General features: G+C 38.7%; 6 protein-coding genes and 1 pseudogene across 8 annotated transcripts; 2 read left to right on the top strand and 5 right to left on the bottom strand.

Moving 5' to 3' along the window:
- Positions 1-1042: 1042 nt before the first annotated feature.
- LOC143883525 (monocopper oxidase-like protein SKU5) lies at positions 1043-7108 on the bottom strand. Its single transcript, XM_077386865.1, has 9 exons — positions 6709-7108; positions 5492-5601; positions 5113-5383; positions 4588-4726; positions 3286-3652; positions 2433-2798; positions 2251-2329; positions 1644-1843; positions 1043-1294 (listed from the first exon to the last, which is right to left on the bottom strand). The coding sequence occupies exons 1-9, from the start codon at positions 6847-6849 to the stop codon at positions 1198-1200; spliced, it is 1770 nt and encodes a 589-aa protein (XP_077242980.1). The 5' UTR covers positions 6850-7108; the 3' UTR covers positions 1043-1197.
- A 2626-nt stretch (positions 7109-9734) lies between these two features.
- Positions 9735-30624, bottom strand: LOC143885031 (Aldolase superfamily protein). Its single transcript, XM_077388982.1, has 13 exons — positions 30467-30624; positions 30232-30346; positions 29250-29328; positions 29084-29159; positions 28570-28653; positions 28374-28478; positions 16613-16693; positions 16403-16467; positions 15057-15126; positions 14894-14971; positions 11091-11188; positions 10861-10996; positions 9735-10027 (listed from the first exon to the last, which is right to left on the bottom strand). The coding sequence occupies exons 1-13, from the start codon at positions 30515-30517 to the stop codon at positions 9881-9883; spliced, it is 1185 nt and encodes a 394-aa protein (XP_077245097.1). The 5' UTR covers positions 30518-30624; the 3' UTR covers positions 9735-9880.
- A 2034-nt stretch (positions 30625-32658) lies between these two features.
- On the bottom strand, positions 32659-46454 carry LOC143885030 (small ribosomal subunit protein mS47-like). Of its 2 annotated transcripts, XM_077388980.1 has the most exons (15): positions 46196-46454; positions 46016-46096; positions 45228-45296; positions 45021-45084; positions 42981-43060; positions 41946-42029; positions 39924-40008; positions 38709-38794; positions 38492-38613; positions 35509-35569; positions 34072-34170; positions 33875-33976; positions 33574-33615; positions 33348-33482; positions 32659-33149 (listed from the first exon to the last, which is right to left on the bottom strand). In XM_077388980.1, the coding sequence occupies exons 1-14, from the start codon at positions 46313-46315 to the stop codon at positions 33363-33365; spliced, it is 1215 nt and encodes a 404-aa protein (XP_077245095.1). In that variant the 5' UTR covers positions 46316-46454; the 3' UTR covers positions 32659-33149; positions 33348-33362. The 2 variants fall into 2 exon arrangements, with proteins under 2 accessions (XP_077245095.1, XP_077245096.1); XM_077388981.1 differs by lacking the exon at positions 46016-46096.
- A 1793-nt stretch (positions 46455-48247) lies between these two features.
- On the top strand, positions 48248-53066 carry LOC143882851 (putative xyloglucan galactosyltransferase GT19 pseudogene; annotated as a pseudogene). The gene is made up of 3 exons (XR_013252318.1): positions 48248-48331; positions 49592-50040; positions 52446-53066. The product of XR_013252318.1 is annotated as a putative xyloglucan galactosyltransferase GT19 pseudogene (transcript).
- An 854-nt stretch (positions 53067-53920) lies between these two features.
- On the bottom strand, positions 53921-66063 carry LOC143885029 (BAG family molecular chaperone regulator 7-like). Its single transcript, XM_077388979.1, has 3 exons — positions 65205-66063; positions 62832-63125; positions 53921-54405 (listed from the first exon to the last, which is right to left on the bottom strand). The coding sequence occupies exons 1-3, from the start codon at positions 65904-65906 to the stop codon at positions 54172-54174; spliced, it is 1230 nt and encodes a 409-aa protein (XP_077245094.1). The 5' UTR covers positions 65907-66063; the 3' UTR covers positions 53921-54171.
- An 8020-nt stretch (positions 66064-74083) lies between these two features.
- Positions 74084-77654, top strand: LOC143885028 (putative WRKY transcription factor 74). The gene is made up of 3 exons (XM_077388978.1): positions 74084-75360; positions 75634-75759; positions 77297-77654. The coding sequence occupies exons 1-3, from the start codon at positions 74627-74629 to the stop codon at positions 77448-77450; spliced, it is 1014 nt and encodes a 337-aa protein (XP_077245093.1). The 5' UTR covers positions 74084-74626; the 3' UTR covers positions 77451-77654.
- A 4649-nt stretch (positions 77655-82303) lies between these two features.
- Positions 82304-84033, bottom strand: LOC143883524 (glyoxylase I 4-like). The gene is made up of 3 exons (XM_077386864.1): positions 83743-84033; positions 83510-83615; positions 82304-82752 (listed from the first exon to the last, which is right to left on the bottom strand). Exons 1-3 carry the CDS (start codon positions 83886-83888, stop codon positions 82486-82488), a joined length of 519 nt encoding a protein of 172 aa, XP_077242979.1. The 5' UTR covers positions 83889-84033; the 3' UTR covers positions 82304-82485.
- Between the last annotated feature and the right edge of the window lie 40031 nt (positions 84034-124064).

Here is a 124064-nt window from a genome sequence, read left to right as displayed (position 1 = left end):
TTCGGATATAGCCATATCCGCTCCGAATTCGATCCGTTTACACCCCTACCCACAGTGGTTGTTGGCCTTGCCGGACTCACGCATATTAATTGCACGTTCATGCATGTATGAACTGTGAGATAGTTTACTTTCTTCGATGTCCTTGCAAAAGAATTAAGGATAAATGGGAGTTACTAGAGGCTGGTCTGTCGCACATCAGACCACCCACCTCGTTAATGAAGACAACAGCTTTTGTCTCCATTCGCGAGGTGGCTGGTCTGAAATGCAACAGACCAGCCGCAGTTTGCGATGGAGCTTAGCAAATCCCATGATAAAGAGCCTTGGATCATCTAATCAAGGCAACTGATGCCGATGTTCTTGTTGGTCTCTTTTATGGATCAAGGGCTTAGGATCATACGATCAAGGTGATATTGATGCCATTTGGATGATCTTATGGTTGCTATTTCGATTGAGTGTTTGATCGATTAAAATAGGCACAAGTAGTGATTTTGATAGATCAAGGGCGTAGGTGTAGATCAACCGATCAAGGCAATCTCGATGTCATTGGGAAAATCTTACAATTGTCGAATTGATCAATGGATCCGAATGAGCACAAGTGGGACCAAATTGGCTTCAAATTCAACCACATTTGTTTTCTATCCGAAATAAAGCCAAATTCTGTGAATTTGATGAATTGTTACTGATTTTCTAATATATTCATGCAGGATGAAATCACATAATTAAACTATTTAACCATTATTCCATGAAGGGGTGCAACTTGAGTCGGGTTGGGTTGAGCTTTTGGTAAAAGATGAGTTGAAATCAACCCGAATCCGACCTGATTTTAAGGTAAAAGCTCAACCCGAATCCCAAAAAATCGACCCTAGTTGCACCCCTTATTTTCCATGCTTTTAGTGTTGTTCATATCTTGACATCTCATTTTGCACTGGCTACCAACAAGTTAGACTCCATATCTTTCATTAAGTATATAAATCTCAGGTTGAATGAATGGTATATTTGTATTAACCCAAATAGAAGGAAATTGGGGGGAAATTCCGAAACAAGATCGAAACTAAAAATGTTAAAAAATACTATGAAAATTCATATGAACAGGACTAGCTTTGAACACCTGACATTTACTATCGAAAGGGACTCAAGCAAGTCATGCTACTCACAAAGGAGAACCACCAAAACAAATCACAATGTTCATTACAACACTTACTGGAAAATGGCAATTGAAGAGAGAAACAGCAGAATGAAAAGCTTCACTCCTCCAACCATAACTGATGATGCTGAGGACTTGTGTTCTTGTGTCCTGAAATGTAAAATATAGAAGGGGGTAAGTCTCTGAAAATTATTACAGTAAGAGCCCATTTGGATATATGGATTTTATTATCAAGAATTGTAAAACCCTGGATTTTACAAGCTAAAACCTAGATTTTTAAGCTAAAATCTGGATTTGAAATCCTAAAAACTGGATTTTACATGCGTAAATAAGGTGTGTTGCTACTCAATCTTGTAAAATTCAGATTTTAGCTTAAAAAAATCTAGGTTTTGAGCTTTAAGCTCAAAACCTAGATTTTTTAATCTTGGGTTATAAAATCCATATATCCAAACGGGCTCTAAAGATAAGTGTGACTATGTTGTAGTTTTTGGTTACATACTTCTGCAAATAAGAGAGTTTGCCGCAGTAGAAGGCATTATCTGGCTTAGGCAACTCAGTTTTGTTGGTGGCCTCTGGATTAACGATCCTAATATACACTTCCTGCCCAAGGTACCAAGTATCGAGATTCTCTGCACGAATGTTCCACACGCCCACATTGTCGAGGGAAACTAAAATGGCTGTCCATGCTCCTGGAAAGACCTGTACAGGAGATACAGGAACATTACTAAAAATGAAATTATGGAAATTGCTAGGACTTGACGAATATAAGACTCTAACATGGTCATCTCCCCTCTTTATTCAATTTAACATGTTTGATAGCTATATCAGAATAATGAAATCAGATTATTTAATTCATCATTCAAAAAAAATATTTAATTACTTACTGGGAAATTGAATAAAACCAATGGATATTTTATAGGCATAAGAATCCACGAACTGTTTCAATTTAAATCTATGTCACAAATATCTTCAATATTTTCAAAATATCGTATTTTTATCATGACATTTTGATAAAAAGACAAAATCCTGGAATAATCCCGAGATTTTAAAAATATAGGGATATTTTCATTTTGTCATAAAATATCGCGATATATTATTGGAAATACCTGTGTCGTGGAGCGGGCAACTGCATCCCATTTGTTATATGATCCCCTGCTGTTCTCTGTCCACTCCCCATAATCCATCCTGCAATTGACCAAACTCTTACCATTAAGACCTACAAGCACAATCCGAGGCTTGCATGCAAGCAATCACAAACACTAGAAATAAAATGAAACTAAACCCTTACCCAACCACAAAAAATGCATATCCATCCATGTGGTAACTCTGGACTGTGGTGTCATTGTTCTGGAATACGATTTCCATAAACCCCCTATATGTACCATTAATTATAGATGATCCAAGGTGAGGTGGTCCAACAAGAGGCTTAGTGGGGAAGTCAAGTGTATAGAGCCCCTTCAGTTTGTACTGGTCAGCAAGTCTCAGTGGTGTGTCGGGATTTACATAGGAGATCCCATTGAGGGTTGTGCGGCGTTTTCCATTAATAACCGCAGGTGGCTTGATTTCCATCAGATAAAAGTCAGTCACATTGATCTGGCCATATTTAAAAGAACCTTGTGGGTTGGGGCGCGCAGCACCAGCAGAGAGGTTCCACCTGATAAATTTACAGTCATCACTCAAATCAGACATCAAAAAAGATTACAAGTTTTTGAAGGTGCTATTTTTAACTAATTCTCAACAGAAAGGAAATAGGAAACTCAGACTTGCTTATCATTACTCAAAAAAGATACACAAATTATCAATTATGGGTTTTAACATTCTGAGCAATGCATGAAGAACAAAATAGAAGACAATTGGGATGAGAAATATTACAAGATTACATACACAAAGCACCAAATTTTGGTCAAGTACGCTCAAAAAAATTTAAGACATGACAAGCGGAAGAAGATTCTTGATTAGTCCAACATGAACTTATTTGATAATTCCACGAAGGCCAATCTTAAAGCACACAAGTTCAACAAAGGAATAGGGGCAAAGTAATTAACAACAAAAATATAAAAAGAAAAGGAAAATCCTTTAATAAAGCATAATGTGCTCATGCATCTAAAGGACTAAAACTGCATTGAACATTCTGAACAAACCTGATGGATCTTGCCTGATTCATTGAAAATGACTTGTAATAAAAATCATCTGGTGGATCTGGTAGAGGACCAGATACATTGCCTTTGGAATTGGAATAGTGCAAGATGGCAACACCCGTAACTCTGGTCCAAAGTGTTTCATTCACAAACCTAGCACTTGCCACAATATAGTAGTCACTACTCGCGTTCTGATCCATGGTAACCAAGAAAGAATATGACTGCCCCACATGAATATCTAGACTAGTATAGTTCTGTTGCACTGTGTATGACCCTTCTGTCTCCACGAGGAGGAGGTTATGGTTCTGGATTCTGAAGTTCAAACTAGTCGATACGCCAACATTATGTACACGGATGCGATATGTTTTTCCTGTACCAAAGCAAAGGCATCATCAACTAGTGTATTAACAATTTTTTTCTGTAGAGCAAGGCACCCTCTGATAATATTTAGGAAGCCACAGATTTATAAATATAATGTCCTAAGAATGTAAATAATACATTTATACCATGATTACTTAGGCGTGTACAAATAAATATAATGTCCTAAGAATGTAAATAGTACATTTATACAGTAATTACTTAGCCGTGTCGTCATCGTACTATGTAGTTAGAATCTTCCTTCGCCAACAAACTGAGACACGTGGCGTCAGGTCCCTCAGTGTACACTACCCCAATTCTATGAACTAGGATACAAGGTTACGGGCATGACTAAGTTGTACAGCATGGGAACAAACACTATGGTCTGGCATAACTTAAAATTCAGGATAAAGTAATCAGTCTATACATGTGATACATGCATACATCACCTTTTTTCTCCTTCAAGCAGACATTCATGAATAATTTCAAAAACATTTCTTTAAATGATAAATCATGAAATACAAACAGAACTAGTAGCTTAAACATAGACCCAAGTAAAGGGAGTGGCCCAGTGCATGAGGCTCCCGCCATTGCGGGGTCTGGGCAGGGCTAGATGTACGCAGCCTTAACCCTGCTTTGCAGAGAGGCTGTTTCCGTAACTCGAACTCGTGTCCACCGGGTCACAATGAAGCAACCTTAAGTTGCGCCAAAAACATAGACCCAAGTAAATATTTTGCAGATATAAAGAAATGGGCATGTCAGCATATCTTGAAGTGTTTTGCCTGAACTGGTGCCTGGCATCCAAAACAGGAATGCAATTCCAAACAAACAATCAATTGAACACAGGCTACAAGGACATTACAGGGCTACAATCATACATCATATAGACATAATGCATATGGATCGATGCACATTTAACCATAGAACAATTTTTATTACAAATATTACCTGGGTGGACGTTGATAGACTCATAATCGATACCAGCCGGAACAAGTGTACTATTGTACCTGTAAGGACCCTTCCCATTCATGAGAACTCCATCTGGCATGCCCAGGTCTTTGTTATCATTAAGGGTCTTCCTCAGAGCCTACAAACCAGAGCAAATAATGTTAGATCATATCCGACACTCTTAGTCTGTCTTCTTATCATGTACAACTTCCTAGACTAATTTAGGTTACAATCAAGATTTTAAAACTCAAACGAAGACTACGTAGATTAATCCCAATCCATGTTGACTCAAAACTCAGCTGAGGAATCAATCAAGATTTTGAAGTCTCAAAAGCTTGTGCCATTGTATGATATTGCAAGTTCTTTTAAGTAATCAATCTAGTTTTCCAAGTGGTAGAACAAGAATTCTTGGGTTCCGTAGAAGTCGAGAAAATTCAAGACAAGTTGAGTCAAGTTGATCCACTGAATTTTTCAAGTCCACAAATATGTTTCTAAAGCTTATTCCAGTCACGCAATAACACTGACCGTATGATTTCTGTTGTACCAGTCGCCAATGAGAAGGGTGATATCTCCGTCGGGCGTACCAAAAGGTACAGGAATAATCGCCCGATTATTTACAATGATTCCTCCATAGCCCCCTGCTGCTCTTTGGAAATTGAGCGAAGGGAAGTAAAAGAAGCTCCCAATCTGATCCTTCACTTGAAACTGATAAGTCCAATTCCAACCATTGGGGATTGGGCAATTTGTGCCTTGAACTCCATCTTGCCAAGAATTGCGACGGTGTTGAATGCCATTCCTATCATGAGAACAACAGGAATTCACATACTCATAGCATCAGATTATACTGATGTTCTACCAGACTAGACTATTGTATGTGCAGAATTTTTAATGAGATCACACTTACCATGTGATAAGTAAATCCTCGTCCAACTTGTTAGTGACATCGACATTGAGATTATTATTGGTGGTTACATTGACAATGGGACCGGGGAACTGCCCATTAATCGCAATCACCTATGATCCCAAACAAAATAAAAACAGGAATAAATTAGTTTGAAATAATGAACAAAAAAATGTACTCTCTCAAAATTACTTGTTATTTAGATGAAAACAGAGTAAGTCTTCTTTCTTATATGACCTTTAAATCTCCAGCTGCTAAGCAATCGAGTGGGAATTTAATTTTGAAATTACAAGGCGAAAATTACATTTTTCTAATGAGCTATAATGCCTAATTAAATGTAAAGAAGAAAATGGCATATTCCAACATCAGAAGAAGCGCTTACAAACACATTCCTTTCTTCATATAATACAAGCACTATAATTCTTTAAATGCAGATTACGTAAACAATACTTCATAAGGCTCTGTTTGGATTGCAGGATTTTTTTTGGGGGAAAAAAAAACTTTCCCAGAATTTCTTACTTTTTCCATTGTTTGATCATACATAAAAAAAGTAACCTGAACCACAGCAGTTCAAGTTTTATTTCCATGGACCTTCACTATATAAGCCATAATAGCCACATTATTTCCCTCTAAATTGTGAAAAAAAAAATCTTTAGAAAATAAATTCCGCTAGAAATATTTTTCATACAATCCAAACAGAGCCTAACTGGAAAAAAAAAAGTGATCAAACAAGGCAAACTTTATGGATCTTCAATGCATAATAAAATCCTTCTAACTAAGCCATAATAACCACATTATTTCCCTCTAAATCGTGAAACAAAAAACAATTGATAAGGAAAAAAAATTCCACGAGAAATATTTTTCCTGCAATCCAAAATCCAAACAGTGCCTAACTGGAAAAAAATAGTAATCGAAAGAATCCAAATGGGCGGCGATTAACTAGATCTATAGCAGATAAGCTTCGATCTTAGATCTACAGAAAAAAAAATATTAATAATGTTGTAAAAAAAAAAGATTACTTTCCAAAAATCTCATGAAAAATGGATTGAAAAACAATCAATCGATACATTGTATTGAAAGCTCCGTCTGAATAGCTACAGATCAAAAAAAAAAAAAAAAAACAGAGAGCAAAAGAAGAAAAAGTAAAACAGAGGAAAAGATATAGACAAATACAAGAGATAGATAGAAAGAGAGAGAAAGAGAGATCTAGGGCAAGGAACCTGTTGTTTAACACCTAAAGGAGAGACAGTGATGTAAGAGAGCTCCCATTGAAGGTTAACGAAGGGATCTGCAGCAAAACAGAGACCGAACACAAGAGAAATAGAGAAGAAAAGCTCCGGTAAAAACCTAAACGAATCCATTTATCAGTAGCCGGAATGAAAATGATATTCCGGCAAACTTTTCCGATCGTTTTACCTTTACATTAACATTATCAGATTCTGTGAGAAGAATACAGAACAGAGCACAGAGAGAGAGAGAGAGGGACTTAATAAAGAGACTACTAACTAAGTACTACTCTTTAGTCTCTACTAACTAGGGTTATTTTGGTTTTTTCTTTTTTTTTTGCCCTAAAAAATTTTACGAGAGAGATGGAGAGAGAAAGAGGCGGTTTGGAGGATAGTCCAAGGGAGTAACCGTTTCTCACTGTATAAACTATTGAAAAAGCGTCACTGACAGCTGTACCCTCTACATAATCAACAGACCAAAATACCCCTCGTGATATATTCACTACCCCCTTTTATTTCACGGCCAACCTCTTTTGGTGTATTTTTGACTGCTCTTTTTACACTCTAAAGGAGTGGCCGCATTAAAGTGATTCATTTTAGGAAAAAAGGTGTGGGCCATCTCTGATACGGAAGTGGATTCTTTTCTGTATAAAAGAGGAAAATACTATTTTAGTCATCCATGTAATTAATGCACGCGGAAGAAATTTCTTTTGTTTTTTTATGCGTCTCGTATATTTTAATAGTAATTGTCCGAGATTTTATAGGGCATGAAACGTATACAAGAAATAGAGTGGGGCCTACTTTGTTGGAAGATCTAAACCATTCATTTGTTTGGCGGCTATGTCCTGAAAATTATCTCCATAAGATGATCCTAGCTCTACAATTGTATAGGGAAGGAACATTATAGAAACCTCTAATGATCGGACGGTTAGGATCATCCTATGGAGATAATCGTCCAGGGCACGGCCGCAAAACAAATGAATGGTTTGGATCTTCCAACAAGGTGGGTCCCTATTAATTACTTAGTGGGTACCGTGGGAATAATCTGAGTTGGGAGGGCCCACCTGAATATATCGGGTAGAAAAGAAGCCAATGAGCGTGCGTGCTTTGTTTGGCGTTTTGAATGTTTGAATTCTCGAGTGCCTCCAAAAAGGAGATTTCTTTGTGTGAGAAGATCCGTCCCTATCTTCATTTTGTTCGGGATTTTGCCCAAAGGGGAACTCGACACAGTTGACTAAGGTTATGTGCAGATGGAACCTTTTGCTCAGTAGTGCAACGGTTGGAAGATCTAGTCAGTTTCTACCATGGCCCACCCAAAGTGAGGCCCACAAGCACTATCTCTACAGACTCTTCAGAATGTCTTTTGTGATGCTGGGACACCTTTGATTTTGCCTCTTGTGTTGTTGAGACACCTTGCATTTTCTCCCTGGTGTATAGATAGAGTTATGAATGCTTAAATTCGCATTTGTCTCTTTCTAAACACAGATTGTCAGTGGGGCCAAACAGCTGAATGGTTTAGATCTTTGAACAAGGTAGGCCACACTAGATCACAGTAAACATGGCTTCACTTGAGTATGGGGGCGGCTCTAGGATCTCATGTCTCCCAAGCCCCACCAATTGAACAATTCCAGCCGTGTATTCTTATTTCCCTTGTTTGTTGCGTGCTTGTCCCCAAGGGTATCATGCCCCCGGTTTTCCTTCCTTCTTCTTTAGGCATAGCTCTTAGGAAATGCAACTTGGGTCGGGTTCAGTTAGGTTAGGGTTGGGTTGGGTTAGGGTTGGAAAAGCCCGATTTAATTTCAGTTAGCTCTGAGGCAGTGCACCTTGGGTTGCGTTGGGTTAGGGTTGGAAAAGCCTGATTTAATTTCGGGTTGGGTTAGGGTTGAAGCCTCGGCAACCATCCGACCTCCGTCATCTAATTTTATCTTAATTTTCTTTGGGTTATTGTATTTTTCTATTTTGGCTAAGGTGAACCCGAACCAACCCGACTCAACCCAACACGATTTCGGGTAGGTGGGTTGGGTTAGGGTTGTGAAATTTAGAGGCGGGTTAGGTTAGGGTTGACCATCATCAACCCGAGGCTCTTAGGGTTGAGGGAATGCTATCTCAGGTTGGGTCAGGATTGGACCCAACCCAACCCAAGTTGCACCCCTAATATTTGGGTAGTGTTCTTTTCCCGTTGTTGTATATATTTCTTTATTAAATATTATGGTAGGGGTCCGCCTAACCCAGTTTACCCATCAAAAGATAGGTGGGCCACAATGTCTTTTTAAAAAAAGTATGTATACCTATGAGTGGACACCATATAAAGTGTATTTATTAAAAACATCACATTGGCCCACCCAACATAATAGGCCTTGCCGTAAAATCATTGCAATAGGATGATCCTGACCCTCTGATCAATAGGCGGATGACACCATACATAAAACCTCTATAAATAGGAGAGCAAGGATCATCTTACAAAGATGATTTTTGGGGAAAGGCATATTTGCATTGGGGTCCAAACATATGAATGATCTTCTAACAACCCCGATTAATTTTCTAATAAATACACATTATACATTATACGGTGCACGTATTTATTTTTTTTCAATATAGTGGTGCCCACCTTGGTCAGAGATCTAAACCATTCAGTTGTTAGCCCCAGCACAAATAGGTCGTGCCTAGAAAAATCATCTGCATAGGATGATCCTAACCTTCCGATCAGTAGAGATTTTTTATACGGTGTAGTTTGTTACAAATTAGAGGGTCAGGGAGTTTTCATACGATGAAAGGCTTTATAGTCCATTATTTTTCAAAAAGTACCGTACGACTCACACCATAGGATGATCCAAACCGCCCGGAAAAAAATCCTCCTAACCCTCTATAGATGATTTTTGGAGCACAACCTATTTAGGTTCCGTCCCATCTTAGGGACGGTTTGGATCATCCTATGATGTGGGCCGTACGGTACATTTTGAAAACTAATGGACTAGAGTAGAACCATCATCCCTTTTTCTTTTTCTACGACAGTTTGAACAGATTCAAATGACAGATCTCTAAAGATTACATGATAAAAACATGTCTTTCTAACAAGCAAACTCTGCGAAAGTTCTTCCTTTATATGGTGAACCCATTCCCTCTTTATTTCACAAGATTGCATCTGCTCAGTACCTTTGATGGCAGTTCAAACGTTCGGAGGCGGCCATATCTTCCCAAAAAGCTCCTCTACTCGCCTCGCTTGATTCGTGTAACTTTCCAGTCCAGCACCCAGAAGCTCTTCAGCTGCGGGCCCCATTGCAGATGCAAAGCTCACTTGATCCCACTTCACAAGCTGTATATGAAGGAAATTTTAAAGCAATTTATCAATATCATGTGGACAACGATTAAACAGAAAGTTAAAACTGTTGATCATTTAGTAACATCATCCCATTCCCATCCCGAACATAATTCAAATGCGTAGGACTGCAAAAAACCAATGGTTCTTGGCAGAACTCTTAATGAGGCTTGATGGATCAAGGAAATAGGACCGTGCAGATCGACGGATCTGATCACTTACATTTGGCACAAGAGGGGCCCAATACGTGTCTTTTAGAAAGGAGCATAAAAGTCTCCCTTTTCAGCACTTTCTTACCATGTATTAAGACACGTTAGTAATGCAGAAGAGTGATAGATGTGTTCTCAAAGGATTGATGTCTGGGCCGCACACATGTTACCTTGCTTGAGGCGAACCTTAAGGTCCTGTTTGGATTGCATGAAAAACATTGAAATTTTTTTTCCCTACTCATGATTTAGAGAGTAATCATGTGATTATGGTTAATTTAGAGGGATATCATCATAAATTGAAGGCCCCTCTAAATAAAAATTGGATAGGGTTGGTTCGAGTTGTCATTTTTCGTGTGTTTAGGAAATTCTAGAAATATTTTTCCTTTCCAAACTTTCCAAAAAAATCCTGCAATCCAAACAGGGCCGAAATTTGAAATAATGGCAGAAAGGTTCCATACACTATCCTAGTAATGAAGATCAATAAATTGCATGGTAAAGTTTCACGGCTTTCTCAACATCTATATTAAAAACAAATTCAAGGTGTTTTGGTGAGTTTAGCAAGCTAGGGAAATTGGGCTATTCCAAGTTGCTTCAAAGAAAAGAAACTGTCAAGCATCTGACCTCTTCTTCACTGAAATTGTATGCCATTGCAGAGCTTGGCAATAGCCTCCTCAGAAATGAGTACTTCTCATCAGGAGGGGTAACTGAATCCTTGAGTGACTGCAATATCTTCAGTGGGGCAATAATGTAATCAACCCTGAGAATGAGGAAGAAATCAAGCATGGGAACATATCATTTGTGAAGTCAATGTAAAGGGTATTTCCCAAAGAAGACATATCAATAGTGATTACCCGAGGAGGCTGAATATGTCTTGTTTGTTGCGAATTGCCGCTACCATCAACTTTGATTTATGGCCGTGTTTATGAATGTAATTGTATGCCTTGGCTACCTGCAATTGCAAGCAACAAATGTTTAAGATAAAAATCTTTCCTAGCAACCTTAGGGGTTAGCAAAAAGCTGATGAGCATTTTTCCTTTTAAAGATCCAGGGATACCAGTCTCATTTACTTGGGATATGTCCACCCATAGCCCTCTGTAGGTTCCTTTTTTTAATTTTTTGAATGGTACCCTTTGTAGGTTCCTTGTGAGCATAAGTCATGATGTTTTAGATATCTAGAAATTAACATGGCATGATAGCAGAAAACAAAAGCAATCCATGAGAGTTGGGCTGTGTTTAGGAGCACACAAGACAAGTAAATGACTTGAAATAAATATGTGAAACTACAAATATAAAGTTAGAAACTGACCCGTGCATGTGGGTGGGTCCGCATGCAACTAACCTCGTCGATGTGGCCCCTAATCCACTAGAACAGTCAAGTTTTGTAAGCAACAATGTCTGTTAGACACATGTGTTCTCGCCTTAATGCTACAACATCTTGAAGGCATACAATCTATCACATCGTCTGATTGCATATTTGTAACAAGTTGCTCAGGCTAAGGCCCTGTTCGTTTGAGATTATGACAACCGTTGGTAAGCCACCAAACCGATTATTGGACTCAAAATCAATGTAAATTGAGTCCAATAATGTGTTTGGGGCTCACCATCGGTTATCATAATCTCAAATGAACAGGGCCTAAAGGTTTGTGGTTTCAGATTATGTGAAAACTTCTGGGTTGCCAGCTACAAGACTCTCGGATGAGCACATTGGCTTGTTTGTGACATTGCAGAACATCAAATGAAAGCAATTAAGTCTAAATGCCCCTAAGAGCGAGGGTTTACATTAACAAATGTTGACAGTCATAGATAGCTAGAATACTTGGTCCAAAAAATTGCTAACCTAATGGGATGATGAGGATTAAAGAATTGTAAATAATAAAGTAATATAATATGAAAGCAATTAAGGCCAGGCAATGAGAATATTCTATATTCAATGTATAAACTAATAAAAAAAGTTCCCCTGACACATGATTATAAAGTCCTTTTCTAATGATCAGGTTTTCGCCAAGTCAAAGATATAACATAACTTAAGTATAAAAGATTAAATAACGCCATCTCTAACAGCTTAAGCTTTTGGAGTAACTGGTAGGTTCACAGGGTTCAAGGGGAAATTAATTTCTGCAAGTTGGATAAGGAATTCTAAGTATAGTTTGGAAAACATTATGCCCTAAAACCCCCTATTTGAGCTCAGAAACCATATATATATATATATAGTTTTTATATGATGCCCGACCGTGAAGTACCGTCAAATCGGTACCACCCTTGATATTTGATCCAACAGCAGACCACTTTTTAAGAGGCTGCTGTTGGATCAAATATCAAGAGTGGTACCTCTGACGTACCACCTTGACGGGACTTCACGGTCGGGTATCATATAATTTCTCATATATATATATATATATATAGAGAGAGAGAGAGAGAAAGAGAGAGAAAACATTTCCTACACACTTGTGTAGGTAAGTTACCTACACACTAGCTTAAAATACAGTGGGGGCCCACATTGTTTGGGTGATCCAAACCATTCATTTGAATGGTCCTCACATAGATAGGGTGTCCACAAAAAATCAGATCCATAGGATCATCCCAACCATTCAAACTATGGAGGCAAAAAATGGACTAATTTGTGAAGGGTTATACACGTCCATTTTTTGCCCTTCACAAATTAGTCCATTTTTTGCCTCCATAGTTTGAATGGTTGGGATGATCCTATGGATCTGATTTTTTGTGGACACCCTATCTATGTGAGGACCATTCAAATGAATGGTTTGGATCACCCAAACAATGTGGGCCCCCACTGTATTTTAAGCTAGTGTGTAGGTAACTTACCTACACAAGTGTGTAGGAAATGTTTTCTCATATATATATATATATATATATATATATATATATATATATATATATATATATATATAGGAAAAGGTTTCTGAGCTCGAGCTCGAGCTTAGCCTGAGCTAGAGCTCAGAAACACCATCTCCCATAGTTGTTTCACTCATCCAACCCATTCATTCTATAGGTTATGGTTAGACACACACGGAAAAATGTTTCTGCGCTCAAGCGCAGAAAGCTTATCGGTGCTCTAGTGAAAAAAAAAATCATGTGGGCCCACATTTTTGGGGTGATCCAAGCATTCATTTGAGAGGCCCTTCCATAGATAGGGTGAGTACCAAAAATCAGATCCATAGGATCATCCTAACTCATATTGTTCTCAAGAAGTTTCAAGAAAGTACTTGAGTTCTTTATGTTTTGAAAAAGTTATTTGAGCATCTCAAATTTCTAAAGAAGTTTTCCAAGCCTAAAGAGACTGTGGGGATTGAGGGAAAAAGTTTCGTTGGAAAATGAGTTCACCAAGGTTTGGCTAACTCATTTTCCAGGGAATTATTTTTTCCAAAAAAAATTCCCTGTTTTTTAGGAAAATTTCAATCCCACAAGAACCTGAAATTTGTTTTCCATGGAGAAAATTTTACATAACTTTTTTCCTAGAACAAACAGCTTTGATGTGATCAAACCTCTATCGTAAATTTAGTTTGTTTTGAGAGAATTGATTGGTTAAAATTTATTTCTATTCTTTATGCATTTTAGAATGGTTTTTGCTTTATGCCGAAACCGACACGAAATGACCAAAATGTTTCTATTTCCATCCCTACTGAAACGCATACTGAAACCAAAACTATAAGTGAATTAGTGTTTTATTATATCAGTATGCATTACAAAATTATATTTATATGAATTGTATGTGAAATGTGGTGTATGTATTATGTATAAATATTTCTACGAATTATAAGTAAAAAGTAGTATGCATTGAATTAGCAGACATGTGTGACAACGCATGCCACTAGATATTCGATGTTGTTAAATCAATATGGATGGTTATCTTGCTTATGCAATGGTTTTGAAATGTATATTTCTGATAATTCTAATTCTAGCAATTCCTTAAGTTTCATTTTAAAATTCTATCATTTGCATGTTTTCCATACATTTCTGTAATTTTGCAAGGTTTCTACCAAAATTTCCATCCAAAAACGAAAAAATTTCTGTTTCCGTAGTGACCGAAAGTGAAATTTAAAACCTTGATTTTTAGCCCAGATGTGGGGGCTGTCCACATCACCTGTGACCAAGGTTTTAAATTTCGGTTTCGGTACTAATTTCGGACCCCACCGAAATCCGAAATTTCGGCAAAATCCAAAGTAACATTTTTTTTAAATGGCATTTTCTCGAAATTTCGAAATTCCGACGGTCCATTCCGAAATTCGGAATTTCAGGAAATTTCAGTTTCGGTCCCCACCGAAATTTTGGATTTCGGCCGAAATTTAAAACCATGCCTGTGACCCACTTATTTCCTCTTTTATTCCGTTTTATGGACAATGTTTAGCCCATCTTTTAATGATTGATGAAAAATTATGCAATACATACAAGTGGAATTTTACTAGAGCACCGACTCAAGTGTTTACGGATGGCCATGGTTGAAATATGCTATAGAGGTCCAAAACAACACAAGAATTGTACCCCTATTATCCTAAATCACTTCTGCAAATAATATAAACTACACATTTATTAATTATCTATTTTTAAGATTTAAATTCAAGTGAAAAATAAAAAGTTTGACCCATGAGTAAGAAGTTAAAAAATTAAAAACAAAAATAAATAGTAAGGATCTAACCAATGCCAATCCAGGATCTTCCCCTCTTCTAGAAGCTGCCTCTATCTCAGGATCACCAGAATGATTGCGAGCCCAATCCTGTAAGAGATGATCTATTATCATGATCTACATCTCTTTGGTGAAGATTTGAACAAAACTGCACCTAAGCAAAAGCAAAGGTTACCCTAATGCGACCAACAAAAATCTGGATAACAGATGCACCAGCTTGAGCTGCAGCTGCTGCTTGAGAAAAGCTGCACAAGAATGATTAGACCATCAAAAGATCATGCAATTGGCATTTAACAGGTGTATCTCAGTTTTAAATAGGGCAAAAAGGTAATGATGTATTTTTCAAGTATGCCATGTCAACCTCCAAAAAGGAGTGTGTAGACACCCGTTCTTTTTTGGGAAATTAATTTATTCTGGGAAACATTTACCAGAATAATCCAAAATTGAACTCAAATTTATGAAGTTTTGTACATTGATTGATAAATTTTACAACAGCACTTGATTATAGGTTGAATGTGAATAAGGAAGCAGAGAATATGAAAAGTTGTGCTCATAGCCTATTAACATATATAATAGAAATAAACAGAGAGAGAGAGAGAGAGGAATGATTGGTTAGACTTTGAAAAGAGAATTTATTTGAAGGTGTACAACTGAAATAAATAAGGAGTTTGGTTTACCAGAAGCCACATTTTCTTTGAAGGTGTATAACCCAAAGTTTTGTGATAGGCAGAAAGAAAGTTGGACTTGAATAGAGAACAGTATAACCCAAACTTTTTACCATTCAAAAAAAAAAAAAAAAAACAGGTATCAATTTGGACGCAGTGTTCAAGAAGTACCAGAATGAAACCTAAATTTCAGATGTGGCTAATCAATCCAAAAGACGTATCCAGATAACATGGATTCACGCAAACAAACAGCGAGTAGTCATGCAATATATGGAAGACATTTATAATTTTACATAGCACTAAAATCTCACTAGTCAGCGTCAAAGTTGATGGCAAAGACAGAGGACACCATCATCAAGCTTGATAAAGCATCATAGAGATATTTATGGCATTCGAATGTCATCAATATCATTATGACAAGTTTGATGGCAAAGACAGAGGATACCATCATTTCTGTCAATATTCAACATACTATTATGTGAAATGGACAAACAGGATAGAATCCGTTTTCCTAGGTCAGTGTCAGGAAAGGTTATCATGCGCAATCTTTCTAGAACGGTCCTCGATTGAGAATATACAGGAGGTGGAACACAAAAGGTTGTCTTAGCAAAGTTTCTACATTTGAATTAAGTGGAGTTGCACAAATCTTTTACGACTCCATATGAAAGCATACCAACAAATTTTATTACATAGGCCAAAATGCATTATCAATAGGGTCATCTTTGATAGATTTTAAACTAAAAAAAATCAAGTCAACAGAATAACAAATTAGTTTATTCTAATTGCAAACAAATTAATAGACTTTTTCTTTTAATGTAAACTGAGACTTGACATCAGAGAAATCCTTGCAAAATACCTATAAACAAAAGTCAAGTGGGTCGGTATGCCTTCAGATTCCAGCAATCTTGAGGCCTCTATCCCCTGTATGTCAGAGCAAAAACTTAGTAAGACAAAAGGCATCATAGTATGGACACCAAACGGCATGTATTACACCCCTTGATTATTTAAAAATAAAAAAATTATTAAAGTTAACAGCTCATACATCGTTGTTTCACAGATATCTTACTTGCCAAGTTGAAGGAATTTTGAACAGAAGACGCTCTGGAGGGACTTCTATTTCATCATATAGCTTAAGAAGTTCATGCACCTGCAGAATATTTAGGACAAAATACATCAAAATAACCAATCATTGTACTTATCTAATTAATAAAATCTTCAATCCGTGTAAAATTGGATCAATTCTGGAAAATAGTTTCATACCCAATTCTGAACTATCCAACAGAAATATGCTTCACATACAAAGGATATTGCAACATGTCGCAAGATATCTTCTTTTTTTTTTTTTTGAAAAGTGACGTATATCATTAATATTAAGATAGTCGGAACCAGGAGTCCCAACCTGCTTTACAAAATATTAAGGAGTAAAGGCACAGGCATACCCGAGGCCAAATCGAAAGAGCCAAAGCTATAAATAAATACAATATCCTATAATATTACGTACTTCCTTTCAGTAGCCTGAATTGGCCTGAATTGGCCTTACAAGAAGGATGCTATTTCAATTTCTTCCCTTTGGGCTCCAGCCGTAGCTAAGCCATCAGCTACCCCATTCGTCGATCGCCTACGATGTTCAATCCTTGGATCAAGTACCCTTATCAGGTCCAATATTTTCGCAACTAGCTCCTGCAATTTCCAGGGTCCCTTAGAGGAACCAGAGGCCCAGGCTACGGCATTGGTAGAGTTACCTTCGACATTTAGGGGACGTTGATTATTCTAAAGAGCCCAACGCAATCCAAATAAGAGAGCCGTGATTTCCGCTTCATTTGCATCACAGATACCAGCCGGTCCAGAAAAAGTCATAACCATCGAGGCGCTAGAGTTTCTGATAACTCCCCCTATACCAGCCTTCCCTGGATTACCGGAAGAACATCCATCAAAGTTAAGTTTCAGCCAGCCCAATGGCAGTGGAACCCATTTGGTTTTGGGCTTAGTTCTGATGGCTTTGTCCCATATAACTGACCACCAATTCCTTATAAGATCACCCACCCCATAGGTAGTTCGTTTCTTAGCCTTTGTCCATGAAGCTAGTTCTACTTTAATGTCCGAAGCCAAACGAGCAGAGGTTTTGCTTTTTTCCTCAAATATCCGCCTGTTACGATCCTTCCAAACGTTCCAAATTATGGCGTAGGGAAAGGTTGACCATAATGCTCTACCTCTGTCACTGAAGGGGCCAGAATTCCACCCAAGGAGTAAAGAACTAATAGAGTCGGGACATACCCAGGATATACCGAAAGCTCCTACCGCTCTCACCCACAGGCGGTATGAATACGGGCAATGCAACATAAGATGGTCCAACGTTTCCTCATGTTGCTGGCAGAGAACGCACAATACTTGCTAGGCTGAAATGTCTTCTCTTCAAGCGATCACAAGTATTTATTTTCCTATGGATTACCGTCCACCCAAAAGCAATCACCCTCGGAGGGGCAAGAGATTTCCATATTCGCTTGATTGGTGATGGTTGACTAGCATTTAAGACCGAGAAAAAGTCACAAGATATCTACATCAAAGACTTCTAATATTATGCAATTTATGGAGGGAGGATGGTACCTTGATCCATCTGTTGATAATTTGCACAGTTCATATTATTACTAGATTCAACAGGGCTATTTGTGTGGTGCATTAGTAGCCAAGATTATTTCAGAAAAGATTTAAATGTCTCAAAATCCTAAAATGCTTTTAAGCTAACTCCCCATTCGGATAAGTTTGGCCAATTGGACCCAAATACATGGCTTAGGTACACACTAAACTCACATTGTTAAATATTCCTAAATGGCGTGTGGCCCTAAGTTATAAGGGTATGACCACGGGTACACCAAGTACAACTAGACAAAACAAAGAATCCAACTTATACAAGATGATATCAGCAGCACAAAATATGCCCAAAAATATGTTTTTAAAAGTCAATAAAGAAATGCATGCATTGTATGAGTTTTTTTTTTTTTTTAATGGAAAATCGAAACAATTGCATGAATTAGTACCCAGGATTATTTTCAGAAAATACTTGTATAGCACAAAACCCTAAAAATGAATTTGAGCTAACAGCCTGTCCAATTGAGTTTAGTCAATGAGACCTCATAACACAACTTAAGTGCACATAACACTCACATTCCCAATATGCATATACGGAGTATAGGTATACGTTACACTTACCAGGGAACGCCTACATATGTGCCAGGTACAATCATAAAAACCAAGTAATCAACGCGACATGCCTTAGAAGCAAGATATGTTCACTCAATGTCACAATCAAACTCAATAAGCATATGGTAGAGTGCTCCCAAAGAGAAGTTCAGTTTTATTCCATAATGCCTACACTCCAGCAACGGTTGCATGAGAGGGATCTATTGAGCCCCAAAAGCAAGGATGACTAATCTATCCATATTAGCAAAATGAACTGCACTAATAGTTACAGATACTTTTCTTCAGTCACACTTAATCCTAAGACAAAAAACTAAGGGAGCACCACCTAACCATCCAAATCCTAAGACAAAAATGACTAATCTATTCCCAAGAGAAACCTGAGAATCTCTCTCCAGCCTACGCACAAAGAGCTTCTCCACCACCTTTTCTCGTTGAGAAGAAATGGCCTTTATACATGGGTTTTCCTAAAACCTAAAGATGGGCGGTTCATAATTTGGTTTACCACTAACTTGGGAAACAACGCAACTTTCCCAATGGTATAGATCTGATAATCGCTGCTAGGTAGTGAAATTCTGCAAGTGTAATAACAGAATTGTGCTGTGCAGGGTTCACTATCACTCGGTTAGATCAAATCCAAGGCTAAAATCCCATCAAATCCTCTTGGATCTCGTGGAATTCAATTCCAATATCTGAGAATGGATCATCTAAGTTTATATCTACGAAGAAGCTGTCCAGTAAACTCTGATGTAGCTCTCGGTTTGTGCAGTTCTCAGGTGTGCAAACTGAGAACAAGCAATCTGCTCATATCTTGTTAATTTCAATTAACTCGACAGTAATTTTTTACCAAAACTATTAAGGAACAGATTGTAACATAAACTCCCAATGAAAATTCCAAGAAATCCCAACCTTCAAAGGTATTTATCATAGATAATGGAACTTGCTGAAATTTGGCTCTCTTCCAGAACTGCTTGAATTCAATATCAAATGGATTTATGAGGTGATGCAATATCCTCAAAAATAACTGGAAATCCTTGCTAAAACAATGAGGAAATGCAAAGAGTGAGAGAAAAGCAATCGGATGTCCTTGCAACCCTCTTCTTATCAAGATAGAATCTCAGCAGAAAATCTCTGCACCTAGTAGAAATTTCTCCCTCCAAAATCCCATATCTAATCTCCAAATTCAAATTCAGAAGCTAATTAAAAGTGAGGGAAAGAAGACTTTATATAGACAACCTTATTACAACCATATTAACTAACAAACCTACTACCAAGGCATGTGCAAGCCATGTGACTTGTCAACTGTTCTCTTATTACCTCTCGTGAACTAGTAAACCAAGATTTCTTCATTGAAACTTCTCCCAGCCATTAGATCAACTTGGCTGGCCCACCACTTGTGCAAGTGAGTAGAGGATGCACTGCATCACATCACCACATATTTATCAAGCCAAAACAAGAACATCTAAAGATGAATTTCATCCCACCGATGTAGATTCAGATAAAGGGTTCCAATTATCCCAGACAGCTAACTCATTTGCAACCGCCAAGTCAAAGGGATCTACCTCTCTTCTAATACTTTGCTTTCAAATCTGAAACCAGAGCTCATTAGAGGCATTAGCAATTACCCAAGGAGAGCTTGATTAAAGGTTCTTATGTTACTAAGGCCATGATCCTGATACCCTCTCAAATAACTAATTGGACCCTCTTTAGCTTGATTATTTCGACTCTAGAGGAAATCACATTGAATCTTTAACTTAAGAGCAATAGAGGCAGAGATTTTATGCGTGTACATGAAATAAATTAGCAAGTCTGCCAAAGGATGATTTTATTTAAGTAATTCGGCCTGGTAGGGGCAGGTGGAGGCAATTCTAGCTCTATAAATGAGACTCAAAATTGCTTGAAAAAAGGATCCTAATAATCAGCAGTGTTTCAAAACGTGGATGTGAGTCAAAAAGTGGCCAAAGTAGATCCTAGTCGACTCGGCATGACGCCGCCGAGTACGCGGCTGATTGCTGGCAGATGAGGTTGTTAGATTGGATAAGGTAGAGAAGGAGAAGAGTGAGAGAGAAGATGGTGACTCTCCACTAATGGGAGCTCACATGTAATATGATGTATATATAGAACCCAAAGTAGGGTTACATGTGTGAAGACAACAATACCCTCAACATAATACGTAATGATGAAAATACTCTTCAACACTCCCCCTCAAGCTGGAGTGTATATACCATACAACTCCACACTCCAGCTTGTTACAAAGAAAACTACAATACCCTTTACAAACAAACAACTATAATACCCATACAACAACAAAAAACAATAATCCCATACACACGCCAGCTTGGTACAACCTTACAACACTCCTCCAGCTGGTGTGGTGAATAAACATAATAAAAAGGGGCAACGGCCACAGTGAGTACAGCGTGATCAACGGCCAAAAGAACAACGGTCTCTCCCTGAACCAGCACTACCACCAGAGCGATCACCACAGAGCCTCCGCCTGAATCAAAACAATGACTAAATCTGCACACCAATAACGATCGAACAGAGATGTCTCAGCAGGGAAACAACAACGATCCACCAACAAATAAGCACCCCAAAGGAGCATGCACCCAAGAACGGGGAAGTAGCAAGAGACATCAGCCAAACAACACATCGCCAAGAGAAGAACTCCAATAACCAGAAAGGTGAGAGGAACCAACCACCAACGAACAAAGCGCTCAACAACGGGGCTGTAGACACCCCATTTTGACCTACCCCCAATTTCCCCCAAATTCGAATCTGTCCCAAAGGTCGAGTAAATTCCCGAGCTTGAATAAAATGCTGATTCCCAAACATCCCGAAACTCGAGTCTTAAAGTCAACCTCAGAATCTCCCGGAAGCCAAGTTTCAAATTCCGAAATCCGCAATGAATCAAACCCAAATGCGAAGGAACCCCAAAAAAATTTTTGACTCGCGGTGTTCGCTAATTGATACAAATTTTCCCAGGGTGGCTAACCTCTCCGAGAGTGTCCCTACAAATTTTACAAGAATTGGACAAGAAATGGAAGAAAGGACGAACAGGTTAGTGCAACTATCAAAGCGTGGTAGTGTTGATGCTGTCTCCCTTTATTGCAGAAGAGGGGGGTGAACTAGCACAACAAAGGTGCCCATTGATAGGAAGAAAAGGCAAGTAGAGCCTAAGGGTAGGAGGACGTAAAATCACCTTGTCCTAGGGGTATTTTAATAAAATGAGTGTTGCTTCCTTTACAAGCCACAAGCATAGCCATTGGATCAAGGAGATGAGGTGTAGGGTCTAGATTAGCTAGAACACTTTAGGGTTTTAGGGTTTCTAAAATGGAATGTTTGTGGAGGAAGTAGATCAAGGGTGGAGATCACCCAAGGAAAGGAAGATGCCACATAGATGGTTAGGATTAGAGTTAGGGATTTAACCCTAAGTATAAAACAAGGAGAGTCTTGCTTGAGAGAGGGAGGGAGCTCATCCATTTTCAAAAAAAAAAAAGAAAAAAAAAACAGAGAGAGGGAGCCCATTCTCGTTGGAAAAAAAATACAGAGAGGGAGAAGAGCAGAGAAAGGAAAAAAATCAAAAATCAAAACCACCTCCACCAGCCACCATCCACGGCCACCATCTCCCCATTCCATCTCCGGCCGTCCACCATCTTCTTCTTCCTCTCTCCACGGCCAGCCACCACCTTCCCATCGGCCGGCCACCTCCTCTGCCATTTTTTTTTATTTTAAAAAACCCACCTCCGCCGACCGCAACCTCCACCTCTGCACCGAGCCACCATCGAACCTTCCTCCATAGAAACCCACCTTCTTCTTCCCCTCTTCTCAACACCACACCTCCCAAACCCGAAACCCATTTTCGAAAAACCCACCTCCTCCTCCATCTTCTCCGGCAAACCGCCCTCGCTGCCACCACCATCAACCCCTCTCCGTGGCCACCCATCATCATCTCGAAATCCTACCCCAAGCTCCATTAAAACCGCCCATCACCACCACCACCTCTACCATTTTGTGTTTTTCTTGCAAATCCAAAACCCATTTTCCGAAAAACCCAACCTCCGGCCACCTTCCAACCTCCGGCCACCTTCCAACCTTCGGCCTCTCCCCAGCCTCCGGCCTCTTCCCAGCCACCCACCACCACCACCACCTCCTCCATCTCCTCTAAAACCCTTTTCTTTTTTCTTCTTTTTTCTCTCCTCCTCCGGCCGAACCCCCACAGTTTCCTCCTCCACCGAGCCGCCACCTCCATTAAACCCCCTTCTCTTCCCACCTCGCCGCGCCTCCACCATACCCGAACCACCCCCATCAGCCATCGCACCCCACCACCTCTGCAACCCCACCTCCACCGTCGGCCACCACTTCCACCTTCACCCATTCTACCTAAACCCATCTCAGAAGAACCACCTCCACCATCCGATTCTCCCTCCCTGCAACTCCCAAACAGACCCTAAAAAAAAAAATCTTCTTAGAGAGGAAGAGAGGGAGAGAAGAGAGGCTCGTTTTTTTTTTTTATATATATATAAAATATATATATATATATAATATAAAAAAAAAGCATTTTCCGAAGGGGAGCTCGAGTTCCACTTTCTGGACACTCTCCGATCAACCCCGTTTCATCCACCGAGGCCCCATCTCCCCATTTCGTTGTCCGCCATCTGCTCTTCGCTTAGGTAACTCAAATATCTCATTCATTTATTTACTTTTATGTTTATTTATTTATCTATTTTTATTCTTTTTTTGTCTTTCTAATGTTGCATTGCATGTGTGATTGTTCGAAGTTGATTCTTGTTTTGTTTAGCTTGGTTGTTTTGGTGAATTGTAATTGGATCCTAACAATGCCATTGGGTCATATTGGGAACTTGTAAATGGGATTGTGATGGGTTTAATGAATTTTGTTCCTTGACTCATTTATTGAACCTCAATTGTGGACAAAGAGAAGAGTCCGGCCTTGTGGTTAAAATCCCATTCTGAGTTTCGAGCTCGTAGGCTATGACGGAATGTATCTTGAGCCAACCCCTTCCCTTCCTGCCTTAGAGTCTTCGCAGGTTAAGGGATTCCTTTCTCTATAGAGTCAGTCGTAGAGAGTTTAGGGGTCTGTCCTACCGTCCTAGGGTTTAGGAGCCTGTCCTACCCTTGTAGAGTTTAGGATTCTGTCTTATCCCTTCATAAAGTTTGGGATTCCGCCTTTCCATCTTCCAGAGTCCGTTTTCAGCATAGGAGTCAGTCCTTCAGTCTTTCAGGAGTCTGTCCTATCATCATAGGGGTTAGGATTCTGTCCATCCTCTCATCAAGTCGCGTAAGTTTTATCCGCTCTTGCAAGGTATAGGATGCTGTCCAACCCTTGCAGAGTCGTGATTCTGTTCATTCCCCCCGCAAAGCATAGGATGCTGTCTAACCTTTGCGGGATATCAGGAGTCTGTCCTCCCCTTGTGATGATAGGATTCTGTCCTCTTGTGTCGAAAAAAATCAAAAACATCTGAAAAATCAAAAATCTCAAAAATCTCGAGTCATTAGAGTGTAGTTAGGAAAATCTGGTCCGAACTACGGATGGCTTGATCCCTAGCTGAGGGGTACGTAGGCAGCTCAGGCGTGCTGCTGGCATCCTGAGTCCAGTCACCATTTTTTAAATCACCATTTTACAAATATTTCTCATCTTTTCGTCCACCCAAGTTCAGTCAAACATTTTTAATAAATATTTTCAAACATTTCAAAACAAAAGCAAAAATGGGCAAGGATGGTGATTGCCCGGTCACTCGGAGCCCTCTTTTCATTCCATTTTCGGTTTTCATCGTGATTTTCGGTTTCCATCGGTTTTCTAATGTTTTATCGGGTTTTGGGACGGGCGATGACGTAGCGTGGCCCCTTTACAGGGATTGCCCTCGCTGAGCCCAACGATAGGTTATGACGATCGCGAGACTTGTCCGATCTTCAGCAGATTAGGATCGCTGGGCTTGATTCCTTTTGAATCGCCCTCTGAGCCTATCGTGTGTTCCATCTTCTTTCCCCTGGCATTTTGGTTCTCACGTGCCGTTGATTTTCCGATTTCTTTCTTTTCTTACACCTTTTAGCTTGCTGTGCGCTTATCTTAGATTTCTTATGCATTCTAGTTTGTTTGTTCTTCTAGCGTACGATCGATTGCCATTTTCTTAGTCTTATCTCTTGCATAGGCTCGCATGCTAGTGTGTTTACCTTACTGTTTTGATTGCTTAGCTATAGCGTTTATCCATTCGTCTTAGTTTGATTATCTGTCTAAACTTAGATATTTGCTTTCCTTATCTCATTATATCTGTCATTATCTGTTTAGCTGTAGCTATGCATGCGATTGTTTATTGCTTTCTTAGATGTGATGAGTTAGGATTAGATGCGATGAGTTAGGATTTGGATGTTCACTTTCTTTGCCCATCCCCGGGTCATGCATGCTTAGATAGACGTTATCTCGGGGATGATGGTTCTCATTTCACATGATTTTTGCCCAAAACTCTTCAAAGTTAATAATAAATGGCATAAGAGACCAGGTGCTTGCACTTGGGCGAATTGGGGGCGCCTAACCCCTTCCCCATTCGTCATCAGGCACGGACCCTTTGTATCTCTGGTTATCTGTTGCGACAGAGCACAGCATGGGATCCAGGGCCCACTTCCTTGGATGGCGACTCTTTCTTTGTTTAAGGTGCGTCTCGAATCCGGGCTAGTCCCCGAATCGAGAGGTATCTCACTTCACATCGCCGCTCATGCTGTGAGGGGCACTCTTTCGAGAGTTCCTTGGCGGAGCTCTCCTTCACGTGGATGATCCCGAGACTCGCGTGGGGGCCCGTCCCCCCGCCTCTCTCGGATCAGGTTCCACAGGGGCGCACGGCAACCAACCAACGACGGCAGACAACACGTCGCCTAGAGAAACAACCAACCAACGACGGCGGACAGCACGTCGCCTGGAGAAACAAGGCCGAAAGCAACGCTAACTACCAGGCACATAGCCATAGACAACAACAAGGTGGATTGCAACGCAAACCACAATGAATGCGTAAACTACGCAAGGCAACTTCACACGTGTAGAAACACCAACAACATGACTCGCAAAGCGAGTTCACCACCAACACCAAGCGGAATGAAACAACTAACAACGCGAAGAAGCAACCGACCGACCAACAAACTACCAATTAGAGGGCGATACTACAATACCCACACTCCATCCATGGAACTACATTAGGCTTAATGCCTTCAACCTGCAGCAATTTCAAGGCACCACACCTCTCTGACATTTCATCAAACACTTGGCGTGCACCTTTGATATCAACACAAACGCCATAGAACATAGAACACAACTGGGACGAAGAAAGAGATGACAAGATTAGGATAGAATGGAGGGGAGGGGGTTTCAAAACATAAGGAAAGAGAGGATTTAACCCATAAAGAATGGGGGTTTAGGGAACTAGAAAGAACCCAACAAGGGTCTAACGTTTAGAAAAGAAAGGAATTTATGGAGTTAGAAAAAAAGAAAGGTACATTTTGGAAAAGGAGGAGGATTTTTTTTATTTTTTATTTTTTTTGGTTTTGGGTGGCTGGATTTACAAATGGTATTTACAAAAGGGTTGAAAAGATTTGGGTTTTGGATGAAGAGGATTGGGTTTTGGATGGAGAGGATTGGGTTTTGGGATTTTGGATGGAGAGGATATGGGAATGGGAATGGATTTTTATTAGATAGGGAAGAGTGTGGGAGAGGGGAGGATTAGGGATTAGGGATTAGGGATTTTGGGGATGAAGGGTCTGGTATGGAGAGTTTGGGTTTTGGATGGAGGTTTACCCAAGGGTGGGTTTACAAAAAAGAAATGGTCGAATGGAGGGATATTGGGGATGACGGATTATTGGAAGGTGCGACCGTGCGAGTATGGGGAGTGGGTGGTTTTACAGCGTGAGAGGAGAGAGGGTCACGCAAGGGAGAGGGATGAGAGTACAGGAAGGGTTTGCGTACAAAGAAAGGGGTTACAAGGGGAGGGGGGGCGTAGGGGTTAGGGAGTGGGTTACGGGGTTGTCGTGGAGGGAGGGGGGTCGCGCAATGGAGAGAGAAAGAGAAAGGGCTCACATGAGAAAGAGAGATGGTGAGAGAGAGAGAGACAGAGACAGAGAGAGATTGATGGGTTTTGTGGGATTTTCCGTTAGACTGGGAGAGAGATACGGCAAGAACTGAGGGCGTGGGTTTGCACGAGATGAGAGAGAGAGAGGGGGGGGGGGGGGGCTTTCCTCTTACTGTCCTTTTTTTTTTATCAATGGATTAGATTTGGCTTGATATGATGTTAGATTGGATAAGGTAGAGAAGGAGAAGAAGAGTGAGGGAGAAGATGGCGAGTCTCTACTAAAGGGAGCTCACATGTAATATGATGTGTATATAGAGCCCAAAGTAGGGTTACATGTGTAAAGACAATAATACCCTCAACACTTTATTCAATGACCAAAATACTCTTCAACAAAGGTCATAACTCGGGAGAGTCAAAGGAGTTTCAACTTTTAATTGACTTTGTAGTGCAAAATGCGGACTCATACAAGAAAGTGGCCAAAGTAAAAGGGAGAGACTCGGGGTGAGTCCACGATGACCCGGGGAGTTTTGAAACTATGATCATTTGTAAGCTAACACCTCACCCAGGTTAATTATGTAAATCGTTGATGGATATAATGCTGAACTTGTCGATCTTAGTAACGTAAACCTGATAATTGACTGTCTCTCCAAATATTGCCACCGGATTTGATCTCGCCTGTACATTTCCTTTAGTCCTTGGATGCAGGCCCAAGTTCAGTAATCACCAATTGTGGTCATGTGCTTGTTCCTTTTCCACTTACATGAACAACTTCTCTCCATGGAAACAACGTGCATTGCATATTTTTCTCCAGCCCATGCTTTACGCTTTGCATCAGCATTCATGAATGTGCAAGGATGTAGCTTTAATTCAACAGCAATTTTCTACAATGCCACATTTTGTAGAGGAGAAAATATTTGAAGTTTCTGCATTGCCTAACTATTTAGTGAAGAGAACTTAGTTATAACATGTGCAAATGAGAAATGTGAAACCACATCTTAAAATTCTAAATTTTGTTAACTGATGAGTAAATGCTTATTTTTTGCTGTGTTCGCATCAAAAGAACCAGTCTTAAAAACACCTATAATCCGTAGTGTTTTTTATTATATAGTCAAGTTACAAACACTTTTGTGTTTTAGCATGTTGTGGCTAGAGATGGCAAGATGATTCCATAAGTATTCATCATCACTAATAGGATGTCAGTGGGAAGGCGGTTGAGCAACTCATAATTAAGTTTATCTCAAAATAACTCAGAAACACCTATAATCTGCAATGCATAATTGCATACTTTGATAAGTTTCAAGCGTGAAATTCGAAGGAGAAAAGCACATTATAAGTATGTTACACAATTATAGCCATAAACCAGTCTTAAAAAGGAAAACATTAATGCTATCAAAAGATATATGTGACATGACTGAATTCCATTATTAATACTAAGAAACCCAATACAAAATTGATGCAACTTCTAATATGTACCGCCCAAAGTTTTAATTGTGAAGATTATCATGCAACTAATCCGCACAAGAGTTCGCTAAGGGATGGAAAATATACTGGCAGCAATACCTTCCTAATTATCCCGTGTGTATCATACGCCAAACGAGCATCTACTTCAGTCGACACTCGCCCAGGGACTAATTTTGCCAGATCAGCTCCAACATTCACCAAAGCCTGTGAATCCACCATCATTATTAACCAAAGTAAGTAATCTGATGGAACAAGTCCTAATCAGATTCACACAATTTTGCAAGCAGAAACAGACCTTGTTAAAGAAGCAGGACATTCGGATGCTAGGATCCTCTTGTGTATAGCATTCTCCATCAGCAAGAGCAGTTTCTATAGCACTCTACACCACAAACCATTTATATCAGTCATTTATGGAAGCAAATACAAACACTAAAAGCAGAAATAAATAGGATTTTTCTCTCTTTCTTTCTGCTTCACAGATAATTAACAGCAGCAAAGGTCGCAAACGGTTGGACTATTAGAGAATATCAGATCCATTCAGATCTGATTGTTGCATTGGGTGTTGCATTGGGTGTGTGGTAGATTAGGCAGTTTGGATAGATTAAGCAACTGGGCTAAAAGGGGTAATTAGGTTAGATTAGTATGTTTCTATCTTTATCTCTTTCCACAATCAATGCTTATCTTTCTATGTTTATCCTTCGAGTGTTCTATATAAAGTACACTCATTAGTTCCTTTGTAATTCAACCAAGACTATTAGAAAATCTTCAATTTTATCAGACCTGGATTTAGATTCCTCATAATCTCGCACCTTAAATTTTGTATCTGGAAGGCTGCAAATGCCTAGAAGGAGTGAAGAGCTAACAGTGGCAGCTGTTGGTGGAAACCTAAATTTCATAAAAACCTACAATTCATGGATCTTTCAAAGATGCACTAAAAGAAGCAAGAGAGAAATAAGAGAGGAAGAATTTAATTACCTTTCAAAATCATCGAAAATTACGGTATCCGGAACTATCTGGCTGAAGCTTGATACGGCATCCAATTCGGAGCTTAAATCTACAAATTCAGATGGGAAAATTTTGAAATTTTGCTCAATGAAAATAACAGTATCCCAAATGATGTCACTAAATCTCGATAAGGCTTCAAGTTTGGAGCTTAAATCTACAAATTCAGATGAAAAAAAAATTTTGAAATTTTGATCATAAAAAATAACAGTATCCGGAACAATCTCTCTAAGGCGTCTAGTTCCGAGCTTAGATCTACAAATTCAGATGGAAAAAAAATTGAAATTTTGCTCATAAAAAATAACAGTATCCGGAACGATCTCACTAAAGCTCATACGGCATCCAGTTCGGAGCTTGAATCTACAAATTCAGATGATAAAAATTGAATTTTCTCATCGAAAATAACAGTATCCGGAACGATCTAGCTAAATCTCGAAACGGCATCCAGTTTGGAGCTTGAATCTACAAATTCAGATGATAAAAAAATTGAAATTTTCTCATAAAAAATAACAGTATCCAGAACGATCCCTCTAAATCTCCATACGGCATCCAGTTCGGAGCTTAAATCTACAAATTCAGATGAATTTTTTTCTGAAAATTTGCTCATCGAAAGTAACAGTATCCGGAACGATATAGCTAAAGCTAGACACGGCATGCAGTTCGGAGCTTAAATCTACAAATTCAGACGAAAGTTTTTTCTTGAAATTTTGCTCGTCGAAAAAAACAGCATCTCGAACGATCTCGTTAAATCTCGATACGGCTTCGGAGCTTAAGTCAACAAATTCAGATGAAAATTTTTTTGAAATTTCTCTCATTGAAATAACATTATCTTGAACGATCTCGCTAAAGATCGATACGGCATCCAGTTCGGAGCTTAAATCAACAAATTCAGACCAAAAAATTGAAAATTTTCTCAGATTCGAGGTTTTGAGGTTTAAGAGAAACGGAAAGTTACCAGTTGTCTCGAGCGAAGATGCATTTCCTGATGAGGCGTGGATTTTAGGAAACGAAGTTTGAAATTTGATGAGAAAATGCGGTGCAGATGGAACTGAAAACCTGCATCTTGCATCCTGTTCCAAGTAGAAAAAGATCGCAAGTAAGATTTCAAGAGAAAAAAAAGAAGTAAGATCTCAAGAGAATCAATTGAATCTCCAAGATTGAGAAAGATAAGCGATTAAAGAGAGAAAAACCTGAAGAGAAGTCGAGAAGAGAGAAGATGAAAAAGGCGAAGGGATGGACATTTCGCTGTTTCATAGAGAAAGAGATTGAGAAATGCTTTTGAGAGCGGAGAATCGAGGTAGGTAATAACAAATTGCCCCTGAAGATTGTGAAATTAACGGCAAAGCCATGCTTGTTTGGACTTTGAATAACGAGGATTATTGTGAAACAGAGATGGGATGCGAGGGTTTTTTTGTTTTTTTAACCGTTTTTACGGGTTTAAAGGGATAATGAATATGCAATATCAAATCTGAGGGGTATTTAAGGAATTTTGATGTACTTTTGGCTTCTCTGTTGAGCTTCGACAACATCGAGGAACTTTGGATGGCTGCGAAAGTTTTCTCGTTGGCATCGCCGGTTTAGTACAGGTGGGGACCACTTGTTTCAATAATCCAACCATTTGTTAGGTCCCACCTTTGGATAATCAGTGCACCAAAAAATTCTCCATTGTTCACCATAGCCATTTGATGATGCTCAAAATCTGACTGCACAAACTAGCTTGGCAGAACCTAGAATCCTACGCTCACAGAAAAAGCGTTAGTGGGCCCGGAGTTATGGCTCCGGACGGCCACTTCGACACTCGAGTTAAAAATAGGCAATCACAGACAGTGGACGGTGAATGGGGGAGAGCCAAGTCAAGTTACTGGACCAAAGGGGAAGAAGGAGAAGTGGTTGAATGCCTTTGCTTGAGTGTGTAAACCCTTTTTTATAGGGAGGAAGATCAACGATCTTGGAGATATCAATTAGGCCTTTAATTTAGCCCATGTGGAGCGTGATGGATGGAGAATAAAATCGTGAAGATATGATTTCCGATGATTCTGGGCGAAGATCTTGGATAGTGGCCTAGGTGGGATGTTTGAATTTTGAATATCGGGCCTGGCGTACAACGGTAGTCTGGATTGGTCGTATTATGGCGAGATTCCTGTGATTGTGTTTGACTTCTTTTAAGGTTCGTTACCGTATGAAGGCGTAGCCTTATGGGTGTGGTTTGTTAAGGAGCGCTGCTTATGAAAGTCAACGGGATCTAGTCGAATGCCAAATGATGGATTTGAGGGTTGGTATTGTGTGTACCGATTTTACCCCAACACCATTCAAGGACTGATGTAAAAATTCTCATAAATTGAAGGGTTAGGACTTTCCAATGTAGTAGATTTTGGTTTCTGGTTGGGCCTAAAATTCCTTAATAAAGTCTTTACCATTGAGCTAGAGGCTCAACCACTTTAAAAAGGGATCTTTTGGCGACCATAAAAATAAAGGGAGATAATATTTTCACCCCGGCAGTACGCATGCGCCCCACTTATAATGTAATTTGACCTGAGCAGTGGGCAACTTTAATGCTTTTTGACATCAAATCATGTTACAGATCATGTTACAACGGGGGCCATGTGTACTGCGGGGGTGAAAAAATCATCTACCAAATAAAATTCATGGAACATTTATTTTCCCGAGGTGGAAGAGGAGTAAACTAGGCTGGTGAGAGAGAGAGACTTGAGAAGGCAATGAGGAGAGTAGATCGACGGTGTTGGTATATAGAGAAAAAAAAAAGTCTGTTCTCCAGCGTCAATTCATGCTCCCTTGGCTCACCATCTCAAATCTGTTTTTTTCTCCCACCTCTGTATCTCTCTCAAACACTAGGTGGGCATTTGGATACGTGGATTTTAGAATCTTAGATTTCCTCAAAATTGTAGACGGGAGAAGAGAGAAGAAAGAGACCAACCGTCATTTTCTGATTTATCACCCTTCTTTCTGACATCAAGAGAGCAGGAGATCGTCCATGTCTCCAGGTTTTAGAAATCTCAAGATTGGGGAGAGATTTCTAAAACCTAGATTTCTTACTTGAAATCCAAGAAACACTGGCAGGGCAGCATACAACAGCTTGATCATGAACCCTCTTTTACACTGTTTTCAAACTAAAACCTGGATTCTAAAATCTACGTATCCAAATGGCCCCTGGGTAAATAAATTTTTCATGAAAATTTTTCATGCCGAACGTGAGAGCAGGAAAAATTACAAGTTGGGACTACTTGTTCACTAATTCTAACAATTTATATGCCAGGTCGTGTTATGGATATTTTTTTTTTTACTCTACTCAACTCAACTCAACTAAGCCTTTGTCCCAGAAGTTGCATAGGCTCTTAAAGGTTGTCAAGAACCGAACACCGGAGAACAAAAATTAGAAATATTCCATACCCAGTGGGCAAAATGTCCTCAGTTAGGATTACCCAATAACTGCAGTTTTTTGGGATTAGCCCCTCCATGGATGCTTGCAAAATAAATAGTTCAGATCTCATATGTGCCCAACCGATTTTACATTGAGATGCAAAACGACATCCACCCCCTCTTGCGTTAGTAATGACACTCCTCTCTTCATTCAACACTATTCTAATTAGCTGCTAACAGTTGTTACAGTACCCAAAAGCTATCAAGAGTCAATCAGAGGAGTATAATAAAGTGAGGAGTGACACATCTGTGCCCAGTTGAACAATGAAATCCTGTAATCACAGAACTTTAGATCTCAAAATCACCAATGTTAAGTTAAAAAGCAAACCCTGCAAGAGAGCTGCCTCTCCCAGCTCCTTTATTTCTCAAAACAGCTGGTAATGGACACCTCTGGATATTTTTCAGCAGTTGAGGCTCTAATTGCATATCCCAAAGCTACAAAACAATGTTTGGAAAAGCGCATCAGAGGATAAAGTCACCATAAATGGAAAATATGTTTGAAAAAACTTCATTGAGATACGAATACCAACTAGGAGTGCCAGACAAACTACCAATCCGCTATTTATCTAAACTGTTTTACAATGTGCATCGAAATATAGATTCAATTGAATATATGTAAGATGAGACCAGAACCTGCAGGATCTGCGGTCAGATAAAAGGTTCTCGTAATGTTGTGGGCAGCTTTAGTTCAGGATCAAATTCACTAAGTGGAGAGAAAAAGCAGTCCACCATGTCTTTTGATACTAACTCCAAGGATGGTGGATCCCACTGCATATTTTTGATACAAAGCATATTACTAATCATGATTGTAGTCGATTCAATAGCTCATGCATGGTATAACAGACATAACACTTGATACCTTCGGAGTAAAGTCCTTGTCAACCAATCGTGCCCGAATACCCTAAAAAAAACAAAGTCAAAACGTAAGAAGGGATGCCATGATTGAATTTTTCTCAATATAGGTGGATGTATTCTCTATCATGGTTTTCAATTTCAGCTGGCAGGGACCGAAATTTAAAACAGAAACCAAAATTTAAAAATTTAGGCCGAAATTATAAGATTTACACCGAAATTTCCACCGAAACAGAAATTGCCACCGAAATTTTCTTTTCGGCTGAGGCTGAAACAGAAACCGAAATTTCAAACCTTGGTCTCTATACCTCACAGAAATCATCTGAGACCCGTTTGGAGATTCCATGGACGGACATCCGATACTCACGGACCAAGCATTGGACAAGACTCTGATACCTTCCTTCACGTATCTATATCCAACAGAAAATATGGGTCAAATTATTATGTATGCATGTAATGCATAAGAATCCCGTAGTAAATTAGTAATAAATGCATAGTAACTCACTGATTTTAATGTAACTTTTAAGCTCAAAGGTGATGCTTCTTTTAGCTTCTTCAGTGCTGAAGTAGACCATTCATCATATGACCTAGCTGCCTCACCTTCCTGAGAAGGCAATTAGTGGAAAAAAGGGGCAAAGTCACCCCATAAACCGGCAAAACAAGGTCGATATTAACCGATGTAGTGAAACAAGTATGCCATGTGTTGGCATGTAGGGACACAGATAAAACTGTAAAATTATGGTGTTTATTTTCAATAAGATGAAACTTTAAAAATCTTAAGGTGCATCATTCGAAATGAACTTGGAAACAGTGGTTTTTCTAATAACTCCAAGGAGAAACTTGTCAAGGAACCACAATTTGAATTTTCAGAACCAAAAGAGAATAACAAATAGGAAACTAGAACCTTAATTTATGACGACAGTGCAAAGTCAAGGGTGGTTGCTCAGTAAACTAGAGAAGTAATAAGAAGCTTTGGCATCTATCTATTGCAAACAGTGGTTCATTGAATCTTATGAATGGTAATAGTGCATGGCTAGGTAGAGGTGAAATGGCAGAAAGTCAATTAGAAACAGAAGAAACATAGATATTAGCGAGATGAAGGTAGGCGAGATTGGATATGCAATCGTCCAGGTACCAAAATTTTAGAATTTGAAACACTTGTAGAGATTACAGATAGGTTGGTTTATCTTTTGGCTCAAATAGTAAAGATGAATACCTAAGGGTTTTGGATCTATTGGAGTAAAAAGTCAAATGTCTGAGAAGGAAAAGATGCCTGAAAGGAAAGGCGGCGGAGAAAACCATATCCACCTGATAGCTTGAAAAGTAGGGTGGCATCTTCAAGGCACAGTCAATATGAAAATTATCAGGCCCAACGAGGTCCTTTTTATCCTATCATTTAGATAAGAGACAATGCATATACCAAAAAGTTCAAAGTGAGTAGCATGTATTAACAACACCTAGACATAACCAACGGATCTTCATGAAATTTTTCTAAAGGATTCATTTTAGCAGACCCCAACTAGTTTGGGACAAAGGCTTTGTTGAGTTGAGTTGAGTTGAGACATAACCGATGGATGGTACTTGAAAATGGACCAAATCCATCTGTCCTACTTCAAATCAAGTCCAATTGGCTAAGATTCTAGGTCTTTCTCACGTAAGTAACCAAGTTTTATAGGGAGTCAAGTTGATTACCTGAGCCACTACAGGATACTACAATAATATCACAATGTGGCATTACTATAGTATGCTATTTCTATGTCAAGATAGTCCTTGCTAACAATTTTCTAGATTTTAATAATTGACATGATATTTCCTTTCCCACACTTCTTAGTTTAATCAAAGCACAGTGATTGACTTACGAGCCACCAAGTGGATTCACTGGATCACAACTCAGTGGACATTCACAAGTGCCAAGTTTATTGAACTCCTAAGAAATGCTTACCAGAGCATCCATAATTTCCTCAACCGTGTCATGGCCAAAACATTTATCAATAATCTCAATCCTGAATAAATAACAAGAAATAAAAAGGAAATTAGTATGCTACAAAATAGAACCGCTATCCAAAATACCCAAGTTATAGGTATCCCCATTTTAAAAGGACATAAAAACTACGGTGAGAAAATCTATTCTCATTGCAACAGGAAAAGAGATATATGTGTATGTACACTTAATGAAACAGGCAAATCAGAAAACATATCTGTATGTACACTTAATGAAACATGCAAATCAGAAAGCAACCTCCACATTATCATAAAAGGTTCCATTAGTCCTATAAATTGTAGAAATGCATCAAAAATGATTTTTTCCACTGATTTATATCATATTCACCAAGCATGTTTTATGTACTTTATTCACGGTATCCTTCTTTTTGTAGCAAAATATTCCAAAGAGCGGTAAGGTAACTGACAATGTTCAAGTATGTCCTATTCCTTAACCATTTATTCATTATGTTAAGTCTTAACACCATGGTTTTGGTTTTGATTAGGGAGATTAACATTTAAAATACATGGGTACGTTCACGCGTGAATTTTATAACATACTTGCTAAATAAATATCTGCAAGCATGAGCATAAATTTTGGTTGTGGAGACATTTGTTGTACAATCACATTTTTTTCACACTTACCGATCAACAGAATTATAGCTATGAGCAAACACATCCCTGCAAATAATTGATCATTCATATATATATATATATATATATGAGAAAACTTATCTGCGCTCGAGCGCAGGAACTGTTCTCTCTCTCTCTCTCTCTCTCTCTCTCTCTCTCTCTCTCTCTCTCTCTCTCTCTCTCTCTCTCTCTCTCTCTCTCTCTCTGTGTGTGTGTGTGTGTGTGTGTGTGTGTGTATAGATATATATAGGATTGCCAAGGCATGCTACAGAATACTTATGCAACTATCAGCGAACCATGGATTGATAGAGATCCCTTTTGTATAGAAAAGGCATGCCTCAATTTGTGCAGCAGAGCTGGCCCTGCTATTTAGCTTTTTTGAAATATTTTTCATGAATAAATGGTTTTTTAGTAGCATGAATAAATAGTTTATTGGCTCTCTATGATATGTAAACAAAGCATCCAATAAGGATAACTAAAGATATGCAATTATATAGCATCTGAGGAATTCATGTTATGAATATAATATAAATAGGCTACTGCTATTTGCACTACCATGTTTTGATAATTGCACAAACTCATCTTGTCTGTTCTTTGAAAGTAGTGTAAATAATAAACGACAAGGTGAGTTAGTGCAATTATCAAAACATAGTAGTGCCAATATTTATAGGCTACTGACGTGGGCACCTTATACTCATTTGTAGAAGATACATTATAACAAAATGGCATCTTGTGCCAATCTTTTGTATAAAACAAAGCCTTATCAGGTGGGCTAAGAATTGCTGGGAAATCTTTGAGATCTTCTGCATAAAATAAAAGCAATATTTGGTGGGCTACAAGTTGTTGGGACCATTTCCTACAATAATCTTGGAAAATCTTGTCTTGTATTGGATCAACATGATCACAACTTCGAGCAAATTACTTATCTGCTAAGTTGGCCAAAAAAATGGGGGCCCACATTGTTTGGGTGATGCAAGCCATTCATTTGATGGGCCCTCACATAGACAAGGTGGGCCCAAAAAATCAGCCCCATAGGATGATCCTATGGAGGCTAAAATGGACGGGTATAAACCTTCACAAATCTATCCATTTTTTACCTCCACAGTTTGAAGGGTTAGGATGATCCTATGGAGCTGATTTTGGGGGCACACCTTATCTATGTGAGGAACCATCAAATGAATGCTTTGGATCACCCAAACTGGGTTTCTGGCCAACCAAGCATATAACGTTATCTGCTCGACCGAGCAGGAACAATAAGCCCATATATATATATATATATATATATATATATATATATATATATATATATATATAGAGAGAGAGAGAGAGAGAGAGAGATCTTTTATATGGGGGCCGACCATGTAACTACAAGGGTGGGAAGCCCATCCTTGATATATGATCCAACAGCAGCCCCTTTTTGACTTTTTAGGGTGTTGTTGTTGGATTAAATATCAAAGGATGGGTTCCTGCCGTTGTTGGTGCACGGTCAGCCACAATGTAATCATATAATCTCTCTCTCTCTCTCTCTCTCTCTCTCTCTCTCTCTCTCTCTCTCTCTCTCTGTGTGTGTGTGTGTGTGTGTGATCAAAATTTCATGCACCACCGTGGAGGTTTATACCCATCCATTTTAACCTCCACAAATTGAAGGGTTAGGATCCTATGGAGCTGATATTTTGGGCACACCCTATCTATGTCAGGGCCCATCAAATGAATGGTTTGCATCACCTAAACAATGTGGGCCCCCACTGTATTTTAAGCCGGCGGAGTAGATAAGTTATCTACTCGGTCAAGTAGAAACACTTTTCTCCAGAGGATCATCCCAACCCTTCGATTTGTGGAGGTTAAAATGGCCGGTTATAAACCTCCACAAATCTGTCCATTTTTTACCTCCACAATTCGAAGGGTTAGGATGATCCTAAGGAGCTGATTTTTTGGGCACTCCCTATATATGTCAGGTCCTATCAAATGAATGCTTTGGATCATCCAAACAATGTGGGCTCACTACTGGCCAACAGAGTAGATGAGTTATCTACTCGAACGAGTAGATACTCCAAACAATGTGGGCTCACTGCTGGCCAACAGAGTAGATGAGTTATCTACACGTTCGAGTAGATACACTTCTCTCTCTCTCTCTCTCTCTCTCTCTCTCTCTCTCTATATATATATATATATATATATATATATATATATATATATATATATATATATATATATATATATATATATATATATCACAGTGACAATGAAAGAGGAATCCTTATATTGGGTGGCAGCATCAAGACAGAAAACGAAAAAGGTGGAAGGAAACGTACTTATGAAGGACGCTCCTCTTATCTGGATACACAAGATCACCATATTGCTCGAGAGAAGATTCTATGACAGAAGGATCATCTGTAATCAATTTACCAAGTCGATCTTCGATCCAACTAAGCCTCTGTTAAAGAGATGTAGTTATCACATTGCGAAGAAACACAGGAATCAACATGTGGAACTAAATTCCAAAAGAGAAAAAGGCTTGGGAGAACAAACTGCATTGAGTGAATAGTGTGTAGCAAGTCCACAGGCAATCATTTCTACTCCATTGAGTTTTTCCCCTGTGAGAGCCAAGTATTCTCCTACAAAGAGAACAAGACAATAAAAAAGTGCATATCAAGTAATCTCTGATACCCGGGCGAAGCCATATTTTTATTTTCATTCAATCACTTAAAAAAAAAGTAAGTTCTGATACTATCACTGAGAATCTTTTTTTTTTTTTAACTTTTTTCAGATAATTCCAGTTAAGGTCGCACCTTTCAATTGATGCAATGTTTCGAAGTGTACTATTGATCAGGGATTATCCAAAGATTCCTTGTGTGCGTTCTGATTTTGTAAGCTTTATTACAAGGTACAGTGTTTAGAAACTCCCTGATTCAATCATTAGGTTGCCCAGGTCGACTCGGTTTTACCTTGGCTGAGTTCTTATCCAAGACCGAGTTTTGCCTTACCAAGTCAATCAAAAATTCCTTTTGACTCACCTGAGATGATGACAAATTGACCATATCAATCACTGACTCACCCGAGTCTGTTCCTTTTTTAATTGGCTGAGTTCTCATCCGAGTTTAGAGTTTTTAAACATTGATATGGTATCTCCTTGTTGAGCTTATTGTATCCCATAAAGAGAAGGGGCAAAAATTATCAATTACAAAGCAAAGACGATCATTGAAAAAAAAAGAATTATTTGAAGTGTTAAAAAATCTTCAATTAGAAGTAAATGTTCATGTGTTACTCCTTGGTAAAAATTAAAGGGAAGTTTTTATTATGGCTTAGGTTGCATATTTTCTCTGTCACCCCAGAGTCCACCACCACACCTTCCAGCAGAAAACAACCCTTAATCCCCATAATCTCTCGCCACTAATCATAGAGGGCACCTCCCTTACACAATTAACATGCTCTTTCCCAAGCACAACCATGAAATTTCCTTCCTCACACTATACTCTTTTCACGACTGCTTTGGTATTAAGTTTAACAAGAAGAAGCCCTTAATGCCACTATCTGCAATATGCGCACTCTCAATCAGCCTATAAGAGAACAGATAATTCGTAAGTAGCTCAAAATACAAAGGTGCATATGAGAAAAAACTTACCTAAACCAAGAAAAGTAAGAAGTTATTCATTCTCATATGCAAAAGTTAGAAGTTATACCCAACCAAGAAAATTAAGTACGCATTGGAAATTGCAACGATTTGTATCTGATATAAAAACTTACCAAAATAACCAGGTAGACGAGAAAGGTAAAAGGAAGCCCCAGCATCAGGATGGAACCCAATTTGAGTTTCTGGAGTAGCAAAAACCTGTAATTTATCCCCATAATGTGAGAAAACTTTGAACTGGATTTCAACTGCTGGATAAAAAAAGTGAGATTCAAAACAAAACACCGGGGAGATAAATACAACAAAAAAACAACATCCAAATTACTTCATTTACAATACAATGGATAGCTAATTAGACACACAAAGCATTATTGGAGCCTAGAGTCTGGAAAGTCATATTAAGAAAGTAACGGAACCTTGCTTGAGCAAATGAAATCAAGCATACATAAGATAGGGCGAGATGAAAAAAACCCAATAAACAAAATCTGAATAAAATCCTTCATACAAAAAAAATAACAACAATAATACTAATAACCAGGAAAAAAGTGAATATAAGATATAGCAAAAAAGTGGAAAAAAGAATACTAATACTTCATCTCAAGCTATATAAAAAAATGTTTATTACGGTTAACGAGCACTTAATGTTAACCAGGTCATAAAGCTTTCATATGAGGCTTCTGTAAATTTCTTCATAGGTAGCTCAGGGTAGCTTGAGAATAACTTCATTCTTTGTTTCCTGAATTAAGTGAAATACCAATCCAATATGTTGATTCCTCCAAAAGAAAAAAAGAACGCTGCAATTTTAATGGCACTCCATCGAAGGGAATTTTTATTTAATTACAGAATATGCCACTGTACAAAAAGATGCTTAATCCCATAAGCTTTTCCAATGTAGAAACCCTTGCTTTCTGTTTTCTCTCTGATCTTCAGAACAGTAGATTTCTCTTTCCTATTCAAAAGAACAAGTTGCTCAAGGGGAAATCAGAACTGAAATACCATAGGTTGAAAATGGAATGGGAACCAGTATGCAAAATGTCAGCCCGAAAACAGCCACTCCAATACCGGCTATTGTAATAATAAATAAAGCCTACTAATATTGACACTACCATGCTTTGATATTTGCACAGACACACCTTGTCTTTTGTTATTTAATTGCCTTCTAAGAGCTTCTTGGAAATTGTAATAACTTTTGGCAGCTGGTTAAATAATAAAAAGACAAGGTGAGATTGTGCAGTTATCAAAGCATGGTATTGCCACTATCAGTAGCATAAATAAAACTATACAGATGCACTGCAAGACCGTTTGATGTTATCAAGGTTTTAAATGTCGATTTCGGCCACCACTGAAACCGAAAATTCAGTTTCGGCTGAAATGTTTCGGCTTCAGCCGAAATCATGCAAAGCATTGATAAAAATTTCGGATTTTTAAAAATTTTCCACTGAAATGTATAAAATGTTGGTGGAAATCTCGGTAATTTCGGTGGAAATCTTAAACATTTCAGTAGAAATTTGGTAAATAAGTGTGAAAAACAAAATTTTCAGTAAAATTAAATTTCGGGGAAATTTTGTAAAATTTCGATTCAATGTACTTTCGGTTTCAGTCTTGGCCGAAAACAAGATATTTCGTCCAAAATTTTGGATTTCATAGGTAAGCATTCCTCAGTGGATGGCAACAACCACGTTTGCATTTCTTTAATGATACGACATTTGCAATAAACAAGAGCTCTGTTAAGGTTGCAATTGATTTCTGAATCACCAATGCACACCGGAAGCATACAGTGAAAGACACTTCCCAGAACAGCCAAAAGTACTGGCCTTCACGTACATGTATGATTCATTGATTTTAACAAGGGAAAGAAATTGAAATTGAATAAAAGTGAACAATCCCAAATCTTCCACCAGCATATTAGTCAGAAAAAGTGATCTATTTATAGCAACAAAATGTGCTCTTTTCCTTTTGGCAATGACCGTGTATTTAAAGTTGTTGATGCTATACGATGAACTAATCGAGAATTGTCTTTAAAATAAGACAAGACAATGTTGTATATGTATCAGGATAAAAAAAGTTTTAATGAAGCAAGGCAATTAACAATTCAATAAATAAACGAGTACTTCTAAATATAGATTAATAAAGCATACAGTTTTATCAGTTGCCACACGGAATGTCCCTGGAATTGAAATTCCAGCCCCACCTCCCATGGTAATACCATCTAAGATAGCCACCTACATGGAAGCCATTAAACAAGTAATGTTAATGTCCTAAGCCCAATTAACAATAAGAAACAGGCAATTACATGGTCTCAAACAATTCTTTATAGAACAACAGGATGAAATATAAACATTGTTTTGCCCATCTTAAAAATAAAATTTGGACAGAAGTACATAATGAGTAAAAACAGAGTAGATGAGAACTAAATGGTAGCTAATAGAAGAACTTTTAGTTCACCATATTAATGCAGTTCCAATAAGGATGAAAATAGATCATAGATGTCACAAAACTTTATAGCAGACCATAGATGTTCCGAAACTTTATCTTCATCTTCAGGACCACTAAGAATATATTGGACATTGTCCTTATCATTCCAAAGTTGTTGAATTTTGATAAAAAAAAATTCCCCACAAATGATTGAGATAGTATAAAGCTAATGCAGTTCCAATCTGGAAAATTTTGCAATTCAAAACAAAGATGCTTAATCCTTGCTTCAGACTACTGGTTCATGAAGAGGTTTTCAAAGGTCACAAGCAGCAAGCATATTGAGTAGTTGTGAAAGGATTTAAGATGAAAGAGTAGATTTTAGGGGTGCAACTTGGATCGGGTCAGGTTGAACAAGAAAAAGATCCCTACGGGGCCCGAACAATAATAAAAAGATCCCTAAAAGTCCTAATAGGAAAATATGCCTCTTATTGGGCCTACAATCTGCACAGTCTGTGATCGGGGCTTTCATAAGTTCATTCTTCAACTAGAGATGCATTACTTTTGGAATACAGTTGGATGTAGTCAAAACTAAACATTGACAAAGCTGATAGGAAATTTAAGCTATTATTTCAACAATTTATATCTAGCCCAATATTGATGCTTGGAAAGTTGATGGAACCACGCATCTTTGATGAAACCAACTCATGCTCAAGAATCAACTACATATTACAACATTTGGAAAGTTGAATGGTACTCACATGTGGCTTCAAATATGTACTAAGTACATATATGAACTTATATAATGTCCTGAAGAAATCCTTACATTCTTCCACCTTTCCTGCATAAAATAAGCTACAGTTTACACAATTGATTACTGAAGCATAAATCCAACAATGAAAGCTAAAAACATCCAAGCATAAACCAATCGGAGTGGAGGTGCTATTATAAATGACTAAGGAGAGATAGTAATGGCATTCTTAAGCCTTATAGCCATTAAGTACTTAAATGAAGTTGAGGGTAGAGCCCTCATCACCAGGTTGCCTGTTATCAAAAGGAGATGGGAGCAAGGTTTTAAATTTTGGTTTCAGTTTCCGTTTCGGTCATCATCGAAACGGAAACATTACAGTTTCAATTTCGGTTTCGGTCATCAGTGAAACGAAAACATTTCGGTTTCGGTATAAAATTTCGGCCGAAATCTTGTAACATCACGAAAACATTTTGGTACGAAATTACGGCCAAAATCTAGGTAGGATTCTTCACCACTGGTTTTCTTTTGTTTTCTCTTTTTTTTTTTTTTGTCTCTTTTAGAAAGTCTAAAAGGAATCGCATTTTTCTTCTCTTTTCTACGAGTGGAGTATATTTTTGTCAGGGTTTCTGTTGAATGTCGATATTTCAACAGAAACATTGGTTATTGTATCCAAAAAGTTGCATGTTTTGCATATTCAACCGAAACATTAACGAAATTTCAAGCGAAAACTCAAAATTTCGGGCGAAATGTGGTATTTTTCCGAATCTAAGTGGATTTCGTTTCGGTAGCAGCCAAAATCGAAACATTTCTGCTGAAACGAAATGTTTCAGACAAAATATAAAACCATAGATGGGAGGGAAGTTATGAACTAAAGCCTAAAGACGACACTTTGAATGCAATTGTTTGGGAAGCCCCTCATAGGCTGGACTGTGGTGGTTAGTTGAAAGATTTCATGTTTGCATGTGCTTAGAGACTAGTAATGTAGTGGACTACCTTGCTAAAGAGGGTGACACTAGATATGGTTTAGCTTAGTCCCCTCCTCTTTCAATATTGCTTTCTTATTGTTTAAAAGGAGAGGAAAAAAAGTTAACTAGAAGCTTCTTTATGCTGGAGGTTGATAAGGTAAGAGTTTAAACACCAAGATCCCAAATCTTTTGGAAACAATACCCAAAGAATCATTTGTAACATAGACAGCATATAATTGGTCAGTCATGAGGTCAACACCCACTCAACACCCACAACATATGCAGATTCGCCAATGATCTTGATCCTAAAATGGGAAACCAACATGCTTTATTTTCAAATATTGACGTCATATTGTTTTCAGCAAACAGAATGTTACCAAAATGCAATGGTGAACCACTAACATTGCTCCAAAGCATATAGTGGTCACTTACACCAGCAGCAAAACAATATTTGTTCTAAAGAATCAGTAACTGACTTTGATGAAAATGGTGATGAAGAATAAGACAAAACTTGGGAAAAAAAATAAATTGATTGATTAATTAAAGGGTGTCAAGTGACCTCTTTAAACTCATACAAACTGTAATTGTGATCACTGTTTTAATAGGGCACCACGTGCACAGTGGGTTGTTGCTGTCCAAAATTTAATTTGGACAATCACCGTCTTCCTAGTCCAACTCCAAATAAATCCCTCCAATGTGATAACGCAATATTAACCATTCATTTTTCTCATTGTCCCAAGCTTCTTAGAGAAGATTTTAACAAGATTAGCAAACTTTTTGAAGATGTCAAAAGTGTTTCATTGTTAATCTGCAACGCCCTCTACCAAGCCCCAACCTTCACCATCATCATACATTGATGGAAGTGAAGGACATGTGTGGGAAAAGAAATATTCCTTGTTGTGTATGCTAAGAAAGAAGGGCATAAACATAACAATTAAAGACCAAATTCTACTTCATGGTTACAACAGCCTGTCAAATTGCAGCTTATTAACTCCCAATGTGTTGTGGCATGAACTTTCTAGAATCCATGGCTCCAAATAATTAGCATAATAGCACATAAAATTGAATCCAACAAATCAACATACCTTCACTGAGTAATCTATAAAGGGTGATGATGTCACCACCGGCACAGAATGCTCTACCACTGCCCTTCAGATATTCAAAACAAAAGCTAAGTCTTTCTCTTACAAGATAGCAGTAAAATCAAGGTCATGAAAAATTGCCAATATCCCAATTGCAATATCCGGAATTAAAAAGAAAAAAGACCCATTTCCAGAAAAGCATGTGCTTACCTTCATTACAACAAAACCTATATCTGGATTCTCTTCCCAAGATTCATACAGTTTCTTCAACCGAGCCCCCTAAAACAAACAAAGCAAAATCGACCATAGTTTATAATTTCTTAAATGGGTATAAGTGTTGAAGTACAAATGACTAAAGAACACCAACTCTAACAGCTTAAGGTTTTGGAGTAATTGGTTGTTTCACATGGTATCAGAGCTATTGCCTCTCGGAAGGTCCTGAGTTCAAAACCCAACAACACCTTGATATTAAAAATACGTCTAGTCTATGTATACTAGTATAAATAGATTAGGTGAGTTAATCACCCTCGCAACCAAGTTAGTCAGCCCTGTTTACTTTTGTTATTAATCTCAGACGTTCTAATTTTGCTCCAATGGACCTCTGATAATATCGCAATTAAATGGGTCTCTCAGAATCAACCTTTCACTGTTTTGTGAAAGAATGGGATAAAAAAAATACGCCTTTTAAATGGGTCTCTCAGAATGATCAAAAGAGTGGGATTAAATGGGTCTCTCAGAATCAACCTTATAGTGAAATTGATCTCAGCCCTTCTCAAAATAATGAAAGAACGATTTGGGCTACCAACCCAAAACAGGGGACACACATGAGGGGGTTTTAATGTATAAATGATTTTAAATAACACCAACTCTTTTGGAGTAATTGGTTGTTTCACAACAACTGAAGAATTGAAATGCATATCCAGGTAAATAGAGGGCAAAACAACAATATTGAAAAAACCCATGAAAAAAAAAATTATAAAATGGAGGAAGAAAGGAACCATTGAAGTATTGAAAACATTGAGAGAATCTGGTCTGTTGAGAACCGCAACCCGAGAACTAGCTTTGCCTTTAACTAGTACCTAAAAGAGTGATATTTACATAGAAACAAAGACAGATATGTTTCAACTTATAGAGAGAAAATGCAAGGAAAATAGAAAGTGGGTTTTGTAGGAACTCACTTGATTTTGGAAATCTTCATTCTCGGCCTTGTTTGGAACAGCACTGAGGCTTCTGTACTGAGGGAGAATCCGAGGGCTGGAAAAAGAACGCTTACGCAATAAGGCAATGAATCTCTGCATTCTTGTTTGCAATTTTTTAGGGAGGGTGATAACAGAGAAGAAAGTTTAGAGCCCAGTGTCTTCCCTTTCCCCGTTCTCAAAGCGTTTCGAAACCTAAGTACACACATGCCAGGTGCGTGCAGACTCAAAGTTTGGAGAGTTTATATGGTATATAATATAAGGCCGTATCATCTCCATTGGATGAGTTTAGCCCTTTGATCTATGAAGATTTTCTATACGGTGTAGATTATCTACATATTAAAGGGTTAGGATCATCTAATAGAGCTGTTTTTTAGGGCACAATCTTGTAACCATGGTTTAAAATTTCGGTTTCGGTACTGGTTTCGGACCCCTGAAATTTCTAAATTTCAACCGAAATTTCAAAATTTCGGCCGAAATCCGGCGAAACAAATAAAATAATATTTTATTCAATATTAAATTTCGGTGAAATACTAAATTAATTAAAAAAACAGGCTTTTTGGGTGAAATTTCGGAAAAATCGAAATTTCGACCTAAATAAAATACTGTTTCGGGTTTTCGTGATTTCGGTGTCGGTCTCCACCGAAATCCGAAATTTCGGTCCGAAATCCGAAATTTAAAACCATGCTTGTAACAAGGTGGGCTTCATTGTTTTTTCCGGAATATACGTTCGTGTAACGCAATCTACACAGGGCCCACCTCACCTATATGTGCATACATTTATAATGCATATTTTTGAGAAAATTCTTTGGTCTACTTTGTTCGAATATCCAAACCATTCATTTGTTGAGCTTCAACGTAAATAGTCTATGCCCCAAAAATCATCTCAATGGTCTTATGAAGATGTATTTTTCGACCAGGCCTATTTACACCGGGTCACAACAAATGAATGGTTTGGATCTTCGAACAAAGTCAGCACCGTGTAGTAATTTTTTAAAAAAACAAATACATGTTAATGGTGTTGTTGGGCCCCAATAAGTGTGTCGAATGGTTCCACTTCAGATCGGATCAGCTATGTTTTGCTCTTGATCCATTCTACTCTCTTACTGGTCAAATCCTTTTCGGAGTGCTTTTTGAATCCTACTTAATGAGTTTAGGTCTAGTTCATGATTCGAAATCATTTCGAATAAGACCTCCTATGGCCATGAGAGTGTCGTAGGTCCTCCTATTAACTTACCAACTTCTCCAAAAACTTAAGCTGTTGGAGAAAGGCGTTATTTATTTTTTATACTTTAACACTCCCCCACACGTGGCTCACTTGGCAAACACGTGGTGGCACATGTGGTCCCACTTTGAGCCGACTTTCGCATGTGGATTTTTGCTATCCGGGAGGCTTGAACTCGAGACCTCTTGGCTCGGCTCTGATACCATGTTAACACAGTACACTTGTTGTGGAATTTTCCCTCATTGCCTTTTGGTAGCACAAGGCTCTTTACTTATAGAGATAAGTACAGAGAGAAAATTACAAAAGATTACAAAGGATACAAAGAGATAATTACAAAAGATCAATCCAGTATGCCAAGTCATCCCAGATGTGTAGGACAGTTACAACTACACAGGATAAGGCCATATCTCTCATGATTTGGATATGGACGTATCTGTTGCATGATCCATCTCTTTAACACCTCCTTACACTACACCTTACACTACAATGCCCATTAGCGCTATTCTAAAGCAAGCAGCAAGCCTTATCACGCCCATGTTGGTATAGTATGTGCCTATGCTTCTATCCATTCCTATAGTTATGATGTAAGTTCCTAAGCTTGATTCAAGTAATAAGATGAGTTGACAGCTATAGAAGGTATGTAGGGAATTAGGGGCACAACAACAACATTTGAACTATACTGATAAGGACTAATCCCCTTACAACATACCCACCATGAGTATACCTTAATTAATCAAAATATGAAGTGTGTTTTCATAGATTGGATCCATCCTTTCGAATTTAGGACACTCCATCGGATTTTTTTGGCTATGTCGGGGTCACAATATGAAATAATTTCGAAAATTAAGATAACATCTAATGGATACAGTTCGGATCCAACTGTTTGTACTCAGGTCTTTTATATTAGCATTCGGATTCTTTGGATCCATAGGGCCGTCCGAGTTCATTGACAACCCTGCTATAAATGAATATATTCGTCAATTCCCTAAGCCACCCATCCATAGTAAAGATTTTTCCAGGTGGAATTTGATGATAAGATTTGCTAGGCAATTTCGTGGAAAGTCATTTCACGGATCACTTTTGCAGGAGACAGCAGGCAAACATGCTCACTTTTCAGCCGATTTTGTCTTATTCACTTTCCCACCAATCTCCTGGTAAGTAAGCCACTTCCTCAAATTTGCCTAATAAATCCCTTAAAATATATGATGATGCCACTTTGGCACATGGGCTTCCATACGCCGAAAGGAGTTAAGATAATGAGTTGGTTGGATCACACCGGTCCAAAACAAACAATCAACCTCGAACTCCACTTCCCAATTAAATAGAGTTCAATACCATCGGTATAGTTTGTAAGACCACGACGGATCCGTGAAGGCGTATTAGTAAAACACGAGCGAACAGGGTATTAATAAAACATGAGAAAGGGAATTTATATTCGAACTTTCATTCTTCGGGAAATGTTATCAGCACTACTATATTTTGATGAGGGCTGTCCTCACATTATTAAAAGTACTGTATGGCCCACACCATAAGATGATCCAAACCATCCATTAGATGTGCCACAGCCTAAATAGGTTGTGCCTCAAACATCATTTCCATAAGTTGATCCTAACCCTCCGATCTGAATGTTAGAGTGTTGATCCGAACCCTCTATAGATCGGACCGTATGCATATAAAGTAAGGCCGTTGTAGACAGGGGTACACTGCCACTTTACCCGTTAATAATACACTGCAAAACTGTGCCCTATATTCGCCTTAGTACAGTGACCTTCTGAAAGGGAGTTTAAATTCACACCCCTTTGAGCTGTACTGGTACTAGGGAGTGCGCATATCAAATAAATTCTGATTGGCGGACACTTTATCAATAGATGTACCGCCATGGTTTTAAATTTCGACCGGGGACCGAAACCGAAATTTGGCGAAATTTCGAATTTCGGCCCGTACCACTATCTTCTTCCTCTCTCTCTTTCTCCTTTTTCTTCTTAATTTTATCACTCCCCAACAAATTGAATCCGAACCCAAGCCCGAATGCACCGGCCGGCCGGTCCACATCCGAAAATTCCCCTTCATTTTCAACCTAGATCTCCTCTTAAACTGCTCAAACTACCCAATCTACGACAATTTTTGCCCTTACCTATCCAACCATGGCCTAGGCCAAAAAACCCATAACAAAAACCATAGTTGGTTCCGAATGGACCCATCCATGCTCGAACTCATTTTCCACCGTCGGATACTCGAATACCCTTGTCTCATATCGGACCCTCTCCGGGCCAACGCAATCTACCTCCCTTACTACGCCGGACTCGACTGCCTCCACTATCTTTACTGCGCTTACGTTAGAATCGCGCGCGCGGCCTTGGCAGGAGCAGGCGATTCCTTACCCGACTTCGTTCCACCCGGCGAATCTCGCCCGGCTCCAGTCGTGGCTCGCGCGGGTGCGCCGCACCCGGCGCACCACCCTTATGGTCTTTGCTGGTGGTGGGGTTGGGGTTTCTTCCTCGCCGAATATTCGACATAGTATTCGAGCCGAGTGCGAGAACAGCTCGAGCCTTTGCCAGGTCGTGGATTGCTCTAATGGCGTGTGGGAGCACGACCCAATTAGGTATTGTGAAACAATCCATTAGCTGTTAGAGGATTTTTTATATGGTGTAAGCCCATCTAGTCCAGTATTTTTTTAAAAAAAATCTTGTACACAGAACTTACACCGATCTAAACCGTCCATTTGATGGGCCACGGTCCAAAAAATCATAACCGATGAATGATATTAACCCTCCGATCTATAGAGGTTTCCATAATATACAGTTCCTCTATAGATCAGAAGGCTAGGGTTATCCTATGGACATAATGTTTTCGGCACAACGTAAATACGTTGCGGCAAAGTTGTGGCCCATCAAATGGACGGTTTGGATCATCCTATAGTGTAAACCGTACAGTACTTTTTGAAAATTCCTGATCCATACGGGCTCACGCAATATAAAATCTCGCTGTTGGAATTGATGTTATTTAATCAAAACCCAAGAGACCTGCAGTAAGGCTACCTTATGCCGCATGTGAAACAACCCAATTACTCTAAAAACTCAAAAAGATTGAACTGTTAGAATTGGTGTTATTTAATTAAAACCTAGACCTGGCAAGAAGTGACCCGGACCTGTGGGTCGACCTGCCTGCCCTTATTTTTCGAGTCAGGGTCACTTATTTGAAACCCGTTTGAAAACGACCTGTGGGTCCACCCGGTCCGGGTGGATCCGTGGGTGCCCCGGGTGCCCGTAGAGACGTGAAACAAGTTTTTATTTTTGACCTTTTTCCCGTAGTTTTTAGATTTTTATGCCTTTTTTCCTTAGTTTTTCTATAGAGGTACCTTACTTCAGTTGTTTTTCTAATTTGAAGCATCTTTGCCCTAATTTTTCTCCTAGACATGGTTTTAAATTTCGACTGAAATCCGAAATTTCGGTGGGGACCGAAACCGAAATTTTCCAAAATTTCATTTTTCACCATTTACCAAATTTCGGTCCGAAATTTCGTTTAAATGCCATTATTTTATTTTTTTTCAAGTGTTACAAAATTTCGGTCCAGAATTTCGAACCAAACTATCAAATTTCGGATTTCGCCGAAATTTCGGTTTTCAGTGGGGTCCAAAACGGTTACCGAAACCAAAATTTTAAACCATGCTCCTAGACATTACCCCATGATTATCATGAAGGGATTTGCTAGCGCCTTTGTAGAAAGCTACTTCCGTCCATCCTTTTGCATATGATGACAGCCACGTCAACGAATAAGAAAATCTGCCATAAATGGCTATCATCATATGATCACATGTAAAGGATGGGCGTGAAGTAGCCTTTTGCGAAGGTGGCTAGCAAATCCCTATAAAAGCAATAAAAATCTTTAAAAAATAGAAAAAAAAAAACAACGAAAATTCATTTTTAAAAAAAGGGTGACCCACGGGTCCACCCGGCCTGTACGGGTGGGGTCTGGATCAACCAATTAGTGATCCGTAAATTTCTGGGTCATTTTTTACCCGGCCCGTTTGACTCGGACCTGTACGAGTAGGGTGAACCCGACCCGGCCTGGCCCACCCGTTTGCCAGGTCTATCAAAACCTAAGACTTGCCCATAGGGATGTCAATGGATCTAGACAATCCAATAGACTATCCAAATCCGATGTTTAATAGACAGGACCTAGACACACTTCTAGGATCCATGGACATATTTCAGATCCCGATCATAAGATCCAAAAAAAATACCCATTATGTATTATTTTGAGGGTGTTTTTAGTAAAAATAAGCTATATCTATTTTTCGAGCGATTTCTATTTTTTAGTATCTTGTCATTCATCTGTCTCAAGACTTGAGACAGTCTCTTCTTTTCCTTTTCTAACCATTGACTTTAAGCGTTGCCGTTGCAACTCACCCTCGCCCTCTTTTGAGAATTTTAATTGTGTACAAATGTTTGTAGGACCCGCTAGGACACTCTGATGGACAGTCTGATTTGAAATGGACTGTGACTAAGACATGGGAAGTAGGATCTGAAGAACACTCCGAATCCGATCCGACCGATAAGAGATTTGCATGGATTGTGCCTGAGGCATAGGTGGATACGATCCGAAGTGAATATGTGGACACCCTACCTGCCTAGAGGCTATAGCTCTAATACCATGTGAAACAATCAATCACTCTTGATTACTCCAAAAGCTTAGGCCCTCAATGTGAGTGCCAGTGAGTGCGAAACCAATTATTGGACTCAAAATTACAATTAAATTTGAGTCTAATAATCAGTTTGGCACTCACAATCAGTTGTTATAATCTTAAACGAACATGGCCTTAAACTTGTTAGGCCATGTTCATTTAAGATTATAACAACTGATTGTGAGTGCCAAACATATTATTGGACTCAAAATTATGTTTAAATTTGAGTCCAATAATCGGTTTAGCACTCACAATTGGTCGTCATAATCTTAAACGAATAGGGCCTTAGATTTGGTGTTATTTTATCATTTATACTTCAACAGGTATATGCGCCCCATGCTACGAGCAAGCTTCTGCCTCCAACCGCCGGGGGACACCCCGACGCGACGGTCCACCTTCGATGGGCCGGATGCATACCGGTCTTCTTCGACGAGCTATCGGCGAAAATGCAGTATGGGTGGCATTTGCCCGCGGAGGAATACAGGGAGTTCTCGGTGTTTATACCGAAAGAGGAGTTGGTTTTTAAGGGTATGAAGATTGTGAACGTGCTGTTGGGGATTTCTAGGGCTGAGGTGAGGAGGATGAGGGAGAAGGTGATTGAGTTGTTGCCTAGGATTATGTATAGGAGGCACCGCGGAGTTCGGTGGGGCTGCGGACAAGGCAAGATGCTTTTGATCTCGCCATTGATGGTGCCATTAGTAGGATCAAGAGCAGATTGGAAGGAGGTACAGACCTGGTTCTAAGATGACGCAACAATTTATTTATTTTAAAAAAAATTCCCACTATAGAGTAGGAATAGACTAGAGATAAGAATTGTAACAGTTTTCATTTTTCTAATTTGATCTCATTTTTTTTTTTTGGTATTTTTTGTTTTTTGGGTTTGTATTGTGTACAAATAAATGCTGAAGTGGGTATTTATGGAAATCGAGTAATTAGTTGTGTTGTTTCAATGTTTATAAATGCTTTAATCGTGCATCTTTTAAGCTTCTTTTCCCTGTAAACTATTCTCGTTCTCTCTTTCTTTTTCATCCTGGTCTTCCAGGAAATGATATTAGCACTAGATTTTATATGGGGCATGTGCATGTAGATCACCGCCCTTAATATTTGATCCAACAGCAGCACACTTTTTAAGGTACAGATGCGGATCAAACATCAAGGGTGGTACTACCAACCCCGTCTAATGGGCATTCACGGTATAATTTCTCAGATTTAATAAGCATTCTCTCTCTTTTTTTACGCTTTTCAATTAGCTGTTAAAGGCTATTACATGACATCCCTCGTAAAGCTATTGAATATAAAAGAGCTTAGTCTTTGTCAAACAAGGGAGAGTAAACTCAGCCCTTCCCAACAAAGTGAAAGGCTGATTTCTCTGAGAAAATACCTAGGTTGAGACTGAAAGAGCGCTGCATTTATTGAACTGATAATTAGAAGAAGCTGAAAGTTAATGCCCCCCTGCTAGGGCCTTTTAATGTCATGAAAATAATGTTGAGTTTAGTGAATGATTAGTTTGGTAAATAATTGTGCCTAGAAAATGATTAAGTCAAGCCTAGAAGTGATTAGTCTAAACCTAAGAATTGGAAATTTTCAGAATTTTTAAGTCACGCAGATTTGATTAGGGCAATTCCCATTCTCCTGTTTCTGCCCATTGTCAGAGGAGAATGAAAATGGTCATTGAACATTTGAACACGACCTAAATTTTTCAAAAGTTTGGTTGGCAATCAGGGTAAAAGGAAAGGGGCTCTGTATATCAAATATCCCTCGTTATAAAGACCATTACTTTGTAGAGGAAATCAGAGGATTAAAAAAAAGATGCTACATTACTTCAATACAAACAGGCCTAGAGCATAAGTAGCCATTCCCTCAAAGTTCTAGTTTTCAACCCAACATCTAATATTCTTAAAAAGCCTACTGCACCTGCTACTCTCTACATAGTCTTCTACCCCATAATATTAAGAAGCTACAGAACACATTCTCGTAAAAGTCCTTTAGTATCATCACCAGATAAGGGGAAAGAAGAGAATAGTAACAGCCAAAACATGACTAGGTTCTTCACAAGCAGGCCTCAAAGGCATTGCTCCCGTTGTCTTCTGCATCAAGCATCTGTACGACCTCAGCCACCCCCAACGCCATTTCCTTCCGGACAGAACTGCTCACTGGCAGATCAAACTTCCTCCTCTTCAAAGAACCCAACTTCCCAGGCGGCTGCGGGTCCACCACATCGAGCATTGCCTCCAGCTCACCCACCATTGATCTCCTTGCGGCTCGAACCATATAATCAGGTCCCTAAAGTGCGACAATTACTCAAATGCATTATTAGGAAGACGTAGAACATCATGATAATTCAGTAAAATCTGCAAATCACTTGCTATTAACAGCTGAAAACCTCAGATTACATTCTGTTTCATGTAAAGTTTCAGTAACTTCAGTATAATCTTGCTAGAAGAAATGAGCTTAATCCATCACTCTTTTTTTTTTGTGATAAAGGTAACTTTATTGATATGAGGCAGCCATACACGTAGGTAGAGGGAGGGGGCAAGGTGTCCCCTCACCCAAGACAAGTTACAAATATAAAATAAAAGGGAATAACAAACCTTCTAATCCAAGCCTAAATAGCATCAAATACAAATAAGCAACTTTCTTCCACACGACTGCCATCCACTCCGGCCTTCACAATTTCATCAGCTTTTTCTTTAGCGGACCTCATAAGCTTTTTCGTTAGATATGTGAGAAACACGGGTGAATGAACTTACAACAATCTCAAATTCCCAAAATGATATTAGAGAGTTTCTAAGGACATCACCTCTCGCCCAAGAAATGATGTTGGATGAATCACCTTCCACTATTAAGGGTTCAACAAGATGGGTAGCGTACCACTTAAGACCATGCAATAAAGCCCTTGCTTCTGCCTCATTAGTTTCACATATTCCAACAGGGCAGGAATAAGAGAATATGGCATTACCCTCTGAATGGCAGGTAAGTCCATCAATACATGCGCGCCCTGTTTGCCTTCTAGCACTTTCGTCTATTATCCTGGCCAAGCCTTTTTTTCTTTTTCTTCAAAGATTCTCCTGTTTCTCTCTCACCAAATATGCCATATAATCGTATGAGGTATCATTCTCCTCGGTCATTGGAAATTTATCATAAATTCAGTAGAATTAATAAACATGGTTAGAGCCCTAGAGGTCCATGCAGAGCATCGAATATGAGGTATGCCACCTTCAAGTTTAGATTGCCTTTCTCTTATTGCTCACAGCAATGTGAGGAAAAATAAAGAGGAGGTTGCATCATCGTTGGCGTGGAACAAGTTTCTTATTTTTTAATTTGTATTTTTGTTATTTTATTTGTAGTATTTTTTTAGGGCATCAAATCTTGTTCTTTTGGCTTGATTTTAGTGTTTTTATAAAGGTTTTTCGATTACCTATCTAAAGAGCCCAAGATTATGAGAATTGGACTTGATTTGGCTAAGTTATAGGCAATTTTATCTATTACGGGATTACTATTTTAGGTATGTTTTAATCAAGTTTTACTGTTTTAGGTTTTATTTATGTTATTTTAGATGGACGGCTAAGATTAGTTGCTTAGGCCGTAAGTTAGATTTTAGGGTTTCTCTTATTATAAATAGATGTTATGAAAGTAATGTAATCAACGTTGATTATTGAATGAAAAATTTGCCTTTAGGCTTTTAGTTTTTTGAGAACTTTTGGTTGCTTGGATTAGCGCCCGCAAGAGTATTTTCAAGTTTCGCTCTGAGAAACTTGACTTCAACGGTGATCGAAGTATTCTATTCCCTACTACGGTATTTGAAGGTCCCCTTTTCCGTTTATTTTATCAATCTTGCATCAGCTACTACGCAACGAAGAGCGTCCAGATTTTTGGACTGCGTCAGTTGGTATAAGAGCTGACTCCTTCCTTGGGTTGGAGAAAAAGTTTGGTAGCAAAGTTTGCGTGGATTCGTGATGGCTACAGTTTATCTTCTATCACTTCAGAGAAGAGTTATCGAATGCCAAGATTGGGGGCTAACACCAGACTTAAAATCGTTTTATTATTACTTGGAGCACGAAATCATAAATTGAGAATCCCCACCAATATATGATGAATACTCAGAAGACGGATTTTTAATCGTTGCTAAAAGTTCAGATGATGACCAATTTATTTCTTATGGTGATGACGTGATTAGTGAATCACTTGAAGCAATAATTGATGCGCCCTATGAAATCTTTAAGAGGAATGCTAAGGTCAAGCGATTAAATAGCTGCTTGAACCTAGTCGGGCTGCGATTGGATAAAAAATGGCCATGTTGGTGTTTATTGATATACAAAATCCTTCAATTAACAACTATGGTTAGAAGAGAATCCCTATTTAGTCGGTTCCACTACTTTTTCTCTTCGTTTAGTTTTTTCCTTAACGAGTTACCTTCTAGTAATTGCATTTTTTCGCTTCATTGCTTTTCTTGGTGGGTCCCACTGATATTTTGTTGCTTTTATTTCCTTAATTTACCAAAATTACGCTTACAACAACCATCAAAATGATGCCCATCATCAATTCAAGAACTTTAAAATATCAGTGGATTACTGGCTATTTTAGTTAACTACAGAAATTACATGGTGCCGGCTCCGGCATGCACGAGCGCCATAAAAAACTGTGGGGCCACATTTATTAGGTGATCCAAACCTTTCATTTGTTGGACCCTGACGTAGATGGGTCCAAGAAAATTTTCTCCGTAGGTTATTATTCCTAACCTTTTGATTTGTCAAAGTTTCAAATGGATGGTGCAGTATAAAAACCTCCACAGATTGGAGAGCTAGGATCATTCTTCCTGCACCCTATCCATATCAGGGTCCAACAAATGAACAGTTTGGATCACCCAAAAAATGTGGGCCCCACTGTTTTGACCGAAGGGGTGCACGGGAGCAGGCACCATATAATTTCTCACCAGAAATCAATTTGACTGTCAATCCAGACCATTGCTTCTTTGCTTTCTCACTGCCCATTTGACAGCCACAATTTGGATGGTTAGAATACTTCCCTTGAGAGTGAAATTTACTGTAAAATCCAATACCAACCCAAAAAAGAACAGCAAAAGATCAAGAAAATTATGCTTCCTAAGTTTAGTCTGACGGAGCAGAATGACTCTGTGCGCCTTATTCCATAGATGAAGATTCTAGTTCAAATTGTTTTGGGCTACATTAATTGTTTTCCTTCTTTCACCGTATTCAACTATCAATGGAATTCCTCGGTTTCAAATCTTTACCTTGATTTTGTCTTTCTTCTCCTTCTTCTAAGTTCTTCAATGTGTTCCTCTCAATCGCATTCTTAGTTTGCACTCTATTTTTCCGTTTTTGTTTTTGTATCTTTAATTGGTTTTGCGGGATCTTTAACTACAATTAAAGCACTCTAATATTTTTAGACTAAAACAATGCCAAGCTGGCGCCATCAAAGTCAACTTTAGAAATATAAAAAGTAGTGGGAACAAAAAAAATGCAATTACTAGAGTTAAATAAGGTATCTCATTAAAGAGGGAAACTAAACAAAGAGAAAAAGTAGTGCAACTGACTAAATAGGGATTCTCTTCTAACCATAGTTAATTGAAGGATTTTGGATATTAATAAACGCCAACATGGTGGTTTTTTATCCAATCACAAACCGACTAGGTTCAAGCGGCTATTTAACCGCTTGACCCTAGCATTCCTCAATCTTTAATGGAGAAACAAGAGAAATTGGATCTGACAACATATTAGGTGAATTAATGGAGATTGAAGAAATTGATGAATGGAATAATATTATATCAATTTCTTCATCAAATTATATTGATCCATTTTTATTGGATGTTATGCCAAAACCTACGGCGAATATTTATGAATTCAAGGCGGTTTAAGTTCAAGATAGATTATATTTTCTTCTTCGGAATTATGAAGCAAGATTTGATCTTCGACAGATTCAATTGATGAATGTTCTTCGACACTTTAAAACTCGAGGACGAGTTTTTTTGAACCAGGGGAGTATGAAGCGGACGAAAATCACCAAGAATAGTTCGGTTCGTTGGCGTGGAACAAGTTTCTTATTTTTTAATTTGTATTTTTGTTATTTTATTTGTAGTATTTTTTATGGCATCAAATCTTGTTCTTTTAGCCTGATTTTGGTGTTTTTAGAAAGGTTTTTCGATTACCTATCTAGCCCAAGATTACGTGATTTGGACTTGATTTGGCTAAGTTTATAGGAAATTTTAGGATATGGTAAGTGTCTACTACGGGATTACTATTTTAGGTAAGTTTTAGCCAAGTTTTATGTTTTATTTATGTTATTTTAGATGGACGGCTAAGATAAGTTGCTTAGTCCGTAAGTTAGATTTTAGGGTTTCTCTTATTATAAATAGATGTTATGAAAGTAATGTAATCAACGTTGATTATTGAATGAAAATTTTGCCTTTAGGCTTTTAGTTCTTTGAGAACTTTTGGTTGCTTGGATTAGCGCCTACATGAATATTTTTAAGTTTCGCTCTGAGAAACTTGACTTCGACGGTGATCGAAGTATTCTATTCCCTACGACGGTGTTCGAAGGGCCTCTTTTTCGTTTATTTTATCAATCTTGCATCTACTGCTACGCAACGAAGAGCGTCCAGATTTTTGGATTCCGCCCCCCCCCCCCCCCCCCCCCCTCTCTCTCTCTCAAACTAAAGTAAATCATTCATTTAAAAGACCAAGATACACTGTCTCATCAATCATTTTAAAATGAAAAAAAAATACCTTTAAAATAGTCAGTTCCTCCCATCCATCTCCTCTACCTTCTCACATCCCATTCTCTCACATCTCCAACATTCACTTCTTGACAACCATTTAATAAACATCCCGCCAGCAAATGCAATGCAATGATACTGATGTCTGATTTGCTCTTGATTACCTCAAAATTTGAACACAATCTCGTCTGAAGTCGTATGAGACTTTCATTCCCCATGGCTATCGCAATGCATTTCACATAAACAACAATCTAACCATGGCAATAACAAAAGATTTGTGAGATTTTGTGTGAGAGAAAGGGGTGTGCCTCTCTCTTTGATTAATCCTTAAAACCCCCTTTCCTTTTGGTTAATCCTTAAACCCCTCCACCCAAACACACTAACTAATCAACCTAGACCTTTCCCTACCAACGAACTTCCCAGAATTCATTAAACTCCAACCTTCACCATACTACTGCCCAGAGACCAGGTATCTGCAACCGATATACCCATCTTGCCATATCCCTATTAACCGACCTTTAACTTGTTGATTAAAATAATATGTTGCAGCTTTACAACTGTTACAGAAATATAATATCAGCATCTCACCGTTCCTATCACGCCCAGTATGTTTTCAAACACAGACCTCCTTTAAAACTCTTACCATCACCCTGGAGTTGCTCTGTATCGATCTTCTCTAAATCCTATGAATCACAGCTCCTGCCAATCAACCCCGTAGCTAACCTGTGCCTGTAGTTTCCACTTCTTTGGATCATTCCACCATAATCACCTAACCCCGCCCTTTACGTCACCCCTAAGTTCATTGGTTTCCTTGTAAGTGTTCAACACAATAGGAACACAAGCGACGGATCTTGGCGATCCAACTTTGAGAAATCAATAACTAATAATATGGATTGAATTGAAACAGTGAAAAGAACATACCATAAGCCATGAATGGTTTTTCTACACACAATAAGGAATTCCGCTTTGGTTTCTCCTTACTCCACAACCGACGGTGATGGAGACTATTTGTCTCTTCTATTTGACGTGGATTCGCAGATATTTAGAAACGGAATTGGTGTGTACATGCAGGGACCGAAGAGAACTTTATATATTTATGAGAGAAGGGATGTAACTCCTCATCACGTTGATCCTTCTCTCAAACATCTCTTTACAAATACACATTTTTCTAATACGCCCTTTCACAATAAAGGGATACGTCTATACTTCAAACATTTAACCAACTGAAACGATCTAGGCCGTCGATTAATATTACTCCTACTTATTTTAAGATATATCCATTATTCTGTGACAATTCCTTAAAATCTAACACAAAGAGTACTTGATGAAACTTTCTGTTCAATTGTCGGAAAGCCTACTCTAAACTTTAAGCAGACCCCTCAAGTCCACAGCCTACGTGCCTCTTTCCTTAGCCTCAAAACCTTCAGGCTATAAGTAACCTCAAACAGGTCACCTTTTAAGAAAGTCACTTTTATATCCATTTATTGTAACTCTAGATCACAACAAGTCACAAACTTCATGACCATTCCAAAAGAATCTTTCTTAAAACATGAGAACAACTATTCTTATTGTTTGATTCCGAGTGAAGCCTTTTGCAATCAATTTTTCTTTTTATCTCTCAATTCCACCTATGAAGTCTCTCATGGTCGTAAAGACCCATATACAGCCTAATGGCTTGACTCCCAAGTCTTCAACATTGTTTCATTGAGAGTGATATATTCAGTCAGTTCTATGGTCCTAGGATTGATTTATCATAGGAGCAGATAAAGAGGTTCCCTAATAGTTCTGCAATTGGGGGTCTATTGAATGTTTAAATCTGCACCTATCTAGGTATAACCTATATGGTGGGCAAATTTAGAAAGTATCAATGTTATTTATATATGGATCATTGGAAATTTGCCAAAAGATTGTACATTGTCTGTAAGGGGCTAAATGTTTAATGCTCACATACAGTAGATGAGATCAGCCTCGTGTAATTAGTTAATCTCACTCCGACTTTTTGTTGTTGTCGGGACATCTAGATTTCTGCTTTGAGATGTTTATGCAGAAAGTCCTAAATTGTGGAAGAATGTCAAATTGACACTATCTGTTGCTTCCACTTTAGGTTCGGAGTTTATTTTCTATTTTAAGGTCTTATATTATTATGCCTTATAGTTACGGAATTCCGTCTCAGGGTTTTATCTTGTTGATAGTTAACAAGTTACTGAGAATGTGTTGTGATAATTCTGTTGCGGTTTTACAATTCTAAGAACGACAAATCAAGTAATGGGTCAATGTGTTGACATATTATCGTGAGGAAGTTATGTCAGAATCAATGTGTATCTGTGGAGTACATAAGCACCGCACTTATATTGGCGAATCCTTTGACTGAGAGCTTGTCACCAAAGCTCTTCAGAGAGCATGTAGCGCGCATAAAGTTGGTTGACACTTTTGATAGCCTGTGACAGTGGGAGATATACTGTTGTGATCACATTGTATTTTATGATTCTGATATATATTATGATTATTTTCTACCGCTCCATTTTGTGCACATTATGCAAATGGATTGTTAGTAAGAGGTCGAATGTCTGTATGACTGTTTTGGACCATATTTACATCTTATGTGTTTACATTCATGTTCATAAAAATTAATGACGATTTAACCGTGGGGTAGGCTATTGGGTAGAGTTAGTGACCCAATGGTTACACGATTCATTATTGGTGGTTTTTGCTGAACGAAATGTTGTATTTATTACATAACTGACTTAAAGGTATGATCTTTATGTATGGCACAAAGATCTTGCTGGCCAAGTGGGAGAATGTTAGGATTTAATCCTAACTGTGGATGTGGCCTTTGCAAGATTGATGGCCTAGATCCTTTCAGTTGGTTAAGTGTTTAAAATATAGACGTATCCCTTTATTGTGAAAGAGCGTATTGGAAAAATGTATATTTGTAAAGAGACGTTTGAGAGAATGATCAGCGTGATGAGGAGTTGCATCCCTTCCCTCAAACATCTATAAAGTTCTCTTCGGTCCCAGCTTGCACACACTAATTCTGTTTTCAAATCTCTGCAAATCCACGTCAAAGAGAAGAGGAAAACAGTCCTCATCACTGTCTGTTGTGGAGCAAAGAGAAACCAAAGAGGAATTCCTTACTGTGTGTAGAAAAATCATTCTTGGCTTTTGGTATGTTCTTTTCACTGTTTCAATTCAATCCATATTATTAGTTTGTGATTTATCATAGTTGGATCACCAAGATCCGTCGCTTGTGTTCCTATTATGTTGAACACTTACATTCCTTACCCTAAAACCCCTTCCATCCTAATTCCTGTTGACTGTAATTAAGTTCCCTAATCCCATACCATAACCATCCACTTTACAGTCTGAAACAGTCCATAAATCTTTGTAGGATTTTGCCCAGACCTATCTTTATTTTATCCAAGTGTTACAAATGTCCAAATCCTTAGATCCCATACCTTAACCGTCCACTTTACAGTCTAAAACAGTCCATAAATCCCCCAAGGATTTTGCCCAGACCTATCTTTATTTTATCCAACTGTTACAGACCTGTCCAGATCCGTCACTTCTGAGTTCTGATAAACAGCCATAACAGCACTAATTTTAGAGTTAAAAAAACTCTTCCTTATATCCATTTATACCCTAGGCTTTGGTTGTTACACATCTGTGGTATCGAACTGCATGGGTAGTGAACCGTTGGTACCCGTCATACATATCAGGGGGATAACGGGAGAATGAGATTAACAGAGGGAGGCAACAGGTTAGGGATAAAAAAACACAAGGTTTCAATCACTTTAAGGCTCCATTGGGTTGCCTACCTTCGGTGGAAAGTAAAGAGAAAAGGCCAGATTGAATGGTCACAATGAAGGCATCCGAGGTGAAACATGGGGCACAAATATCAGCTACTGGAGAAGAAAAAGACGTAAAATAGCAAGCAACATCATTTTGTGGGAAGTAAAGAGATGAGCATTGAACTTACCTCAATTGCATCTACAGTGAGGAGCAAAACAATGATTTTCTCAGAGAATCTCTGGCGTTCTTCGGCATCACATGCAATGCGCCTCCGATAAGAGAAATTTGTGAACAGGGCCCTCAGCTCCTTCAACTTGGCTTTGGCCACGGCCAGATCTCGTAGACCCCGGAGTGTCTGAGATCGACGGACCAGATGAGCTCTGAAGCTCACCTGAATTATCATTGCTGCATCTTGCGGTGATAATTCCTTGTTCTTACCCTTGATAGTCCTAACAGCCGCAGCCCTCTTCCTAGCAAACACCTTTACCACCAAAAAACAGAAATATCAAAACCAAAAACAAAACTCAGCTCTTCCAATAAAGTCAACAGGAAACTACTGCAACCCAAAAGATATACACAGAAATTACAATAAATAATTTAAATAAATGTAACTATGCAAACAAGTAAACAACTAAGTTGTCAAATTCAGGAATATCACGGTGAATCATTTTATTGGATGTACATATAATTGTAATTGCCTTATCTACCAAAAAAAAAACGCAATTGCCTTATCTAGTCACCAACAATCAGTTCTAGGCCTCCTCCGCATTCACGCACAACGGGAATCCATTTCTACACTCTCCAAATCATTCATTAGTTTCTTATCACAAATGTACAGGTCAATTTGGAATTGCACTTGGAGGGCTAGCAGGAACCAAGGTCAAAGGTAACTTGAAAATCAGGCAGGTGTGCATATCAGTTGTCCCATTTTCCAAATTACTCAAGTACGCATCTCAAGTTATTTCAGATTTTAAGAAATCAATGTTCACTCAAACCGGGCCTAGTCTTGATCAAATCAAGTCACCCATCCCAGATTTTTCCCTGAATAGTTCTCAACCTCAGAAACTTCAGAGTGTGACACTATATCTACATAGATTTTCTCACTGAATGTCCGAGCTAAGTGATTAAACGCAAAATCCTCAATGCTTCCCTTAAAAATGCTTATATTATATATTCATTGTCCAAGCGAACAGACTGCATTTTAACCCAACCCACATAAATTTTTCTGTTGTTTTATTAGATACATCAGATCCATACTTAGCTCGATGATTTAGAACATGAGATAGTGGCTAGTATTTTCAATTTTCTCTTAACATAGCCAAGCTTTCTTCTTTTTAGAAGAATTTGTTGCCATATGTAAAATATTTGCGAATATTTATACCACATTATAATATAGCATTATAAAATATATAATGATATATAGAATCCTTCAGTACATCTAAACCATAGAGTTGGTACATCTCTCCTAAGAAGGTCCAATGCCTGAAAATAGTTCAGATCGGGTGATCCCGACCGTCCGATTAAAATCGCATAAAAAAGTCAGTACAAGATTGAAGCATCAACGACCCAGATTTAACTCAACTAAGCCTTTGTCCCAACCTAGTTGGGGTCAGCTAATGAATAGTTTACTCTGGCTCAAATTGACTAAGTCTACTCTTGACACTAGTTGGGTTCGTCTACATGGATCATTTTCTTCCATTCTATCCTATCCAAGGTCATGTTCTTCTTTATGTTCCTAGCCCTCAAGTCTTTCCTCATTGTTTCTACCCAAGTTGTTTTCGGTCTGCCCCTACCTCTTTTTACTCCATCAACTTGGCACAAGTCACTTCTTCTCACTAAAGCATCCAAAGGCCTACGTTGGATATGCCCAAACCATCTTAAGCAGTGCTCTCTCATCTTCTCCTCAATTGGTGCCACCCCACCTTTTTAAAGATGTCTTCATTTTTAATTCGATCTAACCTTGTGTGGCCGTACATCCATCTAAGCATTTGCATCTCCGCTACACTCATCTTATGCACATGCTGCTTCTTGGTGGTCCAACATTCCGAGCCGTACAGCAACGACCCAGATTTAATGCCTACAAAAAAGCTATTGAATACATGGTTAAAATGGTTAAATCACAGCTTAGGAATAGTTTGGCTAGGAAGCATGGTAGTACAATGAATGGTATTTAATAACTATAGTGAAATCTATAAGATAGTTAATAGTTGCTCATGAAAGGTTTTATGGGCAGAAATTGAGTCTGACTTTAAGCCCGTTTATAATGTAGAATTTTCCTGGAAAAGTTAGGAAAGGATAATAAACTTTTCAAGAATTTCCAGTTTGTCCATTGTTTGACTATACATGAAAAGGAATTACTTGCACCAGCACTGTTTCAGAGGAAACACTATTTATGATGACATGCACATTCCTTTAAATAAGCGTTAACATTGTCATTCCCTTCTAAATCGCGCAAAGAAAAAAATTTGAAGGAAAAAAAAATTTGAAGGAAATGTTTTTCCTGAAATCCAAACAGGGCCTAAAGAAATTTAGTGATAATAGTAAATAAGCCATCAACAACCTGTTTTACAGCAAGACCTGCTGGATCCGTATCTTCAATCTCCACCACACGTGTAGTCCCTGAACCCTTCTCAACCACACGTGTGGCACCGGAACACTTCCCCTTCGACTCCTTCTTCGCCTTTTCCGGCTTGCCGACGGCCGGAGCCGACGACGCCTTCAACGTATACGTGTGCGAGATCGGAGCGTTCTTTCCTTTCCCTTTAATCTCAGCCGTCCATTTATAGTTCTTTTCCACTCCCTCATTCCCACACCCTTCTTTTTTCCCGCCTTTGATCTCAGTCGTCCATTTGTACTTCCGATCAATCCCGTCCTTCTCAGCTCCTTTAATCTCGGCCTGCAAAGAATACTTCCGATCTCGACCGTCGATTTTCGGGATCAACACCCGATCAAACCCTAACTCGAGAGCTGAAACCCTATCAGAGAGATTTCGAAGGTAAAAATCTGTTTCCTTACGATCCTGGATCTTCTTGATCTGGATCAGATCTATGGCGCTCTCTAATACTTCGAAATGCGAAGGAGGAGGAGGAAAGACGCATTGTAGAGATAGATCAAAGGGGTTAGGGTTTAAGAGATCGAGAGCAAACCCTAGCTCATTTTCTAGCTCTGAAAATGGGGAATACAAAGGGGTTTTGGTGAAAGTTTCTTTGTATAAGAAAGCTGAGGTAGGTTCGAGAAGCTCAAATCTCTTGAATATACTCATTGTTCAAGGAGAATCGGATTACAGAGAAAATGAAAGAGAAAGGCAAAGACAAGAAGCGGAGTAAAAGGGTTTTAAAAAGAACTGGGGGCTAAACAGCGTTAAAGTTAAAAGTCTGCCCCCAATTCACGTTACCAGGGGGCGCATTATCCTATGGGGGGCGAAAATATCATCTTCGAAATTTTTTAAAAAAAAGAAACAGCTTGGAAACGTGGTTTTTAATTTTTATCATCAGTAAGAAGGAAACGAATAAATGAATGATCAATGGCGAACGCCGCGTAAGGAATTAAGGATAAGGATGCCTTGGGTCATTTTCGAAATTGCTGTTTTGATATTGCCACTCCTAGTTTGAGGGGGTGTTTAGATATCTGACTTGAAATGACAAAGATGCCCTCACAATGAGTATAATCCGAAGAGCATTTCCGACCTGCTGCTTTGTAGATAAGTGCATTAGTAAGGGTTATTTCCGTGTTTTCGAACAATTATTCAAGCACATAAAAACAAAATCAGAAAAGACAAGTCACTACTATTGAATACGAGTTTGGCAGGGATAATTCAGTAGGAACATGGTTGAATCAGATTTTCTAGAATCCGAGGCCTTTGAAATTTATTTATAAATGGTGTTCATTGAATTTGACAAATATACCCTTTACGCATGGGGAAATAATGCTGAGAAGGTATGGGTAATTTTGTCTTTCAACTTTCAATAAAGATGCTTTCGGTTCTAGTCTTTGGAGGTCAAACCTTGAACAATTTAAAAGCTCCGAAAGAGAGAAAAGCATGAGGTTTTACTAAAGCAAGAGGTTTAAAGTAAGTTAACAAGATATGCTAGCGACCATCGTGGAAGGCATTTTGCGAATGTAAGAGCAGCCACACAGGCTCAGATTTTGTCTTATTCTTTTAATCCATCCGAGGTGGCTGCTCTCACATGCAACAGCCTATCCCTGAAATGCCTTCTGCGATAGTCCCTAGCAAATCCCATAGTATAGAGCTTAGGATGTTAGCAAAAGATCTGAAACGTGGAAAGGTCCTTAAGCCACAAAGTAAGGCATCTCAGGTCGGTGCCAGGTGTGCTTATCAGCTGGCACATTTGTCTTATTATATTTTCGGACATTTTATATGATGTGTGCGCGTGAGGTCATTAATTTTCACAAAATACAGTGGGGCCACTTCTTAGGATGATCCAAACCGTGCAAAAAAATGGGTGACACAAAAGAAAACAACAATCAATGTCTGAGAAAATTGAAAAAATAAGTTCACCTCTGAAAATCGGATCATCTCTCACAAAAAAGACTCGCAGAAAATCGGATCATCTCTCACAAAAAAGAAGAATCGGGGTCCTAAATCACAAGAAAAATAAATACCTTGATGAGTTGAGTTGTCAAAAAAATCAAGTCGACTCACAAAAACTTAGGTCGAATAAAAAAATATTGAGACAATTACTGTCACTACCCAAACCGTCACCACAACCTAGAACTTGACAAGATGTTGTTGCGTTTTTCATCGAAGAGAACCCACTTAAATTACGAAGCAAATAAATATGTGAATAAAAGAAACAAATAATCAAGAGAGCAATCACACAAGAGAACACCAAGATTTATGTGGAAAACCCTCCAATGAAGAGGAAAAAACCACGGGGCGAATCCGACGAAATATCCACTAATCAAATAAGTAATACAACATCTCTTTCTCAAGTTTTTCACCCAAAACTTGAGAGACCATACAAAAAATAAGAGAGATAAATGATTACCTTGTTGCAAACAACAAAACCCATTTTCTCACCAAAAATTATCCACTCCGATCTTCAAGTTGAAGAAACCCAAATCCTCGCGAAGTTTCCGTACAACGAGATGATCCAACGACGCGGTGAAAATCTCTAAGAAGAACGCTTCAAAACTTTGGTTTTGATCCCACACAAAACCCTCGAAGAGCCACCAAGAAAAACCTTTGCTTCTCTTCTTCTTCTTCTTCTTCTTCTTCTTCTTCTTCTCTCCCTCTTTCTTTTTCTGTATTTCTCTCTAACCCTTTCTATCCTTTTTTTCTCTTTTATTTACTTTTTGACGTTTCTGCAAAACGTCACACATCCACCGACTCTCTCACTTTCCCTTTCTAATTAGGAGACATGGGTATCATAATTCAATCGGATATGTGGTGTGGGTGTTGGGCCTATCATGGGCTGGACCTACAACAACCCCCCCTCCAGGCCCATGAAGAGGAGAACACCAACCTTAACTCTCACTTGGAGTCCATGTCAGCTATGCCCATGGATAGCTTGGGCTTTCTCTGGGAACAAATGTAGTCAGCATATCAAACGGATTCTTGTCAGTACAAATCTTCTTCAACTGCACCAATTGTGTTTCGATCACATCACGGATCCATCGGTTCCTGAAAATTAATTCCACTACTGCCCAGTGTTCTTTGCATTTATAAGATTGTATCTCCTGAAACATTTATGGCTCCCCCTCACTAGTAACCAATATATGATATGAGGTAGGATATCTCGTTGATGGCCAATGCTCTCTATTAGATCTTCTAATCGAGATTCCACTATCTCTGTCTGTGGGGGCTGCTCCCCTGCTCATGATCTATCACAGTATCATGACCACATGCATCTGATCCATGATCACTACCATCTTCTTGCACTTCTCCCCAATGTGTAACATGCTCGAACGGATAACGAATAGATGTAGGATCAATAATACCATCAACCACACTCTTAGGTTTTTCAACCCTCTCAAAAACTGTAAAAGTTTGGTCTTCATGGAACACAACATCTCTGCTTCTGACTATCTTCTTTTTTTCAAGATCCTATAGTCTGTAGCCACATTCTTCATTTCCATAGCCCACAAATATGCACGGAGTAGCTTTATCATTAAGCTTCAACCTTTGCTCTTTGGGCATATGAGCAAAAGCTGTACACCCAAACACCTTCAAATGAGAGTAGGAAACATCTTTTCCTGTCCGCACTCTTTATGGAATATCAAAATCCAACACAGCCGAGGCAGATTTGTTAATCAAGTAGCAAGCAATGCGAACTGCTTCACCCCAAAATGACTTTGGCAACTTAGCCATCTTCACTGTATATGCATATGACTGTCTCACTAATAGTGCGGTTCATCTTCTCTGCCACCCCATTATGCTATGGAGCATCAGGAACTGTCTTTTCATGTCTTATACCATATTTAGAACAATAACCTTTAAACTCGTTTGATATATACTCTCCCCTGTTACCAGTACAGAGGCATTTCAAAGGTTTTTCTATCTCTCTTTCTACCATGACATGAAATCTCTGAAAACATTGGAACACCTGGTCTTTTGTTTTCAAAAAAATAAACCTACACTTTCCTCGATGCATCATCAATAAAAGTGATAAAATACCGAGTGTCACCAAGGGATTCCACCTTAAAGGGACCACACACATCAGAGAAGACCATGTCTTTGACGAATGGAATAAGTGCCTTCTTTGCCAAAATATGTTACCTCTTCTCACTCATGTGAGCAAGTCTCTTATGCCACAAGGTAGGAAAATTGTCTTCAGTAACATTTACCATATCCTTCCACACTTTTGCATAAGTCTTGTATAATGTGCAACAAACCTTCCCCTTTGCAGCAACGAGTGAACCTTTGGTGAGCTTCCAAGTCTCCTTACCAAAATAGCTTTCATAACCTTGCCTATCCATGGCTATCCCAGGAATAAGATTAAGGCGCATATCAGGAACATGTCACACATCTCTCAAAGTCAACAGGCACCCAACATTGGTTTCAATGCACACATCACCAATTCCAACAATCTTTGAGAGACTATTGTTGCCCATCTTCACCGTACCAAAATTTCCTGCTTTATATGAAGTGAAGAACTCCTTGTTGGGAGTATCATGATTAGAAGAACATGTATCAACAACCCACTCTATACCCTGATCTGCAACATGTAAACACTCTTCTTCTCCAAAAGAGAGTGTTATCACTTCTTCATCAAACACGGTAGCCGTAGTGTCTTTATCATCCTCATTTTTCTGATTTTTACCTTCTTTTTGTTCTCTTTTGTAAACCCAACAATTCTTCCTTACATTGCCCTCTTTGCCACAGTAGAAGCATTTTTTCTTCTCTCTTGAATTCAACATTTATCTGGATTTGTCATAATTTTTTGATCATCTGCGTGTACTTCTACCCTTGTTCTCTATGACAAGAGCCTGTGCATGGTCTGTACCCGTTGATTTCCTTCTTGTCTCTTCATTAAGCAAGCTACTAGTAACTTGGCTCATACTAAATACACCATCTGGAGCAGAGTTACTATGACACCACCAAAGTTTCCCAACCGTCAGGTAACGAGCTCAAAATTAGCAATGCCTGCAACTCATCATCTAGCACCATCTTCATTGAAGACAATTGGTTCACTATGCTCTGAACTTTATTTAAATGCTCTGCAATCGAACCACATTCTTTGAACTTTAGGTTCACAAGCTTTCTATTTAAGAAAGCTTTATTTCCAGCAGTTTTTCTCTCATAAAGACCCTCTAACTTCGTCTAAAGAGAATGTGCAGATGTTTCATTAGACACATGGTGGAACACACTGTCATCCAACCATTGCCTAATATATCTGATAGCCTTTCTATTTAATTTTTGCCAATCTCTATCAGACATGCTAGTAGGCTTGGCTTTTTCACCTTCAATCGGTTCATACAAATCCCTACAATAAAGAATATCCTCCATCTTTGGTTTTCAAATCATCCAATTTGATCATAGTTCCCGTAGAACTCTCCATCTCAATCCACACAAACAACTATGCTTCAAAACAACCACAGCTCTGATACCACTTGTTGGGTTTTTCGCCAAAGAAAACCCACTTAAATTATGAAGCAAATAAATATGTGGATAAAAAAAACAAACAATCAAGAGAGCAATCACATAAGAGAACACCAAGATTTACGTGTAAAACCCTCTAATGAAGAGGGAAAAACCATTGGGCGAATCCGACAAAATATCCACTAATCAAATAAGTAATACAACATCTCTTTCTCAAGTTTTTCACCCAAAACTTGAGACCATACAAGAAATAAGAGAGATAAAAGGTTACCTTGTTGCGAACAACAAAACCCACTTTCTCACAAAAATTACTCACTTCGATCTTTAAGTCGAAGAAACCCAAATCCTCGCGAAGTCTCCGTGCAAAGAGAGGATCCAACGGCGCGGTGAAAATCTCCAAGAAGAACGCTCCAAAACCTTCGTTTTGATCCCTCACAAATCCCTCGAAAGAGCCACCAAGAAGAAACTCTTGCTTTTCTTCTTCTTCTTCTTCTCCTTCTCCCCCTCTTTCTTTTTCTGTATTTCTCTCTAACCCTTTCTATCCTTTTTTTCTCTTTTATTCACTTTTTGACGTTTTTGCGAAAATGTCACACATCCACCAATTCTCTCACTTTCCCTTTCTAATTAGGAGACATGGGTATCCTAATTCAATCGGATATGTGGCGTGGGTGTTGGGCCTATCATGGGCTGGACCCACAGCAGATGTAACAGTAACGTGACATTGTGATGGTGGTTGGTTTGGGCGTCGGCACTGGTGAAGTGTTACAGGCCAAAAGTGACAGGTCGATGATATGATGTGACAGGTGAGAGGTGTTGTCCCCAATGGTGGATGGGAGATGCTTGGATCTCATACGATGGAGGCTAGAGGATACCTGGATCCTGTATATATATATATATATATATATATATATATATATATATATATATATATATATATATGAGGAAAAGGATTGTACGCTCGAGCGTACCAAGCTTATGGTACGCTCGAGTGCCCAATCACATATGGGCCCACTTTGTTAGGATGATCCAAAGCATTCATTTGAAAGGCCCTATCATATATAGGGTGTGTACCAAAAATCAGCTCCATAGGATCATCCTAACCCATCCATTTGTGGAGGGCAAAATGGACAGACCACAAATCTGCCCATTTTTTCCCTCCACTTTTGGAGGGGTTAGGATGATTCAATAGAGCTGATTTTTGGTACACACCCTATCTATGATAGGGCCTTGCAAATGAATGCTTTGGATCACCACAAAAAAAAGGGACCCATGTGATTGAGGCACTCGAGAGTACCATAGGCTTGGTACGCTCGAGTGTACAATCCTTTTCCTCTCTCTTTCTCTCTCTCTCTCTCTCTCTCTATATATATATATATATATATATATATATATATATATATATATATAGGAGATTTATTATTCCAAATTAAAATTGACATTTATTATTCCAAATTAAAAGTGCCAAATAAGGGACAACTTGTCCCCTAACATGCTACAACATTACCAGCCCCTACATACAATAGGATTATTTTACGTATCCGTAATATGCTAGCCTTTCTCATTCCCCATTACATTACCCAATAGCCTAACTTGTATTGGATCCAGCATAATTGCCAAATTTGTGGGCCCCACCAAGTCATGATACAAGTATGTCACGTCACATAAACTTCTCAACCTCATCCCAACTGGCGATTTCGATTTTAAAAATTTTTGGTCGAAGACCTTGAGCTATTGTGCGCCCCTAAACTGTGCGTGATCTCCTATGTTAATGGGAGTGAATCAGCAAGTGATAACGTCATGAATGATCCCAGGGGACCTTTGCGAAGGCCTTCTGCCTCAAGGATCTCCTTCCCAGTTGGCGGCCCGACTTGTTGTTCTGTTAGATGGAATGGTCGACGACACACGGCGCTGCGACCGGCGGAGTGGCTTGGTCTTGCCTGGTGCTGCCACGTGTTGACATGCAGGGGGTAGTCCGATTTTAGCCCCAACAACCATGATAGTGGCTTATTAGATCAAAGTTCCGGACCCCATATTACGCGGGCCAAATGTGACTTGGTTTCATGTCTGTGTAGACTTTTAGGTGGTGCCTTTTAGTGCAAAGTTGCTTTGTATCTCTTACGTTTCCGTGACCTAAATAATAAACAAATAAAAAAATAAAAGACAGAAGACACCAAATCCACCAACGGGAAAAAGAAACATTAAAGTGAGGATAGGGATAACGCCAATCCAACCCCATGATGTCGACTCCCCAATCAAGTGTTGATGACGAGTTGGGTGAGTGGATTAGATTCATGGGCAAGTGGAATAATACCAGATACACCCAAAAAGTCCACACTAACTTTGGATTTCTGTCTGCTCTTTCTTGTATAATATGATATACCAATTCCTACGCCCTTGTTTGGTAGTTCTTGGATTACCTTTTCATGTGGTGCATCTTCATTTCTAGTTTAGCAAAAGCTCAATGATTGGAAAATGGTTACGGGTGCTAATGGATCCAAAGTTTAATGGGCAGGATTTGGGCACAACAGCTGGATTTGGTTGTCTCCTTTGGATCCATATCTTAAGGTACAAGATTATTTCGGATTGTGACACAGACGTAGGCATACAATCTGATGGAGCGTCCCACACCCGAAAGGACACCGGTCTACAAAAATAACCTGCATAATGTTGTTCATTTTTGTTTTTTTACTAGCGGTATTTTCATAACATTTAAAACCCCTGATGGACGGTTCAATTTGAAATTGATCGTGACCCAAACTTAGAAAGTTACTATCCAACGATCAACAAGTGAAATGAACCGATCGTAAGTAAGGCATAGGTGGAACGGATCCTACTGAAAACCATAAACAAAATTTTATTTTCCTCTTTTTTTGTTTGAATAACCGTTCTCCTCGGCTCCTCGCTATGATCAAGCTCTAATGTATACAACATAACTAAGACCTAGGATCCGCTGATTCAAAATGGATCATAACCCAAACTTATAAAGTAACATAAAAAAACAGGCAAATTATATGATGAAGGGCCGTATGAACACATAAATATAGTACGATAAAGGTACCACCCTTGATATTTGATTCAACAGCAACTCCGCAGAGAGGATCGTGACCCTTCATCATATAATTTCTCCAAAAAACAATCCGATCGATAAGAAATCTGAGCGGATCGTGACCAAGACATAGGTGGATCGGATCCTACATGGATCCATTAGTCTAGTTTTGCTACTGCCCATACAATCCTAATCAATCATCCAATCAAGAGCTTTCCATATGGGCTACCTGAACTAGTAGTTCGACGACTATTTTCTGTTCTCATTTAAATGAGAAAAAAAGAAAAAAAGAAAAAGTTCATTTTCTTTTCTTCGATCACGGGTTTGCTTAAAGCCTATCAAATCAGATTAAGATACGTGGAATCCTGCAATTTGCAGTCTTAGCATGCAGTCTCATTCTCCCTCCTTTCCACCCAACAGCTTAATGGGATGTATATTTTTATGGCGTTGTATTTATTGAGATTTTGAAAGAAAAAATGGACTCTGTTTAGTGCGTAGCGAGGAAGAGAGCACCTTTGACTTTATTACGGGCGTGGGTGTGGCATGTTGATGGTGTATTTCAGTCCCATGATTCACTAAGCCAAGATAATCTCCTTTTTTGCATTTATTTTTGTGGGTTTTGGTTCTTGTTTAATGAAATTACTAGATTGTGGATCCTTTGTGGTTTCTGGGTTCTGGGTGTTTGAAATTGGTGATGGCTGCTTTGGTTAATCGAAGCAATAAAACCCTATTTTACCCAAATGGAAAATAGGGTTTTTTATGGCTGTTGGGCTCCTTTTGTGGAGTCTTTTTCTTGGTATTTTCCCATTGAGGCCTTACCAGGACTCTTATAACATGTTTTTGTCTGTAAATTATGGTGTAAATTAGTTACACCATGAAAGAAGAACCATCAGATACCTATGTTTCTATGACCCCCAATTGGGATTTCAAAGTTCAACAAGCTGCTCAAAGCAGCTTTAGATCAGCCCACCATCTTTTTAACTGTATTTCTAGGCAAAAACAAGGGAGAAACACCCAAGAACTTAGCCTTATTGCAGAAGGTACAATAACTGAATTCAAAAAATTGCTTTCCCTTCTTGGCTTGCCGCCGAATAGTAAGAGGATTAGAAAAGGCCCCTTGCCAAATTATCTAAACATAGACCCCATTGAATTGATGGGAAGTCCAAATCCCCCCTTTGCTCAATGTATCCATCCCTTGGAGGTCAGTCCCTCTCAATCCCAATTCAAGCAATTAGTTTCTATTAATGGTAATTTCCCGCCCTCTCTCTTGACACCCACAAACAGTTTTCAATTGTATCTTCAAGCAAAGCCTTTACAGCATTGTTACTCTGAGACCGATGTTATCATTCCGAAGAATTCCTTCTCAAGGTTGGATGGTTGTATCAATCAAGCTCTGACTGTTCCTTCAAGACAGTCATTTGTTTCTTCCATTAGTTTGGATGGAAATAGCATTGATAAGAGGATAATGCAGTACTCGTCATCATCTATTCAATCAGCCCAGGACGATTTCTCTATGTTCTCTTCAAAGATGAAATTCGGCGAAAAGAGCGAAGAAGGGAGTACCAAATGTGTTGCCTCTACTGGAGGATGTCACTGCTCAAAAAGAAGGCAAGACTTTAATTGCTCTAAATCTTATGTTTTATTATATTTTGCTATATATTCTTGTTAGAATTTGTGTGAACTAATTCATATAAGTAAAAGAAAAACCAGAGGATGAACAAAGTTTCGAGGGAGGTTCATTTCGATCTCTTTTTTCGCTGACAATGATATTGAATTTGTTGTGGATAGTGCTTTCCTTATTGAATTTGTCCTTATGATGATAGTGATGGCTATTTCATTCAATTTTCTTTTTCTTGTTTCATATTTTTTTTCTTCTACCAGGAAACTGAGGTTAAAAAGAACCATCAGAGTTCCTGCTGTAAGTAGCAAATTAGCGGATATCCCTTCTGATGATTTCTCATGGAGGAAATATGGACAGAAGCCCATCAAAGGTTCTCCACATCCAAGGTATGCTAACATTTGTTCTGCTTTGTAATTTTGTATTGATTCTGACAAGTTTGTTGTTTAGAATGTCATAGTTTAGAATTGGAAGGAAAGAAGCACATAACTAGTGAGGACGCGATTAGGAAAATAAAGTACAGTAAGGTTATATACACATTGTCAGAAGAGAATTTTCAAAAACACTTGCAACTTCCCTTGAACAGAACACGATTATTTCAGTTTAGTTCAATATGTTATTTAACTGACACAATAAATCCTCATATCCCTAGATTGCTCCAGTCTGGGTTATTTTTTTGTATTTTATCAAGGCTCCGTTTATTTCAACATAAAAGTGGCATAAAGCAAATTTTACATCCATTTTTAAGTATAAAAATAGCCATAAAATTTTTTTTACGCTCAATTTACGTCAAAAGAAACAGAGCTTAAATTACGGGCATCTCATCAGGTGTATTTCTTTACTCTGTTGGTGGCATTCTTTAGCTGGAGGAATTTCACATATGATCTTTCCCGCACAAACATTACAAGCTTGAAACCTCTGAACTACTCCTGCCATTTACTTTCTTTCTATGAATGAAATCTCATCATGCCTATGTTACATGGATTCTTCTGAATCAGTGAAGCACCAATGTTGCTTCAATGTTGGACATGTGTCAGATTCCAGTACTTTAGGATTCACTGCGACACTTCTAGATCTCTTTAATCTATTTTTTTCTAAAGACTACCACAGACTTACAATTATCACATGTTTTGAGTTTTTATCTATACTAATAGTGTGTTTTTTTTTATATGGACATAAAGCATTATATTTACTTGACCTACCCAAATTCTCAACGTATAATCATATTATAATGTAAAAGAATTAAAATTAGCCGAATCCTCAAATCTTGTTATTTTTTTTATGTTAGCCAAATCCGACACTCGATAGCCAAATCCGACACTCGATACCCATGTCAGATTCCGACACTCGTATCCGTACTCATGCAACATAGCACCATGCATATTCTTTTATTTGGTTTTGAAGCATTCTTTAACTTGGGGAATGCCCTTCATTGGATCATAGTCTTGCATCATTGCTCTCTAGTGATTACTTTCTTGGTATATATGGACAACATTAATTTTGGAGAATAGTGTTTCTCAGCTAGAGCTCATATAAGCTTATCTGAGCTCGAGCTCAGAAACAGGTGTGGGACCACATTGTTGGGGGATCCAAAGCATTCAATTGGAATCCCCTATCATGGATAGGGTGTCCACAAAAAATCAGCTCCATTGGATCATCCTAACCCTTCCATTTATGGAGGAAAAAATGGGCAGATTTGTGGAGAAACAATATCTGTACATTTTTCCCTCCACAAATGGAAGGGTTAGGAAGATCCTATGGACCTGATTTTTGGTACACACCCTATCCATGATAGGGCCTTTTAAATGAATGCTTTGGATCCCCCAAAAAACATTGGCCCACATGAGTTTTTGACGCTTGAGCTCAGATAGAACTCAGAAACACTATTCTCTTAATTTTGACATATGTTTGTGTTTCATTTTCAAGGAGCTATTACAAGTGCAGCAGCATGAGGGGATGTCCTGCAAGAAAGCATGTTGAACGTTGTTTAGAGGATCCATCCATGTTGATCGTGACATACGAAGGGGACCACAACCACTCAAGAATTATGTTTGCAATGCCTGACTCCATCATTCAGTAGTAGAATCAAAGGAAGTATACCCGGCTTTCCTACCAAACGGTAACAAATCTAGGGTTTGTTTTGTAAATATTGTCAATTTCAATGCTTCTCAGATAGTATCGCGACTTTCTATGTAAAGCAAGGGGCTCAATTAATGGCAAAGAACAATTACTTCTCGTGGTTAATGGAATGATTAGAATGAAAGTTTGATATCTTTCACCACTATATTTTACTCGTTTTGTTCTGGGAAAGAGCCTGAATTAGTTTGTTCTTACTGTTACCTTATGATGGCTTACAGCTTACTTCCCACAAATGTCTTCTGATAAGTTGGACTGCTAAAAGAAAGAGAAATATTTAGGTTAAGTGCACTGAATTTTTTCCTACTGAGTCTTGTAGAGCCTGAAAGTGCTTGCTGTGCTTTGTGTGGAATCGGAGGATAAATAGCAGGTTCGAGTATTTGAACTATCTTCAATAAAGTCTCAAGGTTTGCATTTTGTGTAAATTGCAGAGACCAGCGACTTCAGGCTTCTTAATTTGTGTTTGCTAAGAGTTAGTTTCAGCTGATTTTTTAAGTATGACTAGGATCTTCTAAGGATCTGTTAAATGAAGGGTAAACCCGATTCCTTCTCTGTAGCTTCTTTCATTTTATGGAAGTTTTTTTTAACCCGGAATTTATCTAGGAACCCGGGGCTGCACATTTTATTAATAGAAACAAAGAAGTACAAGAGGACATGTCACCTTGCCTCTATAACCCATACAAAATACAAAGAATCACACCACAATATAAAATACTTATTTAACTCGAACATTAGGAATACCAAGCTGATCACATCTAACAGCCCCCCTCTTGTCTCTTTGGAGATCCAACCACTTCCAAAAAGTATCATTTAGTTGAGTGGTAGTTTTGAAACTATTCTAATGATATCTTAAAATAATTATATCCACCTATGAAAGGTACATTTTTTTTGCTTCCAGAAATCATTCTGGTGGCATCCAAGTGATGCCTTGAGCTTTCTGTGTACTATTATACATCTAAGTTTCCGATCCTGCTTTGATGCATTATATAAAAAAGTCGAGGTTTTACTCCTTCATAAGCCTCCAGAGTCTAATAAATTACATGGCTAGCTCTTTAAGCAGTTGGGTCTTCCCAAATTTCTTTCATTTTCTGACTCGTAATGTGATGCTTGTGTCATTCCTTCGTGGCGTTCCGTATTTTCATAATAATTCCATCAAAGACCATTGATCATGTGAAGTTACTTGCTTGCCTCCATGATTTGCATTTAATTTTAATTGACCCATGTTCTTTTCTGATGTATAAATAAAACATCTGTTAATCATCACTGCCTCCTGTTAATGAACTTGTGATCACCATAAGAACATTAATTAGATTACAGTTGTTATCCTTGATGAATTTACAAGTCATAAAAAATGTTCTTAAAGGTCGCTTCGGGAAGACTTGAGAGGTATTTTTCAACATAATCTGAGCAAATCAACAATGTATGTGTAGCTCCAATGCACAAGATACTGTCATCTGCTACAATTGGCTTCTTTGCATAATTTATTCTTCATATATAATATGATCCCACTTGGAGTGCCTTCAATTGTCTATGTCATCTTTCTAAGCTGCTTCCATAAACTTCAGTTATCTCTTTTCTTTTCTTTGTTTTTCAGAAACCCGGAATTTATCTGTGAACTCAGCCGGAACTTTAATTTCTATTACTATGATAAACGAGTATAAAGAGGGGGACATACCGTCTGACCTCCAGATCCATAAAACTAATACAGAGAAGTTTATTTTCTAGAATACTTGGAGCCCAAGGAGTCGCACCTCGCAGAACCCATAGCCATCTTTGGAAGATCCCTCCACTGTCAGAACTCCTTATTATTCTTCATCTCACATGCAAAATTAGCAAAATGATCTGCCAACTGGTTTTCTTCTCCAAACTAGTGCAAAAATCAGGTTTCAAGTGATATAGAACTGCCAGTAGTTCTTAATAACTTTAGGGATTCCTTGTTAATGTAAATCATATCAACAAGGTCTTTACTATCTGATTCTACCCAAACGTTCGAGAAACCAAAGGCTGTATACAGTTTCAAAGGCCATCCAGAATGCTTCGTATTACTGCCTAGATAGTTTAGTCCTCTAACATTAGTTTATAGAAGTAAAAATGGCATGGTCTCAGGGTGATGAAAATATTCAAATTCCCTTCTCACCTTTGTCATTTGTTCGTTCTTTTATTGTTTAATATGTCGTTATGAAAAGAAGTGGTGGTGAATATCCCTATGATTGAGTAGATGTCCAAAATATTATAGTTCAGTGGATTATTCTTTCCATTTCTGCATTGGAGTATTTACTTTTTGGTGTTTAGATTGTATACTTCACTCCAATAAATACTGCCTTGTTTGAAACTATGGTACCACTTTTTTAAAAATCCACACCCAAATTCACAACAGTACAGTGCATAGAAACAGAATTGTATGGTGCCTGTCTATTTTTTTCCACAAAAAATCAGGCGAGCAGAAGTATGGGTAAGGAACCACCTGCTCAATGATCCACCATTCATCCGTTAGACCCCACACAGAATGCCCAAAATATCTTCCTCTTCGAACAAATCCTGACCCTCTAAGAAGCGGACATGTTAACAAAGACAGACTCAGGTTAGATTTGGTGAGTTGGTCTGGCGTGAGACTAGAGTTTGTCATAGACTATCCGATGCATGTTTCTGGTGTGGTCAGCAGAGCCACATGATCTATGGTTTTTTGGGTTTGGGGATTTGGTTGGTGGCATTAAATGTTATTTTTCCATTTGAAATGAAGAAGATCTGCTTCTTTTTCCCAATTGAAAATAAGATATGTACTGTTTATGTACCTGCTTGCCCTTTTTTTTATGATGTGCTGAGAAATAACTTCAATCGGTTAGTTTTTGTAGCTTTTTTTAGAATTGTAATATCTTTTGACTTCTGGTGACAACTGATTCTCACTTTGAGATGGATTATGTTATGTGATTCAAAGGATATTACAATTCAAAAAAAATCTGTCCGTAGCTAATCAGAAAGTGCAAAACAATGTATCATCAGTTCCCTATTTCTTTGCAAAATATTTTGAAATTAGGCATTGACACAAAAGTAATTGAGTTTTTTTTTTTTTTTTTTTTTTGAAATTAGGCTGTCAAAGAAAATATTTTTCATACTTTTGGGTCAATGCCAGTTTCAAAATCTTGCTCATTCTATGTAAGATAGATTTTTAGCACCTTTTCTTAGTTACAACTAACAAGGTATTTCTTCAATGACTGCAAAGTAACATGGTTAAAAGTTTGAGCTGTTGGCTATAATTTCACAAGCTGCTTAATCAGGTTTTAGCAAATAAGTATATAAAGCACTGCATGGGACTGGGAAATTAGATTATGCTATACTGGTGTCAGCAATTCTCAGCCATTCTTGGAATAAAACTAAAGGGAACAGTTGCAGCATACAAGTCCAATCGGCAATATGAATCCTAAGGCTCATTTTAGACAATAAATCACTTGTTTCAATCAAGAAACCACCCTAGCATTTACCTTAATCTCTATATTTATAAGTAAACAGACATTTATGTTATATCATGTTTTGTGTATTCTTCTAATCAAGCTAAATCACTGGGTTTATGAATCACGGGTTTTTCGGGAAAAAAACTCAACCCGACCAGAGATGGTTACTTGGGTCGGGTAGGGTTCTTCAAAACCCGACCCGCCCAACCCGAGTTGCAACCCTACGTGGTCCCTAGGGGGACATCATATGTGAAGAGAGGCAAACCTTGGCTTTTGAACACGCAACATGGCTGGACGGTTTTGGTGGGTTTTACCAAGTGTTGGCTTATGATTTGTAAGTGCTTATGCACACGGATTGTAGGCTATGTGTTGTACATTGGCCAATGGCCTTTTAGCAATTTGTAAATGGGACAATGGCCTTGAGTTGGTTGCCAAAACTAGAATATATGTGGGGAAAACGCCCCATAAACATGGGCAATGAGTGTGTGCTGTGAGAGAAAAGCTTCCTTGTAATGGCCTTTGGCCTAGAGAAAGATTTTGTAAAGAGGATGGGAATGGAATTGCTCGCCGAGTGGGCATTGTTTGAGCCTAACCACGTTAAAAACTTGTGTCCCTTGTGTGACTGTTTCTGTTTGTATGCTTTTTTATTTTTCTTGTGTGCTCCCATTCTCGAGGGAGCCTATCTGAGGTCTCCCTTAGACACATCGCCCCTAATATATATATATATATATATATATATATATATATATATATATATATATATATATATATATGAGAAAACTGTTGGTGAGCTTTTTGGTGCGCTTAAGCGGGACCCAGTGGGACCCAAACATTTAAACGAATGGGAGGCGTTATAACAACTTAAGCGCACCAAAAAAATTGTGAGCTTAAGCGCACCAACAGTTTTCTCATATATATATATATATATATATATATATATATATATATATATATATATATATATATATATCTTAGTTATTTCTTGTTGGTTATTTTTATTTGATATATTTTTTTAAAAATTGACAAATATATTCATCAAAAATTTAACATATAGCCAATATTTATCTTTTATCTCATATGCTTTTATCTTATATAAGAACAAATTAACAATACGTGATTTATTCTTATCTTCATGTTATTCTAATCTTCTCTAATAGAAGAGATTTAATGTGAACCAAGTTTATAATGGCTTTGGCATGGTAACATAGTTAAGATCTGCCCATTGGATATTGCCATTTAGTGAAGGTATTGTACTTCTTCATGTGAGTATATTTAATTCTATTTATTTATTTTAATTTTATATAAAGAAAAATTCAATAACACGTATTCGGCTCAAAAAGACCCTAACTAAATAAGGTATTGCTTCTTTTCTATTTTCATAGAAGAATGCCCCTCATTCCTAATTATAACTGAAAAACAACAACAGCAATAAAACTACTTGTTCTATACATGCCGCAACAAAGTTCCTTGTAACAATGGCCACCCAAGCAAATCTGGCATGGCTTAACAACATTTGAATTGAACCTTTTCTCAGTTAATGAAAGAAGGAAGATCGTTATTGACTTGGATGGTGGGGATGCAACGGCTCAGGATGCCTGCTCGGGCGCATGCAAAGACTGGTTCTCCAACTATAGGCACGACCGGAAGGTTGTCGCAGTTACAGATCTCAATCATAAACCCGTCAGGGTCATGAAAGAAAAGCTGCTCCACCTCAATTCCGCCCTCCTCCACCCTCCTCTTCACGTACTCTATCTTTATCTCCTTCAGCATCATCTCCACTGAGTCCATGCTCTCGCACTGTGTCACATCACAAATGTAGGGAGGGTCATATAATCAAGTATGAGAAATTATATGATGGGTGGCTGAACACATGGGTCCCACATTTTTTTGTGGTGATCCAAACCATTCATTTGCACGGCACTATAATAGATAGTGAGTGTACCAAAAATCAAGTCCATTGGATCATCCTAACGCCTCCAAAAGTGGAGGGCAAAAATGGGAAGATTTGTCGACAAACCGTGTCTCTCCATTTCCCCATCCAAAAGCATTTCCCCCTCCACTTTTGGATGGGTTAGGATGATCTTATGGACCTGATTTTTCGTACACACTATCTATAATGGGCCATGCAGATGAATGGTTTGGAACATCCCGAAAAAAATGTGAAATCCATGTTTTTATGGCACTCTAGCTCATATAAGCCATATGAGCTCAAGCTCACAAACAGTTTTCCCTTAGTTGTGAATAGGTTGTCGTCCAAAAATATTTGTTGGGCCACAACGTAAATAGGTTGTGGACCAAAAATCATTTTCATAGGATGGTCCTCACCATTTGATCTATTGAGGATTCCATAATGTTGAGTCCCCAGTCGTATAGATGAGAGGCGATCCGAGAAATTGAATTATGGAAACTTCAACAGATCGGAGGCTTAGGATCAGCCTATTCATTTTGAAAACATACGGGTTTGTACGGCAAACCATAATATAATTAATTTCTGATTAAGAAAATCTTCAATAAAAAGCTAGAAATTGAATTTCTAAGATAAATAGATGGTTACCTGGAAGGAAATATGATTATCTTTAGGATTAATCTCATTTTTCTTCAGCATGCTTTCTGGGTTTTCTGATTGCAACAGATGTATGCCGATTCCGTAGTTGAATACCCTAAAACAACAAGCAAATCAACCGTAAAAAAGAAATACAAATCAGCCACATGAAAACTAAAATAAAATTGAAAAACGAATTATTGTTTTATTAATCATGAGTTTGGAGTCGTATTGATTAGATTTACCATGCTCCATCAAAATCAAATGACCCAGGTCTCCTTATGGGGAAAAACCCAAGAATGTTGTGATAAAATTCAAGAGATCTGTCCACAGATCTACATACAAGGGAAATGTGGTTCAAGGATGTAAGAGGGAGAGGATTGCTTGACATCTTCACAGAGATAAACAGAAACACGAGAGAGATGAAGAAAGCACAAAACCAAAACAGAATGGGATTCTCTTCTCTCTCTTCTCTTATTATATGGCGATAAAAACAACACTCGAGGAAATATAAAAAGCAAGAGAGAGAGAGAGAGAGAGAAAGAAAAATATGGAGGCGTAGGTTCTCACGGCACTCAGTTGAAAATGCGTGGAGCTTTGTAGATATGCACCAACCGGTTATACCACGTGTAAGATTGGCATGCTGATGCAATACGACCGTGGCAAAGGGCAGGTGGTTGCGAATTTTGGCTTACTTAATAATTTTCGAAATCCCAAAAATACCCTCCAATAGTTCAAATAAAAAAAAAAAAAAACTAATCTATTATTGTTTATAAGGATTGTTATGGACCTTATGGTACGTTAATGTTGTTGTTGTTTTCTTATTGTCTGAGAATTTTTAGGTTTTCCTCTTAAAATTGGACAGTTGTCAGACAAAAGCCCTCTAACTGTTTGATGAAATGTTGGAGTGAGTGACCTACTCCATTAATTAATTTGGAACAATCAAGGGAACATCTCTTTCCATTTCCATCTATACTATCAAGGTTCTCGTCTTGTGCTACGTACTAATTGTCTTTCGACGCTTTGATGTCTGTGGACGTCCTCTCGGATTTTGAACATTAGGCTCGTGGAGTATAGGTATAGAAGTATTCACTACCTGATAAAGTTGATTTAAAACAATTTCTTGCTGAGTGGACATCACTTAGATGCAATACCTTGTGTTTATCCAACAAATATTTGATCTTGTGTGCACAAGGAAGTCCCATGGTAGCAGTAGACTGATTCATGCAGGTGGACAGAGCTGGATTAGATGCTGCAAGCTTAAATTGTTGGAAAAGCTTATCCAATGCAAAAATTGATACATTATTGACGAGCTCACGAAAAAAGAAGATACCGACGAAATTTATGAAATTTTGGCTGATATTTCGGTTTCGGTGAGGACTGAAACGCATTCCGAAACTGAAATTTAAAACCTTGGGTGCAATCCATCACAAAAACATTAGAATAGTGCTTGCTCAATACTATCGATCGAGGGTGTGTGATAAATGTAAGAGGCAACAGATCTTGGCGATTCAACATTGAGAAAATTACAGAACAATAGGGATTGAATTGTAATGGGAAAAAAATCATACCGGAAGCCATGAATTGGGTTTTTCTTACTCTTTGAGTTTCTCTTCGCTACACAACCGTCGGTGATGGGGACCGGTTTCTTTCTCTTCAAGTGTGGATTCTCAAAGATTGAAAAACGAATTTGTTGTGTGCAAATAGGACCCAAAAGTTCCATTTTATAAGCGTTTGTGGGAAGAGATGCGAGTCCTCATCACGCCCATCCCTCTCCCCAAACGTCTCTTTACGTTCATACCTTTTCACATAAAGTCTTTTCATTAATGACTTTTCACAAAACCAATTAACTAACCAAATGATCTTGACCATCGATCTTGCAAAAGACACATCCACCGTTAGGATTATTTCCTAACATTCTCCCACTTGGCTAGCAAGATCTTTGAGCCAAACATAAGGATCATAACTTTAAATTAGTTAGATAATAAACCAACATTCCGTTTAGCAAAAACTACCAACAATAAACCATGTAACCATTGGGTCACCAACTCTACCCAATAGCCTATCCCATGATTATATTATTAGTAATTCTTACTAATAGGAATGTAAAAGCATACATGCATAAGATGTAAACATGTTCCAAAACAGTCATACAGACACATTCTACCTCTTATTAACAATCCATTTACAAAATGTGCACGAAATGGAGCGGTAGAAAATAATCATAATATATATCAGAATCATAAAATATAATGTGATCACAACAGTGTATCTCAATACCAAATGCAGACTCCCACTATCATAGGCTATCAAAAGTGTCAACCAATCCCATGCGCGCTACATGCTCTCTGAAGAGCTTTGGTGACAAGCCTTTAGTGAAGGGATCCGCCAACATAAGTGCGGTGCTTATGTATTCCACAGATACATGCTGATTCTGAACTCTTTCCCTCAGAACAAGATACTTTAGATCTATATGCTTCGAGCCGTCTCCAGACTTGTTGTTCTTGGAAAAGAAAACCGCAGCGGAATTATCACAGAGAATTTTCAACGGCCTCTCAATAGAATCAATCAAATTAAGCCCTGAAAGAAAATTTCGCAGCCATAAGGCATGAGCCGAAGCCTCCGAACATGAAATAAACTCTGCCTCCATAGTGGATGAAGCCGTCATTCTCTGCTTGACGCTTCTCCAAGAAATAGTGTAGACACCCCATTTTGATCGGACCCAAGTTCGCTATGCTTGGGCGAAACCCCGTTCAATCATTTCCGCCATGTTCGCATTTTTCCGTTAAGTGTTGAAAGAGATTATTCATAAGAATCCGAGCAAGGGAGAATTTGGACCCGTTTGGTGGGCCCGCATTGAACATAATTCGAATCAACCGGGGGGTCCGCATATTGTTTTGATGAAAGGCATAAACGAAACCAATATCCATGGAGGGTATAGCGTATTTCGTCTGGCATGGGCCCATTATTATGAAAAATAAAAATCTTAAGATGGCAGCCCATCAATTGGACAAGGTGGATCATTCTACGGAGATAATTTCAAGGGTACAACTAATCACATCGCAGCCCACTATTTGAACGATCAAGATCATCAATTGTCGCTCATCAAATGAACGGTTCGGATCAGCCAATGGGAGACTTGGTGGGCCCCATCATATTCAGCCATACAACAAGGGACCCGCTTGGAATTGATGCTAATCCAAAGAAATAAATTTCTATTAAGCTTTGAGGGCATGAAAAGAAAGCAAGTGCATTTTATAAGGGTGGAGGCAATAAAAAAGGAAACAAAGGAGAGGAGAGGAATCTCTTCCAACGCAAGAAAGGTATGGTTCTTAAGAAAAAAAAGAAGAGAAAGTTATAGATGGCATCTTTGGTGTTTGATAAAAAAAAAGAGAAAGCAAGCTAGTGGTGGGGAAGGATTATATACAAAGAGAGTTGCAACGATGGGTTCTCCACTTAAGAAAAGTCATGTATATTATAAGAGAGTTGTTGTGAGGGATGGGAGGTTTTCTATAAAAAAAAAAAGAGAAAGCAAGGTAGTGGTGGGGAAGGATTATAAAAAAGAAAGGCAGGAAGCCATTTAAAAGGAGATAGAGTAGCCTTGGGGGAGTGGGGGGGCCGAACAGCCCTCTCACCCTTGGGAGCTCTCACCCTTTCCCTCAAACAAGAGGTCTCACCTCTCTAGCCCAAAAAGAAAAAAGAAAAAAGAAAAAAAAGAAGAAGAGCATCTCTCTCTCTCTCTCTCTCTCTCTCTCTCTCACTCTCATGATCTCAAGCTCTCAATCTCACCCTCTCAACAGCAACCTCTCACCCTCTCAAGCTCTCATCTCACATCCCAATCTCACCCTCTCAACAGCAACCTCTCACCCTCTCAAGCTCTCATCTCACATCCCAATCTCACCCTCTCAACAGCAACCTCTCACCCTCTCAAGCTCTCATCTCACATCCCTCTCAATATCCACATCTATAACTCTTTCTCTCTCTCGTGGGTTAGAAAAAAAGAAAAAAAAAGAAAAAAGAAAAAACGAAAGGGAATCGGATCACGTCGGCGGACCTTCTCGGATTCTTCGGCTTTTGGATTCGGCAAGGATCTCCACCACAGGGTAAGATAACCATCGGATCAGATCGGACATTAGATCAAAGGTTTTCGAAAATTTGAGTGAAGAGCAGTATTTTATTACGAAATTCGAAAAAATAGCCATCTCAGGATGATCTATTTTTTGAAATTTTAAATTTTTCTTGTGTTCATCACATCAGAACAAGGTTGGAGGATATTTTCCGGAATCGTAATTTTTCTCGAAAATCGTGTTTTAAAAATAGAAAAACTCTTCAAAAATATCTTTTCGGCGAAGAAAACTAAAATATATACTAAACAGATTCCAAAAATAATGTAATTTCGTGGGAAAATAATATGATATATATACATTCTACCATGAATTTTTGAGAATTTTTGGATTTTGTTTGGTATATTATTTTATGCTTTCTTTGAAAATTATCAGATTTGGGGAGAGTTGTTACTGACATCAAATCACAATCAAATTCTCCGAATTTTTACAGTAGTCTTAAATTCTATACTTCTTGCTTCTGTAAAATGTTCAAGTGATTTGGATCTTGTTTCATATGAGCTGTAGTGTTAATTCATAATCTGGTCTGAAATTTGAAAAATCCGAAACTGATAGTAAATAGTTTTCTAAATTCATGAAAATCTCACAGAATGCTATTTTCACTTATATCTTTACTGTAGAAATTTCATGGAATTTAGATTTCTATTTCTAGTAGTTTCTGTGTTATTTTTGCAATCTGGTCAATTAATTTTTAAATCCAAATTAAATATGAGTTTAATGTAAAAATCTGTAAAAATCTTCCAGTAAGTTACATCTCATCATATCTTGTAGCTGGAGAAGTTTCAACTCATTTCGAGTTCGTTTGCAACAGCTTCACTTGTAAAATCACTCATATGATTAAAATTGATAAAATTCATTGAAAATCTGAAATTAATTGAAATTCATCTGAAAATCTCTGAAGAACCTTAAATCTCTGTCACATATTAACTCTTTAATCCTTTGAAAGAGAAATCTTAGGATCATTAGATTTTTCCGGAAAAATGGCCAGTGCATCCATAATCGTATCCCAATTGCAACCGATCTTTGACAATTTGAATACTTAAGCTATATCATGTTGTTGGCTCCGAGGTTACTGTCCACGGAAATCCTGAGATATGCCAGGCAATAAGATGTTATAACCTAAGTATTAAATTGCGCAAGGAAAGAGCGCACGATTCCCTTCCTTGGATGTTATTCTGGGCCGAAATTGGTGAACCCTAGAACCATTGGATTATGATTTCCGTCATAAGAACCCTTAGAGCCCAGTTTAGGAACACTGGTGTCGTGTCGTGTCGTGTCCTAAGTTTTAGGGAGTCTCTGACTCATTTATCCTTTAGTTGGTATTAGTGGAGTCTTTGACTCGTGTTTTTTTTTAGAGAGTCTTTGACTCACTCGTTCTCTTGGCTGGTATAAGAGAGTCTTTGACTCACTTGTTTCTTAGTAGGTATTATTAGAGAGTCTTTGACTCATTCGTTCTTTTGTGGTATTACTAGGGAGTCTTTGACTCATTGGTTCTTCTGTTGGCGTTATTTGGGAGTCTTTGACTCATTCCTCCTCTAAGTTGTAGTATTAGAGAGTCTCTGACTCATTTGTTCCCCTCTTTAGTGTTGTTAGTTCGGAGTTTCTCCTTTAGAGTTGTTGATTACTGATTGAGAAATTAAATAACCGCAAGTGCACGGATCGTGTAAATACGGGTCGAACTCAAGGAAGAGAAATCTAGTTGTCAATCCTATTCTTGTACCGATTAGAATACTAGCTATGATATACTGTTGCCTGGCAAAATCTCAGGATTTCCGTGGACTTAGACCTCGGAGCCAACACTATATATAAGCGTGTATTCTATTCAATCTAAGAATCAAATTCAACTACGATCTTGATTTGGAAATCTTAATTTAGGCAAAGTGTACCAAATTTTAATGATCTCTATTAACTACTTATCTAATTTAATTAGAAAACTAAATTCTAAGGGCTTAAGTAAATTGAAAAATTGCAAAAGTAATTTAGAATAGTGAAAAACCTTAATTCAATATAAAAGATTACTTAGGGTTAGAATCCACCATGGGTTCGGATTAAATTGATTAATTAAAACAACTCTTGAATTGGGTTGAAAATTCGATTAACTAGTCAATAAGGAATAAGATCAAAGGGATGTCATTCCTTATAAGTAATTAATCAAATCCACTTTCCAATTTACATTGATTATATAGAACTTTATATTTGTTAATCAACAATCATTCATACGAAAGGGGAAAGCCAATGGCATGAATGATTGGGATTTTCCAAACACAAAATCCTACACAATTTTTCAATTGAGTAGATTGATTTAATTGTAATTATTTCTCCTTCCCCATAGTTTCAACTAAACCCTAAGTAAATAGGATTTAGTTACTCATGAAGAAGGGAAGAAAAACAAAAATAAACGAGATAGATGGGAGAAGAATTGCCATATAGAACTTGAAAGAAAATTAAACAAAAACTAATTACTTCTTCACTAACTTGAATTGAAACAAAATTACATCAAATTGAACTTAAAATAAATAACAAAAATTAAATAGAACTTAGTCTTTTTCTCCTCCAACTTTGGTTGCATCTTCCTCCTTCAAGCTTTAATGTCACCTTGAGTTTTAATGGTGGATGATGATGCCTTGGATTGAGAGTTGAAAAGAAAAAGAAAAAGAAAGAACAAGAAAACCTAAGGGAGAGAGCTTGAGAGTAGTGGAGAGAAAAAGAGAAAATAGAGTAAGAGATTAAAGAGAGGGTAGAGAGTAGTGGAGAGAAAAAAAAGAGAGAATAGAGTGAGGAAAGCATGGGAGAGCAAGAGAACTTTTTTAACAAGAGGGCATAGGGAGAATATGTAAGAGAGAAGGGTGATAGAGAGGAGAGTTCTTTTTTATTCTTTACACCAATATATGGAGGGAATCTCTTTCTATTTACAAGCCCCAAGGAAGTTCACAAAAATAACTTGGCATCTTTGAAATTTTAGCAACTTCCACCTTGTGTGTATAATTTCAGCAACTTTGTACCTTGTCTTGGTAATTTGGGCCATTTTTGTTGACTTTTTCCTCTTCTCTTACGTAGAAATGCGTGGGAATTTAGCAACTTTCTCTCATTCTTCATGGTGGGCCCAACCTATATTAAATGTGCAAACAAGTAAAACAAGTTAGTAAGTGGGTCCCATTTGCATTATATAACATATAAGACAAGCTATTTTTGAATCCAAAACCGTGGAATGCTATTTTTAATCTTCAAGTGGGTCCCACAAATGCATGTATAGCAATTAGGAAGTTGCTATTTCTTTCAAAAGGAAACGTGGGTTGTAGAGAGTTTTGCATGTATTTGGTAATTTCCAAACTGTAAATGGGTCCCACTATTGTTGTAACACAATATGGCAATTGCCAAAGTTGAGGGCTGCTTGTTGATGATATCCACACTCCTTGTTTATTTTATACTCGCACCCCATTCTAATATTAAAAGTTTCTGCCTTGGAGCACGCTGGATTTGCAAACATCGTTAGAATAACGTGGGGCCCACCATGAATATAAGGAAACTGATATTTACGCCCCCTTTGCATGTGCTTTCGAAAATCCCATCTCAATAGAACTGTACGTGCATGCATGTACTCATATAAGAATCCAATGGAAAATTTAGTTGCCCTTTCCATCTACTGCCACAAAGAACCTTCTTTAAATATAATATGTGAGTTGAGAAAGTAGGCCCCAATACATATACGGATATTTCTTCAAATTCGAACCATCTCTTTCTTAGTGCAATTCCTATTTAAGATATTTGGTTATTCTCTAAATGGCAAAACTGCCCCTCCATCATATATATGTCCAAAAATCCCATAAGCAACTTCCATATGATGATGTGACCGTCCATTTATTTAAAACCCCCTTCCATGCAGAGAGGTTATGCCCCTTAATCGTTTCTACAAGGCAATCTGAACTGTTCACTGGATGGTCCATAAATAGATCCCTTGGATTATTTCCTTTAGATGATCCAAACCGCTCATTATGTTGGGCTACAAGATAAATTAATGACGCACCTCACCCATTGTCGTATGATGATCTAAACCGTACAAATGATGGGCGATAATATAGAGTGGTTGCACCCCTAATTCATCTTCGTAGAACGATCCACACCGCCCATTTAAAAGTACCCAAATTGGTTTTCATAGGACAATCCAACCGTCCAATTTGTTGGCTGCAAGGTAAATATGATTGTGCCCTTTTGAATAATTCCAAAGAACAATCTAGACCATCCAAATATTAGTGATAAAAACTACTTTTAGGGGCCACTTGTTCGCTAATCCAAACCATCTAGACTATGAGCTTTGACGGACTTTTCCCAAACCATTTCTATTGGATGATCTAAACTATTCATTTAATGGGCCGTGATGGTAATCAAGTGCACCCTCTAAATCATTTCCATAGCTGATCCGAGCCATCCAATTTAATGGTCCACCATGTAACTTGATTGCTTCCCTTAAATAACTCCAATAAGGTAATCTGAACCGTTAAATTCAACCCAGTTAGAGCATCTTGAACTCGGCCACCAAAGTATCTTGAAATTTTAGATTTTCTTGAAAATTGATTGTTTTCCTTAGGAATTTCATCTCCTTAGCTCTATTTTCCGTGAAAATCCATAAATAACCCTGCAACACCAGAAACACACAAAATACATTAGTAGCACCGCTTTAATTATCAAATATGCATGCTTTTTACACCTACAATTCACACATAAATGTGCTCATCAGATTCCCCCATACTTAAGTTTTGCTTGTCCTCAAGCAAACAAAAAGAAAAACTAAAACAAACACAAAAACTAAATAAAAATAAAATCCTAACTCACTTTCGTAGGAATCACGATTGCACTTAGCGCGTGCAACAAGCCTTTAAACCCCCAGGTTACCCTAGTGGACGAGTTGTGTCTCGTGAGTGTTTGCAGTGAATATACACACAAAATTCTAAAAATAAACTTTTCTTTTTAAATCTCACTATAGAATAAAGCCAAAAATTTCTAATCCTTTTTATTTGTTTGATAAATTACTCAAAATAGAAGAACAAGAATACCCCCATACTTAAACTTTGCATCCTATCCCAAGTTGAAAAAATTAGAAAAATATTTTAATCAAGGAATCCTCTTTTGAATTTGTCATACTTTGCTCGCTTAAACTTGCCTCTAATGTAATCGTACCATAAAAGAAATTTGATTCTGAAACTTCGTAGAAAACTTACAAATTTATATGGTCCACCATACTTTCAACTTTTCCCATAGTTTCTAAGAATAGAACTCATTTTTTTTTTTGTAATCCTCTACTGCTTTTGGCGTGAATGACATGCAGGGCATGCACCAGACACCCAGGCTACTAAGCAGTGTCCGACTAATCTTTGATTTGCATATGTCATAGACATTGATGCATATGAGTTCAAGCTTTACTTTTGATTACGTGCAATGCTTTGATTTATTAAGCTTTCTAATTGACCCATGTATGGAGTTTTCAGTCAGTTGCTCTAAAGCCAGTTGGCTTTAAGGAACTAGGCATAAAAACCCTTCAGACTTAATAGCTCAAGTCAACAAGGCTACAAATCAAAACTATAATCAAGAAGCAAACTTTCTAACAAATCATTCTTTCTTTCTTTTGTTTCAACCTTTCTTTCCTTTTTATCCATACCATATAAAAAGCAAGTTTCTATTTCTATTTCTTATTCAAATCCTTTTAAAAAGAAAGATTCCAAAAGAAAACAAAACTAAGAAAGGAAAGTATTCTTTCTAATTTTTCAAATTCCAAAATTAAAATATCCACTAACTTTATTTCTTAAAATAAGAGAACAACTTTCTTTCTAAGAATACCAAGTTCTTTCTAATTTGCGAAAAATTACCAAAAATAAAAAGAAAGGAAATTTTCTAACTTTAACTATAGAAAAGATTAGAAAAGAAAGTTTCTAAAAGCTACCCCCCATACTTGAATCATGCAGTGTCCTCAATGCATGCGAAAATAGAAACAAGGACAATAAAGAGAAGAGAGGGGCGTACCTTTTTCTTTTAAGAGAGATTTGAATAAAGAGGCTCATGAAGATCCATGACCTCTTCTAAATTAGATCTTGGTAACTCAACAAAGGACTTCAATCTGAGTAAATGAAACTTGTCCTTCCAAGTAGAGTCCTTATTTTCTTTTAAAAAATTAATTAACTCTTCTTCTTGGGTCGAGTTTAAGTCCATTTTGATTGTCACAGGAGATGTGCAAGTTTTACCCAAATATGCTTTTCTTAAATTTGAATGCAAAGGCGGCAAATTTAACTGTGGGGCCTTTTTGGGTGGAGGCTTGGGAAGGGGCGGAGATAGGGATGCTCCAAATTCTATTTGTTGGATGCTAAGGTCATCAGAAAAGGAGTCCCCTATATCTCTTGCATTCTCCAAGCCTTCTTCATCCAGAGCTTCTTCAAATCCTGCATTCAAAATATTTTCACAATTAGTCTCAGGAGAGGAGTGCAACATATTAATTTCTTCTTGTAAATTAGGTTGCTTACCTAATCTAAAAACATTAAAGTCCATGGAAGCATTCCCAAAAGTTAATTTCATTAAACCATTTCTACAATCAATTAAGGCGTTGCTCGTAGCAAGGAAAGGCCTACCAAGAATTATAGGAATTTGATCCTTGATATTAGCAACGGGCTCAGTTTCTAGCACAATGAAATCTACAGGAAATAAGAACTCTCCTACTTTAACTAGGACATCCTCAACCATCCCTTTCGGTTTCTTCATTGATCTATCCGCCAACTGAAGAGTGACGGTGGTGGGTTTGAGTTCTCCTAATCCTAATTGTTTAAAAACAGAAAGAGGTAATAAATTCACACTGGCCCCTAAATCTAAAAGAGCATGATTAATATGAGTATTTCCAATAGTGCATGCAATGGTAGGACATCCCGGGTCCTTGTACTTAGCCACCATCTGTTGAGACAAGATGGAACTAATGTTTGCAGCCAAGAATGCCTTCTTGGGTACATTAGACTTGCGCTTTTGTGTGCACAAGTCTTTTAAAACTTTGGCATAAGTCGGGACTTCGGAAATCGCATCTAACAATGGAATATTAATTTGCACTTGTTTAAACATATTTAAAATTTTCTCCTTAGCAGCCACATTTTTATTATTAGCAAGTCTCCTTGGAAAAGGAGCTTTAGGCACATACTCTTTTTCAGGTGGAGAAACTGCCTGCTCTGTACTTACCTGTTCGGGCTCTTCTTCTGAACCAATGGAGGATGACTCTTTACTTACCTTAAGTGGAGATTCTTGAGCATCTTTAGAAGGTTCGGATCTGCCCTCCTCCCTTTGATATTCTCTGCCACTCCTTAAAGCAAATACAGTGTTACAGTGATCGGAGGGCTCCTGCTGCGGCAAGTTTGGTTGCATGGCATTCAACTGATTTACCTGTGGTTGTTGATTCCCATTTATGGCCACATTCCTTGGATTAGGAACTGGTTGACTTGGCATCTTCCCCTTTTCCCTTTCATGCAAGGCCATGGCAAGTTGGGAGATTTGTTTCTCCATATTGTGTTGGCTTGTCATGAAAGTGCTAGTGAGAAGTTCTATGCTCTTTTCTAAGGAAGTTATGCGTGCCGACTCCCCTTGTTTTGGAAAACCCGGTGGTTGCTGATTTGAAACATTATTTAAAATTGGGTTTTGAAAAGGTGGAGGTGTGGTTAGGGGTGGTCGAACATTCATAGAAGGGAAGGTGGGCCTAGGTTGGCCAAATTGGCCTTGACCTTGGAAATTTGATGGCCCTCCTTGATAATTCCCTTGATTCCAAGAAAAGTTGGGATGATTCCTCCATCCCGGATTATATGTGCTACTATATGGATTATTTAAAAACAAGGCACTTGCATTTTCATTAGAATTACCAAATTTAGCAAGAGTTGGGCACTCTTCCATGACATGGTCCGTGGCTTGACACCAATTGCACATAGGAACACTATGTGCAATTTGATGGACCTGTGAAGGTCCCTTAACCACTATGGCTTCTAGCCTTTTGATAAGAATATCTAGGTGAGCCTCTTTAGCTACAGTACCCTCAATGAAACCCTTACCAATGGCTCTTTCACTCTCTTGAGTTGATTCCCACTCACGAGTCTTTTCAGCTAATTCAATTAAAAAGTTCCAAGCATCATTTTCATCCGTATATGATGTAAATCCTGTTGGGCACATAGATTCTAACAACTGCTTGGTTTGATAGTCAATACCCTCATAAATAATTTGGCATAAATGCCAAGTGTCAAGTCCGTGGTGAGGGCACTCTTGGAGAAGATCCTTAAACCTCTCCATGAACTTGGAAAAAGACTCATGGGGTTTTTGCCTAAACTGAAGAATGTCATTCCTTAGTTTATTCGTTTTATGCATAGGAAAGAACTTTTTAAGAAAGGCAACAGTGAATTCTTCCCAAGTAGTGATAGAATTGGTGGGAAGACCATAGAGCCATTTCTTAGCCCCATCCTTGAGTGAAAAAGTGATAAATCTAAGCTTTACCGCATCATCTGAGAGTTGCTGCATTTTAATGAGGACACACACTTCCTCAAACTCCCTAAGAAATAGATAGGCATCCTCAGAAGGTAGCCCATGAAAATGAGGTAACATGGTGATGAATTGGGATTTGAGTTCAAAATTATTTCCCTGCACAGCAGGCAGACGTATGCATGAAGGTTGCGCGGTTCGGGCCGGATAGAAGCGATCGCGCAAACTCTTGGGTGTCTCTTGTTCTTCCGCCATGACTACTTGATTTGGATTTGGTGCGATGTCTTCCGCCGTCTCTAACCGGTTTGATCTTTCTAGTCGATTGGCCGAGTTCCGCACCCAACCTTCACTCATAAACACAAGAAAACCAAGTAAGAGAGATGGATAGGCAAGAAACCAAAAATATAACTAAACTAAAAATAACTACTAATCTAACACTTCGAATAATTAAGATTCTAATGCAACTCTCTTCCCCGGCAGCGGCGCCAAAAACTTGATTGAGAAATTAAATAACCGCAAGTGCACGGATCGTGTAAATACGGGTCGAACTCAAGGAAGAGAAATCTAGTTGTCAATCCTATTCTTGTACCGATTAGAATACTAGCTATGATATACTGTTGCCTGGCAAAATCTCAGGATTTCCGTGGACTTAGACCTCGGAGCCAACACTATATATAAGCGTGTATTCTATTCAATCTAAGAATCAAATTCAACTACGATCTTGATTTGGAAATCTTAATTTAGGCAAAGTGTACCAAATTTTAATGATCTCTATTAACTACTTATCTAATTTAATTAGAAAACTAAATTCTAAGGGCTTAAGTAAATTGAAAAATTGCAAAAGTAATTTAGAATAGTGAAAAACCTTAATTCAATATAAAAGATTACTTAGGGTTAGAATCCACCATGGGTTCGGATTAAATTGATTAATTAAAACAACTCTTGAATTGGGTTGAAAATTCGATTAACTAGTCAATAAGGAATAAGATCAAAGGGATGTCATTCCTTATAAGTAATTAATCAAATCCACTTTCCAATTTACATTGATTATATAGAACTTTATATTTGTTAATCAACAATCATTCATACGAAAGGGGAAAGCCAATGGCATGAATGATTGGGATTTTCCAAACACAAAATCCTACACAATTTTTCAATTGAGTAGATTGATTTAATTGTAATTATTTCTCCTTCCCCATAGTTTCAACTAAACCCTAAGTAAATAGGATTTAGTTACTCATGAAGAAGGGAAGAAAAACAAAAATAAACGAGATAGATGGGAGAAGAATTGCCATATAGAACTTGAAAGAAAATTAAACAAAAACTAATTACTTCTTCACTAACTTGAATTGAAACAAAATTACATCAAATTGAACTTAAAATAAATAACAAAAATTAAATAGAACTTAGTCTTTTTCTCCTCCAACTTTGGTTGCATCTTCCTCCTTCAAGCTTTAATGTCACCTTGAGTTTTAATGGTGGATGATGATGCCTTGGATTGAGAGTTGAAAAGAAAAAGAAAAAGAAAGAACAAGAAAACCTAAGGGAGAGAGCTTGAGAGTAGTGGAGAGAAAAAGAGAAAATAGAGTAAGAGATTAAAGAGAGGGTAGAGAGTAGTGGAGAGAAAAAAAAGAGAGAATAGAGTGAGGAAAGCATGGGAGAGCAAGAGAACTTTTTTAACAAGAGGGCATAGGGAGAATATGTAAGAGAGAAGGGTGATAGAGAGGAGAGTTCTTTTTTATTCTTTACACCAATATATGGAGGGAATCTCTTTCTATTTACAAGCCCCAAGGAAGTTCACAAAAATAACTTGGCATCTTTGAAATTTTAGCAACTTCCACCTTGTGTGTATAATTTCAGCAACTTTGTACCTTGTCTTGGTAATTTGGGCCATTTTTGTTGACTTTTTCCTCTTCTCTTACGTAGAAATGCGTGGGAATTTAGCAACTTTCTCTCATTCTTCATGGTGGGCCCAACCTATATTAAATGTGCAAACAAGTAAAACAAGTTAGTAAGTGGGTCCCATTTGCATTATATAACATATAAGACAAGCTATTTTTGAATCCAAAACCGTGGAATGCTATTTTTAATCTTCAAGTGGGTCCCACAAATGCATGTATAGCAATTAGGAAGTTGCTATTTCTTTCAAAAGGAAACGTGGGTTGTAGAGAGTTTTGCATGTATTTGGTAATTTCCAAACTGTAAATGGGTCCCACTATTGTTGTAACACAATATGGCAATTGCCAAAGTTGAGGGCTGCTTGTTGATGATATCCACACTCCTTGTTTATTTTATACTCGCACCCCATTCTAATATTAAAAGTTTCTGCCTTGGAGCACGCTGGATTTGCAAACATCGTTAGAATAACGTGGGGCCCACCATGAATATAAGGAAACTGATATTTACGCCCCCTTTGCATGTGCTTTCGAAAATCCCATCTCAATAGAACTGTACGTGCATGCATGTACTCATATAAGAATCCAATGGAAAATTTAGTTGCCCTTTCCATCTACTGCCACAAAGAACCTTCTTTAAATATAATATGTGAGTTGAGAAAGTAGGCCCCAATACATATACGGATATTTCTTCAAATTCGAACCATCTCTTTCTTAGTGCAATTCCTATTTAAGATATTTGGTTATTCTCTAAATGGCAAAACTGCCCCTCCATCATATATATGTCCAAAAATCCCATAAGCAACTTCCATATGATGATGTGACCGTCCATTTATTTAAAACCCCCTTCCATGCAGAGAGGTTATGCCCCTTAATCGTTTCTACAAGGCAATCTGAACTGTTCACTGGATGGTCCATAAATAGATCCCTTGGATTATTTCCTTTAGATGATCCAAACCGCTCATTATGTTGGGCTACAAGATAAATTAATGACGCACCTCACCCATTGTCGTATGATGATCTAAACCGTACAAATGATGGGCGATAATATAGAGTGGTTGCACCCCTAATTCATCTTCGTAGAACGATCCACACCGCCCATTTAAAAGTACCCAAATTGGTTTTCATAGGACAATCCAACCGTCCAATTTGTTGGCTGCAAGGTAAATATGATTGTGCCCTTTTGAATAATTCCAAAGAACAATCTAGACCATCCAAATATTAGTGATAAAAACTACTTTTAGGGGCCACTTGTTCGCTAATCCAAACCATCTAGACTATGAGCTTTGACGGACTTTTCCCAAACCATTTCTATTGGATGATCTAAACTATTCATTTAATGGGCCGTGATGGTAATCAAGTGCACCCTCTAAATCATTTCCATAGCTGATCCGAGCCATCCAATTTAATGGTCCACCATGTAACTTGATTGCTTCCCTTAAATAACTCCAATAAGGTAATCTGAACCGTTAAATTCAACCCAGTTAGAGCATCTTGAACTCGGCCACCAAAGTATCTTGAAATTTTAGATTTTCTTGAAAATTGATTGTTTTCCTTAGGAATTTCATCTCCTTAGCTCTATTTTCCGTGAAAATCCATAAATAACCCTGCAACACCAGAAACACACAAAATACATTAGTAGCACCGCTTTAATTATCAAATATGCATGCTTTTTACACCTACAATTCACACATAAATGTGCTCATCAATTACTTCGCTTTGATTAGAGGCTAACTCAGTCTTATTAGAGCTTTGCTTGCTTGGGATCTTGGATCGTTTTCTCTCTTCTTGGGACGCTATCTTTCTTGTTGTGGTTCGTCTCTTTGAGGCGTTAGTTGCTTGTTTGGGGTTTCCCCTTTTTGCTTTAGGGCTTTGCCCTAGTTTATGGTTATGCTTGTTTGTTCTCTGTAAGAGTGAATTCATCTAAAGGTCCTGAGCATTGGAAAAGCTTTAAAATCCAAAAACATTAGAAATTTAAAACTCAAAAACATTTGAAAACTTTAAAAATATCAAAAACATTTGAAAAACATAAAAAAAAACCTTTAAAAATCTAAAGTGTTGAGTGTTTCTTTTAGAAGCATATTAGGCGAGTTCGATTTTTCGAACTACGTTGGCTTGATCCTCTTCCGAGGTACGTAGTGCAGCTTGGGATTTATATCCCAAGTCCAGCCAAACTTTTGTAAATAATATTTTAAACCTTCTTCAAAAACCTTTAAAATCTTGTTTTCAAAGGATCTTCCTCTAGAGTTAGGAGTTTCTCATAGATAGAGAGTTTTAGAGTTAGGGTTTTTCTTTTGATAGGTTGTTTGATTGTTTGTGTTTGTTTTAGAGTTAGGGGTTTGTCCTAGCTAGGAGTGCCTCCGTCCGGTTAGTTGGCGATTCACATCGCCGACTGATGACTAGGTCTTGGATACGTTAGCAATCCTATTGTTTTCCTTAGGGCATACAGCCTAGTTACACATAGGTTGTAGGAACCACCTGCATTAGCTTAGGGGCTAACCTGCATTTAGTTAGGGCATATAGGGTGTCCTAAAATCTACAATCCACTGGAATTTAAATAATCGTTCAAGAAGCTATAATAATTAGTCCGGTCTTTTAGATCGAGTCTAAGATAGAGGTCTAGGTGTCTTAGGCATCCTAGCTTAGAATAGGTGCGAAGAACTACGTTGCCTTGATTCTCGTGGAGGCGGGGATACGTAGGCTTCTTTGGATGAATACCAGACCATCTGAAGACTCGGGCTAATAATTTAGAGTCTTAGGATTTGTTGTGTAGTCATCGTATGTTTTGATGTATTTTCTTACTTTCTAGTACTGATCCTGTAACTTTAGCTATAGCTTGCATGTGTTTGCACATCAGAACTTAGACACCCATTAGGCTTGTCACTCATAACCTAGCTATGCTTAGGTGGCACATCTTTCATTTTATTTTATATGTGTTTATTATTTTATCCTCAGGAAATGCATGCTTAGGTAGACGACTCCTGAGGATTGTTCCCATTTCATATGATTTTCGCCCAAAACTCTTCGAGGTTAATAATAAATGGCATAAGAGACCAAGTGTTCGCACTCGGGCGAATTGGGGGCGCTCTTCGGACCTTCTCCATTCGTCATCAGGCACGGACCTTCTGTATCTCTGGTTATCCATTGCAAACAGAGCATTTGTTTTGGTTCCATGGCGTGTCCATGGATGGCGACTCTGAGTTATTTTTAGGTACATCTCGGTTTCGAGCCCTGGCTCCTGATCAGGATGTATCTCATTCGTTTTGTATCGCCACTCATGCTATGCTGTGAGGGTGGCATCCGTTTCGAGAGTTCCTTGGCAGAGCTCTCCTTCACATTGTGGAGATCTTAGAGGATTGCAGGAGGGATCTCGCGTCCCTCGGCACTCGTCCTCCGGATCGGGGTCCACAGGCTGGCGACTCTGCTGGGGAGTTTTTGAAACATTGCCTAACTCTTTAAAAATGCCATTTTTACTAACTTTGGAGAAATTTGAGTTAAAATCATTTTTAATGGGAATTCTATCGTTAGAATCAGGGGCACCAGATAGGTGCATAATTAAAACAAGGGATTCACACACTTACATCACTTTCATCTAAACCCCTGCATTTCACATGCACACACGTCCTATTTTAGGAACCCGGAGTGTTATCTAGCATGGTTGACTGGGATTTCATCACCTGGTGCCTCTGTGCTAGAGAAGCATTCCACCCTTAACCTAGTACCTTTATGGTACGTAAACGGATCTTTTGTTCACGTACTGATACGCCGGACACTGGTACAGTATATCGAACATGGATTCGCGCTAAGGGAACTCTTGGCCTTACCCCTAGATTAACCCACACATGCATGTAGTATACGAACACATGTGCATCACGTGTGTGAGCCTAGTTTAGGATATCTTACCCAATTGTGTGTGTGAGCCTAGTTTAGGATATCCTACCCATTTGTGTCTAGATTAGGCCGTAGTCCATCTTCCAATGGCTATGATCGGTCCTAGGTACACAAACAAAGTCATGAGTCGAGATCCTCTCTCCACTCCGCTAGATTAGAATTAGGGCTGGTGCCCCTGGTTAGGATTTGTGTGTATGTATATATACCTATATATACTGATTATGTATATTAGGGTTCTCCTCTTAGTTAGAGTTCTTTATTCATTTCAATTGGTTATATCCATTCTCTGTTCAGATCTAGATCTAGTCAGTTGCTTTTGCTTGCCATTACCTCGGCCAGGTTTAGTCCTTGATCTGTAGATTATAGGGTTTGACCCGTTGTTGTATATTCTCACCTTTGGTCAGTCCTTTAGTTGATTACCTTTTTCTGGTAACCGTTATTCACATACCTTTGGTTGAGCTGTGGGAATCCTTTGTCTAGCCGTTATGCTGCCGAATTTTATCCAGAATATTTTTTTTTTCGAGCATAACCGTTATTTCCTAGAGTTAGGAAAATCATGAGTTTACCTTTCCTTGACTTCCTTGTATAGCCGTTGTGCTGCCGAATTTTTCGCAAACATGTTAAGCATGATTGCTATCCTTTGGAGTCAGGCTACTTTGTCTTGATTCCCATATATACATGGCTTAGTAGGATTAGATTCTTACCTGTGTTATCTTGAGATCTGGCCGATAGCTCATTTACTGTCCTTATGACCATGGTCTATCATTTCTGATCATATTGATCGTACAGTTGTTGATATCCATCATTCAGATTTTAGATCTGGTCCTTGACCCTACTTTTGTCATTCTTATGGCCATGGTCTATTATCTGAGCCATTGATTTTTCATTGATCCATTTTTACCTATCATATTGTGGACCCCGATCCGAGGACGAGTGCCGAGGGATGCGAGATCCCTCCTGCAATCCTCAAAGATCTCCACAACGTGAAGGAGAGCTCTGCCAAGGAACTCTCGAAACGGATGCCACCCTCACAGCATAGCATGAGTGGCGATATAAAAAGAAAGAGATACATCCTGATCCAGAGCCAGGGCTCGAGACCAAGACATATCTGAAAAATAACTCAGAGTCGCCATCCATGGATGCGCCATGGAACCAAAACAAATGCTCTGTTTGCAATGGATAACCAGAGATACAAAAGGTCCGTGCCTGATGACGAATGGAGAAGGTCCGAAGAGCGCCCCCAATTCGCCCGAGTGCGAACACTTGGTCTCTTATGCCATTTTTCATTAACTTCGAAGAAGTTTGGGTAAAAATCATGTGAAATGGGAACAAATATCCCCGAGTGAACGTCTACCTGATCATGCATGACTCGGGGATGAAATAATAAACACACATAAAGTAAGATAAAAGATGGGTCTCCTAATGACAACTAGGTTATGAGTGATATACCTAACTGGTGTCTAAATTCTGGTGGACAAACACATGCATGCTACAGCTAAAGGTATCGGTCTGCACAAGAAAGTAAGAGAACACATCAAAACATATAATAACAACACAATAAAACCTAAGACTCTAAAACATTAGCCCGAGTCCTCGGATGGTCTGGTATTCATCCAAAGAAGCCTACGTATCCCCGCCTCCACGAGAATCAAGGCAACGTAGTTCTTCGCACCTATTCTAAACTAGGATGCCTAAGACACCTAGACCTCTATCTTAGACTCGATCTAAAAGACCGGACTAGTTATTAAAACTTCTTGAACGATTATTTAAATTCCAATGGATTGTAGATTTTAGGACACCCTATATGCCCTAACTAAATGCAGGTTAGCCCCAAGCTAATGCAGGTGGTTCCTACAACCTACGTGTAACTAGGCTGTATGTCCTAAGGAAAACAATGGGATCACTAACGCATCTTAGACCTAGTCATCAGTCGGCGATGTGAATCGCCAACTGACCGGACGGAGGCGCTCCTAGCTAGGACAAACTCCTAACTCTAACACAAACACACAACCAGCACAAAACAAAAGACAAACTCCTAACTCTAAAACTCTCTATCTAGGACAAACTCCTAACTCTAGAGGAAGATCTTTGGAAAATAAGGTTTTCAAAGGCTTTTGAAAGATTTTCAAAGTTTATTTACAAAAGTTTGGCTGGACTTGGGATGAAGATCCCAAGCTGCACTACGTACCTCGTGGAAGAGGATCAAGCCAACGTAGTTCGAAACGAACTCTCAAACTACGCTTCTAAAAGAAACACTCAACACTTTAGATTTTTTTAAGGTTTTTTATGTTTTTCGAATGTTTTTTATATTTTTAAAGTTTTCAAATGTTTTTGAGTTTCAAATTTCTAATGTTTTTTGGATTTTTAAAGCTTTTCCAATGCTCTGGACCTTTAAATGTTTTCAATCTTAAAGGGAACACGCAAGTAATACCACAAACTAGGGCAAAGCCCTAAATCAAAAAGGGGAAACCCCAAACAAGCAACAAAGGTCTCAAAGAGACGAACCACAACAAGAAAGATAGCGTCCCAAGAAGAGAGAAAACGATCCAAGATCCCAAGCATGCAAAGCTCTAATAAGACTGAGTTAGCCTCTAATCAAAGCGAAGTAATCAACAACTCTAAATGAGAGACTCCGAACTAACAACACTAAAGAGGGGGGAACAAATGAGTCAGAGACTCTCTAATAACACTACCGAGTCAAAGACTCACTCTAAAAGAGGAGGCCACTCTAACATGAGGCTAGGTAAGCCTCCTAAAGGGGAAACTCTCTACATGAGACAAGGCGTGTCTCCGAGACACAAATGACGTAAAAAGGAATAAGAGACCCTGTGCATATTTGGCAAAGGTAAAACACCCAGCCGGGCCGGACAGCTACCTAGCCCTAGGGTGCAACAAATGTGCAACCCAATACCCATAAGGGTAGGGGTATGCCGCCAAGCCGAGTAGGGTGTTCTCCCAAAACCAAACGACGCACAAAGAGGAGGTTTAGCAAGAGAATGAGACTGGGCAAGTCTCCTATATACAAAGAAGGGGTATGCTACTCGGACTGAGCAAGTCCCCTAAGGAAGGGCTTGGGCTAGCGCCTTCATCGCCCTCGCAATGAGAGGGGATTCTAGTATCTAAAGAAATTTAACAGAAATCTATAAGACTGTGTTAGTTTATCAAAGAGAGAAGAAAAGGCTACCAGATAATCGTAAATTCCATTCTATTCCTATAAAAATAAATCAAGTGCTAAGCAAAGAAGAATTTTCAATTAAAAAATACACAACCTATAGCAATCATAAAATGATAAACAACATAAATTAGTCCAGACCAGCCGCTGGATAGCCTAATAAAGCAAAAACAATATTAAACACTTCTATGCCCAACCACAAACACCACCCCAATATGGGGATGAAATCAGATGATGCTAAAGTAATCATCTGATATCATAATACACATGATAATATTTCTAATCCCGCCTTGAAATCAGACAGTACTCATGTCGATAATATCGAATAGAGTAGTCATCTGATCTCCTTCTTTCCTAAAACAATTTATCTAAATAAAATTAAACAAATATGATAAGCTTCAAGATAATCTCACCTGAACAGTCCATTCATTATTGTCTTCAGAACCTAACTCAATGCTTAAGATAAGAAGAGTATTAGAAATATCAAAAGATTATGATAATTCCAATTAGTAAAAATTTCAGTGCATACAGGGGACATCAACTTGTGCAGATCCAAGTGCGAAGCGGTGAGCCACAAAACATAAAGACGGGCTTCAAGTAACCTTATCATTGCCCAGAGAAGGGTTCTTTTCTTTTTTTTTTTAAAAACAAATGGTTAAAAGAAATCCAAAAGGTTGGGTAGGCCTACTAAACAAAAGAGGGGAGCGCTACTTGGATTGAGCGAGTCCCCTAAAGATGGGCTTGTGCTATCGCCTTCATCGCCCGAACCCAAGGAGACTAGGGAGAACTGACGAGTAACTCTTTAAAACTAATGAAAAACCTCAAACACTAATGTAGATCTCAAAAAAAAAGGAGCAAGCTCTAGAAGTCCGAGATGAAAACCCTAAATATCAACTCAAAAGCGGAGAAAAGGAAGGGGAAGTTAAAACAAAGACGGGCTCTGAGTAGCCTCCTCAAACACAACAAAATCACAACCGAAACTCCGATAAGATCAAATTCAAAGACCGAGCTTCTCTTTCGTCGCACCCTTAGGGTGAAATTCAAAGACCAAGTGAAGACTTTGCTTGGGTAAAACTCCACTCCTTTCTCCTTCTCTCAACAGGAACACAAAATCCCGGGGAAAGAAATTTAAGGACCCGAACCCCAAACCCTATTGTTCGAATACTCACACTAGAGATCAAGGTATGAAGTTAAGGACATGGCAATGAACCGAGCCCTAACTCCTTGCCATTGGAATACACACAAACCGAGGTGAAAATGAGACTTAAAATACCATAACCCAGGGGTCCAAAAGGATTAACAAAGATTAATACCCAAGCATGATCATGATCCAGTGATTGAGCCCTCTAAAACATAAACTAGACAAGAAACAGGGAGTCAAAATCCATAAGTAGCAGAACAAGTATGAGGTTGAAACGAGAAAATCGTAATAGTTCAGGGATTAAAATATGCAATACTGAGAATGAGATGCAATGATCCAAGAAATATGACATGGCTCACACATGAAGGTTTGAGATTGAAAAGATGCATATATCAGCCTCCAGGTCTAAATTATGTCGACAAAACAAATATCCGAGACCACTCAAGTAGTGAATCTTAAGCTAGGAAGAACAACACCTTATGGAGTTTTAGGACATAACAAAATCTCAAACAAAATAGAGCATTATCAAATATTGATCTAAGTGATGGAAATGTGTAAAAATTCATACAAAACAAGCCACCACTTCGCCACCACTTCAAATGCTCAAATCAAGCAAATTAGGACAGAGATAAGGTTTTGTTTCTGCTTTTTTTTTTTTTTTTTTAAATAAATAAAATAAAATTAGAATACCGAGAAAAGAAGTCAAATGAAGAAACAATAAAATCATTGAAACCCATTTGACACTCATCCAAGCACCATCAATGAAACATTTCTCAAACACCATCAGCAAAACAATTCTCAAGCACGGAGCAAAATCTAAACTCAACATTGCAGAACAAACTCAACAACAAACTCACCAGTAATTAATAAGAGAAATAAAGAAGGGTACCTCGTTCTTCTTCTTCTTTCAATTGGTACATTGATTCAATGGGGTTATTGGACCGGCCAAATTGAGACAAAAGGGGGGATGCCCATTCAAATCAAAGAAGAGAGTGACCGTAATTCGCAAAAGGTCGCATGTCTTGATGATGAAGAAGGAAATAGGGGTGACATGGATGGTGTTTATATGAGATAATTGCTCAAAGAGGCATGGAAATGGGCATCCGTGGCGACAATGGGAGGGATCGGAGGTGACATTGACAGAGGTTCGTGATTTCCCACCGGATTCCGGCACGATCAACCGGAAAAAATGGAGGTCGAGGTGGCCGAGGGTTTGGTGGTTGGAAGAAGGCCGGAGCTCCGGCGAGAGGGCCGGAGGATGAAGGTGGCTCGGATTCCGGTGATGGTGGTCGGAGAAGAGGGTCTGCAAATTGGGGAAATTAGTTGGGGTTTTTGGGATTTTGGATGTTGCAGAGTGGGGTTTGATCAAGACGAGCAAATGGGTTTGGTGTTAAATAGAAAGGGGTTGGCCTTGATTTGCAGAGGATGTGAAGGTTGATCATGGGGTTTCACTTGAGGGTTTCAACGAAAGGGAGGGTAGAGGTGGCGGGAGGTAGGAGAAGATGGTTGCTAGTGGAGGTAGGAGGTGGTGGTCGGCCGGATGGGTTTCAAGAGAAGAAGAAATGGGTTTAGGGGATGGAGTGGTCGGAGAAGACGATGATGGGGAGGTACGGTTTTTGCAGGTTTAATGGCTGCTCAAGGGAGATGGAAATGGGGTTTTGGTCGAGTGGTGGCTGTGGTGGTGGTAAGGGTTTATGGAAGAAGAAGATACCTTGCGGTGGTGGTGGTGGTGGTGAAAGATTGGGCCGAAGGTAGTGGAGATGGTGGTTTCCTCTCTCTCTCTCTCTCTCTCTCTCTCTCTCTCTCTCTGCTCTGTGCTGCCTCCCTCTCCTTTTCTCTCTGTTTTCTCTCCCTCCCTTTGAACGAAAATGAGGCCCTCCTCTAAACCCTAATGCGTTAGTTTATATAGGGAGATGATAAATTCAGGCCCTCTTTTCCCCTGGGACAACCCCTCTCTTGAATAATCCACTCCCCTTCTATTAATGATATAAATACAACTCCGCACAAATTAGCTCGTCCTATTTGGCATTTTCAGCAGATTTCGACAAAACTTTATAGGAGGCTACTGGGGGTCCTAACTTACTTCGCGATGAAACCTGGGATCCTAATTCACTTGCTTAATGGAATTTTGATTCAAAACAAGGGTTTAGGGCTCGGTCAAAATGGGGTGTCTACAGATGCCCCTCTTTGGCAGAGCGTGTGCAACACGCGAATGGCAAAGCTGAACAGACAACACATTTTGATCGACCCGAAATCAAAACAAAGCAAATTTTTTTTTTTTTTTTTTTTTGTGCTTGACTGTAAAAACAAAGGTAAACTGGCAAAAGACCTTTTAAAACTCTAAAACTGCAAACAATAGGGAGATAGTATCTCTCTGACCCTTAACTCTGCAATTGGTACATCTCAATGAGATGGCCCCTCCTGAAACTCTTAACTCGACAAAACCTACCATACTGGTGAAACTACTTTTCACCTCAAGCATTCGAAACAGTGGGGAAACTGCTTTCAAACAAGCATTCTAAATCGAAAGAAACGACTTTTCTCTCAAACAAACAAAACCAAAAGGAAACTACTTTTCCGACAAACACCATAAACACGAGAAACTACTTTTCTCCAAAAACTCTGCCTTTGAGAAACTACTTTTCTTCAAAAACTCTATCGGAGAAACTACTTTTCTCTTCCAACAATCTTCAAATAATTGAGAAACTACTTTTCTCTTCAAAACTCTATTTTCGAGAAACTACTTTTCTCTTCAAAAACCTCAAATAATTGAGAAACTACTTTTCTCTTCTAAAAATCTTCAAATAATCGAGAAACTACTTTTCTCTTCAAAACCTTCCAATCGAAGGAGAAACTACTTCTCGCCCGATCTTCAAATCCACGGGGAAACTACTTCTCGCCCGATCTTCCAAACAACGGGGAAACTACTTCTCGCCCGATCTTAAAATCCACGGGGAAACTACTTCTCGCCCGATCTTAAAATCCACGGGGAAACTACTTCTCGCCCGATCTTAAAATCCAAATCATGGGGAAACTACTTCTCGCCCAAACAAAAAAAAAACAGGCCACTACTTGGCACCTCACCAAACAAAAAATAAAAAGGCCACTACTTGGCACCTCACCAAACATCAAAAGATTTCATTTTTTTTTCTGAAAAAAAATGCCCCTTGTTTGGGTTTAACAAAGAAAAAGATTTTTTGAGGCCCAAAGGGCTTGCAAACATGATTGATAGGTTTATCGATCTTATATCGAGTTCAATGATAGCATAGCTATCTCCTGCCGAGAATAAATGGGAGTGCATGATCATTGCTGAAGACCAGACTCGAAAAACTTGATGAGATTTTTGGATATTGACTCTTTTAAAAAGAGGAAAAGCATTATGCTAAGATTTGAAAACTGCAAAAGCAGGAATTCTAGACTCCGTTGGGTACTAGATTTTCTGGAACATTGACTCTTTCAAAGAATGAGTTCTATTTAGAAATTTGGAAGTTTAGCTCATGAGATGCTCAAGCTTCTCTTGCTTCTATTTGCTGAAAATATTTATCTCAATTATCTTGTATTTGATATCTTTTATGACGCAAGTCATAAAAGATGCCCCTAGTATGATTACTTCCATGACAGGATTCATAAGAGAGCAAAACCAGGATAAGCAATAAAATTTAAGCTTGTATGGGTTCTTTCTTTAGTATATAAGCAAAAGGATATCCACAATGGATGAGTCTGAGAATTTTTTTCTTTCATTGCTCACTACTTGAGGCTTTGATGTCTCTGACAAGTTTGAACAAAATGTCTCTTGCCCTTTCCTTGATTTCTAACCAGGATCCACTTCGAATTTTCTTCACATTTCAAAAGGTATACGCTCGCTCTTCCAGTGCCAAACGCTTCGGACATTGAGAGAGAGAAAAATGATAAAAATAAGGGAAAAACTTCCAATGACTCAATCAAAGAAGACTCAAATTACTCAAGGGACTTGACTCACTTTTGATTCACCCTTAGATAAAATGTGTTATTTTATTATGGTAAGGCTAGCCACTCTTAGAGTACTCTCGACAACCATGCCAAGTGGATCTACTTTTCTCAATCGGAAATCCGTCATGGTTATTACCCCCTTGGGTTGCTCGATTTTAATGCCCCTAGTTTAAAAGGATATCAAAGTAAGTCTTGTCAACACTACTCGGATTCCAGGATCTTGCCCTGTGTGAAGACTACTTCTCCATCTCCTTGATTTCTCTCTTCAAAAGAAGTCAAAACTAATGCCTTCCAATTTTCGGTCTAAAAGACCACTTGTCTCAACTTTTGCTTGTTTCACCAGAAAGACTTTCTAGGTAGGCTTGGGATCAAAAGGGTGGGATATTTAAAGTTCAAATGATTTGGACCGAATCTGGTCTAGCCAGACTACCTACGTACCCCAAAAATGGAGGATCAGATCCGCGTAGTTCGCTTTGGGGTTTTTCAAAGAATGGTTTAGCATTTAGCTTCAAAATTTTGAAAGGGATTTTATCCCAAGGTTTGACCGAACTTGAATTAATCAAGTTGCCTACGTACCCCTGAAGAAATGAGGATCAGGTCCGACGTAGTTTGGGCGCATAAATGCCCCGGGTTTATAATGTGTTTAGAAAAAAAATATGGTTTGATTTGACTTTTTGGCCCAAAGGGTTTACAAATGGATTTTAAAACATTAGGATTTTGGCTATAAAATCTCAGACTATCAAGGATGGCATCCTGGTATACTTGGCGTACAAGCTCTTTTGCTTAAGATTCAAAGACTTAAAAAAATTTCTAGGAGTCTGAAGGCATGTCAGGCAAAACTTCAACCACTGCGCTCCACTCTCATCTCGAAGATCTTAAATTTATGCTCAAGGTTCCACAACTCCTTGTCTCTTTCTTTTTTTCTTTTTTTTTTAGGGCTCAAATTCATCATACAACTTCCTTGCCCGAAAGTCTTCTCTCAATAATTCATCAGCTCCACAGGATGTCTGATGTTTCACTCTTTTAAAATCTTCACTTTCAATTAGATGTCTAAAGACGATGAAGTCTTACTTTGCTCAACGACAGGGCATTCCCCTGGTTTATCCTTATAGGATCAAGCAAGACTACCTTAAACCCCCCTAAACAGGTTTATCAATTCTTTGCGCTCCTCGGGAGATAAAGTTTACCACTCCATCTTTCTCGAGTTTTGGATTTCGATACCACTATCAATGGCTTCGATTTCTTCTTCAAGTGGCTATGCTCGACGCTCTTCCTCTCGTTTGACCATCTTTCAGATCTCGAGGTGAATTTCGTCTGCATTCTCATCCGAAAAGGGGGTCTTTAGTTGTTTTAAGCATTAAATCCAAGAGTGAATCATAAACATTGAAGATACAGAACCAAATGCTATATTGAATTGAAAACTTTGAAGTACATAGATGACTCACAGACACGCCTCTATGGGCTTTACATTTGATTTGACAGAAAATAAAACACTGACTCTAAATACGAAAGACTGACAGACATGACACTTTTTCTTCTTTTTTTTTGGTGTCATTGACACTACCAGACTCACCAACTTTCTACCTAGGAGTTGGTATAAACTTCACAAAAAAACAAATCTAGAAACAAGATACTTGACATATGACTATTGAAACATAACAGTTGAACAGAGGCGAGGACTTGGCACTGAAGTTCACAAGTAGCACGCCTTCCTCCATGATAATGCTGGCTAAGGAGTTCGACCCTGGTTCAGAAACCTTGGAAAGGGTGGTCCTCTGAAGTCCTGTTGACTTGGCCCAAATTGTCTTTGAAAACTGGCTGGTGACATCACCTTCTCTGCCTGAACATTCTCAAGATATTCAAACTCTGACATTTTTTCTTTTCCCTTCAACTTATTCTCTGGCTCTGGAGTGACATAAGTGACGGGGTCTTTGCGAGGTTGAATGGTTCGTTCAAGTGCCTGGTTCACAAAAGCATAGATTTCAGCGAGAGCAGAAGAGTCTTTCTCTATCCGGCTCTGGATTGCATGTTTCAAAGCTAAACAATTCTCCGTCAGGTGACCCGGGCCTCTATGATACTCACAGTATTGATCCATCCTCCAATTGTTGGGGAATGGTATAGGCACAGGTTTAATATCTGGAAGCCTCAAACAACCTTCACTGACCCATTTCTTCATGATGACTATAAGAGAACAAGGCATTTGAGTGAATTCTCTTTCTTGTTTCTAACCCATCTTTTCTTCCTCTATCACTGGCTTCTTTAAAGGTTGGTGAGAAGGTCCAACATTCTTAACCTCCCTCGGAGCAATGAAAGCCTGTTTAAGAGGTTGTCGAGAAGGTCTAACACTTCTAACTTCCTTCGGAGCAATGTAAGGCTTTTTTCCATTATGCAAATCAACATATCTATCAAGGATTAAACTCTGAACAGAGGCCTCTTCTGTCATAGTACCCATATCAACAAGCTGCTTTGGAATAGAGTCACATTTAATGGACAGGTGCTGCATCTGAATTTTCATCTCTCTTACTTCCTCAGTTAGCATAGCCATCTGACCAAAGAGCTTGACCATCCAGTTTTCCATTCTGACAAGTGTAGTCCTCTCAACAGATTCTTCTACAGATCGAGTGCTGGATGGGATAAGTGGCGTCTCAGAAATAGGGCGAATGAGGGATGCAGGATCCAAGATTGCTCCTTCAGTAGAAATGACATTTATCGAAGCTGGTGGAGGGACAGCACGAGCATCGGAAGGCTCTTCAATAGTGAGCTCGTCTTCATCGATCATATCTTGCACTTTATGCTTCAGAGTATAACATTTATCAGTCGTATGACCCGAGCCACGATGATATGCACAAAATAAATCCTTTCTCCAATTCTTAGGCAGAGGATTAGGGAGGACTCTTTGTTCAGGCAATTCAATCTTGTTGTCCTTGATCAATCTCCTGAGAATGTAGGATAACGAGCAAGGAAGCGGAGTAAATTTTCTTGTTTTCTTTTCTGCTGATTCTTCCCCTTCCAATACTGTTTTGACTGGAGTCCTAACAGAATTGACATTAAGCACCTCCTTTAGCTCGACCATAGGTCTTTTCCCTTCTTTAATATCAGATAAAGTCTTGGACCTCAGGCCTTTTACCAAAGCATCTTCAATTTGAGTTCCTGTCTTTATCAGATGGTCAAAACTTGGGTAGTGCTGAGGTGCCATGAAATGAAAATATTCGGAGGATAGGCTCTTTACTACCAGCTTGATTTGATCTGCCTCTGAGAGTGCTTGACTCAATTGCGCTAACATTCTTTTCCATCGCCGGATAAAAGAGGTAAAGGTCTCCTGCGGTCCTTGTTTCAACTGCTTCAAATCCCTCTTCGTAACCTCTATTCCGTCCTCCATCGAAAATTGCTCGACAAGTTTGTTTGCTATAGCCTCCATAGTTCTGACTTCTTCGGGTTTTAGGCGCAAGAACCACTGTTTTGCGATGCCCACAAGGGACACAGGGAATAATTGTGCCATTTGCTCGGGGTTGAGTCCATGTTGTTGGGAAAGCTTTATGAACCATCCTACATGACCCCGAGGACACCCAGTCCCATCATATTTATCATAGTCAGGGGTTTTGAATTTGGGTGGCAGAATAGCCTCAGGAGGAATCATAAACTCAGAAATATCAAACTTCTTTGGTCCCTGAAATTTCATATTCTCTACTTCTTGAGCCAACTTTCTGAACTTGCCGTACATCTCCTTCTCTAACTTGTCATACATCTCTTTTTCTTTACTGACCACAGGTACACAATATTCTTCAGCACATTGCGCATCTTCTAAATTGATTTCAAATGGTGAAACGGTTGGTCTGTTCGAATCTGGAGACGCAACTCGAGGAGATTGGGGTATTGGCTCTCTAGAATTGGGGGCCTTGTCAGTACTTTGAACTTTTAAGTGGGTAATCTCCTCCTTCATGCTCGCCATGTCGCGAGTGAGATTTTTCAGCATCTCCTGAATGGCTATCATAGGATCAACTGGGTCAGCCATTGGATGAACCTCTGGTAACTCAGACAACTCAGACAAAGAGAGTAAAGGTATTCTCGAGGTAAGGGAAGGATCAACTGAGTCTAGATATCAAAGATGATCTAGACCAAGCAGGTTTGGCTAAGATTGTCTTTTTAAGAACAGTGATTTGCACTCTTTAGAATCCTGAAATGGAGGTTAAAACACTAGATTAAATGGATGATAACGGAGATAAAATATCTTGTACAAATAGAGACAAAAACAGTCCTGAACATGTTTGAATTACAAAACAGGGAGGTCAATCTATGAAGGTCAAAGAAAGGTAGGCACTGATAACATGACCTACACCAACAGGATCTCCAGGAATCTTCAATTTATCCCTTTAAGTCTTTTTGAGATATGACTGCTCTCTTTTGGGGTATGAAAAAGTTAGGAATGGTAACACCCCTAATCTAAATGAGTTTAGACCTCAGCAATAATCATGCACTTGCGACAGATAGGCAAGATTTAGCTAATCCATCAATAATCATGATATAAGAAAGGTAAATTCATGATGGAAAATATGAATCAATCATATGTACAAAAGATCAAAGAAATAAATAATGACTAAAGTTAAGAATCTGATGATAATCCACAAATGGATAAACAGGAATAAACAAAAGTATCACGATACAACAAACTCATGGTTTATCCTTGACTTTGAATAATAGCAGTCGTGGTCAAAATGCTCCAGGTAAAATCCGGCAGCATAACAGCTATTCAAGGAGGTCAAGGTAAGGCAAACTCATGGCTTAACTAACTCTAAAGGATAGCGGTCATGCTCAAAAATAATCTGCGAAAAATTCGGCAGCATAACGACTAGACAAGAAAGCCAAGGTAAGGTAAACTCATGGTTTAACTAACTCTAAATGATAGCGGTCATGCTCAAAATATTCTGGACAAAATCCGGCAGCATGACGACGCTAGAAAGGATTCCCACAACTCAACCAAAGGTATATAAATAACGGTGGTAAGATAAGTTCGGAATATGGTTACCAGAGAAAGGTGACCAAATGAAGGACCGACCAAAGGTGAGAACATATGACAACGGGTCAAATCCTATAAACAACAGATCGAAGGACAGATCATGGCCAAGGTAATGGCAAACAAAAGCCACTGACTAGATCTAGATCTGAATAAAGAATGGATATAACCAATTGAAAAGAATAAGGAACTCTAACTAGGAGGGGAACCCTAATATACATAATAAGTATATATATACACACAAATCCTAACCAGGGGCACCAGCCCTAATTCTAATCTAGCGGAGTCAAGAAAATCTTGACTCAAGACAGACTGATAAGTGTACTAGGACCGTGTTGTAGCCGCACAAGGTGAGCTACCCTAGTCTACAGATGGGACAAGGCTCCTAACTCTAGGCTCCACATGTGTGAGTAACACATGTTCGACCCTAAATGAATGCAATACAGATGTATATAAACACAGGTACTTCCTAGTTGGATTTCACTAGGCTAGTAAGTATATACATAATATATAAAACAAAGTAGGACTCCGGACTTAATCTATCGGGTACTATGCGTATGAAACATACTTAATATGTATAACTCAAGTGCACCGAGTGTTATACATAGTATGCTTCATTGCTCATCGGCTGCTGTAAACACAAGTGCACCGAGTGTTTACGGCTGCAGCGCTGGCGCATAGCTTGGAAATAGATTCAACAGTACCATCAGGGTGTAATAACATCCCAGTCGGGCACGCATTCAATCTATCCCGTGGAGCCAATAATAATGAAAAACAATGAAAGAATATAAAAAATGACAATGCCTACTGTGCAGTGTGTGAATCCCTTGTTTTAATTACGCACCTATCTAGTGCCCCTGGATTCTAAACGAAAAGGTTCACATTTAAAATGATTTTAACCTAAATTCCTCCAAAGTTAGTAAAAATGGAATTTTTATAGAGTTAGGCAATGTTTCAAGAACTCCCCAGCAGAGTTGCCAGCCTGTGGACCCCGATCCGAGGACGAGTGCCGAGGGACGCGAGATCCCTCCTGCAATCCTCAAAGATCTCCACAACGTGAAGGAGAGCTCTGCCAAGGAACTCTCGAAACGGATGCCACCCTCACAGCATAGCATGAGTGGCGATATAAAAAGAAAGAGATACATCCTGATCCAGAGCCAGGGCTCGAGACCAAGACATATCTGAAAAATAACTCAGAGTCGCCATCCATGGATGCGCCATGGAACCAAAACAAATGCTCTGTTTGCAATGGATAACCAGAGATACAAAAGGTCCGTGCCTGATGACGAATGGAGAAGGTCCGAAGAGCGCCCCCAATTCGCCCGAGTGCGAACACTTGGTCTCTTATGCCATTTTTCATTAACTTCGAAGAAGTTTGGGTAAAAATCATGTGAAATGGGAACAAATATCCCCGAGTGAACGTCTACCTGATCATGCATGACTCGGGGATGAAATAATAAACACACATAAAGTAAGATAAAAGATGGGTCTCCTAATGACAACTAGGTTATGAGTGATATACCTAACTGGTGTCTAAATTCTGGTGGACAAACACATGCATGCTACAGCTAAAGGTATCGGTCTGCACAAGAAAGTAAGAGAACACATCAAAACATATAATAACAACACAATAAAACCTAAGACTCTAAAACATTAGCCCGAGTCCTCGGATGGTCTGGTATTCATCCAAAGAAGCCTACGTATCCCCGCCTCCACGAGAATCAAGGCAACGTAGTTCTTCGCACCTATTCTAAACTAGGATGCCTAAGACACCTAGACCTCTATCTTAGACTCGATCTAAAAGACCGGACTAGTTATTAAAACTTCTTGAACGATTATTTAAATTCCAATGGATTGTAGATTTTAGGACACCCTATATGCCCTAACTAAATGCAGGTTAGCCCCAAGCTAATGCAGGTGGTTCCTACAACCTACGTGTAACTAGGCTGTATGTCCTAAGGAAAACAATGGGATCACTAACGCATCTTAGACCTAGTCATCAGTCGGCGATGTGAATCGCCAACTGACCGGACGGAGGCGCTCCTAGCTAGGACAAACTCCTAACTCTAACACAAACACACAACCAGCACAAAACAAAAGACAAACTCCTAACTCTAAAACTCTCTATCTAGGACAAACTCCTAACTCTAGAGGAAGATCTTTGGAAAATAAGGTTTTCAAAGGCTTTTGAAAGATTTTCAAAGTTTATTTACAAAAGTTTGGCTGGACTTGGGATGAAGATCCCAAGCTGCACTACGTACCTCGTGGAAGAGGATCAAGCCAACGTAGTTCGAAACGAACTCTCAAACTACGCTTCTAAAAGAAACACTCAACACTTTAGATTTTTTTAAGGTTTTTTATGTTTTTCGAATGTTTTTTATATTTTTAAAGTTTTCAAATGTTTTTGAGTTTCAAATTTCTAATGTTTTTTGGATTTTTAAAGCTTTTCCAATGCTCTGGACCTTTAAATGTTTTCAATCTTAAAGGGAACACGCAAGTAATACCACAAACTAGGGCAAAGCCCTAAATCAAAAAGGGGAAACCCCAAACAAGCAACAAAGGTCTCAAAGAGACGAACCACAACAAGAAAGATAGCGTCCCAAGAAGAGAGAAAACGATCCAAGATCCCAAGCATGCAAAGCTCTAATAAGACTGAGTTAGCCTCTAATCAAAGCGAAGTAATCAACAACTCTAAATGAGAGACTCCGAACTAACAACACTAAAGAGGGGGGAACAAATGAGTCAGAGACTCTCTAATAACACTACCGAGTCAAAGACTCACTCTAAAAGAGGAGGCCACTCTAACATGAGGCTAGGTAAGCCTCCTAAAGGGGAAACTCTCTACATGAGACAAGGCGTGTCTCCGAGACACAAATGACGTAAAAAGGAATAAGAGACCCTGTGCATATTTGGCAAAGGTAAAACACCCAGCCGGGCCGGACAGCTACCTAGCCCTAGGGTGCAACAAATGTGCAACCCAATACCCATAAGGGTAGGGGTATGCCGCCAAGCCGAGTAGGGTGTTCTCCCAAAACCAAACGACGCACAAAGAGGAGGTTTAGCAAGAGAATGAGACTGGGCAAGTCTCCTATATACAAAGAAGGGGTATGCTACTCGGACTGAGCAAGTCCCCTAAGGAAGGGCTTGGGCTAGCGCCTTCATCGCCCTCGCAATGAGAGGGGATTCTAGTATCTAAAGAAATTTAACAGAAATCTATAAGACTGTGTTAGTTTATCAAAGAGAGAAGAAAAGGCTACCAGATAATCGTAAATTCCATTCTATTCCTATAAAAATAAATCAAGTGCTAAGCAAAGAAGAATTTTCAATTAAAAAATACACAACCTATAGCAATCATAAAATGATAAACAACATAAATTAGTCCAGACCAGCCGCTGGATAGCCTAATAAAGCAAAAACAATATTAAACACTTCTATGCCCAACCACAAACACCACCCCAATATGGGGATGAAATCAGATGATGCTAAAGTAATCATCTGATATCATAATACACATGATAATATTTCTAATCCCGCCTTGAAATCAGACAGTACTCATGTCGATAATATCGAATAGAGTAGTCATCTGATCTCCTTCTTTCCTAAAACAATTTATCTAAATAAAATTAAACAAATATGATAAGCTTCAAGATAATCTCACCTGAACAGTCCATTCATTATTGTCTTCAGAACCTAACTCAATGCTTAAGATAAGAAGAGTATTAGAAATATCAAAAGATTATGATAATTCCAATTAGTAAAAATTTCAGTGCATACAGGGGACATCAACTTGTGCAGATCCAAGTGCGAAGCGGTGAGCCACAAAACATAAAGACGGGCTCCAAGTAACCTTATCATTGCCCAGAGAAGGGTTCTTTTCTTTTTTTTTAAAAAAACAAATGGTTAAAAGAAATCCAAAAGGTTGGGTAGGCCTACTAAACAAAAGAGGGGAGCGCTACTTGGATTGAGCGAGTCCCCTAAAGATGGGCTTGTGCTATCGCCTTCATCGCCCGAACCCAAGGAGACTAGGGAGAACTGACGAGTAACTCTTTAAAACTAATGAAAAACCTCAAACACTAATGTAGATCTCAAAAAAAAAGGAGCAAGCTCTAGAAGTCCGAGATGAAAACCCTAAATATCAACTCAAAAGCGGAGAAAAGGAAGGGGAAGTTAAAACAAAGACGGGCTCTGAGTAGCCTCCTCAAACACAACAAAATCACAACCGAAACTCCGATAAGATCAAATTCAAAGACCGAGCTTCTCTTTCGTCGCACCCTTAGGGTGAAATTCAAAGACCAAGTGAAGACTTTGCTTGGGTAAAACTCCACTCCTTTCTCCTTCTCTCAACAGGAACACAAAATCCCGGGGAAAGAAATTTAAGGACCCGAACCCCAAACCCTATTGTTCGAATACTCACACTAGAGATCAAGGTATGAAGTTAAGGACATGGCAATGAACCGAGCCCTAACTCCTTGCCATTGGAATACACACAAACCGAGGTGAAAATGAGACTTAAAATACCATAACCCAGGGGTCCAAAAGGATTAACAAAGATTAATACCCAAGCATGATCATGATCCAGTGATTGAGCCCTCTAAAACATAAACTAGACAAGAAACAGGGAGTCAAAATCCATAAGTAGCAGAACAAGTATGAGGTTGAAACGAGAAAATCGTAATAGTTCAGGGATTAAAATATGCAATACTGAGAATGAGATGCAATGATCCAAGAAATATGACATGGCTCACACATGAAGGTTTGAGATTGAAAAGATGCATATATCAGCCTCCAGGTCTAAATTATGTCGACAAAACAAATATCCGAGACCACTCAAGTAGTGAATCTTAAGCTAGGAAGAACAACACCTTATGGAGTTTTAGGACATAACAAAATCTCAAACAAAATAGAGCATTATCAAATATTGATCTAAGTGATGGAAATGTGTAAAAATTCATACAAAACAAGCCACCACTTCGCCACCACTTCAAATGCTCAAATCAAGCAAATTAGGACAGAGATAAGGTTTTGTTTCTGCTTTTTTTTTTTTTTTTTTAAATAAATAAAATAAAATTAGAATACCGAGAAAAGAAGTCAAATGAAGAAACAATAAAATCATTGAAACCCATTTGACACTCATCCAAGCACCATCAATGAAACATTTCTCAAACACCATCAGCAAAACAATTCTCAAGCACGGAGCAAAATCTAAACTCAACATTGCAGAACAAACTCAACAACAAACTCACCAGTAATTAATAAGAGAAATAAAGAAGGGTACCTCGTTCTTCTTCTTCTTTCAATTGGTACATTGATTCAATGGGGTTATTGGACCGGCCAAATTGAGACAAAAGGGGGGATGCCCATTCAAATCAAAGAAGAGAGTGACCGTAATTCGCAAAAGGTCGCATGTCTTGATGATGAAGAAGGAAATAGGGGTGACATGGATGGTGTTTATATGAGATAATTGCTCAAAGAGGCATGGAAATGGGCATCCGTGGCGACAATGGGAGGGATCGGAGGTGACATTGACAGAGGTTCGTGATTTCCCACCGGATTCCGGCACGATCAACCGGAAAAAATGGAGGTCGAGGTGGCCGAGGGTTTGGTGGTTGGAAGAAGGCCGGAGCTCCGGCGAGAGGGCCGGAGGATGAAGGTGGCTCGGATTCCGGTGATGGTGGTCGGAGAAGAGGGTCTGCAAATTGGGGAAATTAGTTGGGGTTTTTGGGATTTTGGATGTTGCAGAGTGGGGTTTGATCAAGACGAGCAAATGGGTTTGGTGTTAAATAGAAAGGGGTTGGCCTTGATTTGCAGAGGATGTGAAGGTTGATCATGGGGTTTCACTTGAGGGTTTCAACGAAAGGGAGGGTAGAGGTGGCGGGAGGTAGGAGAAGATGGTTGCTAGTGGAGGTAGGAGGTGGTGGTCGGCCGGATGGGTTTCAAGAGAAGAAGAAATGGGTTTAGGGGATGGAGTGGTCGGAGAAGACGATGATGGGGAGGTACGGTTTTTGCAGGTTTAATGGCTGCTCAAGGGAGATGGAAATGGGGTTTTGGTCGAGTGGTGGTTGTGGTGGTGGTAAGGGTTTATGGAAGAAGAAGATACCTTGCGGTGGTGGTGGTGGCGGTGAAAGATTGGGCCGAAGGTAGTGGAGATGGTGGTTTCCTCTCTCTCTCTCTCTCTCTCTCTCTCTCTCTCTCTCTCTCTCTCTCTCTGCTCTGTGCTGCCTCCCTCTCCTTTTCTCTCTGTTTTCTCTCCCTCCCTTTGAACGAAAATGAGGCCCTCCTCTAAACCCTAATGCGTTAGTTTATATAGGGAGATGATAAATTCAGGCCCTCTTTTCCCCTGGGACAACCCCTCTCTTGAATAATCCACTCCCCTTCTATTAATGATATAAATACAACTCCGCACAAATTAGCTCGTCCTATTTGGCATTTTCAGCAGATTTCGACAAAACTTTATAGGAGGCTACTGGGGGTCCTAACTTACTTCGCGATGAAACCTGGGATCCTAATTCACTTGCTTAATGGAATTTTGATTCAAAACAAGGGTTTAGGGCTCGGTCAAAATGGGGTGTCTACACATATATCTTTTACCCTTGGATCATATCGAAATCATTGATGAAAAAGTTTGATCTTACCGGTATTCTTTGAGTGCATGATCATTGCTGAGATCGAAACTTATTTTGATTAGGGATGTTTATCGTTCCTGACTCTTTCATTCCCAAAAGAAGAACAGTTATACCCAAAGAACACCTTAAGGAGTAGATTGAGGATTCTTTCCAAATTAACATGCCCATTGATGTGCTCAAGATTACTCTATCTCTATTTGTTCAGAATCTTTATCCCATGATTATTGATCTAGTGTGTGTGCTTCCAAGTCAACAGTCTGTGTTTAGCGAAAGACCATTCTTTCAAAAGACTGACCATTTCTGAACTCATTTGATCAAGGCAGTCCATTGTTTTACCCACATTGTCAACATAAGCCTTTGTTGCCCCATTTAACCCGGACTTTGTAGGGTTGCCCTTTCCGAGATTCCTACTATGGGATCGAACTCAGTAGCTATCATCATGAAGGAAGGCGGGTTACCCATAAACTTTCAGTGCCACCTTTTTGTTCATGAAGATTCGTACAGTTTTTAGAGTGTCTTTTTGTTGAATCTATGCCAACTCCTAGGTTGAAAGTTGTTGAGCCTTGTAGTATCAATGTCAAAAAAGAAAAGAAAAAAAGAATTGTCATGTTTGTCAGTCTTTCTTATATAGAGTCAGTGTTTTGTTTTCTATCAAAACCGATGAAGAGCCCATAGAGGCATGTCTGTGAATCATCTATGTACCTCAAAGTTCTCAATTCAATATAGCATTTGGTTCTGTATCTTCAAATTTTTATGATTCACTCTTGGATTAAATGTTTAAAACAACTACAAGACCCCCTTCTCGGATGAGAATGCAGACGAAATTCCCCTCGAGATCTGAAAGATGGTCAAACGAGAGGAAGAGCGTCTAGCATAGCCACTTAAAGAAGAAATCAAAGTCATTGATAGTGGTATCGAAATCCGAAGCTCGGAAAAGATGGATTGACAAAACTTTATCTCCCGAGGAACGCAAAGAATTGATGAACCTGTTTATAGGGGTTTGAGGTAGTCTTGCTTGATCCTATAAGGATAAATCAGGGGAATGCCCTGTCGTTGAGCAAAGCAAGATTTCATCTGCTTTGGACATCTAGTTGAAGAGTAAAATTTTAAAGAGATAAGCATCATACATCCTGTGGAGTTGTGGAATCTTGAACATAAATTTAAGATCTTCGAGATGGGAGTGGAGCACAGTGGTTGAAGTTTTGCCAGAAAACCGCCAGACTCCTCGAAAAAAAATAAAAATTTTCAAAGGCTTTGAACCTTAAACAAAAGAGCTTGTACATCAAATACATCAGGAGGCCATCATTGGACGTTTGAGCCTTAATAGCCAAAATCCTAACGTTTTAAAATCCTTTTGAGAACCCTTTGGGTCAGCAATTTAAAGCCAATGTTTCTTTTCAAACACATTATAAACCCGGGGCATTATGCACCCGAACTACGTCGGACCTGATCCCCATTTCTTCAGGGGTACGTAGGCAACTTGATTAATTCAAGTTCGGTCAAACCTTGGTGTAGACACCCCATTTTGACCGGACCCAAGTTAGCTATGCTTGGGCGTGTAGACACCCCATTTTGCTCTGCCTTAAGAAATTAGGGTTTTTCCATCGGTTTTCCAATGTCTTTCCTTCCCGCGTCCGTTTGTTACATTTCTAAATATTTTTGGTCGTTTCCGCCATGTTTCGTATTTTTCCGTTGAGTATTGAGAAGGGTTATTCATGAGAATCCGAGCAAAAGAGAATGTGGGACCTGCTGGTGTGGGACCTGCTAGTGTGGGACCTGCTAGTGTGGGACCCGTTTGTGTGGGACCCGCTGGTGTGGGACCTGCTAGTGTGGGACTTGCTAGTGTGGGACCCGTTTGTGTGGGACCCGCTGATGTGGGACCCGCTTGTGTGGGACCCGCTGATGTGAGACCCGCTTGTGCGGAACCCACAAAGTGGGACTCACCATTAGCATGACTTAACTTTCTCTACCATTTTCACTAGCTTCATTTTTCCCTTTAAAATAACACCATTATCTCCATTACCATTATATATTCCATTATTCCCACCACCATTCCCACCATTACCATTATATATTCCATTATTCCCACCACCATTCCCACCATTACCATTATATATTCCATTATTCCCACCACCATTCCCACCATTACCATTATATATTCCATTATCTCCACCACCATTCCCACCATTACCATTATATATTCCATTATCCCCACCACCATTCCCACCATTACCATTATATATTCCATTATTCCCAC

Source organism: Tasmannia lanceolata, unplaced genomic scaffold, assembly GCF_043159265.1.
Source record: "Tasmannia lanceolata isolate RefF3 unplaced genomic scaffold, GAP_Taslan_0.1 ptg000008l, whole genome shotgun sequence".
Lineage (NCBI taxonomy): Eukaryota > Viridiplantae > Streptophyta > Magnoliopsida > Canellales > Winteraceae > Tasmannia > Tasmannia lanceolata.
Note: the sequence above shows the minus strand (reverse complement) of the source record. Positions and strands in the feature narration are given on the sequence as shown.

Excerpts from the sequence above, each read along its gene's own strand:
- LOC143883525 (XM_077386865.1), bottom strand. The coding sequence starts at position 6,849 with ATGGATTCGTTTAGGTTTTTACCGGAGCTTTTCTTCTCTATTTCTCTT. Across the intron at positions 5,602-6,708 it reads CTTTAGGTGTTAAACAACAG|GTGATTGCGATTAATGGGCA; the intron begins GTTCCTTGCCCT and ends TTGGGATCATAG. Across the intron at positions 5,384-5,491 it reads GAGGATTTACTTATCACATG|GAATGGCATTCAACACCGTC; the intron begins GTAAGTGTGATC and ends TTCTCATGATAG.
- LOC143885031 (XM_077388982.1), bottom strand. The coding sequence starts at position 30,517 with ATGTCCATCCCTTCGCCTTTTTCATCTTCTCTCTTCTCGACTTCTCTT. Across the intron at positions 16,694-28,373 it reads CACACGGGATAATTAGGAAG|GTGCATGAACTTCTTAAGCT; the intron begins GTATTGCTGCCA and ends AATATTCTGCAG. Across the intron at positions 16,468-16,612 it reads AAATTCCTTCAACTTGGCAA|GGGATAGAGGCCTCAAGATT; the intron begins GTAAGATATCTG and ends TCTGACATACAG.
- LOC143885030 (XM_077388980.1), bottom strand. The coding sequence starts at position 46,315 with ATGCAGAGATTCATTGCCTTATTGCGTAAGCGTTCTTTTTCCAGCCCT. Across the intron at positions 38,614-38,708 it reads CACACTATTCACTCAATGCA|AGGCTTAGTTGGATCGAAGA; the intron begins GTTTGTTCTCCC and ends TCTCTTTAACAG. Across the intron at positions 33,483-33,573 it reads ACAAGGACTTTACTCCGAAG|TGGGATCCACCATCCTTGGA; the intron begins GTATCAAGTGTT and ends AAAAATATGCAG.
- LOC143883524 (XM_077386864.1), bottom strand. The coding sequence starts at position 83,888 with ATGTCAAGCAATCCTCTCCCTCTTACATCCTTGAACCACATTTCCCTT. Across the intron at positions 83,616-83,742 it reads TTTGATTTTGATGGAGCATG|GGTATTCAACTACGGAATCG; the intron begins GTAAATCTAATC and ends TTGTTGTTTTAG. Across the intron at positions 82,753-83,509 it reads ATAATCATATTTCCTTCCAG|TGCGAGAGCATGGACTCAGT; the intron begins GTAACCATCTAT and ends GATGTGACACAG.
- LOC143885028 (XM_077388978.1), top strand. The coding sequence starts at position 74,627 with ATGAAAGAAGAACCATCAGATACCTATGTTTCTATGACCCCCAATTGG. Across the intron at positions 75,361-75,633 it reads TGTCACTGCTCAAAAAGAAG|GAAACTGAGGTTAAAAAGAA; the intron begins GCAAGACTTTAA and ends TTCTTCTACCAG. Across the intron at positions 75,760-77,296 it reads AAAGGTTCTCCACATCCAAG|GAGCTATTACAAGTGCAGCA; the intron begins GTATGCTAACAT and ends TTCATTTTCAAG.
- LOC143885029 (XM_077388979.1), bottom strand. The coding sequence starts at position 65,906 with ATGAGTATATTCAAGAGATTTGAGCTTCTCGAACCTACCTCAGCTTTC. Across the intron at positions 63,126-65,204 it reads CAGGTCTTGCTGTAAAACAG|GTGTTTGCTAGGAAGAGGGC; the intron begins GTTGTTGATGGC and ends TTGGTGGTAAAG. Across the intron at positions 54,406-62,831 it reads TCACTGTAGATGCAATTGAG|GGACCTGATTATATGGTTCG; the intron begins GTAAGTTCAATG and ends GTCGCACTTTAG.